Source organism: Maniola jurtina, chromosome Z, assembly GCF_905333055.1.
Source record: "Maniola jurtina chromosome Z, ilManJurt1.1, whole genome shotgun sequence".
NCBI classification, from domain to species: Eukaryota; Metazoa; Arthropoda; class Insecta; order Lepidoptera; family Nymphalidae; genus Maniola; species Maniola jurtina.
In genome coordinates this window covers 13,913,809-14,035,704 of record NC_060058.1, presented here as the reverse complement: position 1 = coordinate 14,035,704, position 121,896 = coordinate 13,913,809, and the positions used below count along the sequence as shown (strand labels likewise).

General features: G+C 36.8%; 3 protein-coding genes and 4 long non-coding RNA genes across 9 annotated transcripts; 2 read left to right on the top strand and 5 right to left on the bottom strand.

Moving 5' to 3' along the window:
* Positions 1–1,476: 1,476 nt before the first annotated feature.
* On the bottom strand, positions 1,477–2,253 carry LOC123880286. Its single transcript, XR_006799198.1, has 2 exons — positions 1,691–2,253; positions 1,477–1,548 (listed from the first exon to the last, which is right to left on the bottom strand). It is a non-coding gene; the product is annotated as an uncharacterized LOC123880286 (long non-coding RNA).
* Positions 2,254–12,367: 10,114 nt separating this feature from the next.
* On the bottom strand, positions 12,368–18,854 carry LOC123880287. The gene is made up of 3 exons (XR_006799199.1): positions 18,840–18,854; positions 18,722–18,727; positions 12,368–13,013 (listed from the first exon to the last, which is right to left on the bottom strand). It is a non-coding gene; the product is annotated as an uncharacterized LOC123880287 (long non-coding RNA).
* A 1,894-nt stretch (positions 18,855–20,748) lies between these two features.
* On the top strand, positions 20,749–24,951 carry LOC123880288. Its single transcript, XR_006799200.1, has 3 exons — positions 20,749–21,321; positions 22,892–22,895; positions 24,941–24,951. It is a non-coding gene; the product is annotated as an uncharacterized LOC123880288 (long non-coding RNA).
* LOC123880267 (secernin-3) lies at positions 21,456–63,337 on the bottom strand. Of its 2 annotated transcripts, XM_045928304.1 has the most exons (8): positions 63,219–63,337; positions 31,714–31,975; positions 30,770–30,943; positions 25,522–25,718; positions 24,478–24,784; positions 24,142–24,333; positions 23,023–23,157; positions 21,456–21,979 (listed from the first exon to the last, which is right to left on the bottom strand). In XM_045928304.1, exons 2-8 carry the CDS (start codon positions 31,867–31,869, stop codon positions 21,764–21,766), a joined length of 1,377 nt encoding a protein of 458 aa, XP_045784260.1. In that variant the 5' UTR covers positions 31,870–31,975; positions 63,219–63,337; the 3' UTR covers positions 21,456–21,763. The 2 variants fall into 2 exon arrangements, with proteins under 2 accessions (XP_045784260.1, XP_045784261.1); XM_045928305.1 differs by lacking the exon at positions 31,714–31,975 and having other exon boundaries at positions 63,219–63,333.
* Positions 63,338–80,554: 17,217 nt separating this feature from the next.
* LOC123880521 lies at positions 80,555–92,727 on the bottom strand (the record flags this gene model as incomplete). Its single annotated transcript, XM_045928669.1, has 3 exons — positions 86,963–92,727; positions 82,762–82,766; positions 80,555–80,559 (listed from the first exon to the last, which is right to left on the bottom strand). Coding segments are annotated over exons 1-3 (5,775 nt in total), but the record flags the coding sequence as incomplete, so codon positions are not given.
* An 8,482-nt stretch (positions 92,728–101,209) lies between these two features.
* LOC123880330 lies at positions 101,210–101,404 on the bottom strand. Its single transcript, XR_006799215.1, has 2 exons — positions 101,290–101,404; positions 101,210–101,248 (listed from the first exon to the last, which is right to left on the bottom strand). It is a non-coding gene; the product is annotated as an uncharacterized LOC123880330 (long non-coding RNA).
* Positions 101,405–101,415: 11 nt separating this feature from the next.
* On the top strand, positions 101,416–104,323 carry LOC123880329 (uncharacterized protein CG4449-like). 2 transcript variants are annotated; one of them, XM_045928392.1, is made up of 3 exons: positions 101,416–102,873; positions 104,027–104,107; positions 104,195–104,323. In XM_045928392.1, exons 1-2 carry the CDS (start codon positions 101,538–101,540, stop codon positions 104,092–104,094), a joined length of 1,404 nt encoding a protein of 467 aa, XP_045784348.1. In that variant the 5' UTR covers positions 101,416–101,537; the 3' UTR covers positions 104,095–104,107; positions 104,195–104,323. The 2 variants fall into 2 exon arrangements, with proteins under 2 accessions (XP_045784348.1, XP_045784347.1); XM_045928391.1 differs by lacking the exon at positions 104,195–104,323 and having other exon boundaries at positions 104,027–104,163.
* Positions 104,324–121,896: the final 17,573 nt, after the last annotated feature.

The following is a 121,896-nucleotide window of genomic DNA, read 5'->3' as shown; positions in this document are numbered from 1 at the left end:
GTTATGGGAAAACAATAGAAATCCATAATAGTAAGCCAACAACTCAAGAAGCTTAAAACTAAAGAATTAAATGAAAATATCAAACATTAAAAAGCTGAGACACTGTTTCTACAACAGTGTCTCTGCTTTTTAATGTTAAACAGAAGAAGATAATGGTTTAAAATACAGAGATGTAACTTATGTAAGATACAAGTATCTGAAATACAGATACATAATCCGTAGGTATCTTGTATGAAGAAGAAATGAGTGATAAACTGTTTGAAGAACTAGTTTTACTTAAGTTTCAATTAAAGATTTCATATTATATTGTGTCACGTTTGCGCAATCAACGCGATTTACGTGTAAAAAAATAAACTTTCATTTAAATTTTTTTTACAAAAGTATTTTATCTTTAAAAAATATTTAAAAGATAGGTACGTATTTTATATCTAGTATTTCAGATACCATTACAGACAGTTATTTAATAATAATAATAATACCTACTTAATTTTAAAGTATTTTGTATTCCAGATACATTATTATACTTATAATAATTATATATATTAATGAAAATAAATAAAAATCTGCTAAGACTTTGCTCTAATTTTATTTTTAAGATAGAATCTTTGTTTCAAACTCTATTTTTGTTACTAACTACTCTAATAACAATTAGTGAGAATAAAAACAAGTCTTTAAAAAATATATCACTGAATAGTGATAACAGCAAATAAGTGTTGGTTAGAAAATGATGGAACTCGCGCGGGCAATATTAGACAAGTATCCAATATGAGACAGAGAGAGCAAAAAAGGTGGCCTATCGAACATCCCAAAAACAAAAATCCTTACCAGCGCTGAAATGAAGGATATCAAAACCGGGTGTGAAAATATAGAATACGTAAAAATTCACGTGACCTAGGCCAATTAGTCTCTTTCGAAAACTGTACTGAGAATGAAATGAAATGTTGAAAGGAAGAGCAAGGAAATGAATGTGAAAGAAACTATACAAAATCTACATAATGCACAACGAACACGTGCTTTGGCCACTTTCAGACGATTACAAAAGAATCTTCACGGAGGACATATAATAAAGAAAAGGTGGCTTTAAGGAAACATTTCATCCTTATATTTATAATAAGTATATGTACACCAATTCCAGGCACCATCGCTGTGATATTACAGTTTATACCAACCACGGGCAGCGGGAGAAAACAAAAAAAATGAAAATAATCTTCTTAGGACTTCTACAACCGATTGAATGATTTAGAGAGGTCTTCGGAGCGACACGCGGTGGCTCCACGGCCGTCAGCGTTGCTGGAGCAATTTGTCTGGTTAATTCCGGTAACGAACAAGACTCTAGCCAGGAGAGCAACCGACGGAAATAAACAAACAAAACCAGCACTTCTTAGGACTTTTACTACCGACTGAATGATTTAGAGAGGTCTTCGGAGCGACCTACGACCGTCAGCGTTGCTGGAGCAATTTGTCTGGTTAATGCCGGTAACGAACATTACTTTTGATTTATATTATAGTTAGTAAGTTATTGAATAAGAATAAAGATCTCTTTTTTACCTCAACAAACAAGGGATAATAGGAGACGGCTGCACTTGTTGTATTATACCTAAGTAGATAATAGTAGATATAAATAATAGTAGATATAATAAGTAATATAATTATAACAGATTAGTGAAACTTAACTAATAATACAGCCAACCTCGATTTTGTACCTGAATATGTTTAAAAATCGGGTAGATATGCTAAAAATTTGGATTTTTGGTAACTAAAAGTTCATGTTTTAATTGTTTTCTATCATTATAGTTTATATATGTTTTCGAAAGGGCTTGCTTTTTTGTTTTTTATTTAAAATGATAGGCTATCGTTAATTAACTATTGGATTTTCGTTTGTTTTCAATTTTTTCAGTCAAGATCGAAGGTATTACGAATTTGTCGCGGTTTTACAAAGACTTCGGTATATCCAGTCACCCAGTGTCGTCTTGTTAAGCGTTGTTGTTGTTCGGCGGGGAGGGGCTACGCACGCACAACAGACGGAAACGTTTAAGTGCGGAAACCAGCCCAGAGAGAAGATGATGAAGAAGAAGAGCCCGGTAACGAACAAGACTCTAGCCAGGAGAGCAACCGACGGAAATAAACAAACAAAACAGATCTTCTTAGGACTTCTACTACCGACTGAATGATTTAGAGAGGTCTTCGGAGCGACACGTGGTGGCTTCACGGCCGTCAGCGTTGCTGGAGCAATTTGTCTGATTAATTCCGGTAACGAACAAGACTCTAGCCATGAGAGCAACAAAACAGATCTTCTTAGGACTTTTACTACCGACTGAATAATTTAGAGAGGCCTTCGCAGCGACCCTAGACCGTCAGCGTTGCTGGAGCAATTTGTCTAATTAATTCCGGTAACGAACAAGACTCTAGCCAGGAGAGCAACAAAACAGATCTTCTTAGGACTTTTACTACCGACTGAATAATTTAGAGAGGCCTTCGCAGCGACCCTAGACCGTCAGCGTTGCTGGAGCAATTTGTCTAATTAATTCCGGTAACGAACAAGACTCTAGCCAGGAGAGCAACAAAACAGATCTTCTTAGGACTTTTACTACCGACTGAATAATTTAGAGAGGCCTTCGCAGCGACCCTAGACCGTCAGCGTTGCTGGAGCAATTTGTCTAATTAATTCCGGTAACGAACAAGACTCTAGCCAGGAGAGCAACAAAACAGATCTTCTTAGGACTTTTACTACCGACTGAATAATTTAGAGAGGCCTTCGCAGCGACCCTGGACCGTCAGCGTTGCTGGAGCAATTTGTCTAATTAATTCCGGTAACGAACAAGACTCTAGCCAGGAGAGCAACAAAACAGATCTTCTTAGGACTTTTACTACCGACTGAATAATTTAGAGAGGCCTTCGCAGCGACCCTGGACCGTCAGCGTTGCTGGAGCAATTTGTCTAATTAATTCCGGTAACGAACAAGACTCTAGCCAGGAGAGCAACAAAACAGATCTTCTTAGGACTTTTACTACCGACTGAATAATTTAGAGAGGCCTTCGCAGCGACCCTAGACCGTCAGCGTTGCTGGAGCAATTTGTCTAATTAATTCCGGTAACGAACAAGACTCTAGCCAGGAGAGCAACAAAACAGATCTTCTTAGGACTTTTACTACCGACTGAATAATTTAGAGAGGCCTTCGCAGCGACCCTGGACCGTCAGCGTTGCTGGAGCAATTTGTCTAATTAATTCCGGTAACGAACAAGACTCTAGCCAGGAGAGCAACAAAACAGATCTTCTTAGGACTTTTACTACCGACTGAATAATTTAGAGAGGCCTTCGCAGCGACCCTGGACCGTCAGCGTTGCTGGAGCAATTTGTCTAATTAATTCCGGTAACGAACAAGACTCTAGCCAGGAGAGCAACAAAACAGATCTTCTTAGGACTTTTACTACCGACTGAATAATTTAGAGAGGCCTTCGCAGCGACCCTAGACCGTCAGCGTTGCTGGAGCAATTTGTCTAATTAATTCCGGTAACGAACAAGACTCTAGCCAGGAGAGCAACAAAACAGATCTTCTTAGGACTTTTACTACCGACTGAATAATTTAGAGAGGCCTTCGCAGCGACCCTAGACCGTCAGCGTTGCTGGAGCAATTTGTCTAATTAATTCCGGTAACGAACAAGACTCTAGCCAGGAGAGCAACAAAACAGATCTTCTTAGGACTTTTACTACCGACTGAATAATTTAGAGAGGCCTTCGCAGCGACCCTAGACCGTCAGCGTTGCTGGAGCAATTTGTCTAATTAATTCCGGTAACGAACAAGACTCTAGCCAGGAGAGCAACAAAACAGATCTTCTTAGGACTTTTACTACCGACTGAATAATTTAGAGAGGCCTTCGCAGCGACCCTGGACCGTCAGCGTTGCTGGAGCAATTTGTCTAATTAATTCCGGTAACGAACAAGACTCTAGCCAGGAGAGCAACAAAACAGATCTTCTTAGGACTTTTACTACCGACTGAATAATTTAGAGAGGCCTTCGCAGCGACCCTGGACCGTCAGCGTTGCTGGAGCAATTTGTCTAATTAATTCCGGTAACGAACAAGACTCTAGCCAGGAGAGCAACAAAACAGATCTTCTTAGGACTTTTACTACCGACTGAATAATTTAGAGAGGCCTTCGCAGCGACCCTAGACCGTCAGCGTTGCTGGAGCAATTTGTCTAATTAATTCCGGTAACGAACAAGACTCTAGCCAGGAGAGCAACAAAACAGATCTTCTTAGGACTTTTACTACCGACTGAATAATTTAGAGAGGCCTTCGCAGCGACCCTGGACCGTCAGCGTTGCTGGAGCAATTTGTCTAATTAATTCCGGTAACGAACAAGACTCTAGCCAGGAGAGCAACAAAACAGATCTTCTTAGGACTTTTACTACCGACTGAATAATTTAGAGAGGTCTTCGGAGCGACCTACGACCGTCAGCGTTGCTGGAGCAATTTGTCTGGTTAATGCCGGTAACGAACACTTCGGCAGGGAGGGGCTAAACTCTATTTTTGTTACTAACTACTCTAATAACAATTAGTGAGAATAAAAACAAGTCTTTAAAAAATATATCACTGAATAGTGATAACAGCAAATAAGTGTTGGTTAGAAAATGATGGAACTCGCGCGGGCAATGTTAGACAAGTATCCAATATGAGACAGAGAGAGCAAAAAATGTGGCCTATCGAACATCCCAAAAACAAAAATCCTTACCAGCGCTGAAATGAAGGATATCAAAACCGGGTGTGAAAATATAGAATACGTAAAAATTCACGTGACCTAGGCCAATTAGTCTCTTTCGAAAACTGTACTGAGAATGAAATGAAATGTTGAAAGGAAGAGCAAGGAAATGGATGTGAAAGAAACTATGCAAAATATACATAATGGACAACGAACACGTGCTTTGGCCACTTTCAGACGATTACAAAAGAATCTTCACGGAGGACATAGAATAAAGAAAAGGTGGCTTTAAGTAAACATTTCATCCTTATATTTATAATAAGTATATGTACACCAATTCCAGGCACCATCGCTGTGATATTACAGTTTATACCAACCACGGGCAGCGGGAGAAAACAAAAAAAATGAAAATAATCTTCTTAGGACTTCTACAACCGATTGAATGATTTAGAGAGGTCTTCGGAGCGACACGCGGTGGCTCCACGGCCGTCAGCGTTGCTGGAGCAATTTGTCTGGTTAATTCCGGTAACGAACAAGACTCTAGCCAGGAGAGCAACCGACGGAAATAAACAAACAAAACCAGCACTTCTTAGGACTTTTACTACCGACTGAATGATTTAGAGAGGTCTTCGGAGCGACCTACGACCGTCAGCGTTGCTGGAGCAATTTGTCTGGTTAATGCCGGTAACGAACATTACTTTTGATTTATATTATAGTTAGTAAGTTATTGAATAAGAATAAAGATCTCTTTTTTACCTCGATTTTGTACCTGAATATGTTTAAAAATCGGGTAGATATGCTAAAAATTTGGATTTTTGGTAACTAAAAGTTCATGTTTTAATTGTTTTCTATCATTATAGTTTATATATGTTTTCGAAAGGGCTTGCTTTTTTGTTTTTTATTTAAAATGATAGGCTATCGTTAATTAACTATTGGATTTTCGTTTGTTTTCAATTTTTTCAGTCAAGATCGAAGGTATTACGAATTTGTCGCGGTTTTACAAAGACTTCGGTATATCCAGTCACCCAGTGTCGTCTTGTTAAGCGTTGTTGTTGTTCGGCGGGGAGGGGCTACGCACGCACAACAGACGGAAACGTTTAAGTGCGGAAACCAGCCCAGAGAGAAGATGATGAAGAAGAAGAGCCCGGTAACGAACAAGACTCTAGCCAGGAGAGCAACCGACGGAAATAAACAAACAAAACAGATCTTCTTAGGACTTCTACTACCGACTGAATGATTTAGAGAGGTCTTCGGAGCGACACGTGGTGGCTTCACGGCCGTCAGCGTTGCTGGAGCAATTTGTCCGATTAATTCCGGTAACGAACAAGACTCTAGCCAGGAGAGCAACAAAACAGATCTTCTTAGGACTTTTACTACCGACTGAATAATTTAGAGAGGCCTTCGCAGCGACCCTAGACCGTCAGCGTTGCTGGAGCAATTTGTCTAATTAATTCCGGTAACGAACAAGACTCTAGCCAGGAGAGCAACAAAACAGATCTTCTTAGGACTTTTACTACCGACTGAATAATTTAGAGAGGCCTTCGCAGCGACCCTGGACCGTCAGCGTTGCTGGAGCAATTTGTCTAATTAATTCCGGTAACGAACAAGACTCTAGCCAGGAGAGCAACAAAACAGATCTTCTTAGGACTTTTACTACCGACTGAATAATTTAGAGAGGCCTTCGCAGCGACCCTGGACCGTCAGCGTTGCTGGAGCAATTTGTCTAATTAATTCCGGTAACGAACAAGACTCTAGCCAGGAGAGCAACAAAACAGATCTTCTTAGGACTTTTACTACCGACTGAATAATTTAGAGAGGCCTTCGCAGCGACCCTGGACCGTCAGCGTTGCTGGAGCAATTTGTCTAATTAATTCCGGTAACGAACAAGACTCTAGCCAGGAGAGCAACAAAACAGATCTTCTTAGGACTTTTACTACCGACTGAATAATTTAGAGAGGCCTTCGCAGCGACCCTGGACCGTCAGCGTTGCTGGAGCAATTTGTCTAATTAATTCCGGTAACGAACAAGACTCTAGCCAGGAGAGCAACAAAACAGATCTTCTTAGGACTTTTACTACCGACTGAATAATTTAGAGAGGCCTTCGCAGCGACCCTGGACCGTCAGCGTTGCTGGAGCAATTTGTCTAATTAATTCCGGTAACGAACAAGACTCTAGCCAGGAGAGCAACAAAACAGATCTTCTTAGGACTTTTACTACCGACTGAATAATTTAGAGAGGCCTTCGCAGCGACCCTGGACCGTCAGCGTTGCTGGAGCAATTTGTCTAATTAATTCCGGTAACGAACAAGACTCTAGCCAGGAGAGCAACAAAACAGATCTTCTTAGGACTTTTACTGCCGACTGAATAATTTAGAGAGGCCTTCGCAGCGACCCTAGACCGTCAGCATTGCTGGAGCAATTTGTCTAATTAATTCCGGTAACGAACAAGACTCTAGCCAGGAGAGCAACAAAACAGATCTTCTTAGGACTTTTACTACCGACTGAATAATTTAGAGAGGCCTTCGCAGCGACCCTAGACCGTCAGCGTTGCTGGAGCAATTTGTCTAATTAATTCCGGTAACGAACAAGACTCTAGCCAGGAGAGCAACAAAACAGATCTTCTTAGGACTTTTACTACCGACTGAATAATTTAGAGAGGTCTTCGGAGCGACCTACGACCGTCAGCGTTGCTGGAGCAATTTGTCTGGTTAATGCCGGTAACGAACACTTCGGCGGGGAGGGGCTAAACTCTATTTTTGTTACTAACTACTCTAATAACAATTAGTGAGAATAAAAACAAGTCTTTAAAAAATATATCACTGAATAGTGATAACAGCAAATAAGTGTTGGTTAGAAAATGATGGAACTCGCGCGGGCAATGTTAGACAAGTATCCAATATGAGACAGAGAGAGCAAAAAATGTGGCCTATCGAACATCCCAAAAACAAAAATCCTTACCAGCGCTGAAATGAAGGATATCAAAACCGGGTGTGAAAATATAGAATACGTAAAAATTCACGTGACCTAGGCCAATTAGTCTCTTTCGAAAACTGTACTGAGAATGAAATGAAATGTTGAAAGGAAGAGCAAGGAAATGGATGTGAAAGAAACTATGCAAAATATACATAATGGACAACGAACACGTGCTTTGGCCACTTTCAGACGATTACAAAAGAATCTTCACGGAGGACATAGAATAAAGAAAAGGTGGCTTTAAGTAAACATTTCATCCTTATATTTATAATAAGTATATGTACACCAATTCCAGGCACCATCGCTGTGATATTACAGTTTATACCAACCACGGGCAGCGGGAGAAAACAAAAAAAATGAAAATAATCTTCTTAGGACTTCTACAACCGATTGAATGATTTAGAGAGGTCTTCGGAGCGACACGCGGTGGCTCCACGGCCGTCAGCGTTGCTGGAGCAATTTGTCTGGTTAATTCCGGTAACGAACAAGACTCTAGCCAGGAGAGCAACCGACGGAAATAAACAAACAAAACCAGCACTTCTTAGGACTTTTACTACCGACTGAATGATTTAGAGAGGTCTTCGGAGCGACCTACGACCGTCAGCGTTGCTGGAGCAATTTGTCTGGTTAATGCCGGTAACGAACATTACTTTTGATTTATATTATAGTTAGTAAGTTATTGAATAAGAATAAAGATCTCTTTTTTACCTCGATTTTGTACCTGAATATGTTTAAAAATCGGGTAGATATGCTAAAAATTTGGATTTTTGGTAACTAAAAGTTCATGTTTTAATTGTTTTCTATCATTATAGTTTATATATGTTTTCGAAAGGGCTTGCTTTTTTGTTTTTTATTTAAAATGATAGGCTATCGTTAATTAACTATTGGATTTTCGTTTGTTTTCAATTTTTTCAGTCAAGATCGAAGGTATTACGAATTTGTCGCGGTTTTACAAAGACTTCGGTATATCCAGTCACCCAGTGTCGTCTTGTTAAGCGTTGTTGTTGTTCGGCGGGGAGGGGCTACGCACGCACAACAGACGGAAACGTTTAAGTGCGGAAACCAGCCCAGAGAGATGATGAAGAAGAAGAGCCCGGTAACGAACAAGACTCTAGCCAGGAGAGCAACCGACGGAAATAAACAAACAAAACAGATCTTCTTAGGACTTCTACTACCGACTGAATGATTTAGAGAGGTCTTCGGAGCGACACGTGGTGGCTTCACGGCCGTCAGCGTTGCTGGAGCAATTTGTCTGATTAATTCCGGTAACGAACGAGACTCTAGCCTGCTAAATAGGTGTTGTAGTAGTTGGCCACTTTCAGGTGATTACAAAAGAATCTTCCCGGAGGACATAGAATAAAGAAAAGGTGGCTTTAAGTAAACATTTCATTCTTATATTTATAATAAGTATATGTACACCAATTCCAGACACCATCGCTGTGATATTACAGTTTATACCAACCACGATATTCCGAACTATTAACATGTGAAGCGCGGCAAGTCACCAGATCATGGTGGTTTGTCCGTGTAAGTGTACCTGTATGTTGTCGGGCGAAAAGCAACGATATCAAGAGAAATTTAACGAAAAACTAATCGAACCTATGCGAGAATAATTAACTAATAAATAATTTATCAGCGAACTTAATTATTTTGATATACCTATTATTTATATATTTCTCTACTAAGTAAAGTTCGCTTTGCTTTCTACATAGATACTTGTAACAAATCAACATTTGAATTCAGTCAGCAAGGATATTGTTATATCATGATTATAATTGATTGTAATATCCTTGCCCACCAGTTTGAAATTTTTATACGATGTATTTAAGGTTTGTTTTCTTATGACTATCAGAATAATTATAGTGTATTATAGTGCTCGGATAGCGTGATCAATGTATAATTTGAAATAAATTACTGTTAACCTCAAGACCAAAGACAAAAAGACTCAATACCATTGCGAGTGACTTCGTAACACACTTTACAACACTGGGCCCAAGCTTCATATGGAGCGGAAAGTAAAATTCCAAGCATAATTTTAACATTATCACTAGGACGTTAGTATTTCAAACTATGCAGAACTTTTCACTGTTGTGACTTACATATGACCAACGACGGCCAACATACTGGCCAACCAACCAAAATAATCCAGGCCTGCTTTTTTTGTTATAAAAATAAGAAAAAAGCAGGTCTGGATTTTAGTAACAAATTACGTTTAGCATAACCTCTCCCAAGATTACGGAGCAGAATAAGATAAAGTTCAAAAATTAAACCTGATTCTAACATTTCTTAATAAACGCTGAGATAATAAAACAATTGTTTTTTTGTCACTTCGTGATTTTCTTTTGTTTTTTTTTTTTGGTATATTGTAATATGAATTGTACAGAGTTGGACATTGGAGAAAATAAAGCTGCGAAAAACTCTATATCCTTATACACGCATCAGCGCATTCGTCCACTTTGGCTTTCAAAGAAACTGCAATTAACCCTAATCAAATTAGAAAAGAACAAGACAAGACAACGACGCAAATATTAGAAAACCTTGGCACCACAGAAGATGCCCAAACAATAAAAAACCATTTAAAATTATTATTTCTTATTTTTTTAACCCCCGACCCAAAAAGAGGGGTGTTATAAGTTTGACGTGTGTATCTGTGTATCTGTCTGTGGCATCGTAGCTCCTAAACTAATGAACCGATTTTAATTTAGTTTTTTTTTGTTTGAAAGGTGTCTTGATCGAGAGTGTTCTTAGCTATAATCCAAGAAAATCGGTTCAGCCGTTTGAAAGTTATCATCGCTTTTCTAGTTACTGTAACCTTCACTTGTCGGGGGTGTTATAAATTTTTAATTTAGACTTGTTTACTAATACATTTTTCTTTAAATTTTTTAAATTACTTACCTACTTTTTTTTCATGAAATCTTTTTTATCTTTTTCAAATATTTTTGAATTATCTACAAACGAGAAACAAGGACTTTTCAAGATAACTAAAAAGAGAAAACTTTACAGCGAGAAGGAAATTCTAAATTAGTTATTGCACCCTTACCACCACCTTCTAGTCCAAACTCCTATGTGAAACTCGTTTATCTAAGATGTTTGCTTAATTGAGTGATACTTTTTTTTAGAATAAAATACACGTTCCGAGTTCCGAATTATATTATTGGTGGATTAATTACCATTCGATGTCAGTATTTAAAACTATGCAGAAGTTTTCACTATTGTGACTTACATACGACCAACGACGGCCAACATACTGGCCAACCAACCAAAATAATCCAGACCTGCTTTTTTTGTTATAAAAATAAGAAAAAAGCAGGTCTGGATTTTAGTTACAAATTATTTTTAGCATAACCTCTCCCAAGATTACGGAGCAGAATAAGATAAAGTTCAAAAATTTAACCCGATTTTTTGTCACTTGGTGTATTTTAATGATTTTAATATTGTACTAAAACCAACCAAAACAATAAGAGAACGAAACAACAAGAACAAAGACATCCAAGCGATACAAAATCACACAACGATTCCTTTGAAAATCTGATGCACCCTAAAGAAAAACATGATAAAGATTTACAAACTTATACTGATACCCACACCTACTGATAATTATTCTGATTTTTTATACACACTCCACATTCGTCTACTTTGGCTTTCAAAAAAAACTAATTAACCCTAATCAAAAGTAGTAAAGAACAAGACATGACAACGACGCAAACATCAGAAAACCTTGGCACCACAGAAGATGCCCAAATGATAAAAAAGTAAAAACCCATTTAATCAATATGAAGCTTGTGCCAGTTGTCTTGGGCTCAATGCCCATTAATGAACATTTGAAGGGTGTATATTTTCTGCAAATTTTTGTTCTTAAATGTTAATTATATTTATTATTTTTTAAAAATTGCTTTTAATTTTTTTATTTTTATTTAAACAAGACAAAGACGCAAACATAAGAAAACCTTGGCACCACAGAAGATGCCCAACTGATAAAAAAGCATTTAACCTTACAAGACAACACATTATAATTATATAGAGCCCCTACTTATTAGACGTGTTGGCGCGTGTGTGTGTGTGTATGAGCTTCTTCCTTCGTAAAGGAAGAAGTTGTGTAGTGGCACCATTCACTCTAGTTGGCATAAATTGGGTTAGAGTGAATGATGGTACGTAGCTCCTCCACGCCACGTACGGTGAGCTTCTACCTTCCTCTGGTATCCCATCGCATACTGAGACCCTCGATTAATCAAGAGATCAATACGACATGAAATACCAACGAACAGTAGCTCCCCCCCCCCCCCATCATTCAAATAAACGGCACAACGCATGCAAGCATACTTTAAGAAGTGGTGCATCCCACTTATCAGACCACGGTGCAGCCTAAGCTGAAACAGCATTTTTAAAGTGGTGCCCTCCCACTACAAACTTGTAATTAATTTTATTTTCGTAAGTGTAAGAAGACCTGATTTTGATAAAAAAGCAAAAATTTGAGTAGGTACTTCCACATAATTTTATAAAACTTTGGTATGAATCTAGGGTCGTCGTTACAACTTGCAAAACTACTTATTAGGAATGACACCTGTAGCATGTACTCATATGAGTAATAGAACACTTCATCTTTCTGGTAGCCGAATTGGTTAGTAACTATCCCGTTAGTCAGAATATTGTTAACAAGTATTTTACATGCATATATTTCTACAAATAAAACAATAATAAATCTTAAATCTTCATTTAATTACTTCTTTAATTTACCCTTTTTCAGTTTTTCTATCGCATTGCGTTTTCATTGCGCTCTTACAATGGTTAAAGGGTCAACTAGTACCTTGGCTGCCATGGCAATATACAATAATGATGAATTTGCGCCGTTTACCGAGCTTTGGCACCACGACGCGTATTTTAAGTTAGTTAGTTTTAAGTTTTCTGTAACAATAACATAGAGAGCCAATACCACTTGACTTCCAAACATACTATTACAATACTAGGCCCAACGTAAAAGAAAAAATAAGTTCTAGCCAGACATCTGATCCCCGCTTCCTGTACTAATCAATATCAGAAAATAGCGATTTCCCAGATGAGAACATAATATTGGTACTGTAACCACAAGGCACACGAACTACATTGACTAACAGTAGATAATCATTTTAACAATAATAAATAATTTGCTACATAATCCCGTAACCATAAATGATCATCATAAATAAATTCATATACTTACTTAGATAATAATAGAAATAAGTAAATAAGTATACCTCTTTATATAGTGTACAGTTACAGTGCACAAGTACCATTATTAAGTTAAATATTCATCCACAATTTAAATAATACAAACCCAATTACACTTTTAAGTAAAGTAAGATGACACTCTTAAATTTAATATATTTAATAGTTACAAAAATATGAACCTTAAAGTTATTATTGTATTACAAAATTGATTTCAGTTAAACAAATTGAAGCTTCCTATAGTATTCAATATGGGAAATATAATATGAGAAACATTTCCGAAGCAAGCTTCAAAACAATATATGTAAGTAGATGATACCCACGACTTTGTCTCTGTGGATTTAGATTTTTGAAAAATCCCATGGGAACTCTGATTTTCTGGGATAAAAAGTAGCCTCAGTTCTTCCCCATGATAAAAGTGAACTCTGTACCAACTTTCATCATAATAAATTAAGCTGTTGGACTGTGTTAAGCTAGCAGACAGACAGACAGACCCACTTTAGCATTTATAATATTAGTATGGATTGAGTTTAAACGTGTGATTAACCTCAAAGAGTACCTAATGCTATCAGCTTCTAGGCTAGCACACCAGATTCTTAAAAAAAACATTGTTTAATCTATACTAATAAATAAAATTGGAGTGTCTGTCTGTAATTTCGAAATAACTACCTCATATTAAGCTCATATGGTTATTTGAACGATACCAACACTGAATCACACGTTTTTAAAATTTTTGTCTGTCTGTCTGTCTGTCGGTCTGTCTGTCTGTCTGTCTGTCTGTCTGTTTGAAAAAGCTAATCTTTGGAACGGCTGAACCGATTTTGACGGGATTTTCACAGACAAGTAGAGGATTGACCAGGGTGTAACATAGGCTACTTTTTTAACCGACTTTCAAAAAGGGAGTTGTGTTTTTCTACCTATGTACACCGAAATCTCCGAGATTTCTGAACTGATTTGCGACATTTCTTTTTTAATCGATAGAGGAACTTTGCGACATTGTTTCATAAAAAATTTGGAGTCCAACTCCTCAATCCTGATGCTACAGGGGATCTGACCAATCCACGCGGGCGACGCTGCGGGCATCAGCTAGTTAATAATAAAAATATATAATTATTGACCTATTTTTCAAATAACTAATTAATAACATTTGCCTAGATAAGCGACTTTAAGCCTTAAGGTGCATGACACGGGTCTGCCCGCGTTTGGTTTTTCGCAATTTGTAAATTAATATGACAAAGTAGGCTTATTGCATTCTAATTCTGACAATGGCAGTATCATCTTCACAGGATTACATAAAAATCTTTACTTGAAAGTGTTCAGTTTAAGAAATATCATATTATAAACATAAAAAGAAACTAGTATAATTACTTTCTGGATATAACTAACTAATACGATTCCATTCTTTTTATGTTTCGACTGAACCAGAAATTCGACGCGACCAATGACTTAAAGTATAAAGTAAAAGAAAAATATTTTTACAAATTAATGAGTAATCGTGGCTTATAGCACGAAATATTTTAGTCCTCTAACGATATGCAACTGTTTATAAACGTATCTATGTATTTGAATTAGAAAATTAAGTTCTAAAAGCTTGTTAATCAACTTATTTCCTAATTTATGAAATATAATATATAGGTACTTACCTAACCTAGTTTTTCACGTCTCTAAGTCATGGCACTTCTATCATTCATTAAAGTCTATTGTTTTACTTTATTTACAACTGATAACACTTAAGTTAGTTTTTAATATAAGCAAAAACCGAAACACTTCGAATATTTTTATGTAAAGCATATAAAATACAAAGTAAGCAAGCAAAGTACGAAATCCCAAATTCAAAATTTCTACAAATGTTATTTGACTATTTTTCTATGGTTTCACGTCACCATAGAGTAATATTTGACATATCCTCAGAGGAGTTCCCTCGTTCTAGTTCTGGTTCACCGTTCAATCTGGCCGCCGCCGCTCTGGCCGCACTGTCCGTCACGTTTGTTTCAGCACGCCGCCGGTTGTAGGTACTCGTAGGTAGGTACTTCGCCCGCCTTTAAGTACATAGCTACGTGCGTAGCAAGCTAGTACGCACGTAAAACTGAGTGTTTCAATGACTATGTCCCGATAATCACTTCACAGTTACACTATATACGCTAATAAAGTATTTACATGGTATTTACACAGTATTTACACTTTTAATTCATCTAGTGTGCTTAATCGGGTCGGCTTACGCAAATTTCGGTTTAATTTACACGCATAGATTGTTTTTGATGTTTAGTGAACGCACTTTCAATTTTAATTTGCAAATCTGGTTCGTTATTAGGTTGGTTTTGGTGCACCGATCGTCCGTTACGCTAACTTCTCTATGGCTAGCTTCCCGGCGACTAACGAAGCGACGTAGTCTAGTGACTAGTCCTCGCGAGAGCCGAGGCGCTGAAGGCGCGCGGGGTGCGGGCGGCTACAGTCGCGGGCGGTTGCGGGGATACGAGACGGTTGAAGGAATGAAACTTGACGTTCGATCAAGACGATTATTAATATACCTACCTACTATATTACTAATTTATTTACCGCTGTTCTAAAAAGTAATATGATGTTCATCACAATAAAAATCAAATGAAAGTATACTAAAATCGCTACAAACACGCGATTTGAATTATTATGAAAGTGATTTTAATTGCTCATGTTTACCGATTTGGAATCAAATTTTAATCTGGACATAGACTTCTTTTCGATATGCCAGTGTAAAAAACAGCTCTATCCAATGCATTTATAACAATTATTTTTCCGTTCAATGTCACAATATTCTAACTAATGCTTTTCCGGCTAGTTACGTGTTTGAGAATGGATTATTATTGGTTATTATTAGACTTGCAACGAATATTCGGTTACTATTCGGTATTCGGCCTATTCGGCTGCTTTTATTATATTCGGCCGGATACCGAATATCTACATATTATTCGGCCGAATACTTAAATAATATATTTTGTCATCCATACTTAATATTATAAATGCGAAAGTGTGTCTGTCTGTCTGTCTGTCTGTCTGTCAGTCTGTCTGTCTGTCTGTCTGCTACGCTTTCACGGCTCAACCGCTGAACCGATTTTAATGAAATTTTGTATAGACTTAGGATACATTCCGGGGAAGGACATAGGCTACTTTTTATCCCGGAAAAACAAACAGTTCCCGTGGGATTCCTAAATACTCATCCGCTTGATCAATTCGTATGAAATTTGGTACCGAGGTAGCTTGCGTCCCTGTAATTGATATAGGCAACTTTTCATCCCGGAACATCAAACAGTTCCCACGGGATCTTTAAAAACCTAAATCAACGCGGACGAAGTCGCGGGCATCCTCTAGTAGAGAAATAATTGTTAAAATGAAAAATTAAAATCGATTGATTACGTATATATTCATATTTTCATTTCTGTTATAATCATTTAAGTAGTCATTGGTGCATAACACAGGTACATAATCATCTTCTGAATTGGAAAAATGGAGGATTCTATGTATTTGAATTATTGTGGTAATCAAAATTTAGAAGGGTAAGGTTCTCATTTCTTTTATAATCATTTATTAAGTAGTCATTGGTACATAAAACAGGTACATAATTTAATAAGGAGCGCTAAACAATCACGTCTGTACAAGTTTTTGGCGCTAAAATCCAGCCGAATACTTTTGCCTAATATTCGGCTATTCGGTCAGGGGCCTCGCCGAATATTCGGTATTCGGTATACTGCCGAATATACTATTCGTTGCAAGTCTAGTTATTATATTTTTGCAAGTTACGAAAAGGCAACCAAAGTCATATATTTTATCGATACAGAAAACTACAAGCAACGACGAAATCGATAAATGTGGTCGATACGAATTCGTGCAACACAGGGTGAGAATTATAAAGCGCACTTTGACTTTGCTTAGAATTAAGTTTCAGTTAAAACGAGACAGACTTATGCCAACAGTATAACGCTGTCTCGTGTTAACAGCGTCCTAAGTGTGAACAAAGTCAAAGTGCGCTCTATAGATCTCAGCCTAAGACTAGGATAGCGCGGGCGCTGTGCGGGTGTGTGGACCCTGCACGACTCACCTCATACCCCGATTGCCGTGTCGACCTGTCGCGAACAATACTTTCAGGTTTTGCTTATACTAAATCTAAAGTTGTATATTGAACTGGAACTATTTATAGCACCATGAATTTCGAGCACGATGTTTACGTTTAGTAATGAGATTCGTTGGAACATGCAAAAATGCAATGTAGTAGAGGGCATAATTTTGAAACGATAATCCATACTAATATTATAAATGCGAAAGTGAGTGTGTCTGTCTGTCTGTCTGTCTGCTACCTTTTCAGTTTAACCGATTCCGACGAAATTCGGTATAGAGTTAGCTTATATCCCGGGGATGGACATAGGCTACTTTTTATCCCGGAAAATCAAAGAGTTCCCACGGGATTCCTAAAGACCCATCCGTTTAACCGATTGTTTACCGAGGTAGCTTGCGTCCCTGTAATTGACATAGGCAACTTTTTAATAGCGGTTAATAGCGGGACAGCTGGTCGCAGACAATTATCTAAAGCAACGCAAATCAAACTCAAACATGTTGTATCAACTATGTAAATATGCTTGTTTTCACGCTGCTGATGCTTCGTTCGGACGTCCAGCAACTCGGTCGCCGTCGACCGAGTTGCCGGGCGATTGATTATTCGACCGTGCGTCTAAGGGACTTCGTTTGACTTTTGGGGAGTGTTTTTTTTTGTTAAAAGTGGCCAAGTTTTGTGTTTTACTAGTGTTTTTGGTGGTGGAACTGACTGAGAAGCGCTCTAAATGGGTGCCGCGCGTGTGTCGGCGAGGGCCGGCACAGACGAAGTCCCTACTTATATAGTTTCCCTAACTTATAAATAACTACAAACTTGAAATTGGCTAATCTTTGTAAAACCAGACGAGAGAGAAAAAAATGGGTCTAAGCTCAAATTCAAATTCAAATTCAAATTCAAATTATTTTTATTCAATTAAACTTTTACAAGTGCTTTTGAATCGTCAAAATAATCTACCACTGGTTCGGAATGCTGGTAGATTATTTTGACGATTCAAAAGCACTTGTAAAAGTGCTTTTGAATCGTCATGCTTTGCTCATGCTCCTTATCTGTAACTCTTATTCTGAACTGGATTATGCCCGCTACTTCGTCCGCGTGGATTTAGATCTTGACAAATCCCCGGGATGTAATCTATCTCTATATACCATACAAATGTTGTCAAAATAGTTTATCGGATGGGCCGTGAAAAGCTAGAGACAGACAGATACACATTGCATTTATAATATTAGTATAGATGTATAGATAGTATGGATTGTGAAAACATGAGGGATCTGCTTGAGAATAGGTACCGCACCAGATAATACTCGTAACCTAAAGTTGCCTTCAAACTACGGAAATATAATATAATATATAAATATCGCTCACCCTACTTTTAAATGTCACTGTTCACACTTAATATTACATCTAACAGTGTGAACAGTGACATTTAAAAGTAGGGTGAGCGATATTTATATACTATATTATATTCCGTAGTTTGAAGTCAACTTTAGTCTTAGTTGATATAGACAATTTTTTTCCGGCTCATGATTATTATTTGGATCATCATCGATGCATAAAACAACTTCTGGAGAGCTTTTAAATCTATTATATTACATTTAATTTATATTGCCTATTCTTATCACTAAATCACTGTTTAAAGCGCGTGAATAAGGCATAAACTTGAACTAATGTACAAATGCTGATCTTAAACTAAAAGATCTCACATTTCTGATAAAAGCAGTGTTGTTAAGAGAATCGTCTAATTGTAAATTTTCATACAAAAAGCGATAACGTTTTTCTCCCCGTAAATATAGTTCAATTTTCATAATTTTTAAAAATGCTGTAGATATAATGAAGAACTATGCTCGTGGGTATTTATTTAAAAAAATATTACTAATGTTAAAAGTTACTAGCGTCTAAATATCAATATTTTTGACCTAAAAACTTTCTTGAGTTTTTTTTAATTAACAAAACTAAAAAATAAAATAAACAAAATTGTCTTATGGGCAAATGCCTACTGGACTTGCAACTCTCTCTATCGCACGATACGGAGAAGGCAGCGAAGCGGCTTGAAACAGATAGCATTTTTGAATATACCTACTCGCGACGCGTTTTGTCTTAAGATTTCACATTAAGGCCCGCCCGCGAAATTCAAATTTAATTTGGTTTTTCACAATTTGTTAACTAATACGACAACGTAGGCTTATGGTATTTTAATTGCGACAGTGGCAGTATCATCGTCACAGGTTTTTATAAAAATCTTTACTTGAAAGGGTCCAGTTTAAGAAATTAAGTATCGACTAATTTGTGTGAATTGGCAGACCCGTCGCTTCCACCTTAATGTATGAGCAATTTTCACGAGACGTGTAAGCTAACCTTTTACAGTAAATTAAATTAAGCAGATCTATTCTTCTCATTCATATACATTATACTAAAAAAGAAATATAAATGAGTATCGTATACTTAAATTGCTTTGAGTTTAAGTTGTTTAGCAATTTTTTATGTTGTATAAGAGATTAATTCATTTGTTATAGTGAGGTATAAAACGTTAAAAAAAGATATAGCCGGATATGTAGTTTTAGTATTATTTGCTTACTAAATAAACTATAATGTCATTTTATGCTTTGTGTATAAAATTAGCTAGAATAAGGCAATTTGAATAGTGCACTTTTGACAAATGTAATTAAATAACAAATTACCTTTATTCCTATGAGCATTATTGAACACTGTTCAATCTATCAATGAAACAAAAACAATTTTTTTTAAACTGTATATTTTGAAATTCGCGACTTTGTCCGCGTGATACTAGGTTTTTAAAAAACACGTGGGTACTCTTTGATTTTTACGGGATAAAACTATTGTCTGTTTCAAGATGCAAGCTATTTTGTGCCTTGTAAAATTGTTTTACTGTTGGAGCCACGAATACTAATATACAGACAGATAGGTAGATACAAGTATGGATTTTAGACTTTTAATTCAAACTTTTAAACATAGTCAAATTATTCTTTTAAAGAACAAGTGTAAATTAAAAATTTATAACACCCCCGACACGTGAAGGTTACAGTAACTAGAAAAAAGCTGATAACTTTCAAACGGCTGAACCGATTTTCTTGGATGATAGCTAAGAACACTCTCGATCAAGCCACCTTTCAAACAAAAAAAACTAATTTAAAATCGGTTCATTCGTTTAGGCGCTATGATGCCACAGACAGATACACAGATACACAGATACACACGTCAAACTTATAACACCCCTCTTTTTGGGTCGGGGGTTAAAAACCGGTCTGCACTACCATACAACGTTATCTGTCGATATTTTTTAATTTAGTTAGTAAAAATTCTTATCAACTGTCAAAAGTGGCCTATTAAATTAGAGTGACTACAAACTTTAACTTCCAAGATCTATTATTATTTAATCTATAAAATTGATGTAATATTAATTGATGGTTTTTTGTCATTATTTATGAGGTAATTTCAGTAAGTACTGAAATAATTTATGACATTAATAGTAATATTATATAAATGTTATGCATTTAAACTTTAAACTAATACGAAAGATGGCAAGATACTTTGTGTTTTGAATGTAAAGCCGTTTCCTATGATACCATTTCATAATATAGTTATCTTACTTTGAAAGTTGAAAATACTAAATTATTTGTTCAAGAACACATTTTAATATTTTTTTCGGATACCCACATATTCACGGTTTTCGGATTTTTCCCTTAATGTGTGCTGTAAGACCTATCTACCTACCAAATTTCATGATTTAAGGTCAACGGGAAGTACCCTATAGGTATCTTGACAGACACGACAGACAGACAGACAGACAGGCAATAAAGTGATCCTATAAGGGTTCCTTTTTTCCTTTTGAGGTACGGAACCTAAAAATCAGATGCATATGCTATTGCTCAAGTGATAGTAGTCATTAGGAGCCAGATTCTAAAATTACGTAAAGTTCAACTTAAAATAATAATACAGCAAGTAACAGTGAATAGTAATCAGTAATCACGAAACCGTCCTAAGAACGTGCGACCAACTTATTTTTGCATTGTTACTAATAGAGAGTTGAAATTTTCAGTGTGTAATTTCTATTGCCTCTATAACAACAAATAATAAATAAGATGGCAAACTTCAAAATGGTCGCCCTTCAAATTAAAAAAAAAAACTTTTTACATTGTAGATAATGGGTACATACCACGATAATTTTAATATTTTAATCGCAGATTTTACGACTCAGTTGCATGAGTCCAATACCGATCTACCCGCTTTCTTGGTCTTTTCGCGGGAACTTCACGAGCTGTCTCGGCAATATAAACTCACAACGTCACTATTAACTATGGATGTCGTACGATGCTGTCCTGGTTTGCATAATTCTACCACTGGATTCCACATGTTCGCTAAAAAAACTTGTAGGATGGCACAGAACCATTTAAACATTATTTTTTGGTAACTGACTAAGCGTCTGCTGGAGATTGTCAAGTGGTTTAAGTAAGGTTACAGTTAAGGTTAAATTAAACAACGCTCAACTCAAATTAGTTAATTTTATTCGTATAAGGGTCAACCAACCCTGACTTGAGTAACTCACTTCTTTTCTATTGATGGTGAGCCTTACTGTAAACCAAGTGTTGGTGAGCTGTAACTCGTTTTGCTTACAACTCGTTGTTATTTTTGACAACTTCACAGAACACTGTTTTTGTTTAAACAGCCCTTCTATAGGTAATAATTAAGTTCAATGACTTTAACAGGCTGATGCAACAGATCCTTAATCAATGCTTAGCAAAAAATTGGTCGTACGCTCCTAATTAGAATTTAAATTAATCAAAATAAGTGAGTCTTAAGTATAAAGTGTAACCTCGGTTTCGACGCATTTTTTCATCAAGTTGTCCAATTCGTTTATCGAATTCTCCTTTTGGTCATACCTTTCGATGAAATCTTCTATCTCTGACAGGCACCCTTGCTCTATTTCTCGCAGGACATTGGATATTTTGTCATTGTTTGCCCGCACTACGTGTTCACTGTGAAGTTTGTACAGATTGTGTTCTTTTTTCGCCTGTAACAAAATAACAACTTATAGGCAAAACGAGATGATCCATAAGATAATTGAAACGAATAAACTGCCATCGTACTTCTGATGTAGGCACTTCTAATGATTATTAAGATTAAAGCATGATCTAACCACTAGTAAACCTGGATAATAACTAAGCGGATTCCTAAAGATAGCAACCTTCAGATTAACCGAGCCTTCGTGGGCGCACTAACGATATTCTTGGACTATCAAATGATATTGAACTACCCTCAACTACAACCATAATTACTCTCAAATACTGCACGTGAAAACTATCAACGTAACTAGGTAAACTTAATCTAACCTACCTAGACCGGCTCTTCCGCCCCTACACCGATCCCAAACCGACCATGTAACCTAACCACCACAATAACAACTCGTCCAACCAACAGCACCACTTTAGGTAACCACTACTCTAAAACCTTACAGTATGACACCGTATCTACTGAAAACCTCCTCGGACCGAAGCCAGAACCAGAATGAATCGCCAATCGCTACGCTAATATTCTGATAATAAAATGCGAGAGTGAATTCTGAACACAGCAACGCGTGCCGACCAAAATCCAACTCTGACATTGACAGCTAAACAAATATGGCTGAGTTCTTCACGTAACGTTACTTTTCACGGAGTCTATGACATTAAAACCTCTTTTTAATATTGACTCGACGATAAACTTTTTAGCTTGGTTAGTTGACGTTGGTAGTATAGAAACAGGCGTTACTTTCCAGAAGTCCATGATATACAAGAAACCAAAAACTTAGTTTGCTATAATGCGCGAAAACAGACAAATCTGTATGGTGCGAAACGTGTGTCCAATAGTTTTTTTTTTGGGGTCAATGTCTTACACCAAATACCGAAATTTTAGGTTTGTAACTCATTTCGTCTACGAGCTAGAGACCTGTGACATGCAGACCGGACAGACAGACGGACGGAGAGACAGACAGACTGAGAGACAGAGAGGCTCTGTTTTTACCCTTTGGGTACGGAACCCTAAAAAGGTTTTAGTAAAATTGACTATATAGGGTACCTCTTTCGGGCATTCGGTGTGCGATGAAATCTGCACGTTAGGTGTAAACACAAACGGCTTAAAGTAGGAAACGCTTGGATCCGGTGTGGCGGTGAACCAGTGTACGTTTAATGTAGTCGCTGAGAGTAAAGACACCTGCAACATTACATAAATAAAACTATATAAATTAATATCCGTTGATGGACAAGGTTTTAGTGGGTGAAAGTCCCACATAACCCCTCCGTTTCCCCTGATGGAGGAGTATGCGTTAGGCATTTCCTGTGTATAAAAAAATATATAAATTGGTAGACTAGATGATGCTTAGAGACTTCATCTTCATTTAGTTTTTTGTTTAATTCCATGGGAACTCTTTGCTTTTCCGGGATAAAAGTTGCCTATGTCCGTCTTCGTGATGTAAACTAACTCTGTACTTCGTCAGAATCGGTTAAACTGTTGGGTTGTGAAAAGGTAGCACACAGACAGATAGACACACTTTCGCATTTACAATATTAGTATGGAATGTTGGATTTGTAAGATGATATAATGGTGATAAATTAATTACGTAAACTTAAAACTAAACTTACAAGGGGTTTAAACCTGGAAGAGGTTCGAGAAGAAGAGTCACAAGACAAGAAGCACGCGCAAGAAGAGCCCACAACAAACTGCCGGGTTTATTACGGATACTTTTTATCCCGGAAAATCAAAGAGTTCCCACGGGATTCCTAAAGACCCATCCGCTCAACCGATTTGGATGAAATTTAATACGGTATGCTTGCGTCCATGTTATTGACATAGACAATTACTTTCCATCCCGGAAAACCAAATAGTTCCCACGGGATCATCAAAAACCTACATCCACGCGGACTAAGTCGCAGGCATCCTCTAGTTGACAATAAAGAGGTAAAGTTTGTAAGTTTGTTTGTAGGGAGTAATCTCTGGAAGTACTGAACTGATTTTGAAATATCTTTATTAGTAAAAAGCTACATTATTCCTGAGTAACAGACTATTTTATTTTCAATAAAATTAGACATCCCGCTATGACTACCCGTGCGAAGCCGGGCGGTAGCTAGTTTTAAAATAAAAACTTGGAATTATTTAAGACATCTCCAAAATGTCATCAATAAAGCAATATTTTGTTACCTGGCTCCCTTGAGTAGGAAAAGTGTCATCACAACTGCGGCAAATCCCGCTCTCTTTATGCCTCAATATATTGATCATATGTTGAACACTAAAAAGGCCACTCTCCGTGCCTTCTTTTAACAATCTCTCGCCTTCCTTTTGCCGTTTTTCATCACCACCGGAGGAAAATGAGTTGCTAAAGTTGAATTTGCCCTGGAAAGAGAAACACGTTTGTAAACTCAAGTTTCCAAAGGCAATATTTGTTTGTTTTTAAGAAATTGAATACTGTTATATCAACAATAGACCAGCCGTTCATAGCAATCCTGTCTATACTTAAAATTATTCTGCTTTGCTTACTTTGCCATCCCAAACTCCCAAAGACATAGCCTTTTCTAGAAGACCATCTGAATGTTTATCAATCTTTGTGCCTATTGTAAGACCATTGGAAATATTTCTATATCCGGTGGTGATCTTCTCAGCAGCCCATAGTTTACCACTAGTTTCTAGCACCCAGGCTTCCTTGCAGTCAGCTATTAGAAAGGAATTGTGGTAGAAGTGACTATCATCGTGCTCCGAACATGGCCCACCTTGCCCGTACTTTTCTAATAAAGAAGTGATAATATCCAACGCTTCCTCTGCGGTATTACCTCTTTCGAGACCTAAGCTGTTGGTATACACATTTTAATTTTAGAAAAATATCTAAGTTAAATCAAAAGGTCTAAACATTATATTTTTATAAATAGGGCTCTGCCTGAAAATCAGCGCTGCAGTAGTCAAATACTGCAGCATCTTGCTGAGGCAGAGCCCTTTTAGCTCACAGACACAACAATAGTATAATAGTATTTTCTAGTTTTAAGTTTAATTAATATTTAAGTTTAATTGTATCTTTATTTTTATTCTTGTTTTTTTTTTGTGTGATTCTGTAATTGAGCTAAATAAACCTTTATTTATTTATTTATTTATTTATTTATTTTACTATTACAAAGTTGTGCCCTGCGTTGTCATTCACTAAATAAGTGATCAACACTAAATGATAGCCATTAAACTAATTTGACATTGGTTGTTTCTACATTTGCTGCTTCACTGAGTAATATTAAAATATTTTTTCGTAGGAAACCTTCAATGGAAATAAAAATCAAAATAAATGTCATTCAGTGTTGATCACTGAGTTAGCGAATCACTTCGCTGGGATCCTTTTACAAAGAAAATAATAGCCCAGGGCATTACTTTATCAATTTAATTTAGGAGATGCAAGGGACCATATATTGTTGTCATTAAGTCATAGTAATTTCTTTTTTTCTTACAATAGGCCTGACTCATAAGAAAATCATTGGCTCACAAGAGAAAGCTTATTACTAGACTCCTAGTCTTTTAAAAATATAAATATAGACTAAGACTAACCGAACAAGATCCATTCCAAGAAGGCGCTTCTGTCTCGCATCTCCGTCTCCTTCATTGTTGTTAGTCCATACAGCTTCGTTCCCAATAACTACATTTTTGTCGTTAGCACCCATTTCAGCACCCCACATCCATGCAGGCTTACTCAATATCACTCTGTTCAATTCCTTTGTACTCTCTTCAATGGTTATGTAAGTACACTGCAACAAAAAAAACAATAATGATAAACACAAAAAGGAAAAGCTGATTGATCTATCAACGCACAGCTCAAGCTACTGGACGGATTAGGCTGTTTGGCATGAAAATGGCTAAGAAAGGATTTTTGAAAATTCAAGCCCTAAAGGGGTCCGACAGTGCGGACATTTTGTTTACTCTCCGTCACTTGCTCCATACACACGTAGTTCGTCTCTCATTGGAATACTAACCAATCATACTCAATGGAATTTTGTAGAAACGTTCCGGGAACTAATATCTATAATTGTGGTTTTCCAGATTTCCGTTAAAATATTCGGTTTCAAAGTTACGCGGTCTTAAACATTCACATACAAATCTTTGAGCCCCTGTAATTTTAAAACTGCATATTTTAATCTAAAACACCGCAGGCACAGATATTACTTTCTAGAACATGTCTGCAAAATTTCATGGGCTTTGGTTGCTTACTATTCAAATGAAATTGGGACTACGATTGTATAGAGTAAGTGAAGGAGAGAGCCCTGTTAAGCACACCGCTTTATGATAATTATTGAAAAAAATGTCGAAATATCAGCTTGAAGACTTTAAAACTATATATACTTACAACAATTATTTTTATTTTTATATTTATTTATTATAATATATTATATTTTAAAACTGTATAGACAATGTGCCTACAATTTCGATGTTAACTTCGATTATTATCGACGGTTGACTGAGTGGAACCATAGATAAGTGCTACATTTTGATGACTACTTACCTACTGCGTTTATGAAAATTAATGACTTTTTTTTCGAATTATCGCCTAAAACACCTCAAAACTATATTATAATCGGAAAATACTAGTTGTAAGGAGGCTGTAGACAGCGGTATTATCAAAGAATAATTCGTATCATGCCACAATCTCGATTTTAAATTCGATTGCTGTAGGTAGAACCCGCGCTTAGTAATACGGAAAATGGATTAAAATTAGACGTATTCTAATCAAACTAGCACAAAACAGTTATAGAACGCGTAATTTCACAAAAATGACCACATGCGGTATATCTGACCTGAACAATACAAGCTAATTAGTAATGGTGGAGTGTTTCAAAATATAGCTACTTGCCAGGATTCAGGAACGCATGTCGGTATTTAATGCTCGCTGATGCGTCGGTAAATTCCAAAGGTAAAAACACCTGGTCCAAGATGTAGAACTTCGCGTTTTTAATTTTGTAATACGAATCCATGCGCGTGTCGCGATGGGCGAATTGAAAAATTATTGTCTAGTGACTAGTGCCCGCAGTGTTACCAACTTTCAAAAATATTTATCCCTAAAGTTTGTGTCAACTAAAATCGCCTGAATTATTGAGTTGTCCCCCTAAAAAAATATATGAATATAAATTCATAATGATTTAGAAATAATATGCTGTAATGTGTTTCAAACGCTTTTTTTATTATAAGTTATTTAATACATAAAATAGTTCGTCTTCGTCTGAAGATTTAAGATTTTTTGAAATCATACATGTTGACATTGAATAAATTTAACATTTTATTGGATGGATTAAATGTTGTACAAGATCCACCATTTCGATTTAATGTAAACCGGACCATTATGATGCTTTACAACATTTTAATAGATAATCTATTCCGTAACTCACTCGCGTTTGAAATTGGAAGTGTCAAAAAATCCCTAAAAATTTCAGGCCCCTAAAAAAATCCCATCTCACTTAGTTACCCCCTAAATCTGAGGGAAAAACACCTAAGTTGGGAACACTGAGTGCCCGGCAAACAACTTGCACCTGAAGAGCGTAGAAGAAAGTTGGCGAATCCAGGAAGCGGAAGTAGACGTATCAACCAATCGCGTGCACCAGCGCCACTGAACAACCAATCGCGTGCACGAGATATTCGTCAGCCAATCGCGTCAAAGCATAGAGCTTTGACGCGATTGGCTGGTTTGCCGAGCACTGAATCCAGGGTTCTCAATCTTAGTACAGAATGTAGAGAAATGTATTCCATACTATACTGCAAAATTACAAAGTACGCAAAATTCTGCGTTGTTACTAAAAAGTATCAATATTTTTAATTTAGCAGTAGTAGGTATAGTATAGGTAGTTCAACTACCTTAGTTCTAACTTTCAACTATGGAGGCGCTAGTGATGCATTTCCAATTTTAGGGTCAAAGTTAGGTCTTTATTTCCTATATTCACAAAGTACTCTGTGACTGTATCGAATGCAAATTGCGGTAGAATGACAGCTACAAAATCACCTATGATTGGTTGAAACTCGCTCACTACCTATTGCTACAATTTTTTTAAATTAAAAATCTGAGATTGTCGCACCAAGAATACAATTAATTCAGCCAATCACAACAAATTTGATTGTAACAATGATTGATGCAGGTTTTCCTTCTTTTTTATTAACGTTCCATTTTGGAAAAAGCTTAAAAATTTGGAAAAAGCTTAAAAATTTGAAAAAAGGACTGGCATGTGCTCCAATTTAATTAAATGAAAGGAAAGTACTCGACAGCTAGTTATCAATAGAGAAATAAATTTAATACTCAAGTTACCTACTTATCAGTTACCTATTTAAATTCATGTTACGCTCGCAAGGTAGAGGTAACGTAGTTTGAAGTTTCCAATTTACCTTAAACATGAGGCAACAAAATGTCTTCAGATATTCCCATGACTAATATTAATACTAGTAGGAATGGTAAACTAGAAAACCATACTCCGTAACCATTTGATATCTTATTTATATGAACGAGACATTTTTCTCTGCTTGCGGCATTAAAAGGAAAGCACATGGGTTGAATCGTTATAGACTTTTTTAACAGATTTCCAATACATCATCATCAATCTATGGCTGGGTCACTACTGAGCCCGTCGAGTCTCTAAGAATGAAAAAGGTTTGGCCATAGTCCACCAAGCTGGCCATGTGCTGATTGGTATACTTTTGAGAACATTACAGATTACCCTCAGGCATGCAACTTACCTCGCCATGTTTTTACCATGTGTTGAGTTAGATAGGTGCGTTTTAAGGAATTATTAATTTTCACTTGCTTTAATAATGAAGGAAAGCATTATGAAGAAACCTGCGTGCCTGAGAGTTTTCCATAAGATTCTCAATTTTGTACGAAGTCTGCCAATCTGCACTAGGTCAGCATGGGGACTATTGGCTGAAACATTTTCCCTTTTAGATATATATATATATAGATGCAGTATATATGGATCTTCAAGAAGATATTCAAGAACAAGAGATATTACAGTACTAAGCCACTAGTTAATCATACTCGGAAGTACTTTTAGTCAAGGACTATTATTGGTTGTATATGTATAGTTATATTAATCTAATTGTTAAGGTACTTAGTTAATTTTAGAATAGAAACTGGTGAGACACTTTTCATGAATTTTTCATCATTTGGATATAAATGTAATTTGTTCTTACAAGATGTAAAGAAAACTAGGGATTTCAATGTTTAATAATGAGTTTCCTGGTTTCAAAACAGATTTTCAAGAAATTATGTTAAAGTGAGATTTTGACAATGATTTATAAAAAATCATTATCATCATCATCTTAATCCATTGCCAGCCCAGTACTGAGACATGTATTTTCTCAGATTGAGAACAGTTTAGGCCACAGTCCACTCCACTGGCCAAGTACAAGCAGGAAAGCATGCAAGTTACCTCAACATGTTTTCCTTTGCTGTTGAAGCAACTGATATCTAATTGCTTAAAACACACATAAGTTTACTAGAGGTGCATGAATGAAATTAAATATGCTTTAGAAAATGTACCTAGTAATAGTGTATGTATACAGGGTGTTTGGTAATTAGTATATAAAGACGACACGTACCCGTGCTACTTTGATCTGATAAATACAATGCTGAAGTATAATGACGAAATAAAATTATAAAAATTTCCATACAAAATTTTCATTTTTTTTTATGTCCAAGTTTTCATTGTTCAAACGTGTCGTAACTCACTGAGATCGTTGGCCTCGGCCTATTTAAAGATATCCAATGCTTAATTATATAAAGTGCTTTATTTTGCTCCTAAAGAAAAGTGGAAACAAACAATAAAACAAAAAAAATAGAATAAGCCACAGACCACCCAAACAAGAGGCAGAAGTCTTAACCAGTATCACCACCTATAATTTCTATGCATAAAAAAGGAATCACAAGAACAAGAACTATGGGGCTGGCGTGTCCGTGTCAGACAAAAGTCCCAAAACAAATGAAGATTAAAAAAAAAAAGAACAAGAACTGAAAATATCTCTAGTCTTGCTAGAGAATACCTAGTCACACTTGCCATGAAAATACTCAATATTTATATACATGACAAGAAAAATAAACATCCCAAATATGTTACAAACTTTAGCTTTTAAGGTTTCTGATATGAATTTAGCAGTTCTGAAACAATGGATAAAAATGTTTCGAGCAAGTAGATTAAATGTTGTAGTATACAGATACTTCTAAGACTATGAATGCAAAACCAAAATACTTCTTGAATAAATGATACTAAGGTAAGTGCTTTATCTGTTATGCATTAGAACACATTATGCAAGACAGTCATTAAATCATCAGATATATTTGTAATCAGAAATATTCATGAAATCAATTACTTAGCTGTTATTTTATAGAATCAACTAGAAATAATTTAAGTATTACTAAGAGGATATATAAGAATTGAGTAATATTCAACTATGAATATTTTACTGACACTTCAGGCTTTTTTTATCACTGATTTTTTTAGATTAGAAGACCTTTGTAAGCTTTCCATATTTGGCAAATCAATAAATTTCATTTCATTAAGTATGTAGGTACCTACTTACATTATACTTAATATACATTCATCTTGTGCAGTGTGGGTGTAAGAAGTTATTATAAAGTATTAAGTACTTATTAACAAGATGAATAAATTAATTTTCTTTCTTCTTTCTTTCTTTCTTAATTGCATTAACATCACATCAAAATTCAGATTAGTTTTGTTCAATTTTAACAGGAGACAAAATAATTACAGAAATGTGATTTTGATTAGGTACTTGATAAAGTGTTAATTAATTAACATGATGTACCTACCTTCAGTTGGGAATCCCTGACTCGTTCCATTGACAGCACCACTTCTTGGACTTCGTTCTGAGGCCGGTCGGAGTTCTTCCCGAAAATCACCACATTATTTTTTGTTAGAGGCGGCAGTACGCAGAACGTGTCGCAGGATCTTGGCGTCTGCATCGTTGTCATCCTTCGTGAGACCTAATCGAGGAAGACTGTCGAATTATCCACCGAGTCACAATTCTCGCTCCAAATATTCTAATTAACGTAGAGATAATAGTTAATTTACGTCACTATCTGACAGTTAACGTATTTGAGTTTGACCAAACCAAGGGCAAGAAACATTTTTTTTTTTTAATTTTTTTTACGGCCCTGGGTATCACTCTTTTAAGACCATGGAACAAATTATTATTATAGGTTTATTGGTTGACCACAGAAGTTGAAAGGATATGTTATATTTTACTTAATTATAGTTATAAATTATGATGTATTTTTTTAATCAAAAACCGGCCAAGTACGAGTCAGACTCGCGCACTACGGGTTCCGTACTCGGGTATTTTTTCCAACGTTTTGCACGATAAATCAAAATCTATTATACATAAAAATAAATAAAAATCTGTTTTAGAATGTACAAGTATAGCCTTCTCATATGATACCTCACTTAGTATAGTTATCTTAATGATGTAACCACAAATTCGCGGTTTTCAGATTTATTCTTGTACCTGTGCTATAAGACCTAACTACCTACCAGTCTTTCATGATTCTAGGTCAACGGGCGTGTACCCTATAGGTTTCTTGACAAACACGACGGACGGACGGACGGACGGACGGACGCACGGACGGACGGACGGACGGACAGACGGACAGACAGACAGACAGACAACAAAGTGATCCTATAACGGTTCCGTGTTTCCTTTTGAAGTACGGAACCCTAAAAATATATAAATTACATAACTAAAAGTTTTGTTTACTTGTGCTAAAAGACTATTCTTGCCGGGCGGGGGTCCGCTGCTATCTGCGACGAACATGCTTGTCGATACGATGATAGGCGCGACGATCCAGGCTTCCTTTGACTGAGGAGTCGTCCTCTTGAATACCCGGCTGGTGGTGCGCGGTGACGCGGGCATGACGTCAGTGGTGTCATGTAACCACTGATTTCACATAATCTGAACGCCCGTGCTCGTCGTATTCATCTTCGGATTCCGTGGCAAGCTGCCTTTTCTTTCTTGAAAGCTGCTTGAGACGGTAGGTACCTACTTCAAAACACTTCAATTTTTATTTATTTATATCAAAGTTTAATATATGAATGATTAGTTTAGTATATGACCATAAAGTGCCCTAACTCACAGACATCGTTGGCTCCGCCTATCGCAAGACGGCCACTTATTTAAAATCGCAGCCAACTTTCAAAACACAAAGGCCGCCGCGCTTGGCTTCGATCTGTACCGACTCGCAGGTAGTCGGTACCTAAGTACTATGCTTAGAATAAGTACTATGTATTAAGCAGACTACCTTTTTCATTGGCGCTTTGCAGATCGATTATTGCATATTTTGCGTGACATTATTGTGTAATGCATAAAGTGGTTAAGATTTTGTTAAACACGAATTTGCGATCCACTTTTATCTTAGACTAGCTGATGCCCGCAGCTTCAGACTTCGCCCGCGTGGATTTAGGTTTTTAAAATCCTGTGGGAAGTTTTGATTTCCCAGGACAAAAGTAGCTTTTACAACAAACATTTTGTAATATATTATGTAGGTTGCTTACGCGTTGAATTTGAACAAAAGGTGATACAAAATTATTTAGGTTAGATTAAGAAATATTATTTAAACAATAGCATTTAAGATTTCATTATAATTAATGTTAGTCCAATAAAGAGTCGATCATAAGCCTTCACCATTAAAGACGTCTACCACAACGCCTCCATCATTTTAATCCACCAAAAAGTTTTAATATTTCAATTTAAACGGATGATTCTTTAAAAATCCCGAGGGATCACCAGGATTTAGGAATGCAATCCCTTAGACTTAGAGAGTCAGGGTTGAGGAGTTGGGTCTTCGAGGTCAACGACAAAGTGTTTACTTGGTACAGATACCTTTCAATATCATCAATTTATAACAGACAGTTTTTAAATCTTATCAGCTTTGATGGTCAGGTCCTCTGCAGGTACAATATTATGCCAAAGTACCTACCTAATTGCAATCCCTCGCATTGCTGGAGCGAGCTGCAAGTCAAACTCTCGCTCTTTTATCATTTACTTATTCTTCGATTGTGTAATATATTTTTTCAGGATCATACTTTTAATATGCTTTTTTCAGGAGTAACTTTTTAAATATGAATATCTGGACTGTTACAAATGGTCTACTTTTCAGGAAAAGCATTTTTGGTTTTAGTAGTTACGGATGCTTGTGATAATTTTTCACGAAGTACCTACCTACTTACTTATAACTTGTTAAGATTCGAAATCGTGGCCGGACGTGGCGGAGGTTCGGAAATTACAAAGGATATTTTATACCATCGATCATCGTTACTGTCAACTGAAGTGTCTTTAACGATTTATATACGTAGGTAGGTATGTTCCGCTCATAACGCTCGCATTCAAAACTACACGTAAGTGTGTATAGGATAAACTCTGCATGGAGTTTGTCTACGTGATCAAATCAGAAACGAGGAGAATGGAGATCCGTAGGTGAACCAGAGTAACCGACATAGCTCAATGGGTTGAGAAGCTGAAGTGGCAATGGGCAGGGAACATACTTAGTTCGAAAAACTGATAGACGTTGGGGTCCCAAAGTACTAGAATGGCGACCTCGTACCGGAAAGCGCAGCGTCAGCGGACATACGACATCAAACCAATCTAAGGACTGGAGCCGCTGGATTCAGGCGGCGCAAGACCCTAGCGTCCCTACAAGAGACCTATGTCCAACGGTGGAGTCTATCCGTTGCTAATGATGATGATGTAAGTATTAGTTTAAATTATTTTGGGGTTCTTTGAACTTTGAATCACTGTCCTACTGTCATATACCTAATTAGAAATATGAAAGTAAGTATGTTTATTTGTTGGTTTATCCTTCAATCACGCCGAAATTTCATTTTTGCATTAAGTAGGTATTTTTAAAATCCGTCTTTAGGTAAGTTTCACAGGCTACTTTTTATCTCGGAGAATCAAATCACTGGATTTTCAAAAAACATAGATATTCCACGCGGACGAAGTCGTTTAATTTAATTTTACTATTATTGTTGACTAATTGGTATTATATCATTGAACTAGGATAGAATCAGCTTAGCTGATTACTAACAATATGTTCATAATATCAACGACCAACGTACCCTACGATTCAAACTGTTGGAATCTATGAATCATGTCTATATTACTCTTGCCATACTTTGTACACAAGTGTAAATTAAAAATTTTCAACACCCCCGACAAATCATTTTCAAATAAATAATTATGTATATCTAGGCAACATCCATCTTGACAGATTGACATTTGTCAATTGACACTTGAATATTATGAACCTAACGGTCATCTAACCTTCTTTTCTACAAGAAAACTAGAAAATAGCTGATAACTTTTAAACTGCTGAACCAATTTTTTTGGATTATAGCTAAGAACACTCTCGATCAAGCCACCTTTCAAACAAAAAAAAGTAAATTAAAATCGGTTCATTCGTTTAGGTGCTACGATGCCACAGACAGATACACAGATACACAGATACACAGACACACAGATACACAGACACACAGATACACAGACACACAGATACACAGATACACACGTCAAACTTATAACACCCCTCTTTTTGGGTCGGGGGTTAAAAACATAACATTTTGATGCAATCTGCAGGTGTTTTCCATGTTTATCCTAAATCATTAAAACAGCGGCAAAACTTTGGGCGGATTTATTGGAATTGCTGTTTTATTTCTGGTTCATGTGTTCTCGCATAAAAACTTTTGCTATATTACTTAGCCATTGTCTGCAACTTCGTCAACTTACGAGTATAATATCGGTTTTCCTGAGGCGCAGAATTTTTGGAAAAGTTTCTAATATCGGATTGTGTCTTCACAAGTCCACAGTATCTAAATCTAGATTAGAACGATATGTAGTAGCCGCTATGACTTTCCTAATCAATTAGCCTGTTTGTATCCAATGCTAGACATAGACCATACAATATGATCCTCCGCCTTTCTCATATCCAACCACTTCCTTCGTCACCTTCTTAAGCACGTCTGACCTCTAGCCCGCGGAACTTATGGAACCCTCAACGGTCTTCCCTTAGGGTTAGATTTTTTTAGTGATTGTTCATAGCATGCTAAGTACATGGTGATGATGGTGGTGTATATTATTCTAAATATGTAAAAGGAAAAGCTGACTGACTGACTGACTGACAGATCGTTCAACTCACAGCTCAAACTACTTGACGGATTTTCTTGAAATTCGGCATGCAAAGAGCTATGACGTCCGTTACATGTCCGTCATCTAAGGGTGTAAAATAGGGATTGGAAATTTGTGTAGTCCACGTGGACGGATAAGACGGGATAAGCTAGTTGAATATAATTATTAAGTATAGATAGAGTAGAAAGATATTCACTGTTAGTCAAGGCTAACACTGGTGTTGAAATCAGATTAGGTCATCGGTTTGTGCAGACACAATGGTTAGACAGTTTTAAATTAAAAGTTTCACGACAAAATCCTCTTTCAAGCAAATTTTTCCATTTGGTCGTTCTACTTTAAAAATGTAATAAAACCGTGTTAAATGTTGGGGTAAACCTGTTTTCAGGGTTTCGTACTTGAAAATGAAAATTGGAACCTTTGTAGGATCACTTTGTTGTCTGTATGTTTGACTGTCAAGAAACCTATAGGGTAGGTACTTCCCATTGACCTAGAATCATAAAAGACAAGTAGATAGGTCTTATAGCACAAGTAAAGGGAAAAATCCGAAAACCGTGCATTTATGATTACCTACATTACAAAAATATTGTAAATTGTTATTTTTTTACAATCGTACGGAACCTATCGTGTGTGAGTCCGACTCGCACTTGACCTGTTTTTATTTAGCTTTTCACTTTATATTCAATACCTACCTAGATTTTCCGCGCGACTCTTTGAATTTAGGTTAGGTTAGAGTTTGTCACAATCCTGTATTACCTATAACTGGACATCTATGTACCGAAAAATTCTAGGTAAGTAAGCACTTGTTAAATTCTCAAGTTTCAATTAATAGCTCCAACTAAACAAAAGTAAAGTAGGTACTTACCTACTTGAAAATATGCATCAATACATATGAGTATTGATAATATTATACTTACCTAATAATAGAGAATCGATGTGATAGTTAAATGATCACATTGTGAAATACCTACCTATTTATCAACCCAAATTCAAGAATAAATTCAAGGAATTTTCGTCGAATTTATTGCGGAGGATTGAAATAAAAATACGTTAATTTCTAGTGCGAAAATTTAAAAAACAACCAACTTTTTAAAAGTTATCGGTTTTCATTCATTGAGTTTCAGCGTTTGTTTTCAAAGTTTTAGAGAGTTTCACCAATTCATTATTTTAGATCAATTAATACGTAAAGCCTAGGTAGATGTACTGACTGCCAGTGAACTTTAACTCTTTTAATATTCCAAATTTCATTCGTAGGTAGGTACTTGGTGCATTAATACTATATAACAAGTTCATGAAAGTTCAAAAACTATAACTCCTCTTCAAAACTCCACCAAGGTTCAAGACGGACAATTAGACCTGCTTTTTTATTTTGATTAATAAAAGTACTGGATGATGCCTACGTACAGATAGCGAACGAGTTGAATGCAGTCAGGGCCTGAGGTAAAGGCACAGTAAAGGGCGGGAGCATCTCCCCCCGCCTCGTCTCATGTAGGGCAGTTGTAGTGTTGTGCTGTCGCTATCGAACGTACGCTTACCGTGTAACGCGGTTATACTTGAGGTCTAGCCCCGTGTTATTCCCCCAACCCAAAAAGAGGGGTGTTATAAGTTTGACGTGTGTATCTGTGTATCTGTCTGTGGCATCGTAGCGCCTAAACGAATGAACCGATTTTAATTTAGTTTTTTTTTGTTTGAAAGGTGGCATGATCGAGAGTGTTCTTAGCTGTAATTTAAAAAAAAATTGGTTCAGCCGTTTAAAAGTTATCAGCTCTTTTCTAGTTTTTTTGTTACTTTGTAACAGACCGTTAGGTTCATAATATTATGTCAATTGACAAATGTCAAGCTGTCAAAATGGACGTTGCCTGGATACATATAATTATTTATTTGAAAATGATGTTAGAAGAAAATTTGGTCTAATTACATATCTATGGTTTAATTGAAGATACCATAGGCCGATTCGTAATTGAGGTCAGCGATGGTGAGCATAGTGACCTCGACAACCATGTCTGTCATTTCTGAATCTGATCATTAAATTTAAACGACTTTTTTAGTTGATTTCGATGTGTAAAATACATCGATATAAAATATAATTATTAAAAATGTGTAAAATTCATAATCTTGTTGTTTTCTTTATGTTAATAGTGTAAAATGATAAACTTGAAACATTGTTCAAATTTATCGGCAATAATTATAATTAGATCACAGCACTACCGCATTCCTGAGCTCTGCACTCAACTCGTTCGCGATCTGTACATATCTATGTGCCTACGACTTCGTCCGCGTGGACTTAGGTTTATCAACATTTCGTTTGAACTCTTTTATTTTCCGAGGGAAAAGTAGCCTTTTATGTTAATCAAAAGTATAATCTATCTATGTATATATTTCAAACAGCCAAATCCATCCAGTACTTTTTCATGAAAGAGCAATACACACACATACACACACGCACGCACCTGTAGTATGCACTCACGCACACTGACACACACTCACAGCACTCTTTCGCCTTTATTATATTAGTGTGACGTGATATTTATGGAATCTATACATAGTTAATAGGATTATTATTCTAAAAACTAAATGAAGTCAAGGGCATCAGCTATTTCCTCTAAAAAGACCAAAAGATAGGATTGCTACATAAAAGAATTTACACTCAGCCAAGTAATATAAACAACAGTTTCAAGTCGTTCAAGAGAACTACAAAGTCTAGAAAGAAATTCGGAGATATTGGTTTGGATGCACTGCACCCCGGCTTCACTATTGGCTTATTCAAGACTTATTTATAGTCATGAGCTTGCTTCGGAAACTTTTCCTCTCTATGAGTACCTAAACTATGATACTTATGTAGGTAGGTACCTACGTGGTCATTTTTCAGACTAGAATGACCTATTTCCGTTATATTATTATTAGCTCTACGATTTTATAGGTGTGGAATAACATTTACGAAACTGAAACACATTTTGACAATGTTGATTTCGGAAAAGTATTTTTTTGCATAATATAATATAGTAAAATATAATATAATTATTGTTATTGATTTTGAATAACCGCTTTTACTACCAAAAGATCTAACATCACTTGATATTTAACTGCTAAATACTGAAGGAAAATATTCTGAGGAAATCTGCATGCCTGAGAGTTCTCCATAAAGTTCTCAAATTATGATGACTAGCTAATTCGATCGACTTCACTTAAGTGTTGCGTATATAACGCGTTACAACCTATACTAATAAATAAAACTGAAGTGTCTTCCGTAATTTCGAAATAACTACCTCATATTAAGCTCATGTGGTTATTTGAACGATACCATAACTGAATCACCCGGCCGGTTTCACAAAGGCCGCCGCGCTTGCCTTTGATCTGTACCGACTCGCAGGTAGTCGGTACCTACTATGCTTAGAATAAGTAGGTACTATCTATGTAATATATTAAACTTTTACTGATATTGTTTTGAAAGTGTCCAGGTTGAAATGGAGATGGGCAGGGCATGTGTGTAGGACTACAGACGAGCGATGGACCCACGGGAGCTCTTTGAGTTTCAGATAAAAATAGTCAATGTATTAAGTCAGAGTATAAGCTATCTCTACTCCAAATTTCAGCGAAATCCGTCAAGTAGATTTTGCGTGAAAGAGTCACAAACACACACACACACACGCACACAAACTTTCGCCTTTTTAATATCAATGTGATATATTATGACACTGACGCTGGACCGATGACCTGAAGAAGGTGGCGGGGAGCGGGTGGATGAGGAAGGCGGAGAACCGAGTTTGGTGGCGCGCTCTTGGAAAGACCTATGTCCAGCAGTGGACGCTTACAGTCTGATGGATGGATGGATGATATATTATAGCCTAGATGTTACTTCCATAATATTCTTAGTTACAAGAAGGTTGGCGATCTACACAACAGGCTGACTAGACACCGTAACAGGCTTGCGACTCCTACGCTCCGTCTCAGGAAGGTCCAAAAGTCATTTGTGGGAATGGGTATAATCTTCTATAACAAAATTCCTCAGTCAAATTTGGACTTGCCTTTACACAGGTTCAAAAAATCTATTAAAAATATGCTCTTGAGAAAAGCATATTATACTATCGAAGATTATGTAAATGATAAAAAAGCGTGGATTTGAACTTCGATTCGCTCCAGCAATGCGCAGGACTTCAATTGCTTTTATACATGGCATAATATTGTATATCAAATCTTTGAAAAGAGCAACCGCCGAGTTTCTTGCTGGTTCTTCTCGGTAGGAAAGGCATTCCGAACCAGTGGTAGATGCTTTTGACGATTCGAAAGAACTTGTAAAAGTCTAATTGAATAAAAACATTTTGAATTTGAATTTGAATAGATAATTGCTTTATAATGTTGAATAATTATTAAAATCGGTTCAGTAATTTCAGCGTTTATCGATTACAAACAAAACACACAATCAAGCCATAATCTTCCTCTTTATAATATTAGTATACAAGAAAACATTGTGGCTTTGAATGTTTTGAAGTAGCATGGAAAATAAAATAACTGCACAACGTTTTCTATAAGAAAATGCTTCTTTGTGTGAACGAATTCGATTGAAGTGTTTACAAAGAGTCCCTGTATAACATGAGCGTTTGTCTCACATAACTCCTAAAGCGGTTTGCGCTTTGTAAACTGCACCACAAAGGAGGCACTTGTATTTCTTTCCGCCAGGCAGAAAAACGACAAATCGTTAGAAAAACTATAACATTGAACAATTCAATTAACATTTTTTAGAGCCTCAATAGCTCAACAATTAAAGGAGCGGATTGTAATCCGAAAGGTTGGCGGTTCAAACCCCACCCGTTGCACTACTGTCGTACCTACTCCTAACACAATATTAGTCGTGATGAACGTAGCTAATATTCTTCAGAATAAAAAATGCTATATAGGTTACTAGCTTATGCCCGCTACTATGTCCGCGTGGACTGCACAACTTCTAACCCTCTATTTTACCCCCTTAGAGATTAAATTTTCAAAAATACTTTACGGATGTACGTCATAATAACTATTTGCGTGCCAAATTTCAGCCCGATCCGTCCAGTAGTTTCAGCAGTGCGTTGATAGATCGTCATTCAGCTTTTCCTCTTCTATACCAGAACGCTAGCAAAAACGAATACAGGTGATAGATTACATATACCGACACCCCAATAACAATCTCTGCCTAGCACTATTAGTTCAATGCACCCCAATCAGTTTCTACGTCTCGTGTAAAGCTGTGGTAAGTTGGCTACATGAACAGTACGTCGTACCGACTACCGAGTCTGCGATAGTAGTACGTCGTCGCATCGTAGCGATGTATCACATCACGATGTGCCAAGTTGCTAGATTGCTAACTACGAGACGGTAACTAACTCCGTCTCGTGTCCACTTTCCAGCAAATTAAACCCGAGATCTCCCTTTAAAAGTCTCAGCTCACTATGCCATTGAAGTCGTCAGAGTTGTGTTATTTAATTTCAAAAAATTCACATCTACGTTTTGAACAAAACTTTAACAAGTGTAAATTAAAAATTTATAACACCCCCGACGATCCAAAGTATTTGAGTTTTCCAAAACATCATTTTCAAATAAATAATTATGTATTTAGGCAACGTCCATCTTGACAGCTTGACATTTGTCTATTGACATAATATTATGAACCTAACGGTTAGTTAACCTTCTTTTCTACAAGAAAACTAGAAAAGAGCTGATAACTTTTAAACGGCTGAACCAATTTTTTTTGATTATAGCTAAGAACACTCTCGATCAAGCTACCTTTCAAACAAAAAAAAGTAAATTAAAATCGGTTCATTCGTTTAGGCGCTACGATGCCACAGACAGATACACAGATACACAGAAACACAGATACACACGTCAAACTCATAACACCCCTCTTTGTGGGTCGGGGGTTAAAAATGCCATATGCATGCTCGATGAAATAGTTGAATACAGTTAACGTTTTAATACGACTCCTCAAACTCACTGAATCTCGGACGGTCGCTATATGAGAAAACTTTTCGGACGAGAATTTATATTCAACTGTCTTGTCAAAATGTGCGTTTAAATGAAGCCTTTTAGGGAAAAAGTTGTAAGCTCGAGTTTTATATAAGTTGATGAGAGATATGAAAATTTACATTTCAGTAGACGGGAATGTATTTTATTTGCAGTTCAGAGATATATAAGCGTTGGGGCATTGAAGTTGTGTTTAAATCTATCATTTAGTGCGGACGACAATGCCATAATTATTGACTTAGGAAATCATACCTACTTCTTAGGGTACTAACAACTGGTGCTTAAAATTTATTTGGCCATAACCTTGACATGTTACGTCACAGATATGGACATGTAGTAGGTACGCAATAAGGTGTGCTATGCAAAATGACGCGATTTGGAGGTACTAGTTTAGCCTTTGGCCGAAGGCCGAAAGCCCAACGAATTTCCTCTATGCTTCGGACGCTAGGCTGTAGGTCCCGGTTATTATTAATAGAATAAAATAGAAATATTTTTTATCCAAATAAACTTTTACACGTACTTTTAAATCGTCAAAATATGTATTGTGCACTAATTCGTTATCAGGGATAGCCCTGATATCTCATAGTAGGTAATTATTAAACCTAAGATTCGAAACAACACTCTTTAGCCGAGTCGTACTTACACGAAAGAACTTGGAAACGGACCACTATTATCCCAAACAAATAATTATTGGAAAGAAGTCACCAACTCTCATAAATACGACGCAGAGAGATAGAGAGAGATTCTCAATATTTAAAGAATCAAGTTTCCTTTACTTGCATATCAAACTTTTCCAACCCAATTCATCAGCCTGTTAAGTTCACTGCTGTACATAAAACTTTTGGAGAGCAGACCATCACACTTGGTCCTCCGCATTCCTTACCCGCCCACTTGTGTGGAGGCATAGTTCTGTTATATTAGTGCTAGTTCCACCACTATCACTACTCACTAACCAGTAATAACGCTTTTGAAGTAGGTGGGTACTTGCTACATAATTCATATCCCACTCATATTATAAATGCCCTGGTGCGTTTGTTTGTTGGTTTGTGTTTTAATCACGTCGCAACGGAGCAATGGATCAACGTCATTTTTTAACCCCCGACCCAAAAAGAGGGGTGTTATAAGTTTGACGTGTGTATCTGTGTAACTGTTTGTGGCATCGTAGCTCCTAAACTAATGAACCGATTTCAATTTAGTTTTTTTTTGTTTGAAAAGTGGCTTGATCGAGAGTATTCTTAGCTATAATCCAAGAAAATCGGTTCAGCAGTTTGAAAGTTATCAGCTCTTTTCTAGTTACTGTAACCTTCACTTGTCGGGGGTGTTATGAATTTTTAATTTACACTTGTTGCATAGGTGTAATTAAAGACCAGGAGAGTTACATAAGCTACTTTTCATCTCAGAAAATCAAAAAGTTCCGACGAGATTTTAAAAGAACTAAATCCACGCAGATGACGTCGCGGGCATCAGCACAAGCTATTTTTTAAATTGGTAGGTATAGAACACTATTTCTATATACTTACTGTACCTATGGTATCTACCAATTCATAAAATAGCTTCTGAAATTTGATCTTTTCAAAATATTTGCAAGAAAGCCGAGCTCATTATGACGATCTCGCAACTAAAATAAATAAAAACGTTTCTACAATTCAGGGATAAGTATTACGGCAGTAATAAATTAATTCCTTCGCTGTTGTTGGAGGCGAAAATAAACAGTCTCTGCCTTTTTTGCCTTAAATTGAAGCTTATTGAAGAAGCCTTTTTCTTTTTCCACTTGTACTGCCGTCTCTTACTGGAGGTCAGCAACTGTGGCTATCTCAACCATGGACGTTACTACGCGGAATAAATGATTGATTACTCTGCCCGTCTGCCAATCCACACTTGGCCAGCCTAGTGGACTATCCTATTGCCAAACCTTTCTAATTCTGAGAGGAGACCCATGCTCAGTAGTGGGCCAGCGATGCGTTGTTCATGGATGATGATGACTATTCTCGTACCAACATCGCAAATTCATCAGCCAAGATTTTTTGTCTTAAAAATATTAATCAAGGTATTTTAATTACTTGCAACGCATATAAAAGGTATAAAATTTTGCGAAAATTAGAGGTGTGTGCTCAGTTTAAATCCTGGATCCCCCGAATAGGAATTCATAGTCATCAAGAGGCTATCGTTCCTTCCGCTTTCGTCAGTAAGGTGTTAATTACTAGTCGAGACAAAGACCTCTTAAGTCTTTTACTATATTTTTATTATATGAAGTTAAGTAAATTCATTTTTACTTCGCGAAATATAAAAAGCTTTGTCGAAAGAGTAATAAAGGAAAGGCATTATGAAAGACGAACTGCGAATAAGAAGCGCACCTTAATTTATTTTTAACGAATCCGTTTTAAAAGTTTACGGAAACTCATAAGAACGAATGTTTATTACTGTTGCTTTTCACCTTTTATACTTTGCAGCTTCAATCCAATCAATCAGTCCATCAGCCTGTATGCGTCCACCGCTGGACATAAGCCTTTTCAAGAGCGCGCCACCAGACACGGTCCTCCTCCTTTTTTTCCACCCGCTCCCCTTCCTACCTTCCTCCGATCATCGGTACAGCGGGCTGGAATTCACATATTTTGGCCAGAGTAGTGGACTATGGTCAAACCTTTTTCATACTGAGAGGAAATCCGTTCTCAGTAGTGAGCTGGCAATGGGTTAAACAGGATGATGATGACAAAAAATCCACATCGATTCAGGGACAAATAAGGTCCCTCCTCCGAACTTTATAGGTATTGCGTCTATAGGCGGGAAATAAGAGATGGCCGTTTATCATCATGGAGGACACGTCCTCTATCAATGAAATTGATTTCGTTCATTACGCTCAGCACGTCTTGTTCCCTACTTACATTTTATTATACCTACTATTCAAGAATCTTGATTATAAAGATACCGAATAATATCGCGATGTAAGTATTTCTAAAGCATCATAGTTATTGTTTGTTTTGATTTTAACTCTGAATGGAATATATATTTTACTTATACAGTACGGGACAGGTTGAAATGGGAATCGTGGAGGGAACGCCTTACACGCCCGCACAGCCCCTGTGCTAACTTGATGCGGGCGAGCGCGGGTGACATGCGGGGAGTCCCCCGCCTCTTACCCCGATTGCCATCTCAACCTGTCGCAGACTATAGGTGAAATTAATATCCTAATAACTGGAAAAGAATACCTTCAGTTATTTTCTTTCAGTTACATAATCTTTGGTAAGGGGACAGGGTGATTGCACAATGCACAGTGTAGATAGCCAAACAGTTCATATTATTATATGTATATGCGAAAGTGTGTCTGTCAGCTAGCTTTTCACAGCCCATCCGTCTAACCGATTTTGAGGTTTGGTACAGAAATACATTTCATCTCGGGGAAGGACACGACTACTTTTGTGTCCGAAAACCAAGAAGATCGCACGCGATTTTAAAAAAACCTAAATCTCATCGAAGAAATCACGGGCATTATCTTTTTGGTTCAGATTCATGATGTATAGATCATATTGTATCCCGGAGACGAATGTAAGCTGCTTTTTATCCCGGGAAATTGAAGCGTTCCCACGGAATTTCGAAAAACAGAAACTTACGTGCACGACGTCGCGAGCATCATCTAGTAGTGAATAAAGTAAAAGCATCCTTCGGATACACAACCCTAAAAAACCCGGCCAAGTGCGAGTAGAACTCGCGCAACGGTGGTTCCTTACTCGGGTATTTTTTTCGACATTTTGCACGATTTAAATTAAAAACTGTGATAGCCTAGTGGTTGGAACATCCGCCTCCAAATCGGAGGTCGGGGGTTCGATCCCGGGCACGCACCACTAACTTTTCAGTTATGTGCGTTTTAAACAATTAAATATCTCTTGCTTTAACGGTGAAGGAAAACATCGGGAGGAAACCTGCATGCCTGAGAGTTCTCCATGTTCTCAAAGGTGTGTGAAGTCTGCCAATCCGCATTGGGCCAGCGTGGCAGACTATGGCCTAAACCCTTCTCATTCTGAGAGGAGACCCGTACTCAGTAGTCGGGCGGAAATGGGTTGATCATGAAATCAAAAACTATTATGCATAAAAATAAATCCAAATCTATTTTAGAATGCCCTTTCGTATGATACCCCACTTGGTATAGTTATCTTACTTTGAAAATTTAAACACATTTTAATTTTTTTTTTTAATGATGTAACCACAAATTCACGGTTTTCAGATTTATTGCTTTACTTGTGGTATAAGACCTACCTACCTGCCAAATTTCATGATTCTAGGTCAACGGGAAGGACAGACAACAAAGTGATCCTATAAGGGTTCCGTTTTTCCTTTTGAGGTACGGAACCCTAAAAATCACATTCTAATATGATTTAACAATTAATACACATTATGTTTAAGCTAAATAGAGTTAAATTAATATAGCTTTGGCCTTCGCGTTTCTAACAAGCCAAAAACGACTAGGAAACTTCGCAGCTCTAACTAGATTAGGAAGGACGATTTAAAGGACATCTTAGGCATTATGAATTGAAATGGCCATAACGAATCTACATAGCCTAACTTAATTAATATTGTTGGTTTAGGGTGTGAGTTTTCGTACCAAACTAGTTAGGGTTGTGCAAATACCTACTTGCAAATTGCGTAATGTTTGTTGCCAACACTGAGTTCAGGCCAAATAGGTGATCAAGCTTTGTATTATTCGAACTACTCGTAGCTACTTCGTTCGTCTTCACACGAAATTCCTTAAAATACTATCTCAAAAAAACCTAGTCCCAGGATTTCAGATTTTTCCCTTTCAGTGTGCTATAAGACCTACCCACCAGCCAAATTTCATGATTCCAGAATCTAGATCAACAGGAAGTACCCATAGGTTTCTTGACAGATACTACAGACAGACAGACAACGAAGTTATCTTATAAGGGCTTCTTTTTTCTTTTTGAGGCATGGAACCCTAAAATCGTAAAATATTGTTTGCAATAATTTTCTAGAATAAATAATTGCAGTCGAAGTAGGACAAAAATATTCGTAGTAGTCATTAGGTGCTGTTTTATGTACCTAACAAAAGCAGTAAATTATTGAAGCGCAGCATAGAATTGACAATTTATTTGCATTAACAGGGCTCTCTCCGTCACTCGCTTCATACAATCGTAGTTCCAATTTCATTTGAATATTAAGCAACCAAAGTCCATGAAATTTTGCAGACATATTCTAGAAACTAATATCTATGTCTATGGTTTTCCAGATATCTGTTAAAATATTCGGTTTCAAAGTTACGCGGTCTTAAAAATTTATATACAAATCTTTGAGCCGCTGTAATTTTAAAACTACATATTTTTAGAAAAATCTAAAACACCACAGACACAGATATTAGTTTCTAAAATATGTCTGCAAAATTTCACGGACTTTGGTTGCTTAATATTCAAATGAAATTGGAACTACGATTGTATGAAGCGAGTGACGGAGAGACACCTCTTAAGGCTTTTAAATGGAACCTTTTCACAACTGCTTCCACAGTCAATCCTCCATTTAAATAAAGTGCCGTTACATAAAAAATTTAAAACGCCATTTTTACGCTTGTTAGACGTAGTAGGTATATAGGTATTACGTTATGTAGTTTAGCAAAACAATATTAAGTAAACAAAATACAATATTAAGTAAAACTTTGAAATCTAAATATCATCATCATTATCATCACAATCAACTCATCGCCGACTCACTACTAAGCATGGGTCTCTTCTCAAAATGACAGGTTTCTTAGGAATCGAGTGTTCATTTTATGGTCTTTAGAAGCTTAATCTTAATTATGAACACCAAATTTGGTTTTCATATATATAGTTACCTAGATTTTATTATGTTTATCTAATTATTACCTACCAGATAGGAACCTATTTAGTAGATATGATTGGGTTTATTAAAAATCCCGTGGCAACTGTATCATATAAATGAATTCCGCGCCTTTATTCCATGTGGATTTAGGTTTTCAAAAATCCCGCGGGAACTATTTGGCTTAGCCTATATCCGTTCCCAGGATGCAAGCTATTTCTGTACCATTTTTTTTTGTGTGAAGAGTTAGTAGGCAGACAGATATACACACTGGCATACTTTTACATTTACAGGGTGTAACTAGAACGCTAGCTAAATCAAAGACAAGTGATAGTACTGATCATTACTGATAAGATATCATAAAAAACTACGATCACTACAAATAATCCTGTATTTTTTAAATGTTCACAATATATTGCAAATAAAACATCTGACTGACGTTAGACGTCAACGAACGTTCCGTAAATAGGTCACTCGAATCAATACCACGTCGTAAGTGGAGCATTGATCCGAGTCTTACACGCTATACATTGCGGGTTTGAAAAATACTAAATTACAAACTATAGGACAAGACAAATGCTTCTATAATAATAACGCTAAGTTTTTGCTAGTGTTTTGGTTATACCCTGCATTATATCGGTCTGGGTTAGGTTAAATTCGAAGCATCTACGCCCACCTAACTTTTGCTGGCTTGGTACCACTTTCACAACTCGCACTTCTAGATAGTAGATAGGTACTTTGCGGAGTGTTGTGCTGGGTGTGATTAGATTTGGAGCAAAACTTGTCCGCGACTTGGCTCTAGTTTCCGCTCCAGAGAAAACTGTTCCAAACTCGTAATACAAGTAACATCAGTGAGAAATTCAGCCTTATTATTATGCAAAATATGGAATTCTTGCGAATTTCAGGTGATGTTTTTGAATTTAACACATTACTAGCTGATGCCCGCGACTTCGTCTGCGAGGATTTAGTTTTTTTTAATCCCGTGGGGATTTTTTCATTTTCCGAGATAAAAGTCCCTACCCACTCTTCAGGTCTATACCTTAACATAACTATAGGTACCCATGCAAAAAATTGCTCCATTGCGACGTGATTGAAGGACAAACCAACAAACCAATAAACCAACAAACAAAATCATTTTGCATATATAATATGGGTAGTTATTTAGGTAAGTATAGGTACATATTATATTATATCACAGAATTATTTTCGAAGGTATAATAATATTTTTTTCCGTTGCGGAAAAGTAGTCGGAAAAGAAGTTCTTTATTACGTCATGGCAACATAAATTAAATACAATGAAGGGCTTTGCTAGTGGTTACACTTGTTTCATTGCCAAGACGTGCAAGTTTAGCTGGCACTTTTTTCGGGTTCCGTACCTCAAAAGGAAAAATGTAACCCTTATAGGATCACTTTGTTGTCTATCTGTCTGTCTGTCCGTCCGTCCGTCCGTCCGTCGTGTCTGTCAAGAAAACCTATAGGGCACTTCCCGTTGACCTTGAATCATGACTTTGGCTGGTAGGTGGGTCTTATAGCACAAGTAAAGGAGTAAGTCTGAAAACCGTGAATTTGTGGTTACATCACGGAAAAAAAATTAAAATGTTTTTCAATTTTCAAAGTAAGATAACTATACCAAGTGGGGTATCATATAAAAAAACTTTACCTGTTTATGTATCCTAAAACAGATTTTTATATATTTACACAACGTTCGTCGACCTCTAGCGTCAGTCAGATGTTACATTTGCAATATATTGTGAACTTTTAAAAAATAAAGGATTTTTAATTTCTTTCCTTTTTTTATGGTATCTTATCAGTAATCATCAGTACTTTCACTTACACGTTTTTGCTAGTATTCTGGTTACACCCTGTATATTATGTGAATTGTGCCACATCAATGTAAAGTCAAAGTTATCTCTACGATCAGACTCCACTATCGAGGAACGGTAACTCCGAACGCTTCAGTAATTGAACTCATTTAAACTTGTCCGTCCAATATCTCACGGAGCTAGGCAATAAAATTAGCATCCACTAAAAGGAGTGAGGAAGTGTTCGCTTTTGCAACTGGCACATAATTAGTGTAAAGCTTTTCTGGGTAATTGCCAAATTAACATGGAGACGCTTGAAAATGTGTCTTCCACAGAATTCTATATAAGGTAGGTAATAGAAATGGTATCGCCGCAAAAATGATCTTCCAAGTGTGGACATTGATAGATCCAAGACATGGTCGCTAACTATGCAGATATAAGAGAGCTCAGAGCACCCAGCGGGTGATGTAGGGAGCTTCGCTTAGAGTTTCTCTTCGTGATCAAATCAGATATGAAGAGAAACGTAGGAGGAGAACCAGAGTAACCGACATAGTTCAGTGGGTTGGGAAACTGAAGTTGCAATGGACGATGTATATTGACAATACCATCCTTATTAGTATATTACAGTGTTTCAGTGTTTGTGATATTACTACGGTTGGTTACAGAAGGTAACCAATAACAAACTAGAAGTTAGTGTTGTTGAGAGAACTTTCACCATAGAATTAATTGGTGCAGCTTTTTTGTAATCGAAAATACATACTAATAATATTGAACTTCGTGTCCCAAAACTTTAATCCTGATGCTATAGGGTACTGAACTCCTAAACCGAGGTTGATTTTTTGATGGTGAATTGATAATTTGGTTTATTTTTACTACATTTTACGTTGATGCTTCACAACTCACAAGTCACCTATGCTGCGACAAACTCACGCACGTTTGTCACTTCTATTATGTAAAAATTCTGAATTCTGCGATATTTCCCCAGACTACGACGCGAGTCTCGATGAAGGAGGCTTTAGTCGAGTATCCAAGTTAGAATTTTTCTTTGGTTTGAGGACCTAGTGTACGGATTTTCCAAGTTAACTAACGTGGCATTCCGCTGACTTTATTTTTAACCGACTTCAAAAAAAAGGACGAGGTTCTTAATTCAACGTTATGTTTTTTTCTTACGCGCTTACTTCACCAATTCTTATTATGAACCATTTTCGTTACTCTGTTTTAGTTTCGTAGACCGTACTTCAGAGTTCAGAGGTAGTCTCATGTCAATTTGGTGAAGATGAACATCTTCGGAGATGGAGAACGGAACTCCTCAATGGATAGGAGTAAATTGCTCGCGATTAGTGTAATAGCATAGTGAACAGTGGGATTTTAACCAGACATAGCATATTTTAATACATGACCAGTTGACCACTGAAATTGTGAAATAAAAGATTCAAAACATAAATAACCTCACTTCATTAACCACAAACACTAAAAATTAATAAATAATTTAATTTACTACCGAACATATTATTAGGTATACTTAAATGAGTTAATGTAGATTCTATAATTACATTTTATGGAGTCGGTGCCAAGGAGGTGTCAATGTGGAGTCCCAAAGCAAAATGAAGAATAAACGGTTCGTGCGGATTTGCACTGGCTCCAAAAATATTATAATATAACGAAATTAACTCTTGTTATGTGGCAGCGTGAGCGGCAAAGTTAAGAGGTGGTAAAATAAAAAAACGGAAAGAGATCGTCGAAATCTATAAAACCAACAATTTTCAAAACTCCCAGAAAACTTTCCAGGTAATCCCCTTTTTGAGCACCAACACTACCAATAGTACCAGCAATAATAATAGTACATGGTAGTTATATAAATATTAGGCGTTTTAAAAATAAATGAAATCTATTTTAGAACATGTAGGTTGATTTAGATGTAGGTAGAGTAACTTAGTAAGTGCATTAATTTTAGATCTGTTTTGCAATTGAAATAATATTGTTATAGTATATTTCATTACAAGTGTGGAAAGGCTGTCATTGCAAAGAGTTCCGACAAATGTCTACCCTAGCCGAGGCGTAGCCGAAGGCGAGGGTTTACAGTCGGAACAAGTTGCAATGACGGTTCCGCACGTGTACTGAACGACTATTTTTAATACAGTTGCGAAAAAATGAAGCAATTTAATAAAATAATAAAAACGCAATAAACTCAACTAACTTAATTTAATTTAATTTAAAACAACTTTATTGTTAATAGATAGAAAAAAACTAGGGTCGAAATTACTCATTTTGTGCAACAAACAACTAAACTCGCAAAGAAAATTTCTGAAAAATGGCGCCAACCGTAGAATATAAGCAGAGTTTTTTCTTCTTCACCCATTCTGGTAGGCAAAGGGAACTATGCCCATACAGCCAAGTCTTCAGTAGAAGTTTTTTACTGATATGAAATGAAAATGAAATTTAATGAGATGAAATGAAATAAAACCTAACCAAACTCATTAAATCTGATATTGAAAGAAATTAGTAGCTTCTTTTTAGAAATATACGTATTTGCATGAATCATAAAAGCTTCTATGAATTTTTTTAGTAAAAACTTCATGGTTGGTTTTTCTTTTTAATAGACATTATTTTGACAGTTGGGAAAGAGAACGCACTAGTTCGGGAAAGGTAAAAAAAAAGCACGAGTATGTAATAGCCCACATCCCGAATGCTTATACGTCCCTGCAATACGCCACTTTTTGAGCAACTGTATTAAAAAAACTTTTTCACGTAGATATTAATTAGCAGCTAGGTAGTCATAGTCACCCGTTGAAATAAGCAACTGTGACGAATAGATGGACTAAGTCTCCCAAAGGGTTCCTTTTTTACTGTTTAGGTACGGAATTCTAAAAAGGCAGAGCTGTTCCAATTATGGTTGACAATTTGTACTAACTATTAATTATTCTGAAAAATAAATAAAAGAGAACTCTTTGGGAGTGAAGGGATTCAATTTGTCCAATCTGCATTAATTTTATTTAAACCTCGATTGAAACGAATTTGTATTTTAAAAATAAAAAATTGCTTTTGCATTTCTGTATAGGGAGTCGATTGTTTCGTTACTAGGTACATATCTAAAGCCGGAGTCTTCCATCAAAAACTAGACTAATTTATATATACCTAGCAGAAGGATCTATCACGTTATTATTGCAGCGAAACCCCTTACATTATGTGACTAATGGGAAAGGGTCACTACTCTCAGCAATGAGGTATACGACGCAGAGAGAGAGAGAGGCGTGTGAAGTTCAATTAATTATTTGGTGCAGGCACTTCCGGTCTAACACTTCAAAATTATACCTAAGCATCGGCCTGCCCCGGCTTTCCACGCGTAGCATTATAGACATAATCTACAGATTGGTTGTTTTCAAATTGAGTGTTTGAGCTACATAATAATATTATACGCCAGTCAATCTTGCTGCATTGACGAATATACTTTGGATAGTGTGCTCAAGAATTTCACGACCTTGATGGCAATTCGTTGGCATTCCTATGTGGTCGACATCCAATCCACTTGGTCGAAATTTTCTGCTCAACGTTTTTTGATTAAGGTGTGGAACTATGGAATGTTCTTCTGGTATCTGTGTTTCCTGTCACGTATAACGCCTTCTATTAAGCCTTCATTTTAAAAATTCTGTGTATATCTTGTGTAATGTATATTTTATTTAGGTATAGCATTGCTGTGTACACAGCATTAGGGGTTGTCACTTAGATTGATCTTTTGTTTTTTATGTTTGGACCATTTTTAGTAACAACCTCTTTTGTGTACCTTTTCAATAAATAAATAAATAACCTAAATACCTTCAACCTATGGTTCTGAAACGCCTATGGTTCAAGCACCTATGGTGCTGAAACGTGGACACTGACAAACGGCCTTGTCTACAAATTCAAAGTTGCTCAGCGAGCTATGGAGAGGGCTATGTTAGGAGTTTCCTTGAGGGATAAGATCCGAAATGAGGAGATCCGCAGGAGAACCAAGGTCACTGACATAGCCCAAACTATTAGCAAGCTGAAGTGGCAGTGGGCAGGCCATGCTTGTCGTAGAGGCGATGGCCGTTGGAGCCGGAAAGTCCTTGAGTGGAGACCGCGTTTAAGCAAACGTAGTGTGGGACGCCCTCCAGCACGATGGACCGATGATATTAAGCGGCTGGCGGGAAGTGGCTGGATGAGGAAGGCTGAGGACCGGGTGTGGTGGCGCTCTTTAGGGAAGGCCTATGTCCAGCAGTGGACGTCCACAGGCTGATGATGATGATGATGATGATGAAATACCTTCAAGGCAAGAGTAAATACGCACCATCTAAGCAAGCTCACTTTAACCCATTTACATTTGATTGTCGTCAAGCGCAAGCCTATCTTGCAATAAAAAAATAGGTAATATGTGCCTTGTTATACCTATAATATGAATGGATATAGAGAGTTCATCTTGTTTATGTTGGAAAACCAATAAAGTTGGGTAGGACCTTATTACTAACATTATTATAATACACACTTGCGGCACAGGGCAAAGCAACAAACTCCATTAAGCGAGCTTATTGCAACTTCGCTTGCCACAACACAGGCCTCTCGAAGAAAACGACGTTATTTCTAACTAGCCGATGCCCGCGACTTCGCCCGCGTGGAATTAGGTTTATTGAAATCCCGTGGGAACTCTTTGATTTTCCGGGATAAAAAGTAACCTATGTGCTAATCCAGGATATTATCTATCTCCATTCCAAATTTCAGCCAAATCCGTCCAGTAGTTTTTGCGTGAAGGAGTAACAAACATACACACACACACACACACACACACACACATACAAACTTTCGCCTTTATAATATTAGTGTGATGGAAATACTCAACTACTAGTTAATACAAGTGAGAACATGATACAGCTTCAACTGATTATTTTGTTCCATCTGTTCTACTACGGTTTACTGCAATCAATCAGCTTGTTTGCGTCCACTGCTGGGCATAGCACTTCCCGAAAGGGCGCCTCCACCGCTACCTTCTTAAGGTTCTCAGTCCAGCGGGTTTCAGGTCCACTCTACGGCGGAAAACGTTTCTGTCCCACCTTCCATCGATTCTGCGAGAGACATGGCCTGCCCATTTCCGTCATCTTTATACCATTTAGCACAGTATATTTAATATTTTCATTTAAATTGGGTTGAAGAAATTGTTACTTATTGCGGACCTGCATTTCGAGTTGACTATTGCAGTTTAATTTTTTTTTAAAGAATATTAGCCATGCTAATCATGACTAATGCTCCCCGTTCCCCTCCAATTAAGCGTAAAGCTTGTGCCAGGAGTGGGTACGACAATTATAGTGCAACGGGTGGGGCTTGAACCGCCGACTTTTCGGAATTCAGTCCACTCCTCAACCGTTGAGCTGTTGAGGCTTAATATAATTATAAAATTTATAGAGTACGTACGAAATTATGATGATGAAACTAGGAGACAGACAGATACTATACAGAGTTTCTCATATTTATAATAATTAATAGTAGATATTATGTAGCATGGATTCAGATAACTTGCATAAAATTACCACTTGATTTTTTGAAGAATATCTAAAGTTTTGTAGCCTTGGCGAGTGACATAAATTACTTTTATCACGGAAAATCTAGATTTTTGGAGCAGTTTTCAGATTTTTTATTATTGAAGTGTTTTCATTTCAAATATTTCACATATTCAAATTCGTTTTTAAATAATAAATGACCAAAAGACAATTAATAACAAACTGCCATGCTGATTTTGATTTTGTTTGATATCCTCTGCCGTTTTAACAAGATGAGAGTTCTACTTATTTCTAAGAAATGAACCTAAAATTTAATGAAGAAATGAGTCTCGAAATACAGGAATACGGACAACGATAGGCCCTCTGGCAACTTCGAAACAAGTTTAAACTGTTGTAACAAGAAAAAGTCGAGAGTTAGAGTCGTAGTTACGAACTTTATACTTGAGGCTCAGTTTCACTAGTTAAGTACGGATTGAACCTTTTGCAAAAGTATGATGTAGCAATTATTGTACTTAGGCAATGAACATTTTATTTTCACCTTTTGGCAAAGAGGTTTGCATATAAAACTATATGATCTCGTTACCTGGGCAATAAGTAATAACTATATAATAAATAACTAACAAAGGCTTAGAAGCTGTGTCTTTTGATATTTTGTGTATTTGGTATTTTTATTAATATCAAATTAGTTTTCCTGTCTCATTTATTAATTATCTCATTATTACCATATAAAAGAAAAAGGTTTACAAAAATAAATTAACAGGGCTCTCTCCGTCACTTACTCCATACAATCGTAGTTCCAATTTCATTGAATACTAGCTGATGCCCGCGACTTCGTTCGCGTGGATGTAGGTTTTATAAAATTCCCGTGGGAACTCTTTGATTTTCCGGGATAAAAAGTAGCCTATGTGCTAATCCAGGCTATAATCTATCTCCATTCTGAATTTCAGCCCAATCCGTCCAGTAGTTTTTGCGTGAAGGAGTAACAAACATACACACACACGCACACACACACACACACACACACACACACACACACACACACACACATACAAACTTTCTTCTTTATAATATTAGTGTGATTAAGCAACCAAAGTCCATGAAATTTTGCAGACATATTCTAGAAACTAATATCTGTGCCTATGATGTTTTAGATTTTTCTAAAAATGTGTTGTTTTAAAATTACAGGGGCTCAAAGATTTGTATGTGGATTTTTAAGACCGCGCAACTTTGAAACCGAATATTTTAACGGAAATCTGGAAAACCACAGGCATAGATATTAGTTTCTAGAATATACGTCTGCAAAATTTCATGGACTTTGGTTGCTTAACATTCAAATAAAATTGGAACTACGTTTGTATGGAGCGAGTGACGGAGAGACGCCTCAATGCAAAAAATATGTGATGTGTTGCTCCGTTGCGACGTTATTGAAGGACCACAAACCAAGAAACAAACACACTTTCGCATTTATTATATATAAGTATGGGTAGTGATAGGATGATATTCAGTTGCCTTAGGAATGATTGCGCCATGCATCCCCGCCATTAGAAGTTAGTTTACTCGCTATGAGCATTACCCCGTGGGCCTGCATTAGCCAAAGTGAACTTAATCTTAATATCCATAAATCTATTTGAGAGTACCTACGTCGCGTCGCACTCTCATACCGAGTTTACCGAGCTAAATGGCGACGGTCCTAAAACATCATCCTCTGTTTACACTTTACTAGCAGGGACGTGTGGACTAGTTGTACAGAGCGTACACCAGAACGCTAGCAAAAACGAAGACAGGTGATAGGATACTACTGATTACTGATTTGCCGAGTTTCTTGCTGGTTCTTCTCGGTAGGAACGGCATTCCGAACCAGTGGTAGATAATTTTGACGATTCGAAAGCACTTGAAAAAGTTTACTTGAATAAAAATAATTTGAATTTGAATTTGAATATGATACCATAAGTTTTTTTGATAGTCTGATTTGGAATTTAACCTTATTTCCTGTTCACCAGTAACTTAGTTTAAGATTATGTCTACAAGAGAAGAGATGATGAAGTCTGTCGAGTTTCCCAGATCGTAGCGCCAAGCATTGATAGATGGCTTTAAAATAATAATGCTCGCTAAATCTCCATTATCGATTCACCTACATTATATCAATCGTGAAACAGACCACTTGACATGGCGTAGGTACAAATGTTTGAATCTTCAAAATAATCTACCACTGGTTCGGAATGCTGTTCCTACCGAGAAGAACCAGCAAGAAACTCGGCGGTTGCTCTTTTCAAATGTACAATTTCAAAAGGTCCAGGTTAGGTAAGGTCTAAAATATAGCATTTTGGACTACTTACCGCCGTCAGGAATTTTATTTCATGAATTTGCATTCCGCTGAACGGGAATTTTTGTTAGACATTTAGATAAAATAATGTAATAAATTGACGTTGCTTTATTTTTGTTGTTTTGCTTGTTGTCGAAATCTGATCTAGATGCTTAATATTCGAAACCTAGTTACGGCGCTTTAAAAAATATATACAGTATACACATATTAAAAAAGGGTGACATTTCAAAAAAGGGTTTTTATTTACTTTCAACATGTGTAAATTAAAAATTTATAACACCCCCGACCAGTGAAGGTTACAGTAACTAGAAAAGAGCTGTTAACTTTCAAACGGCTGAACCGATTTTCTTGGATTATAGCTAAGAACACTTTCGATCAAGCCACCTTTCAAACAAAAAAAAAACTAAATTAAAATCGGTTCATTAGATTAGGAGCTACGATGCCACAGACAGATACACAGATACACACGTCAAACTTATAACACCCCTCTTTTTGGGTCGGGGGTTAAAAAGGACCTCAGTTCGGCACGTATGTTTTTTTTCTATTGTAAAATGACTGAGCAATATTATAGCTACAATTTAATATTACTCGGGACTCAATAAAATAACGGTTATATTACCAGTGTGTATCTCGGATAGCTTATTTATTTTCTATTTAGAACGAACTAACGTGATGGAAACCAACGATCCAGTTTAAGATGAAACTTGATTATTTCAAAGCAGGTGTAGCACTGTAGGGTTGTAAGCACAATCAAAGCATGATAATACCGCGTGAAATGGTTACTTTTCCGCATTACAACAAGAAAAAACCATCCAAGTGCAAGTCAGACTCGCGCACCGAGGGTTCCGTACTCGGGTATTTTTCCAACATTTTGCATGATAAATCAAAAAGTATTATGCATAAAAATAAATAAAAAGCTGTTTTAGAATGTACAGGTAAAATACTTTCATATGATACCCCACGTGGTACAGTAAAAGGTGCTACGACCTATCTACCTGCCAAATTTCATGATTCTAGGTCAATGGTAAATATTGGCTTCTTCACAGACACGACAGACAGACGGACGGTCAACAAAATGATCCTATAAGGGATTTTTAGGTACGGAACCATAAAAATGATTGACGAAGACTTACAATTGAAAAACAAAACTCTAAAGCGACGCCAAAATACTGCTAATGTGAATTTAAAGGCTTATTTCTTTTGTAATTTCGTATTGTTTAACTTCAGTCAAGTTGATAACAACGCCTGAACCCTAGACAATGGGAATGGGAGGTAAAAACGTCACAAACTGGCGGAAAGTTATAAGTATACATCGTGAAAGCTAAAATTGCCCCTGATATTTTCTTTGTTTGGATCAAGACCCTTCAACGCAATACGCCCAATATTTTGGAGGCTTCTATTTAAAATGTCAATATATTATATTAGCTTTTTATATTTTATTAACCCCCGACCCAAAAAGAGGGGTGTTATAAGTTTGACGTGTGTATCTGTGTATCTGTGTATCTGTGTATCTGTGTATCTGTGTATCTGTGTATCTGTGTATCTGTGTATCTGTGTATCTGTGTATCTGTGTATCTGTGTATCTGTCTGTGGCCTCGTAGCGCCTAAACGAATGAACCGATTTTAATTTAGTTTTTTTTGTTTGAAAGGTGGCTTGATCGAGAGTGTTCTTAGCTATAATCCAAAAAAATTGGTTCAGCCGTTTGGAAGTTATCAGCTCTTTTCTGGTTTTCTTATTACTTTTATCCCAGGGCCCCCAGAGGTTACGTATTTTCTGACAAAGGAAATATGTACGATTGAGTAGTGTTAGTAAGTACTAAGAAGGCATGCCTAGCCTACCTGCTAGCTTGCTTAGACGGCCAATTTTCAGGTATCTGATAATCAAGGTACATAAAAACATTACTTACCTCACGTAAATTCTCCAAGCTGATTTTTACGTATATTTTAGGCAATATCCTTAAAAATAAGTCGCCAATACTCCCAGACACTTCCCGCGTCGGCCGTATTGCTTTGCAGACGCTTTAAAGCTCCCAAAATAAGTAATTACTTAACTGCACGTAAATTCTGATGCTCCATTTTTATAAATGTCCACCAGACAACTATTTTAAAACCTTTTACATGAAGACAGACTGATCCAGAGGGCCAATCATCCCCTAAATTCAATTTTAATGCCTCTGTGAGTTTGAACGCGAGGGCATTATCTACGCGCATGAGACTGTATGAGACATGTATTAGGATATATTGACTTCTCTCTCACTCTCTTATAGTTTACTTATGTCAATTAATTATTAATATTAAAAAAATCAGCTAAAAATTAAAAAAATTGTAGAATTTACGTGAGTTGAGTAATGTTTTCATGTACTTTGATTACCTGATACATGAAAATTGGCCGTCTAAGCAAGCTAGCAGGTCTGTAGGCATGCGTTCTTAGTACATACTAACACTACTCAATCGTCCACATTTCGTTCGTCAGAAAATACGTGACGGCTGGTGGCCCTGGGATCTTTCACTATTGTAACAGAGGTTCATATTAATATTATGTCAATTGACAAATGTCAATAAGATGGACGTTGCCTAGATACATAATTATTTATTTGAAAATAATGTTTTGGAAAACTCCGATACTTTGGATCGTAGGCGCGGAGTTTCTAATTTATAAAATATTATAATCACAGTTAAACGAGGAAACATCAATTCAATTATAATATACAACAGTCAACCAAAGGCCACGAACAATCAACCCAAACCCAAACCATAGTCAAACTATTTTTAGGGTTCAGTAGGTATCTGTAGAGAAAAAAAAGATGTTATAGCCTCGACTGTTGTAGTCGCGTAGGTGTGCATGGCACACCTACGCGATGACCCTCCGCGCGGCTGAGGTTCCCGCTTTATCGCGCAGGTTTGGATGATGCATTAGGCGCACCTTCTTTTATCTGCTTGAACTCAGCTTATTTACTTTGACAAAATACGTTTAAAATTCATCATCATCAGGATCAACCCATCGCCGGCTCACTACTGAGCACAAGTCTCCTCTCAGAATGAGAAGCTACCACACTGGCCAAGCACGTATTGGCAGACCTCACGCACCTTTGAAGGAGCATTATGGCCAACTCTCAAGCATGCAGTTTTCCTGACGGTGTTTTCCTTCACCACTTCGTCGTCTGTCTGTGTGTCCGTCTGTCGCATCTTTCAAGAGAATCAAAACTTATAAATTGGATACTTCCCGTTTACCTAGAATCATGAAAGGCAGGTAGCAATATCTTATAGCCCAAGCACTCTACTCCTGTGGCCCAAGTAAAGAGAAAAATCCGACAACTGAATTGTCATTACATAAAAAAAAAAACTTGTACAAAACTCTTCATTTGTGAGGCAGACTCGCACTTGACCGGTTTTTGAAAGTTATGTCAAATAAAAATTTGACATGCAATAACAAACAAAATGACATACAAGCCACTTTATTCCTTATTTCATCGGGTGAAAGTCGATTTCAATTTAATCGTATATCTTAATTAAAAAAAGCGAACTATTATACGACTACGTAAAATGGGTACATTTTTAAAGCAACGACATGTTAGAAACAGATATTTCGTTTTGGTCGTGTTAAACTATGTTAGATATTTCTTGATTTAGTGATGTTCGGTCAAAAATATTTTTAACGTATTATAACGTATAATTAACATAACATTGATCTTACTTTTGAAGAGATATTAGCTGCGTTATTGGATTTATATTATTATAGAAATTGGGTTTTAGAATGGCACAAATAAACGGTAATTTATGCATAAAAGTTTAAAAAGCGTGAAATAAAAATTAAATTAAAAATTTAAAAAACCCCCGACACATAAACCTCTAAAAAGTAAAAAAATAATAGGTAAGTATGTATGGGCCCTTTAAGAATAGTATAAATAGTAAAGTTTTTATCCAAGCGTTCGTTGCGTCGGGGGACCGCTAAATACTATTCTTTCTACAACAGATGACTTTCATAGTTTATGATAGGTAGCGGTCCCTCGACGCAACGAACGCTTGGATAAAAACTTTACTATTTATACTATTCTTAAAGGGCCCATACATACTTACCTATTATTTTTTTACTTTTTAGAGGTTTATGTGTCGGGGGTTTTTTAAATTTTTAATTTAATTTTTATTAGCTTTTTAATGATCCGTAATCGATGGGGACTGAAGGGACCTTATTAAGATTCCCCTGTCCGTCCTTCCATCCGTCTGTCCAACCGCCCATCCGTTTGTTTATCAGCGGGCTCATATCTTGTGAACCGTAATACGTAGAGAGTTGAATTAACACAGAATGTGTATTTTCGTTGTCACACAACACAGACCATAAAGGGATCATATAAGCCTTATAGGGTCACTTTGTTGTCTTTATTGTGTTGACTCAGTAGTCATCGAGAGGCGGACCGCAGTCCAGATACGGACCACGGATGGTAGAAAATTGGACCGCAGAATATTATAGATAATATTTTGTACTTATTTAAAAAGTTTAACTTTTATACATTTTGCGTTATAAATCATGTTTGGTAAAATTATCACTTTCACATTTGCTCTTCCTCGCGTGAACCTATTCGTCAGTGTAATTTTTCACAATGTTACCTATTGTAATTTATATAATTACCTAAACGTGGCAAAATAAAAACGAATAGGCACTATAAGTTTTTTTCCTCGATAAAAATTTTCAACAGGATTCGTACCCCACTTAAAATTACTTTTCGACCCCTGCTATAAGGGTTCCTTTGTCTCTTTTGAAGTATGGAACCCTAAAAATAAAAATGTGCCTCGAGTCAACCCTGCGGGCTTGTTATCTGAACTAACAAGGCGCCAGGAATTATATTGGAACTATCAAAACGCTTGAAGCAAAGCTGCTTAGTGTCTGATATTGTCACTGTCTCAAAATATAAGAACCGGTAAAATACTACGTCAAAGATCGTCGATACAAGAATTTAGTAATGAGTTGTAAATTATGATGTTGCCTTTCATTTAATTAAAAAACAATCTCTTGACAGTGATCACTTTTGATGGCAAGTAATGATGCAGCGCAATATTTAGAACATGCATAATATATAAGGAAAGCTGGGAAAATGAAATAAAAGAAACGGGAGGCATAGACTGGAAAAAAAGGCGCTAAACAGGAAAACCTGGAAGAATCTGGAGGAGGCCTTTACTCAATGAGAGGTCCTTAAAAATAAAAATAAAAATTATTTTCTTTGTTTAGAAATTTATTAAGGACTAGCTGATGCCCGCAGCTTCGCCCGCGTGGATTGGTCAGATCCCCTGCAGCATCAGGATTGAGGAGTTGGACTCCAAATTTTTTATGAAACAATGTCGCAAAGTTCCTCTATCGATTAAAAAAGAAATGACGCAAATCGGTTCAGAAATCTCGGAGATTTCGGTGTACATAGGTAGAAAAACACAACTCCCTTTTTGAAAGTCGGTTAAAAAAGTAGCCTATTTTACGCCCTGGTCAATCCTCTACTTGCCTGTGAAAGTCCCGTCAAAATCGGTTCAGCCGTTCCAAAGATTAGCCTTTTCAAACAGACAGACAGACAGACAAAAATTTTAAAAACGTGTGATTCAGTTATGGTATCGTTCAAATAACCATATGAGCTTAATATGAGGTAGTTATTTCGAAATTACAGACAGACACTCCAATTTTATTTATTAGTATAGATAAATATAAGGCTTTTTATTATTATTATTCTATAATATATAAGTACTCTTGATGGTACTATTTATAGTATTCAAGTTATAGTTAGTTGGAAAAAAGCAAGCTGGAACGGCACTTTACATATTTATATGTATTTCGATGGAGAACGAAGAAGCAAAGCTCTGTCCCAGAGTCGTGGAACCGTGTGGTAGACGAGTAAAAAGTATTGTTTAGGAAGGAAGGGCTAACAATTAGAATAATAAAAAACCAGCCAAGTGCGAGTCGGACTCGCTCACTGAGGGTTCCGTAATTAATTCACAAATGTTCATATTCACAATCTTTATTTTGCATTTCATATGTAGACCTACACTACGCATTCGTAGGTCATCAACCGTTTCTGACTCACTCATAAACCTTTCATTTTTTTGCGTTTCAAAAGTTGTAATACTTTTAGACATTTCATACAATCTATTCATTCTTTGAAAGATGTTTTGTTTTTTGGAAGTAAGAATATTTAATTTAGACGTTAATTTCTCCATTTTAACGGCACAAAATAACAAAAATAGTTAACAATTAAACTGTTAGCGAATATCTTAAACCAAGATGGCGGCGTACAAAGAACAGAAAATAACGCGTGTCGAGTAACTTACGATGGCAATTTTACGAGTAATTTACGTAAATTAAGATATATTATCGAAATATTTATTAAATGCGTTAATTTTAAATGTATTATGAACTTGTGAATAACTTACACAACGCGTTGTCGATAATCTTACGACTACAATTTTACGAGTAAATTACGTAAAATCGCGATAAATATGCGTACTAGAACAATATCCTAGGTTCGAATGGACCATAAAATGGAAGCTCAGCGTGATGCCAAGGATCCGGGAGCGTTTGCGGTAGTGATATGTGCAACCTAAAACCTATATCCACAACAAAATATGGCCCAAAAAACAAATCCAGCAAGAAAGGTCACTAACCTTTTGTCTCTGCAACTCTTCCTGGCTCCGGAATCTGCTCCAGGGATGCTGTGGCGGTTTCGGGTTGTATGCGAGTAGGTATATGCGGCCAGAAAATTGGCGTGCGCGCGCGTATGGGAATTTACGTCCTCACAGGAGCTCGTCGCAATGACTTCTCCGATTTCAAAAATGGCGTCGCGTCGGTGGTTATGCGTGGCAGTTGCGCAGGCGCGGGTGTTCGCCTAAGCTGACCCCGGTGGCGTCATCTATGAAGCTAGGAAGGAGTTAGCTCAGACGAAAGAAAGCGACCGTTCCTGTAGAGATAATTTTTAAACCATATTTTGCGTACTAATGTACTAGGTTTCCGTTGCACAACCAACGCATGTGATCCTATAAGGATATGGCAAAAAATATCTAAGGTGCGTTAAAAAACTGTTACAAATTACTTAATTAAATTTATTTTAGTGATCCGTTTAATTTTTTTTAACTTTCAATTCAGATTTAATATTATTTTATAGAATTGTCGGTTATTATTATACCTATTTCTGTTATTTGTAGTAAGTTGCATTTACGTAAAAAAAAATCATTTATTTCAAAGAGACAGAGCGATGCATGCTCTGTGGATGCATGCTGAGTGCTCCGTGGAGCAATGCATTGCTCGTCATAGGTACTGCTCTGCACGTCCATGGAATCTCAACTACGTAGCGATATACCCTACCATATCTCCTATTTATCTTACAACCTACAAGTCTATTTAGAAAATGCTTTGAATTACTTAGCTTCTCATCTTTTTAAAATTGCTAAAATCTATTAGGAAAGGAATAAAATGACAAAAAAGAGTACCAAATGTCTGAATAGCTTTACGATTTCAATCTAGAGCTTTTTCAAGAGAAATGGTCAAATAAAACAGATATACTCGTAAATGCTAGGGAGGTGGAGCAGCATGCAAATTCCAGCGGATGATATAATTAAACGTACCTACCTGCTTTTCGCATAATATAGTTATCGACACTGATATTAAAATGAGATCATTGCGGTAGTAACGAATGCAATCACATTAACGGGACAAATTTTATACGATGATTACAATAATAAAATGTAAATTGAATATGATAACTCTACGTTAATGGTAGACCGTACCTATCTCTTCATGCTAAAACAATGAGCTTACAGCTAAGCTTTTATACGGGAGCGGTGTGCATGCTGGACCGTACAATAAGTGGGAAGTTCTTCTTTCGAGCGGTTGTTGTGCTTGGGGTCCAACTGGTTCGACTGTTGCAACCTCGAACTTGGATGTATTACAGTCTCTTGGGTTTTTTTTAAAAATTCATTATTGACAAGCGCTTGACCACAATCACACCTGATGGAAAGTGATTAAAGCTTCGTTATAGCGACATATATATAGACATAGATATAAGTTTCTAGAATATGTCTGCAAAATTTCATGGACTTTGGTTGCTTAATATTCAAATGAAATTGGAACTACGTTTGTAATGTTTGTATGAAGCGAGTGACGGAGAGACCCCTCTTAAGTTTCTGAAGAAAATTTATTCTGTACGAATGTTATTTGTTTTTAATAAAGTGTTTTCACAATACATGCGGTGCGACGTTGCAACGCCAAAACGCACCGCAATACGATGCCTTGCCGCAACGCCAAAATTTCGTCACATCCGACATCGTAGTACGAGACTCATACAGTTTCATCTGTAGTCCAAAAATAAAAATAAAACTAAAATTTGAATAAAAACTAGTTTATTATAGATATAAGAGCAGAATATAATAGCATTTACAAGATTATACCAAGTCCTTTGAGTCCGATAAATAAACTAGAAAGAGTCGACTTTTATGAAACTACAAAGGCTAGAAAGATATTCGTAGATATTTGTTCAGAGGCACTGTAGCGCAGTTTCACTATTGATTTATTCAAGACACGCTTAGTCATGACTCACGAGGCATTTTACAAAAAGTTAGCATCGGCTTACCTATTTAAAATACTTTAGAATTTTTTATTGAAGAAGACAAATTATTATTTTTGAATTAGTTAGTGTCTCTAATTTTAAGAAATGATAGAAGAGAAACATTACAAAGGAAACATTTTATTATATAAAGGAAGCATTATATTATCATCATGATCAACCTATCGCCGGCTCACTACTGAGTACAGGTCTCCCCTCTTTATAAAAAGAAGAACTATAAAGAACTAAAACTCTAAACGGTAGAATATTTTAGTTTCTGCGTCGGTGCTCAACGATCTCTATGAACTAACTATGTCAGTACTGTAGTAGGGGATATAGCATATTATTTTATAGCCCGGGGACGGGACGCAACGTGCATTGGACACATTGACCACGTGTCATATCTCAGAGACAGCATCAAGACCAGGAGCCGCAGCAGAAATGGCTGAAACTTGTAAGCGTTGCAAGGAGGTATGCCTCTCACAAAGAGTTACATTTTTGTTCCGTTTGCCGTGGAGACCATAGGACCATGGAGTCTATAAAAATTTACACCCTAAAAATAGCCTAATTTGGTGATAGAAGGTTTATTTTTTGAGCGAAGGATCAGTGGCTATTCAGCGCAGAATGCAGCCAGTATTCTTGGCAGCATTCTACGCGGGTTTGACTTTTACAGTGACGCGTATGATTTGAAAACTAATTAAAAAGCTGCAATATTTTCAAAATAAATAAATAGAGACTATAAGATGACTAGGCTCAAACTTTTCGCTTTGAGGCTTGTGTAGTTTCGTTCAATAATATTTTAAATTTACGTGTCGAGGCAAGCAAATGATATGCAAATAATGTTCATATCAGATTGGATCGGATTTCTGTACACCTGATTACGCTCTGCGATAGTACGTACTCGTAATAATACCTACCATATTATTAGAAGTTCCATAAAACAGTTTGAGAGCTCACGTAAGCGTACACTTCCGTAATATCGAGGTCATTGTAGTAGTTTAGCTTTCTTACCATAAAACAAAGGCGTGATAGCCTAGTGGTTAAGATGTTCATTTCCTATTCGGGAGATCGGGGGTTCGATCCCGGGGACCAAGTTTTGGAGCTATCATGCGTTTTAAATTAAATATCACTTACTTTAACGTTGAAGGAAAATATCGTGAGGACATCTGCATGCCTGATAGTTCTCTCTAATGTTCTCAAAGGTGTCTGAAGTCAGAAAATCCAGAATGGCCAGCTTGGTAGAATATGGCCAAAGCCCTTCTTATTCTGAGACGAGACCCGTGCCATGTATTGAACTGACGAAGGGTTTAAAGTTTAGGTACGTATTATTATTATGCAACTAGCCCGCGACTGAGTTGATGTGAGAATGCAATTATATTAATTAAACTTTAGAAAGGTAAAAATTAAATAAAAAATAAAAATCCATGTATTGCTTGACAGTCTGAAATTAAATGAATTGTTGTTGTCGAACATCGATTATCAGACATTGAATACGATACAGTTTTGGCAGATTTTTTTATATATAACTAAGTTATATGCTTTAGGAGGGGTCTCTCCGTCACTCGCTCCATACAAACGTAGTTCGTCTCTCATTTGAATACCAACCAATCATACTCAATGGAATTTTGTAGAAACGTTCTGGGAACTAATATCTATGCCTGTGGTTTTCCAGATTTCTGTTAAAATATTCGGTTTCAAAGTTAAGCTGTCTTAAAAATTCACATACAAATCTTTGAGCCCCTGTTATTTTTATGGACTTTGGTTGCTTAATATTCAAATGAAATTGGGACTACGATTGTATAGAGTAAGTGACGGAGAGAGCCCTCTTAAAGGTTCAGACATAATAATGTTTTGTGCTGCTATATGACACGAAGAATGTTAAATATGCATATGGAAGGAAAAAAGAGAAGAGGATGGCCAAAGAAAAGGTGGATGAATTGCGTAATAGAGGATATGCGTATTGAAGGGATGGAAGACACGCTGGCAGATGACAGAAGGAAGCGGAAGAAGAAGACATGTTGTGCCGACCCCAGGCAGCGTGAGATAAGGTCAGGAATTAGAAGAAAAGGTGTAATATGACTCGAGAATAGGTGATGTGAGTCATACATTTTTTAACCCCTGACCCAAAAAGAGCGGTGTTATAAGTTTGACGTATGTATGTGTGTATCTTTCTGTGGCATCGTAGCTCCTATACTAATTAACCGATTTTAATTTAGTTTTTTTTGTTTGAAAGGTGGCTTGATCGAGAGTGTTCTTAGCAAATCTGAACCGTTTGATAACTATCAGGTTACAACCTTCACTTGTCGGGGGTGTTATAAATTTTTAATTTACACTTGTTTAAACGGTTTGTCTGTTGACGGGACACTGACGCTAGTTGTGTCGACTAGTTAATTCACGAGTCAGATTGAGTTACAATCCACCACATTATAACAATTATTCTAATGTTGTACCTTCATCGCCTTCAGCATGCCCATCAAAGTGAGATGAGTATTGACGTAACCAAAAAAAGTATTATGTAGCTCAAAACTTTACCAATAAACTCAGCTGCAAGGCAGATTGCCTGTCATATTATTCAGATAAATGCACATTTTAAATTATGAGAACCACACCGCAAAAGTTCTATATTAAATTATGATTTGAATTTCAGTTATACGAAAACTGAAATGGGTTCCATCCAACTTCCTAATTCAAGATATTGTGATTAAAAGTTCAAAAGCTATGCACCTTGCGCTAAGTATTAAATTAATATTCTTTGTACTTTAAAGGAAGCTAATGATTTTAAGAAGACCTAAACATATAATTGTCCGTTCATTCACAATTCATTTACACTGGAATCTTACAATACAATCTACAATGTATTAAACTGGAATGCCTTGCCTCTTGTAGGTAATCAGGTAAGCCCGGTCCATTAATATCTTTCAGAGACTGGTTAAAGATCACTTTTTGTCACAATCAATCTAACGAAATAGTCTATTGAGTTTTACTTGATTGTCTGAGTATGTTACTTACAGTGATATTATGGATTTAAGTATATTTAAGTATAGTTCTATTTATAACTTATAAATACTTGATAATATTTTACATGTATTTGATTATTCATAGTATTTCCATTCGTAATAAATAGGTATTTGTATTAATTATGTATATATTTATGTTAATATTTTTTCAATTTACTAGCACCATCTTAGCTTTTATTTCTTAAGCGGCTATGTTGTATATATTTATTTCATTTCTTTTTACACCACTGATATCCTGGAAGACAGTGATAAGTTGCCAAATTGTACCTACAGAACACCTATTATGTCTTGCCTATTATTTGTTTTGCTTTTTGTTTTCTCTATGTGGTATAACAATAAAAATGTACTCATTTATTCAATGTTCGATATGCCTACTACCATTTCATACGCATAGTACCTTAAGGAAATGTAAAAATATAGTTACAAGTTTAATTTAGTATAAACATAACCTTATATCTAATCGTATAAATATTAAATCAAAAGCTAACCAAGTTCGCAAGTTTCACTAAAGATGTATCACTCAAACAAAACTTTTTGAGAGCCGTGAATAAATCCCGACCAAGTTTCCTTTTTAAGTTTGTAATTATTTTCCAAGTTTCCGCTTAAAAGTTTCTGTAAAACTGAGTTATGTTTTGTGTAAATCACAAGTTCTGCTCAAGAACATATTAAATCAGTGTTAAAGATATCTTCTTAGAGCGCGCGCACATTTTGCTAAACTTGTCAACTTTCATGACGATAACAGTAAAATGCAGAGCGAACTAGAGTGAGGGACCTCTCGGGTTGATACTGAGTCGGCGACATATGCCAAATATTAGGCTATGGTGACGGAAAGTCAAAGAACAAGTGTAAATTAAAAATTTATAACACCCCCGACGATCCAAAGTATTTGAGTTTTCCAAAACATCATTTTCAAATAAATAATTATGTATCTAGGCAACGTCCATCTTGACAGCTTGACATTTGTCAATTGACATAATATTAAGAACCTAACGATTATCTAACCTTCTTTTCAACAAGAAAACTAGAAAAGAGCTGATAACTCTTAAACGGCTGAACCAATTTTTTTGGATTATAGCTAAGAACACTCTCGATTTCAAACAAAAAAAACTAAATTAAAATCGGTTCATTCGTTTAGGCGCTACGATGCCACAGACAGATACACAGATACACAGATACACAGATACACAGACACACAGATACACAGATACACACGTCAAACTTATAACACCCCTCTTTTTGGGTCGGGGGTTAAAAATAGGACTACTTTAGGACTACCTGCGTCAATTGTACTAACATTTGACGCCTGCCAGTGACGTCGAAGCCTCGACGTTTTGTTAGAAATTCCCTAACAGTCATGAACTGCGGCAGAGTGAACTAGAGTGAATGAGCTCACTGTCTGATTCTTAATCGACATCTGTTAAATATTAGGTAGGTACTAGAGGATGCCCGCGACTTCGTCCGCGTGGATTTAGATTTTTATAGATCCCGTGGGAACTGTTTGATTTTCCGGGATAAAAAGTTGCCTATTTCGATTACAGGGACGCAAGATACTTCGGTACCTTTCATACAAATCGGTTAAGTGGATAAGTCTTTAGGAATCCCGTGGGAACTCTTTTATTTTCCGGCATAAAAAGTAGCCTATGTCCGGGATATAAGCTAACCTTGTACCAAATTTCGTCGAGATCGGTTACACTGTTGGGCCGTGACAGACAGACACACTTTCGCATTTACAATATTAGTATGGATTTGAGCACTAGGGGTAACATGAAATCATTCATTATTTAAATGTTTAACAGGGCTCTCTCCGTCACTCGTTTCATACAATCGTAGTTCCAATTTCATTTGAATATTAAGCAACCAAAGTCCATGAAATTTTGCAGACATATTCTAGAAACTAATATCTGTGTCTGTGGTGTTTTAGATTTTTCTAAAAATATGTAGTTTTAAAATTAGAGGGGCTCAAAGATTTGTATGAAAATATTTAAGGTCGCGTAACTTTGAAACCGAATATATTAACAGAAATCTGGAAACCACGGACATAGATATTAGTTTCTAGAATATGTCTGCAAAATTTCATGGACTTTGGTTGCTTAATATTCAAATGAAATTGGAACTACGATTGTATGAAACGAGTGACGGAGAGAGCCCTCTTAAGTATGTTATTATAATATGTTTTTAATTAGATATTACAACATAATGACAACGGCGGCAATACAAAAACTTCGTTGCGCCCATTCCCAAGTGTCATGACATGATCCTCTGAAATTAGTTAGGTATGATCCCAATAGATTCCAAGTGTCATAATTTAGATAATGCTCTCATATTTTACAGTCCTGAGATAAGACAAGATTAAAAGTGCTGCTCATCACAACAGGGCAATTTCAAGTCAACGACGCGAGACGATGACAGGGCATGACCCGATGTGACATGACGGGACTTGGTTGATGTGTATTTATGACATCACACAACATGTCATCCGTTATTGGTTATCGAGAAGCCCTATTGTGTACTTAACAGGGCTCTCTCCGTCACTCGCTTCATACAATCGTAGTTCCAATTTCATTTGAATATTAAGCAACTAAAGTCCATGAAATTTTGCACACATATTCTAGAAACTAATATCTGTGTCTGTGGTGTTTTAGATTTTTCTAAAAATATATAGTTTTAAAATAACAGGGGCTCAAAGATTTGTATGAAAATTTTGAAGACCGCGTAACTTAGAAACCGAATATTTTAACAGAAATCTGAAAAACCACAGACATAGATATTAGTTTCTAGAATATGTCTGCAAAATTTCATGGACTTTGGTTGCTTAATGTTCAAATGAAATTGGAACTACGTTTGTATGAAGCGAGTGACGGAGAGACCCCTCTTAATGTCTTCGCTATTATTATGGAAAACAGATTCTTAACAAGGATTCAGGCCGTCAGGCTTTGTACTCGTTCAAAAGCTTTAGCTTTTCCCGACAACCTCAGGACCACGGGGAACAAATCTTTATTTGAAAAAATTAAGGAAGTAGGTATAAGTATGGATAATATATGTTTCATAACAGTGAAAACTGAAATCTCATGTCCTACCTCGAAAAAATTCTAACAGTCAGGTTCCACTATTATTTTATTTATAATTATTAATTTCTTTAATATTTTATTTCAATTATTTATTTGCTCTATGAGCGAAAACGGATTTAATGTGTCCCTTGATAGTGGGAGAGGTTTAAAAGGAAGTAGAATAGTGGAAGAAGATTGTTAAACTATAATGAATATAACATGTCATAACAATATCTAATTATATTACAATATTACTAAGCTGTAGAGCCTAATAGACATCGATGCTAATAGCCAAATCAAATTCCTTCTATAACCATCTATTGTCGTCAAACAAAAGTTAGTCTAAAGTCAAGTTCATTACTACTTATTAATGCAACGTCAGCATGAGCAAAGACTCTTCGATATGCAGTAGACGTGTAAGTAAATATGCCGAATATACAAAAGCATACTGCTATTGAAATGAGCTGACGTTGCGTTGCTCTAATGTTGACGTGCTCACATATGCAGATTTGCATGAATCGACACCACAGATTCCTCCGACATCAATGATTGACATAGGGCTGTTTGAAAATTTTATTATGTATGTATGTATGTAAGTATGTATGTATATACTTTATTACAAATTTTACACAGGTTACAAAAAAAAACTTACAATGTAAAATGTACTTAAATTGTGTAAGTATATTAATAATTACATTGTGTAAGTGATAAGAATTTAGGTCGACCCGCCGAATACTGCCCCAACCTGATTGTGTTACTATACACAATAGCACTTAGCACTGCTAGCTCATTATCAGGATCAGGCTTTGCAATCGTATATTCCACAAAACTAAGTAAGTAGGTGCCACAGTAAAAAGCTGAGTCTCAAAGGTGTGTGAAGGGTGCCAATCCGCATTGGGCCAGCGTGGCAGACTATGGCCTAAACCCTTCTCACTTTGAGAGGAGATCCGTACTCAGTAGTGGGGCGGCAATGGGTTGATCATGAAGTAAGTAGGTAAGTCTTTTTGTCCATTATAATATGTATGGAAATATATGCACTCGCCAAGCAAATTACAGCAATCAAAACAATTCTATTGAAATAAGTAGATAGAGTCAAACTTGTAAGAACAAAATTGCCCACTTTGTGGGATCCAATTATGCGTATTGATTAGGTAAATACATTACGAGCAATTTCCTAGAGATGTTCCTACCTCTTGATGTACCTATTAGTATAGAATATAGATACGTTTGATTCCAGTGTACCTATCACTCAGAGTGGTATATACCTATATATGTTTCTGGTCTAGTTGATTAATGTATTCGCCTCTATCTTTCATCTAATATTATTCATATTTATAAATTAGATAAGTTTTCGAAAGGGCGATTTGTTACAACCGATAAGTTACGAGTTTCTGTTATTTTATTCTTTTATTTGTGACGGAGTTTTATAATGAAATAACGATTAATTATATTTCTGCAACCGATCAAAACTGACCGCTTGTAAATTGTGGACAATTGATAATGGGCTAAGCGCCCGGGAGGGTCAGACCTGCGTTATTTTATTAAAGCGGAAAGTTTCTCGGCGTTTTGTACACAGGGAGCATTATTTACCAATTGACTTCCCTGTATTGAAATATGTTGCACCTACGGTTATATTTATGAGGCAATAAAAGCATCGTGTGGTAAACTGACTTTAAAAATTTTCAATGAACTGCAGAACATTAGCAGGTAGGAACTAGGTGACAAAAATTTACTACCTCGCTTCTTCCGATCCGAAGAGTCCTATCTATTACTAAGCCTTCGCTCTTGCGTTTCACGAGATATATAGCCCGCTGACAGATAGACGGACGTATGGACTGACGGACGGACGAACGGATGGACAGTGGAAGCTTAGTAATAGGGTCCTTTCGAGTACGGAACCCTAAAACCGGACCCACCGTTACCCCAATCTAAATATTTTCTGTGAGTTTCAACATGTTTTAATTAACGAAAATTCAATTTTAGTATACACAAAAGGCCTATTTTCACGTTCAAACGTGTAATTATTTTACAATATTATAATGTTTATAACTTGCATGATAGGTAGTATGCTTTTGACAGTTACATTTACTAACCGCAGTAGATAATTTGGTTTGGTTAGCGATCTAGTTACTTAGATTGAGTTTATACTGTATCTTCGGAAAGAAGTTCGTATAGCATATAGTTTTCTCTCTTTGTTACGTAATCCCATACAAATGACAGAGACAAAAATCGCAGTGGGCGTTAACCATTTTGAGTCATCAACAACCCATCGCCGGCTAACTACTGAGCACGGGTCTCCTCTCAGAGTGAGAAAGTCTCAGGCCATAGTCTGCAATGGTATGTGAATTGGCAGACTTCACACATCTTTAAAAACATTATGAAGAACTCTCAAGCATGCAGGTTAAACTCATGATATTTTCCGTCACCGTTAAAGCAAGACATGATAATAATTAATGGCTTTAAACACACATAGCTTTAAAACAAGATCTAGGCAAGCGCGCTCCAAGCTAGATCTCATTATTACATCTTTAAGCACGATAAATCAAAAACTATTATGCATAAAAATAAATGAAAATCTGTTTAAATAAATAAACAGGTAAAGCTCTTTCATATGATACCCCACTTGGTATAGTTATCTTAATTGAAAATTTAAACACATTTTAATTTTTTTTTCTGGGATGTAACCACAAATACACTGTTTTCGGATTTATTCCTTTACTTGTGCTATAATCTCTACCTACCTGCCAAATGTCATGATTCTAAGTCAACGGGAAGTACCCTATAGGTTTTCTTGACAGACACGACAGACGGACAGACGGACAGACGGACAGACAGACAGACAGACAACAAAGTGATCCTATAAGGGTTCCGTTTTTCCTTTTGAGGTACGGAACCCTAAAAACACTGAAAAGATATAGGTGCGTGCCCGGGATCGAACCCCCGACCTGCCGAATAGAATAACCACTAGGCTATCACCCCTGTTAACCATTTAAAATTAACTCTTCATAACTTTCAACAGAACGAGGGGGAGAAAGTTAAAAGATGTTCGCGAAACTTGAGACTTTTAAAATTTATCGTTTCCAAGTTTGGAGATGCCAAAGAAGTAAAGTAATTTTTACGCCTTTTATTTCATATCTTGAACTGTTACTACTCAATGTTACTTGCCCGTAAATGGAGTTACATGAGAAGCCTATGGTATAATAGTTAAGTTTATTAAGTTATTAAGTTACATAGGTTTATATAAGTTTCTTAAGTTATATAGGTTATTCCTTAAGTTATTAAGGAATAACCTATATAACTTAAGAAATAATAATTAATCGACGCTGCGCATGAAAATTCCGCTATTGGAAAATCACGTTTTACGTAGACTCTTTAAAACTTACATTTCTTTTCGATCAAAATCACAAAGCTAAAAAGATTATCTCTTGAACTAGCACACAGACAGACAACGAAGTTCCTTTTTTCCTTTTGAGGTACGGATCACACTAATATTATAAAGGCGAAAGTTTGTATGTATGTGTGTGTGTGTGTGTGTGTGTGTATGTTTGTTACTCCTTCACGCAAAAACTACTGGACGGATTTGGCTGAAATTTAGAATGGAGATAGATAATATCCTGGATTAGCACATAGGCTACTTTTTATCCCGGAAAATCAAAGAGTTCTCACGGGATTTTGAAACCTAAATCTACGCGGGCGAAGTCGCGGGCATCGGCTAGTCCCTAATAAAATTCAGCTAAGTTCCTGATTCATCATATTACAGTGCGTTCCGTTAAAAAAGCGTTTCAAATAGAACAAATGCATTCCCAAGTACCTATTTGTTTACACGTCAACGCTTTTTTAACGCGCACTTTGTATGTTCAGCGCAACGCCGGGTTTTATAACGCAACGCTTTTTTAACGCTCGTACGATTTAGGGCTTAAATTCACTCTGTCCCAGCTTCGTAAGGATAAATTTGAAATTAGATGTGAGATAAAAATAAATCTTTCTCGTAAAAAGTTCTAAATGATAGTAAAAATCACATTAAAATTCACTTAGAATTTCATTTGAAAAATATGGATTGAGCTTTGAGACTTGTTTTACTACAAATGAGTAAAAACATGAAAATTAAATTCTATTTATACTTTTACTATATTATACTTATTTAGATTAGCGCTTGCAAATGGTTAAATATTATGCTATTTTTTAAACTATGTGGACTATATTCTTGCTAGTTTCATAGACAAATTAGGTTTAAGCTATGCTCATCCAAGTGGCTAAAATAATATCATTTTGTACATGTTGATGCTAAATAGCAATTTAAATGTTAATTATACATAATCTACTTTATCTTTACTAATATTATAAAGAGGAAATAATTTTTTGTTTGTTTGTAGTTGATAAAATCTGAAAGGACTAAAACGATTTTCATAATTATTTCACCTTTAGAAAGCTACTTTGCCCAGAAGTATTTAACATATAGGCTTATAATATATTATGTTATCAAATTTCACCTAAGCAAAGTCGGGTGGATCAGCTAGTTATAATAAAATATTTTTTATCTTTTTCGTTTATTCCAAATTAATAGACATTTTGTTGAAAGCATCAAAAGCTTTTCAAAGATCTAAGTAGTGATTTGCCACAGTTATCCGTTGATGAAATCCTAACTATATTTTTTCCTTTTCTCATGATGGCCTCTCTCAGATAAATGATAACATTAATGATGTTAGAGTTCATAGTCTTTTGCCTCCTCTTATCTTTTCCGACAGACGAGACTTTAATTTAAAATTCTGCTATTACGCTTTGGGTGTTGAAAGTTTGATATAATTTGGCTATCTCCATCTTTGCAGCTCAAGAGAACATGAAAATGAAATCCGCGAAAATTGCTTGTTTAAGGAATGAAAGACAAGACTGTAAAGAAAAGCCTTACCTTAATTACTATTTCCATAAGCGTTTATACTTACTTTTACACTATCATACTTAAGGCTATCCTTGCCAACGATCCCCCGTCGATTTCCTACGTATGATATTATTGTTCTCATCTCTATCTGCCCTGGTTCGTGCATTCTCGGTTCCTAGATCGGTACATTTGTGATAACCAAATTTCAAATTGCTGTGATTGGCTGAATTTACCATGTTTTTGCTGCGACAGTGAGTTTGAGCCACTAGCGGAACAATGTTAGCCGGTCAGAAATGATTGCAATTAGTCAACCTGTTTGACGTCCGTGTTCTGTTTTCGATTACAAAAAAGAAAAAATTGTTGTTGCAATCATCAATTTTAGCAAATAGTGAAAGAGAGTCGGCCAATCAGAGGTCACAACTACCGTCACACTTTCTGTCACACTATGGCAGTAGGCATACCGAGTAATGAAAACAATTTTTCATTCTGTCTAGGTCGAAGTAGGGTTGCCACCTGGCTCTTTTTGATTTACAGGCTACCACCATCAAAAATACGGGGTTTAGATTTGAAGAAATTTGAAATTTTGAAGTATTTGAAGAATATATATATAGGCGGTGGTTCTCTCTGAAATGCATGGAAAGCCTATTTAGATATTTCAGTTTATTTATAAGTTTTGTATTTTTTCTCTGTATGTTGCCGTATCTTGATTGGTGAACTGTGTTTGCAATGTGGTTTTAAATAAAAGATTTATTTATTTAAATAGCTTTTAAAAACTCTTAGTGTTGTAAAGCAAAATGTTATACATTTCATGCATACAATCTTCTCATTTCAACTTAAAATTACATTTAATTTGTAATTCCACCTTCACAGTATCAATACTATGGCCGTAGCCAGGAATCGATTGCGGGAGAGGTTTTATTAGGGCCGGAACTGAATCCTGTCATGAGGAAAAAAACATTCGCTCAACTTTATGGGCTAATTACCTGGTTAGTGGAATTTCGCCTTTCAATTTGACAGTGAGATAAAATACAACAATAAAAAAGCGCGAGCGCAGTGAGCGTAAGTGTTTTTGGTTCAATACAGAAAAAATTAAAGTGAAAGGGAAACGAGTGTAGCCATAGCAAGATTTTATTTTTAAAGCTTCCTATCCATACTAATATTACGAATACGACAGTATATCTATTTACCTATCTATTTGTTACCCTTTCACGGCCCATCTTCTTTACCAAAATTTTGGTACTTACTATTCAGAGGTAACTTGCATCCCAGACATTTTTTTAGGCGGCTTTTTAGCCCGGAAAATCCCCCACGGAATTTTTAAAAATCTAAATTCATGCAAACGAAATTGCGGGGTTTACACCAAGTAATAGAAATTCAAAGCGCGAGTGAAGTGAGCGCGAAATGTTTGATATATTTCCAAAAAAAAAATTGGCAAGCAAATGCAAGAAATAGTGTAAGTATTATTTTAGGCTTAGGTTTTTGACGGCTTCCCAGGCGCAGTCGCCATTTCGAAATTTCTGGTCTGGTGGGAGGCTTCGGTCATGGCTAGTTATATGGTTAGTATGGCCCTAACGGCCAAGAAATTAGACTGCATCATCACTTACCACTAGAAAAGATTAAAGTCACGGGCTAACTTGTATAAAAAAAAAGGCTTACATCCTTAAACCAAGCCCCGCCGCCTTGGCTACGACCATGATCAATATCGAGTGGGTTTCGGCTACGCATTGCCGCAAAAGGAAAATATTCTTTCTACTGGACATAACGTCAGTGTTGGATTTCGCCAGCCAGCTCCTGCTGAATTTGTAAAAAACCGGCCAAGTGCGAGTCAGACCCACGCACCGAGGGTTCCGTATTCGGGTATTTTTTCCGACATTTTACTCGAGAAATCAAAAACTGTTATGCATTAAAAAAATATGCATAAAAATAAATAAAAATCTGTCTTAGAATGAACAGGTAAAGCCCTTTCATATGATAACCCACTTGATATATGTAGTTATCTTACTTTGAAAATTGAAAATACTAATATTTGTTCATGAACACATGACAGACGGATAGAAGGACAAATGGACAGACGGACAGACGGAAAGACTGACAGACTGACAGACAACGAAGTGATCCTATAAGAGTTCTTTTTTGCTTTTGAGTTACGGAACCCTAAAAATATTTAGTTTTATTTGCCCCGTATTTTATATTCATAATTACAGGTTTCTGTATCCTGAAATACGGGGTAACCAGTAAAATACGGGGCCTCTGGCAACCCTATTCGGAAAACACTGTCACATTCAAGTTAATGTCAAATATTTTGTTTTCAATTACAGAAAGCTGCATCAATCATTATTACAATATTTTCTTTGTTGTGATTGGCTAAATTTTAGAGTTTCAGCCAATAAAGAGACTATTTGCCAACTAAACGTCATAACAATATAAATGCCAGAAAGTTTAACCAAATAAAACAAACTTAATGAGAACCTAGTGAGAATGCAAACGGCACACAATTTATAATACATATTATGTTAGTCGTATATAATAGATATTATAGTAGTCGTTCACTTTGGTAATAGTCAGATTGTCATCAGTTAAATTGATATTGGTTGATGTATCGTAAATTATTGTTTCGGTGACAAATATTTTTATTATCTATTTATCTTTGAACAGAATGGAATAGAATGAAATGGAATGGAATACAATGATAAATTTTTATTCCTGTAAACTTTTAGGTAAACTTCAAAGTGTTTTTGGATGGTCAGAAAAATTTACCACTGGTTCGGAATGCCGATCCTACGTTTTCTAGGGTTTCGTACCTCAAAATGAAAAACGGAACTCTTATAGGATCACTTTGTTGTCTATCTCTCTGTCTGTCGTGTGTGTCAAGAAAACCTCTAGGGTACTTCCCGTTGACTCAAAACCATGAAATTTGGCAGGTAACCTAACTGCGTAATTTTGGGTAGTTTTTTTAATCGATAAAGAAAGTTTGCGACATTGTTCAATAAAAAATTTGGATTCCAACTCCTCAACCCTGATGTTGCAGGGGACCTGACTACTAAAGCTAATGGGATTTAAAAAGTGTCGATTATTAATTGATATTGAAGGTATCTATACCAAGTAAACACTTTGTCGTTGACCTCAACCCTGATGCTGTAAGCAATTGCATTCCTAAATCCTGGTGATCCCTCGGGATTTGAAAAGGATCATCCGTTTAAATATTCTTACGTGATACAGAAACAAGTTGCATCCCGGGGACGGGCTATTACGGAGAGGCAACTTTTGTTCTGGGAAATGAAAGGATCGGGATTTTTAAAAACCTAAATCCACGCGAGCGAAGCTGCGGGCATTAGCTAGTTGTAAATATATTTAGAAGCTACTATAAGATAATAGATAAGGTACTTATTTCCTTATATTTTTATTGTATGGCAGCGCGCGGTTTTAAATTATAAATTGCACGTCCTGTCCTTTTCTGTAATACATTTTTTTCTCAATATCTACCGCTTTATCTCATAGCAAGAGTCCGTAAGACATAATACAGTGAAAATAAGCAAAATATACAATTTTTGCAGTTTCCACGTCAGTACCTGTCGAATTTTTCTAACAGTGTAAGCAGCAGAGCTGAGTTTACCATCAAGTGTTGATATGTGGGTGTTCCATAGAAGCTTTGCATCTAACATTATACCGAGAAACACGGGGTTCTCCTTTATTTTCAACATATGATTATTTATCAATGAATTTATGTCATTTAAGGTCCTGGTATTGGGCAGTGTGAATTCAACACACTTAGATTTCTTTGCGTTTGGAAGTAAATTGTTAGCAATAAATCAGAGAGTGACCTGTGATATGGCATTACATATAGTATACATTGTCAAAAATTATAATGTTAAAGCTGTGCGTATTGCGTGAGGAATAGGTTGCAAGAGAGTTGCAACTTGCAGGGTTTGATGCATGCGCTATTGCCAGCAAACATGAGACATATTTTTATCTACAGGCAACGTCTACGCATAACGGTAGGTAACGCATACGTCTAACGCAAGTTGAAATGTACCAGTGTATTTAGTTAGACCTATCGACAAGTTTGGAGTTGGGTGCAGTCTAAATGTGGCCCGTGTGTTTAGACTGTCAGTTTCTGTCAGTTTCACGTGTCGTCCCCCGCACTTCACCACCCCGCTTGCACAAATCGAGACAGCACGAAATTTTCAAGATTTCTGGGTGTAATTTCTGGTTTTCGTAGTTCCCACATAATTATAACAATATAAAATATATAACGATAATTTTTTTACTACATAATATTCATTAAATTTTCTAGGTCTGTGGTTTTTCCAAATTTCATTAAATTGCTTCGTTGTCTAGAAAAACGAGCACAAAGTTGGGCCTTTTTTTAAAGAAAAATACAAATCTTTGAGCCCCTGTAATTTTAAAACTACATATTTTTAGAAAAATCTAAAACACCACAGACACAGATATTAGTTTCTAGACTATGTCTGCAAAATTTCATGGACTTTGGTTGCTTAATATTCAAATGAAATGGGAACTACGATTGTATGGAGTAAGTGACGGAGAGAGCTCTGTTAAGTATTACTTATAAAAATAATATTATGTCATTATTATTAAATCACTGTTATTAAGTTTTAAGTTTTCATTCGACAGATAAAATATAAGGTGATGCCCACGACTTCATTCGTGTAGATGTATATTCATATGAATTACACAATATTTTTAAATCTATATTAAGTCCATCCTAGAACTTACCTACTATGTCCCTAGACCGCTAGTCTGGCGATACTGTGACCGATAATTATTTGAAACAACACCCTTGATTAGTAGATCTATATTTTTAATTTAAAAAAAACCGGCCAAGTGCCAGTCAGACTCGCGCACTGAGGTTTCCGTACTCGGGGTTTTTTTTTTCCAACATTTTGCACGATAAATCAAAGACTAACATACATAAAAATAAATAAAAATCTGTTTTAGAATGTATACTTAAAGTCCTTTCATATGATACCCCACTTGGTATAGTTATCTTATTTTGAAAATTGAAACACATTTTAATATGTAACCACAAATTAGTGGTTTTCAGATTTATTCCTGTACTTGTGCTATAAGACTTACCTACCTACCAAATTTCATGATTCTAGGTCAACGGGAAGTACCCTATAGGTTTCTTGACAGACACGACAGATAGACAGACAGACAGACAACAAAGTGATCCTATAAGGGTTCCGTTTTTCCTTTTGAGATACGGAAACATTTATTTGTGCGCTGGAAGCAGTAAAATATGTTGGGCTCAATATTTATACTATCTATGTAAATAATATTTTCACGAATTTTATCTTTGTAAGTCTCTAATTATAGGTACACCCTAATTATATTCCGAGCTGTACTAGATCTGAGACCTCTTGAAGCTATTCTGCAACAGACATTAGAGGTACTTTGTAGAACGTCTTAGAGGAGCATGATTAGACGCCACGGTAAATTAGTTGGGAATTTGGCTCCGAGATATATTGTGATAATGATATCACAGAAAAATATTTTAAAGTACTAAAATTTTAAGTGACGCTGCATGAAAAGAGAAGTATGGCAAAGTAAAGCTACAAGTAATTATACCTACGTGCGTTAACAGGGCTCTCTCCGTCACTCGTTTCATACAATCGTAGTTCCAATTTCATTTGAGTATTAAGCAACCAAAGTCCATGAAATTTTGCAGACATATTCTAGAAACTAATATCTGTGTCTGTGGTGTTTTAGATTTTTCTAAAAATATGTGGTTTTAAAATTACAGGGGCTCAAAGATTTGTATGAAAATTTTTAAGACCGCGTAACTTTGAAACCGAATATTTTAACAAAAATCTGGAAAACCACGGACATGGATATTAGTTTCTAAAATATGTCTGCAAAATTTCATGCACTTTGGTTGCTTAATATTCAAATGAAATTGGAACTACGATTGTATGAAACGAGTGACGGAGAGAGCCCTCTTAACCGGTGTCAACATGGGAGTGTTTTCCACTTATGTAGGTACATTGCAAAGGAGTAAGAATTCGCTGACTTCACTTTAGTAGACGACGTGTCGCTGTATTTCGATAGCACCAATAAGCATTGAGCTTTACAATTCATCAGGTTCCGTACCTGTAAAGATAAAAAATACCCTTATAGGATCGTGTCTGTCATGTATGTCGTTGTCTGTCGGTATGTTGTGTCTACCAAGAAACCTTTATGGTACTTCCCGTTGACCTAAAATCATGAAGTTTAATAGGTAATTAGGTCCTTAGCATAAGTAAAGGGGAAAAATCGAAAGTTGTGAATTTGTGGTTTCATCAAAAAAAAAAAATGCGTTTATGAACAAATAATTAATTAGTATTTTCAATTTTTAGAGTAAGATAACTGTACCAAGTTCTAAAACAGATTTTTATTTATTTTTTAGTATAAGATTTTAAGTTTACCATTAAAGTACCAAAAGTTCCTGTATATTTTACAGAAAAAATAAAATTTACGCTGGATCATAGTTTTTTATATTAACCCTCTTTATAAACCTCTAAAACGTTAGTTTTGCAGTTCGTCAACAAAAGTACCGTTTTACTTCTCTGCCGTCCTAACAAAGAGTGCAATAAGTCGAGTTTTTGGGCAAATTGACTTAAGACCATATCCGTAATCAGGAAAATGAGCTCTATATTTTCGCCTTAGACGTCTTTTTTGTATCTTCGGTAGTTTCGGTTCTGTTGGTGATCAAAACTGCAATATGTAATATTACGATTTGTAAGTAGCTAATCATAACCGCGAATATCTCGAAAGTAGTCGAAACCTAGTTATTGTTCTCTTCGTTAGGGTAATCAGGAAAATGAGCTCTATATTTTCGCCTTAGACGTCTTTTTTGTATCTTCAGTAGTTTCGGTTCTGTTGGTTATCAAAACTGCAATATGTAATATTACGATTTGTAAGTAGCTAATCATAACCGCGAATATCTCGAAAGTAGTCGAAACCTAGTTATTGCTCTCTTCGTTAGGACGGCAGTTCTGTAGTACGGAACTCCCGATGCGCGAGTCTGACTCGCACTTGGCCGGTTTTTATAGTCATTGCTTGGACTCACTAATTGGCGTTATTTTAATTTCTGCTTCCAAGATTTTACGAGGAAAGGAGATATATTATTTGGCACTAAAATAATATGTATTAGCAAGGCAACGCGCAGTTATCTGCAACTGGTATGTAATTAGTGTAAAACCTTTTTGGATAGGTAATGGCCAAATAATTATGGGGTGGAATGCCCGTATCACTAATGAAATCCATGCTAATATTATTGATATAATATGCGTTGTATGTTAATTTCTTACTTTTCTATACCTCAATGAACTACACAACAAGTTTTAATTAAAGCTAGGTACAAAAGAGAAATATATCAGAGAGAAAAAAACTATTTTCTATCTCGTGACAATTCTCATACAGCAAAAAGAAAATTCCTGATTCACCGACACTTATCAACACCTAGTCCAAACGCTTGGGCCTAGAAAGCTGAAATTTTACCCAAAGGTTCCCCTACAAAGAATAAGGCCGGAATTTTTGAATCCTCCACGGAAGCAAGGCTACGAGTGGTCACTATGCGAGATCAATAAAAACTTAAAACTGAAGTCGTATGTAAAAGATAGTAATCAAAAACTAATTTAACACAATCCGCATACGATTCTACAGGTAAAATTTCAAATATCTTCAAAAGATGAAGATGTTAGTTTAATAAGTGAAACCGAGCGCTGGCTTATCATGCTCTCCGAGGCACAGTTTTTTCAAAATTATAAACCAGCACTTGGTTTGAATCGGACCTGTTGGCAACTCAGGCAGTCTAAGACGGAGTGCCCTTACCTAGAAGATGCCTATTCACTCTTAAATGGAAGGTACATTGTTTAAAAGTGGAGGAGAAAACTGAAGCTAGAAGGCATTCCTTATCCTATTTTTCGAATTATAAACGAGGAAGCAAATAGTTTCATAAGTGTCCATGGAGTTTCACCTACGTACGGGTGCTAATTTTGACGATGCCTTGCAGTACGATAACAGAAAGGTAAAAGAGGAATGGTCAAAAAGTTCTTGGGGACTTACTCCAAAATATATAGTAGAATATTAATATACAGGCAACGAAGCCTCAATAGCTTTTCGTGTAATGCAACGTAAAGTCGGCGGTTCAAACCCTATTCGCTGCACTGTTGTCGTACCTTCTCCCAAGCTTTACGCTTAGTTGGAGAGAAAAAGGGAATATTAGTCATGAATATGATGCTTTTATGCGTATTTATTTATACACGGGCATGAGAGCAAAAAGAAGTACTTATAACACAAAATAAAAATGAAACATTGCGCCGGCGATGTTCCAAAATTTGAAGCTGAACAGCGCTTCGTCACTATTATTATTTTCTCTACAAGAGTAAATTGTTTTGTAGGTTCTATCTATTTTTGATTAAAATTTGAAGGGGCTATGGTACATTTTGTAGTCATTGAAGCCATTCCTATAGAGTAACAAATATTTTTGCCAGCCGGTGTAAATAAAATATTTGACTGCAAAAGTATTTTTCTTTTTATTTGTTTCGCGGCCCAATTCCAGTAGCGGCCCGGCGCGCGGCGCGGTAGTGTGCATTGAAAACTTTCCAATGGCCGATACTGTGACCGAGTAGATATTGCGAAAAATCCCAGATTTACTTTCTAGAAATAAAATCTCGACTTGTTTATTTGAACATCTTTATTAAAAATCCATAAATAGATAAATAAATAACCTTTATTGAGCCAAAACTAGAAATGAAAAAAAAAAATACAATCAGATAGAGCACCCTAGTCTCTGGGAAACCTAGGAGCCATCCAGAGTGTATGCTCCTTTGTTCCCCGACACCCAAAACAGTTTTAGCTTGGTACCTATACATATAATTTGGCTGAATGGGGCACAGCCTCAGCTTCATGCAACAGTCATTCGATTGCAGCGCTGGTTTTCAGGTATTGATATCATCACAGGCTGATCGGGAGCTCACTTTCTACAGTATAACGATAATACAATTTGATAAATTTACTATCCACCAATGTCATATTTAAGTACATGACGTCCGCGTTTTCGTCCGCGTAATTTAGGTTTATAAAATTCCATCGGAGCTTTTATTTTCCGGGATAAAATGCCTGTCTGTGGGATGCAAGTAGACGATGCCCGGAACTTTACCCATGTCGGTAGGTTTTTAGGGATTCCGTGATGCAAGCTATCTCTGTACTAAATATCATCAAAATAGGTTAAACGGATGGTCCGTAAAAAGCTAGCAAACATACAGACAGGCAAACATACTTTCGCATTTATACTATCAAGAAGATATTCAGTAGGTACTACTACTAAATACTACTTACTCAATTTTTAAGTGCTTTGCTTATTATTTTATCCTCCACAATTAGCGACAAAGCTAACATAATGATTTTACACTTCTCACAATTTTTTTTAGCTACCATTTTATACTTACATAACTTACCTACTAGGTATTCTCGTATTTTGTGTCGAATTACGGGTACGTGATAAAAAAACATGAAACATGGCAACCAAAATTGTGTACGATACAAATACCCTACGCAAATTATAGTAGTGTGAAATAATAAGTCATAGGAATATGGGCCATAGCTTAAACACTAGGAGATCAAAGTCGCTTGAAAATTTTCGAACTTTATCTGTTATTGACCTGTATGCCATGTTCATCCAGTAGTCGTAGAAATAGGAAGATTATTGTGACTAGCGCTATAAGCAGTGTTTGTGCTTTCTCTACTTCCTTTGTAGATTTTAATTTCGCAAACAACCAATGTTGTGAATTTTTGTCATTTTGTAGTTATGGCAGAGTGAGGTACTAGAGTGAGGGAACTTTCGGTTTAATTCTGAATCGACAATATTATGTCAAATATTATGCAATGGTGACGTAAAAATATAGAAAAATAGGGCTGCATTAGCTACCTGCGTCAAAATGTACTTGACATTTGACGCCTGCCAGTGACGTGGTGGCCTCGGCGATTTATTAGAAGTTCGAAAAGTTAGGGATGCATGACCGAGATTGAACCCCCGACACGCCAAATAGAAGGCTGACGTCCTAACCGCTAGGCTATCACCACACTGACAGTACTTCACAATTAATCTTGATGAAGTTGCCTTCAAACTACGGAAATATAATATAATATAATATAATATATAAATATCGCTCACTGTACGCTTGTGTACATTTGCTATCACTGGATTGGTTGGAAGGCGAAATGAAATTCAACTATTTTCTGCCAGTTACTAAATTTATTTACAGTGTTAATTTTAAGCCTTTACTTACAGTAATAAACCTTGTGAGACTGTACTTCACTAATAACACTTCAAGGTTCACTGTTCACTGTAAGGTTCACTGTTCACTGTAAGGTTCACTGTTCACTGTACTATACTGTTCACTGTACTACACTGTTCACTGTACTATACTGATCACTGTTTCACTGTTAACTGTTAGACAAGACTGTTGAACAAGACAAGACTAAGACTAGACTAAGACGTAAAACAAGACAAGACTAGACTAGACTAAGACGTAAAACAAGACAAGACTAGACTGTCGCGGCGTCGAAATCGTCCGCTTATATACTGTTTTGGGCTATGTCTGTCCCTTACTTTTCTATGCGCCCATCTCTTTTTTCGTTCATTCTGGAAAAGTCGCGCTTTGTGACAGCATCATAAAAAAGGGTCGGAGACAAAAAAAGGGTCGAAGACAATAGGTGTTTACGCTTTCTCGATCCTTGACCTATTGTTTCGTTCCCGGTAAGACAATAATCTATTATTTTTAAATTGGGGTTTACGCAGTTCTGTTCCCCAAGTTTCTCGAACTGTCCGGCACCTTATTATGCACTATTATTGTTCCGGGCTGTCCCGCACATTCTCCCGCCGTGCGACTGCGTCGCATCATCTGTCGGTGCGGGCACGTCGTCGTTTGTTGACAGGGGCAGTAATACCAGCTTCCTGACTGGCCTCCGTAGTACGCCACCTTTGGTCAGAATATCCACTGTACGCACGACGTTGTCTGGTCCCGGGTATGTAGCTGTAACTCTGCCTCGTATCCATACATTGCGTGGCAGGTTTGGGTCAACTATTTGTACGAGGTCGTTGACTTGTATCGCAGGTCCTCGTCCGTTTGGCTCCCACCGGTGTTGAAGTTCAGGAAGGTACTCCTTCACCCAGCGTGCCCAGAATATGTCAGCCAACCTTTGCGCAGCTCGCCAAGTGGACCTAGAGACAGCGTCTCGTTCGTCAAAGGTCCCTGGCTGAGGTACACGTCCTGAACCACCCAAAAGAAAATGATTGGGTGTCAGTGCTTCTGGATCCTCTGCGCTGACTGAAACATGTGTCAGCGGACGACTGTTAACTGTATATTCCACCTCGGCCAGTAGAGTGGAAAGCACTTCTTCGGTGGGATGGCGTTCGTGTAGCGTAGCTGCAAGCGCTGTCTTTACAGAGCGGACCATTCGTTCCCAGGCCCCGCCCATGAAAGGCGCTCCGGGTGGAATATAGCGCCAGGTGATAGATTTCCTTGCTGCTGCCTCTGCTGTTGCCTCATTGATGGCCTTTCGCAGCTCCTTGTCCGCTGCTTTCAGGTTGGTGCCATTATCTGACCAAATTTCAGTAGGGCAACCCCTTCGCGCGATCATTCTCCTCAATGCCATCACTGCTGAGTCAGCGCTTAGTGAGCCTGCAATCTCTAAATGTATGGCTCTCGTGGTGAGACATGTGAAAATTACCACATATCTCTTCTGTCTCGCTCGACCAATGGTCACTGAGAGAGGCCCAAAATAGTCGACCCCGGTAAATGTAAAAGGTCGTTTATGGTGAGCTAAGCGGCACGCTGGTAAGTCTCCGGTTCTCGGGTACGCTGGTTTTTGTGTTTTCATCCTGCAAAATAAGCAACTTCGTACTATCATCCTTGTGGCAGGTCGCAAGCGTAACACCCAATACTGTTGTCTGCATTCATTGACTGTCGCTTCGACACCGGCGTGATGGTGCTGCTGATGTATGGCCTTCACCCAGAGCTTAACTATCGGATGATAGCCGTCGAGTACCATGGGACTCTTAAAGTGTTCTGCTACGTCTGCTGCCGCTCGAATACGGCTTCTTAATCTGATTGCGTTGTTCACGTATTCGACGCTAAGCTGATATAGACGGCTCTCTTTGTTGATTGGCTTGTTGTTTTTTAGATCTTCTAACTCATCTGTAAAGGAGTCTTCTTGTGAGGAACGCATCAATAACTCCTCTGCTCTTTTGAGGTTTTCGGCGGAAACTGGGAAAAACTCTTTTCTCTTAGGTGTCACTATTTTCTTTACTGTTGGTTGCTGTTTAGTCACTGGCTTATTTGTTTTTCTCCAGCTTGGGTCAGCTTCTGTATTTTTCTGTGTCCTTCTGTAGTGGACACTCTGTTTAGTAGCTCTACAGAGTTGAGTGAACTGTAGAACTCTTGCTGTTGCGTATCGAAGTCTGTCCCAGTTCGAAAAGCGAGAGACATCGGTTAGTGCTTCTGCAAGTTTCGTTTTCCTTTTATCGGTCACATAATTTATCTTCTCTTCACCAGAAGATTCTTCTTGTTCTGTGGTGGACACTTCGGTTGGCCAGTGAGCTTCTGTTTCGTAGAGAAAGTCGGGTCCCTTGTACCAGCGGTGGTTCCTATTGAATGATGTAGGAACGTCTCGCGTAGCATCATCTGCCACATTCAATTTTGTTGGAACCCAGCGCCACTCGGTAACTTTAGAAGACTCTTCAATAGCTGCAAGGCGATGCGCCACGTAAGGTTTGTATGAGCGCGACCCAGTCCGTATCCAAGTGAGTACTGTTTTGCTGTCAGTCCAGAATACCCTGCAGTCTGGTTTTCTTTCATGTTCTGCGATCACTGCTTCAGCGAGTCTGGTTCCCATGACGGCAGCCTGGAGCTCCAATCTCGGAATGGATGTCAACTTCAACGGCGCTACCTTCGCTTTGGCCACAATGAGAGATAGACCAATTTCACCATTCGGTGCCACTGTTCTCCAGAATAGAATCGCTGAATAAGCTGCTTCGCTGGCGTCGGTAAAGACATGTAGTTGTATTGAAGTGGCGTCGCTATAGTGGAGATATCGTCTCGGGATCGTTATGTTGCTGAGATTCTTTAGATGACTCATCCAGTCTTGCCACTGTGCGGCCAGGTCTTCATCGAGCTCGTCATCCCATGCCGTACCTCTTCGCCATACTTCCTGCAACAGCTGTTTTGCCCTTATGGTGACAGGCGATGCGAAGCCGAGTGGATCGAATAGCGACATAACAATTCTCAGCGCCTCTCTCTTCGTAGGTGTCTTCCCGTTAATGAGCGTTGGTGCGATACGAGCTAAGTTGAGGTTGAAGGTGAGTTCGTCTGTGTTGAGCTTCCAGATGACGCCCAGTACTCGTTCTGTTTTCTCTTCAGATTTGTAGAGTTCCTTGTCTTCTGTTTGTTCCTTTTCACCGAGTGCTTCTAGTAGGTATGAAGAGTTCGACTTCCACTGCTTCAATTCGAAACTGGCCTTAGAGTGCACTTCACGCACGCTCTTCGCGATGCGCACTGCGTCTTCAAGAGTTCTAAAACTGTCCAAGTAATCATCAACGTAGTGCTTCTGTATAATGGCAGTTGTGGCTTCGGGGTGAGTTTCTTCATACTGTTTGGCGTTCAAGTTCTTTACATAAATCGCTGTAGACGGAGAACTTGACGCACCAAAGATTAATGACGTCATCCTATATTCTTCAGGAGGTTGGTCATCTCGTCGATTCCCGCGCCACAGGTAGCGAAGTGCATCTCTGTCCTCAGTTCGTAATTTCACTTGCATGAACATTTCCTTAATATCTGCTGTAACTGCAATCATGTGCTGTCGGAACCGCATAACGACGCCTGGTAGAGACTGTAGAAGATCAGGTCCTTTAAGTAGCATATCGTTGAGAGCTACTCCCTTCGTCTTCGCTGCCGCGTCGTGTACAACTCTTAGCTTCTCAGGCTTCATTGGGTTGATCACTGCGAAATGTGGCAAGTACCAAGTCTTGCCTGCTGTCTTCTGTTTTGGAGCCGGTTCAGCATATCCTTTCGAGATAAGAGCTTCCATCTGATCTGTATATTTCTGTTTCAGCTTGGGGTCTCGGTCGATCTTCTTTTCGATGTTAAAGAGCCGCTTCAATGAGTTTTCATAATTCTCGGGAAGCGTAACGTCTTCTGTGCGCCAGAGAAGACCAGTTTCGTATCTTCCTTCTGCTGTCCTTTTGGTTGTCTTCTCCAGGATCTGTAGCGCGCGTTCTTCGGGGTCCGTTTTTGGTTTCTTTGGCTGTATGCAGAGTACGTCCATCTCAAAGTATTGCTTGACGAGGCTATCCAGGTCATCTTCTATTTCTTCTGCGACGTGTGACACGAAGTCAATACGGCGTCCTAAGGTGCGAGTCTGACTGCCATGTAGTACCCACCCTAGGGGCGTGAGAGAGGCCACCAGTTGGTTCTTGTCTCCTCTTCTCACTTCTGTTGTCAGCAGAAGATGCCAATTGTCTTGACCAATTAGCAATCTTGGCTTCACATCTGCATATATGAGATAATCGCGGATATCTGCTAGGTGTTTGCATTTATCCACCATTTCTCTTGAAACCTGCTGTGACGAGACTTGTAGGTTCTTTACTGTGCGCGCTTGTATTTGCTCTTCACAATCGTTGAGACCTCTCAATTTAATGGTTACCCTTCTCGAAGCTGACTCTGATGTCTTCATATCATTTAGGGTTTCTATCTTCAGTGGATCGACGGGTCCTGGCGCTCCGATGCATTCGGCCACGCTGTTGTCGATTAAGGTCACTGTTGACCCGTCGTCCAACAAGGCGAAGGTGTTGATGGTACCCTTGGGTCCTTCAACTTGCACTGGGATAATTTTCAAAAATGATTGCTTCTTTTTAATCGTCCACGCCGAATTGATTACTTCTGTAGCTTCCTTGTCTTCTTTCTTTTCTGTTTTGTTGTAGTGCAGCATCTTGTGGTGGTAATTCCTGCAGCTGTTGATGCCGCACACTTTAGCTCGACATCTGTGCATTTTATTTCTGTATCGAAGACATCGAAAGCATAGGCGTTTGGACTTGGCTGTATCCCATCTTCCATTTTCATCCAAATTCTTGAACTGTTTACATTCTGTTGAATTGTGTCCCTCTTTTCCGCATACGGGACACTTGGCTGTGTACATCCTCTCTGCGACGTTGTGTACCTTCTGTGGTTTCTTCTGTTGAGTGGCTGATGTCTGTGAGGCCACCTGTTCAGGTAGCGCATATGGTCCGCACAGCTCCGCTTCTCTCTTGAGGAATTTTTCCAGCTTCATCAAATCTGGGTCTTCCTTGGGTTGTGTTGCTGCGAAGTCATAGAATCTGTAGCGCAGCGTAGGTGTCAGTTTGTCCACGAGTGTTTTCGAAACTTCAGGGTTGTACATATAGTTCACGCAGCTTAGTGTCTTCAATGTTGCCACTACGTTAGAGACCTTCGTCGCGAATATGCAAATGTCCCGTGGTGACTCTGTGAGACGCGGCAGTCCACGAAGCGTCTCCATCTCTGTCATAGCAATTGACTCCGGTCTTCCGAATCTTGACTCGAGGGTCTTCATAATTTCCGTAGGGTGCGCGCTGGTGATAAGAAGCCCTTCCACTGCTTCTTTAGCCTTTCCCTTTAAGTTTCGTCGCAGACGATTTATGTTCTCCACTGTACTGAACATGTTTTCAGTTTCATAGTAAGCGGCGCGGAACGGTAGCCACTCTTGATGTGATCCACCAAAGAAAGGCAGTTCGATGTACTTGGGGCGCTGCGCTGCTTTCACGGCGTTTGTGATAGCTTCAGCTAGCTCTGCTATACCGGATTGCACTCCCGCCGGTGATTGATGTGCAGACTTTTGGTGTTCCTCTGGAAGCTTCTGTTGTTCTGCGTCTTTGACCACTGATTCTTCTGTATGGTACTGAGGTGCATCAGTGATCGCTAAAACGGGATGTGCTGGTTGACTGTCTAGCCAGTAATCCACTCGTTTGTTGACTTCTGTATTGGAGTGGACGGAGACACCATCGTCTTCTAAATCCTCTATTTCTGTATCTGTTTCTTCTGTCTCCAAGGCGGCGAGGCGCGCAGCAGCTAGTTCCACCTGAAGGCGCAGCAGTTCTTCCTTTGCTTTTGCTATTTTGTGAGCCTTCGTCTTGCTGTAGTTCGATCGTCCCTCTCCCCCCTTCTTACTGGGGGCCCGAGGTACCTGTGGTTTGTCAACTGTTCCCTTCTTTACCGAAGAGGTCTCTGTGTCTCGAGTACGCTGGACTGTATGAATCCTCCCTGTAGTCGGAGGGTTCATTTGTTTCGCGTCGACGGGCAGAGTCGGTGCGAAGGAGGGCGTAATCGAGTGAGTGGCGGCCGAAATCTTCGATTTGACTGTCGCGGAGGGTGACACAGCAAAGGGTGCTGACGTCGCGGAAGTACTGTAAATCGCTGTCTGTTCTGTTGCTTCCGTTGTGACAGTTCCCGTGGCTGTATAGGCCGTGTCGGTTTCCGTCCTAGTTTCGGTAGCCAAAGCGGCGGTTACCTCTGACGTCGAAGGAATTTGTTCTGTAGGGGCCTTGTGGCTATTAGCTTGTTGACGCATAACTGGCATTTTTGCTGTCTTCAAATATCACGATGAATTTCAGAATTTTAATTCTTCCAACAATATCCGGCTCGAAGGACCATTAAATGTACGCTTGTGTACATTTGCTATCACTGGATTGGTTGGAAGGCGAAATGAAATTCAACTATTTTCTGCCAGTTACTAAATTTATTTACAGTGTTAATTTTAAGCCTTTACTTACAGTAATAAACCTTGTGAGACTGTACTTCACTAATAACACTTCAAGGTTCACTGTTCACTGTAAGGTTCACTGTTCACTGTAAGGTTCACTGTTCACTGTAAGGTTCACTGTTCACTGTACTATACTGTTCACTGTACTACACTGTTCACTGTACTATACTGATCACTGTTTCACTGTTAACTGTTAGACAAGACTGTTGAACAAGACAAGACTAAGACTAGACTAAGACGTAAAACAAGACAAGACTAGACTAGACTAAGACGTAAAACAAGACAAGACTAGACTGTCGCGGCGTCGAAATCGTCCGCTTATATACTGTTTTGGGCTATGTCTGTCCCTTACTTTTCTATGCGCCCATCTCTTTTTTCGTTCATTCTGGAAAAGTCGCGCTTTGTGACAGCATCATAAAAAAGGGTCGGAGACAAAAAAAGGGTCGAAGACAATAGGTGTTTACGCTTTCTCGATCCTTGACCTATTGTTTCGTTCCCGGTAAGACAATAATCTATTATTTTTAAATTGGGGTTTACGCAGTTCTGTTCCCCAAGTTTCTCGAACTGTCCGGCACCTTATTATGCACTATTATTGTTCCGGGCTGTCCCGCACACTCACCCTACTTTGAAATGTCTCTGTTCACACTGTATTACACGGCCTACATACTACAAGCAATATCCATAGAGCTAAGTCAATATTCGTCTGAGCAAAGCCTGTGTATTGGTTCTGGGCTGAAGCAATTGAACATAGGCAAACTATATTGCTAATATTAACTTAGAATAATAATCTGCTTGATTGACTGATTCTACTTTAAATAAAAAAAATATACCTACAGAAGCAATACCTATAAACTTTACTAAACATTTGATATTTCAATTTTTTTTGGAGGACTAGTTGCCCCTTGACTGCAATTTCATTTGATGGTAATAATAATGATGCAGTGTAAGATGGAAACAATATGTTAAAAGTCTGGAAAGAGTTTGGTAGTTTTATTGAAACCATAATTCAAATTTCTACGGAAGAAGCGGGTAAATTAGAGTACTGCCCATGACAGTTCGAACTTTAATCTCTTGCAGCACTGCAGTCCAGTCGTGAACACGACTCAGGCTGGTTTTACAGTGACGCTTACCGTCGGCGCGGGTGGTAAGCGCGGTGGCCGAATTGCCGTCAGCGCGGGCCATCCGCGCGACTATGAAAGGATCCAAGAGACGCAAAGCCAGCGACGCTTACCAACCGCGCTGGCGAAAGCGTCACTGAACCACACTCATGCTACTGAATCGAAATATCAGCACGTAAAAAACACCAGATAATCGTGGTATATAGGTATGCATTAGCTACGATAATATAGTCGTAAAACCACGAAATAAGCTTAAAATCATTAACTTACTCCTAAATTGGTCTTTCTCACAGAGTTATAAAATATGTAAATTTCTGATACATAAATAGTCTTGCCCATTTCCACTTAGTTATAAATTTACAGGAGGTCGATTTGGCTTAAAAGAAGCAATTCTTGAAGTCCTGAAGTCGGTTGGGGAGAGTGTAGTAGCATTAGTACCCGGTGCACGTGCGCTAAATCCATATTCTTTGCGGCTTGAATGTGAGCAACTTTGCGAACATGTGCTGCTCTACTTCTCATGAAAAAATTACTGATACGCGGTTTGACCTTCAAAAAACTTTCAAAGAATATCAAGTATATGAAAAAACTTTTTATATTTATATAATACTGAATAACGCCCGATTCAATCCGCGTGGAATCGAGGTTTTTAAAATCCCTTGAGAACTCTTTGATTTTCCGAGATAAAAAGTACCCCCTATATCCATCCATTTCAACAAGGAGGCTGGCAGAAGAATTCAGCTGGGCTGAGCAGCATTTTCGAAGACTTTTAGAAGAGCAAAATTTCATATTCCTAACTAGTTCAAGACAATGATATCCCACGTGCTAGGGTAAAAAAGGCTACTTTCTAACAGACTTCGAAAAAAGAAGTAAGTTCTCAATTCATAAGTAGTATCGTATCACCTACCAAACAAAAAAAATGTTTTATTTTTATTTTGTTAGGTGATACTTTCGAAGTGGTCTTGTTTTAGTTTGCTATAGATCTGATGACTATCTTCGGAGATAGAGAACAGAACTCCTCAACGGATAAGCGTAGATTCTTCGCGATCGGTGTAATGACTTAGTAGGATACAGTAGGTTTCAGGTATAGCATATTTTAATACAGAGGGGTCACTAAAATTGTGAAAAAAAAACAAAAACAAAAAACCGATTTCAATAACCACAAACACTAAAAAGTAAAAAATTATGTTATTTATTACCGAATAAATTATGTGTACAAGAGTTAATGTAGTTCTATAATAATATTTTTGGAGTCGGTGCCAATGAGGTGCGCAAATGTGGAGTCACAAAGAAAAGTAGATACTAATAAATAGCTGCTATAAAAACAAATAATAAAAAAAGGCCGCCGTAAAAATGAAAAAATAATAATGTGCTATTTATTGTTCGATGGTATGGACTACGGAACCTTGGATTCGTGTGCGCGTACGACTTGCACTTGACCGGATAAATATACAGAGATTATCATGCATTTTACGACGTACTAAATGTACACTTATAAAATAAACAATAAGTTTTCGTAATTTGCAATAACCTCAAACTAGAAATTTACACTTCAGCGAAAATGGGAATATTGAAGCCAAATAGCTATTTGCTTTCATAAATCTCGATATATTTCACATTAGCATAATTTTATGTGACTTAACTGCTAGAGACGTCTACAGCTTGGCAAGAAAATTCAGTAGCAAAACGTTTATATACGTATTAATTTTGCAGAAACATTAATTTCTATTCGACCAAGACAGGGGTAAAATACCTATACTTAGGATGAATTAATGTCAGGCTTCGTGACACTTTATGCAGTATGATAGCTAATACACTGTCAAAGTGAACCTGTAAGCTGTAGATCATCAAACTAATATTATAAAAGTGAAAGTTTTTGTGTATGTGTGTATGTTTGTTACTCTTTCACACAAGAACTACCGTACGGATTTGGCTGGAATTTACAATGGAGATAGATTATACCCTGGATTAACACAGACTACTTTTATCCTGGAAAATTAAATAACTTGTACGAGATTTTCAATAACCTATATCCACGTGAACCAAGTCGCGGGCATCGGCTAGGTAACTAATAAAAGATTAATTTGTTAAAGGAGTTAATAAATAAAATTGAAATGCCTGACTGTGTGCCATTACACCACTTTATATTATGTAAACTGCATGTCTCCTTTGATATTTAAAATTAATGAATCTCAAATACTATTTTTTCTTTATCTCAAAATTTTTTTTGGAAAATATAAATACATATAGTCTAGCCTATGTTACTGAGGAATAATATACCTAATTTTCTACTGGTGAAATAATTTTCAAAATCAGTTCAGTAATTCCAGAGATTACACCTACAAACAAACTTACAAACTTTACCTCTTTATATTCCAGACAAGCTGATCCGCCTAAATTACAATTTCTTATTTCGGTTGCTTTCTTCAAACTTTCAAAGTATGAAGAGCCCTTCTGGCGTCAGTGTTTGTGTGAGTAACACTGACGAGAAGATTTTAGGTAAGAGATATCAAAGATGATATAGACGATATAAGGGGTTGAGCTCCCCAAAATTAAAAGAATGGTTCAAAAAAGCTTTTCTCATAATGACTGCCAAACTTCACTTTCAGGGTAGACGACGGTAGCTATAGCTCACACGTGTGTTTTCATATCTTGGAAAAACGGGAAGCCAAAAACGTGAAAATAAAGTAAAACGGAGGAAAGTTACATACTTGATCTTAATGACGCCACGACGTGAAGGTAGGTACTGCTCGTGTTTTCAAATAGGTAGGTACTCTTTTGTATGCTGAAGGGGGCTTGCTATTTTGTTATTGTGAGCAGCGGAACGGTTTCTGGCTAACAAGAAACTAGAACTTATACTTGAAACTAAATTAAACAAATTCCTCTTGGAATCTTTTTTCAATATACCTACAGACTAGCGCTTGGCTGCTTAAACCTCGTAGCAAGTGATAATGCAGCCTAAGATGGAGCGCGCTTGCCTAGAAGATGCCTAATCACTCTTGACTTGAAGGTGCAATATGCCATTACGAAGAAAAATAAAAACTCACTCTTGTTATTATAATTTTTTGAAATGTACTTATGAAAACAAAGCAAATGAATCCAAATTCTACTGTCCTGCTATATGCCATCAGACATTCAATGATGCCATAATCATCTATTGTCATTCAAATCACACGTGTCTGCTAAACCAAGTGCTAATCAACTTAATAGAACAATTTGTAAAGGGAATTGTCCAAAAATCTGGTACTTACCAATTCTGACAGTAAGTTACGACAAGGCAAACTAATAAAAATATTTAGAAAAGTAACTTGTTCAAATTATTTATTATAGGAGTAAATATATCTGTGATTTTACAATTTTCTCTTTAGCTTATTAAAAGTATAAATCAATTATCTAAATGGGAAATCTGGAATGGATGGGAAAATACTTTACCTGCGATATGATCGAGTTAATGCCTGTGACCTAGTTGGCTGGGCTCGAAAATGTCAATAGCGATATGAAGAAGTGCCTCTCGAATTATGGAATACAACTATCTTTGCAGTCTGTGTACATCGAGACTTTATTCTGACTACTAGCTGATGCCGCGACGTTGTTCGCGTCGAATTTATATTCAAAGTTTCTTATTGTCCTTGGGAGTTGGGACTAGGATATTTTTCGTGTAGGGAACGCAAAACTGATTTTGTATAATACTTAGTAGTAAGTAGAAAGAATAGAGCTGATTTAGGCGCTACACATAAACAAACAGATGAACAAAGAAATATTGACATACGAGATTTCTACTACAAATCTGAAACTAGAACAGGGCTCTCTCCGTCACTTACTCCATACAATCGTAGTTCCAATTTCATTTGAATATTAAGCGACCAAAGTCCATGAAATTTTGCAGACATAGGTATTCTAGAAACTAATATCTGTGCCTGTGATGTTTTAGATTTTTCTAAGAATATGTAGTTTTAGTTAAATAGATTTGTAGGTATGTGAATTTTTAAGACCGCATTATTTTGAAACCGAATATTTTAACAGAAATATGGAAAATCACAGGCATAGATATTAGCTTCTAGAATATGTCTGCAAAATTTCATGGACTTTGGTTGCTTAATAGGTATTCAAATGAAATTGGAACTACGTTTCTATGAAGCGAGTGACGGAAGAGACCCCTCTTAAAAGTTAATTAATATTGTTTGGCGATTGAACAAGTAATTTAAAAATCTTGCAAAATACCCTGACTGCGGTTTGAAATGCATCTTTTTCAGCCATACCACGCTCATGACGCGCAGGTATGACCGTAGCTTAATACCTGATTAATTTGTTTCATCACTGTGGGCATTACCACATTACGCTGGTTACCAAAAACTGACTGTCATCTATTTACTTTTGACACGTTTTTTTCATTCTTCTTCATCCGATGCTCTGATTTACTAGCTGGAATCCCACAAAAGGTTACAACCTATGCACCCATATAAAGCATGATCAAAATTGCACAATATACAACGCATCCGAACTCAACGGACGATAGACCTCAGCAAGCTTCAGATTTAAAACTGCGAGTGAGCAAGGTCGTAAAATGCATCCGTTTTCAGGTCAATTCAACAGTATGCAAGCTCCAAAAATCGTTCGTTTCTCCTTGCAATAAATTTGTTGTAATCATAGGAGAACCAGCAGTGGGTTGCAAAGATGAAGTGCAATGGGCAGGGAACATAGAAAAACCCATAGACGTTGGGGCGCCAAAGTGGTAGAATGGCACCGAAAAGCACAAAGTCGGAAGACGCTCCACTAAGTAGACAGACAACATTAAACCGGTAGCAGGAAGCCGCTGGATTCAGGAGGCGCAAGGACATATTCTATCGGTTAATAATGATAATGACGACGGCGAATCATAAAATCTCATGTACACATTTAATGCAATAAATGCCTCAATAATGCCTCTTTAGGTAGAATTTCCAATTAAAGACAGATTTACGCTTCACCACAATCCCACCTAGATATTAGTAGGTAAGTGCAAATTACGATAGATTGCGTGAATCTCGATACGATTTAGTTGCATTCATACCGCCGGAAATTTCATTTCTACCGAATATGTCTGTGGTTACAAAAACAGCTACCAAATACTAGAGCCTACTAATCTAGACCACCAGAACGCAGCTCGCACTTAATCCATACTAATGTTAAAGCTTGTCTGTCTGTTTCCTCTTCACAGCCTATCCACTTTACTGGCTTTAACATACAGAATTAGCTGTATCATAAATAAATAGAAATGTGAGTTCAATAGTAGTTAAATCTACAATAACAAGCGCACACCATCTTAGGCTGCATCATCACATGCCAGAATTCATCTTTTGAAATTGTTTGAATTTTTAAGAACTTCCAAATCTATTTTGAAACGGTTTTTTTTGGTCGATTTCGGTTCTAGATTCAAAATTCTAAATGTATTTTCCATATTTAATAATAACATTTATAATACAAGTGTAAATTAAAAATTTATAACACCCCCGACAAGTGAAGGTTACAGTAACTAGAAAAGAGCTGATAACTATCAAACGGCTGAACCGATTTTCTTGGATTATAGCTAAGAACACTCTCGATCAAGCCACCTTTCAAACAAAAACAAACAAAATTAAAATCGATTCATTAGTTTAGGAGCTACGATGCCACAGACAGATACACACGTCAAACTTATAACACCCCTCTTTTTGGGTCGGGGGTTAAAACCCTCTTCAAAATTTGTTCTCAAAATGTATGCACTATAATAATATAGTTCGGTACGAATTACGATATCATAATATTGAGACTTCGTCCGTGAGGATTTAGTTTTTAATCCCGTGGTCATTGACGTTCGAAATTCAATTAAAATAGATAGCTTTGTTTGCTTCGTTTGTAACTCAAAATCGTTAGCGTCCACTGAATTTTCTGTCTCTATTATTTGTATGGGATTAGGAGAGAGAGAGGGAGCTATTAACTAACTACTTTCCCCGGATAGAATATAGCAAGACGTGATGATACAGCCTAACTAGAATCTAGATGGAGTGCGCTTGCTTGATGCCTATTCACTCTTGACTTGAAAGTAACTACCTGTAATAAAAGTAGAGGGGAAAATACCACCACCAAACCGCAAGACGTCTGGCGAGTTTCCATCCTTATGTCGTCGACATTCCATCTACACGCACGAAACGTTTTGCGTCTTCATTCCTCATACGCATGGCTAAGGTTTGAAATACTCTTCCGCGATCTGTGTTTCCCACCAATTACAATCCGGTTATCTTTAAAACAAGAGTGAATAGGCATCTTCTAGGTAGACGCGTCCCATCTTAGACCACATCATCACTTTCCATCAGGTGTGATTGTGGTCAAGCGCTTGCCTCTAATGAATAAAAAAAAGCCAGAAACGTTGTAAAATTTCACGGTTTTCCAGTCAAGTCCAAGATTTTAACATTTATGATAAAATTTGCATTATAATTTCATATCGCATTATCAATCGATGAAAACATAAAAATCAACTCCGAATTCACTTGTTTGATTACAGTTTTAGATTCGTATCAATACTTTATCAATTATTTTGTGGAAATTAACAGCAATGATTTGAATCATTGCTGTTAATTTTAATCATTTACATTTAAATATTTTTTCGACATTATATACGCACACGATTCATCATTAATTAGCGATTATACAATTATGGCAATAAGCAATACTTGATTATTAGAATATCTACGACTGTGTGAAAATTGAATACGGAACCCTAAAAATCACAACTGTGTTGTCTATGGTATGGCTCAAAAAGGCTAGAACTCAGAGCAGTAACGCCTGAAGAAAAAAGAAATTGTCTATGGCCAAATGACATTCTTTTTTTGTCAGTGCGACAAGGGACAAGGATCTTTTGGCGCGTATAATAGTCAAAATCGGAACTTTTATCGGAACTTCGGATCGGATGCCATAATGCCATCTTGTGAATTGTCACGCTGTCCCTTTATATGTGGTGTTGCTAAGTAAAAAATCTGAAATTCACTGTTTTGTTTTTTAATATTAAATCCATTCCATAAACATTAATATCACGATATATGTACTGTTAATAGATACAGTAGGTATAAATGTGTCTGCGTCTTAGTTATATTTCGTACTACGTAAATATAATATTTGAGCAGATAAACATGATAGATTGCAAAGCCTTATAATGGTTTTTATCATTCTTTCTCGCTGTGGAAACAGGGATGGCTTTCCCATTTTTTCTATCAGTTGAAATTAGATAAAACCTTAGAATAAACAAGACAAAACTTACTCAGTTTTCAACATTGACAATTTCAATATATTCTCTAAAATTGAGGAGATATTTTTATTTGCTGGCAATCTTTGTTTTAAAACTACGCCCCCCTGTCAATGTCATTCAAGAAACATTTTCATAAAGTTAAGTTTTTGAAGTTACAAGTTACAAGTCTAATTGTGAGCTGTGATCGATTTCAAATCAATAATAAACAAATATTATTTGTTCCTTTGCCATTCTTATCTGTGATTTAAACAATGTCTTCGTCGGACTCTGACGACGGGTTTTATAGCAATGTAAATGTATTTAAAAAGATAAGGCTCGCTCGAGAGCAACTTCGAAAAAATCTGGAATGCCAAGAGGGTTCAACAGAAAATACCGGGAAAAGTCATGAAGGCAGCAGTACTGTGAATGACGTAAATGTGGCCAAAATTACGGAAAATTTACCGAATACCACCACTAATGATTCGTTTATTGATTCAGTTGAGGATGATTTGATTTTGGACGAAATAATTGCGAAAAACTCCAAGCCGGCCCGCGGAAGAGGCCGAGGGCGAGGCAGGAAAAAGAAAGAATCCATTGTAGAACCTCCAAAACCCCCTGAAGTTAGTAACACAAGAGGCAGAGGCCGAGGTAGAGGTGGAAAAAGAGGTAGGGCATCTAAAACCAATGTCACAGACACTGAACTAAGATTAGACACATCTGAATTATTAAATGGCGCAAGTAATAAAAGAAAACGGAATGGAACTAGCAGTTCAATATCAGAAGCAGATGATTCAATACTTGCAGATATGCTAAGTGCATTATTAACAAGTAGAGGTAGGGGCAGAAAAAGGAGAGCAGCCTATTCACCAAACAGTTCCGTAGAAGAGGTATTAGAACGTTTACTAACTGGTAATGTTACTAGAAGAGGTAGCCCATGGGGCAGAGGTAGGGGAAGGGTGGGGGGAAGGGGAGGCATGAGGCAACCAATCATGGATAGACCCCTGGTTTTACCAAACATTAATATGATTCCTAGTTATCCAACATATAGTTTTGGTAACACTGATGGATATTATGATAAATCAAATGATGTACCCTTATTCAGTAAGCCTACCAGTACTCCAACCAATGTAACGGATGATGTTGTCATGTTAGATAGTGAAGAAACAGATGCAGAGGACAACGAACCGTTATCCGTGAAAGTCATATGGAGAAGTTGGGAAATCTCAAAATTCATGATACGCAAATACCAGAAGTTAACACAAATATTTGATCATTTCGCGCAGAAGGAAAACGTCGGTAAAGACAAGTTACTGTTCACGTATAACAATAAAATCTTAACTTGTGATGATACACCAGCATCCATAGTCTATAATATCGCCAAGTTCATAGATGGAGGTATCGTTAGTCAAAGTTTAAGAAACATAGTGCATGAAAAGACTAAAGTTAACGGAATCCAGATTAAATTTCAGTGCCAGAATAGTAAGAAGCCCATAGAAATAACGATTGGGAAAGATGATAAAGTATCGTTAGCAATGACACAATGCGCTGAGCGCTTGGAGGTTCCGTTGAATAAGCTAAAGTTTGAATTTGATGGTGACATTGTTGTAGGTGAGACTATTTTACGTTGTTACAATTTTTTAGCAAACAATAATTGTTGGCTACGTCTCACAGAGTGCCAATTTTCGCACTTATAATGAAACTTCTGGATGCCCGTTACTTTGTCTGCATGTATTTAGGTTTTTAAAGATCCCGTGAGAACTGTTTGATTTTTTGGGATTAAAAGTTATCTATGTCAATAACATGGACGCAAGCTACCTCAGTAACAAATTTCATACAAATCGGTTAAAACGGATGGATCTCTCCGATGGATGGATGGATGGATGGAACAGATGGATGGATTGGATGGTGGTTCGATGGGATGGAATCCCATGGAACTCTTTGATTTTCTGGGTTAAAAAGTAGCCTATATCAGTTCCTAGGATATAAGCTAACTCTGTACCAAATTTTGTCAGAATCAGTTAAACTGTTGGGCTGTGAAAAGGTAGCAGACAGACAGACACACTTTCGCATTTATAATATTAGTATGGATATGAGAAAATTCACTTTCTGTGAAAAATCATCTGCAAAGTATCAGAACTATTAATGTTGATCATAAATGACTAATTAAATTAATGTAATAAATGACTGTAAGAGCAAAAAAAAGGGTTCTGCAGTTTTGTACCATCATACAAGAAATAACTTTTTTTTTGTGATGTAACCACAAAGGCAAAGTCAAAATCATTTATTCAGACAGACACAACAGACAGACAGACAACTAAGTGATCCTATAAGGGTTCCATTTTTACTTTTAGGGTACAGAACTCAAAAAATGTACATAATTATAATAATAATAATTTATTATTTGTATGTAAGTATGTTTCCTTTGGCTTCTATATTAGAGCCTCAATAGCTCAACCGGTAAAGGAGTGGACTGAAAACCGAAAGGTCGACGGTTCAAACCCCGCCCGTTGCACTATTGTCGTACCTACTCCTAGTACAAGCCTGACGCTTAGTTGGAGAGAAAAGGGGAATATTAGTCATTTAACATGGCTAATTTTCTTTAAAGAAATATTTTCTATTTTGTACCCCGGTGTGAAAGTAATATAGGAAATAAAAATAATGATCTTTCTTTGCAAATAACTTATGTTGACATAGGTACTGTATACTTATTATGTCAACTGACTAACAGAAAATTAAACATGATATTTTAATTTTTTTTCAGGTACCAACACTCCGCAACAGATGGGCTTAGAAAATGGAGACTGCATTGACGTTATCATACTTAGCTGAATTTATTTACTACCTTAATTAATATTAAATAATAATAATAATATTAAATGCCTTTAATTAAATTAAAAATTTTTTTTATTAATTTTAAAAAGGCCTTAATATTAAAGGCCTTTTTAAACACTTCTGGATAAACTTTATCTAACGGATAAATTTGACACTATAACTTTTTCGTCGGTTGAATCACGAATGGGTGTATCCAACAAATATTCAATTTTTGGTTAACTCCGAAAAAAAACCGAAAACCATGAATAAAATTTATGGTTATATCACAAAAAAATCAAAATGTGTTTCATCAACAGATAAATACAAATATCTTATATATATCAGATCTACCTAAACAATATTATTTATTATTTAGGTTCTACCAAATTCTACCTTACGGCATGCAATCCTTATCCTAATATCCTCATCCTAATAATATTATAATACAATCACACTATCACACTAATATTATAAAGGAGAAAGTTTGTATGTGTGTGTGTGTGTATGTTTGTTACTCCTTCACGCAAAAACTACTGGACGGATTTGGCTGAAATTCGGAATGGAGATAGATAATATCCTGGATTAGCACATAGGCTACTTTTATCCCGGAAAACCAAAGAGTTCCCACGGGATTTCGAAAAACCTAAATCCACGCGGACGAAGTCGCGGGCGTCAGCTAGTAAAACTATGTACTAGTCTAGTAATTACATTTTCTATTAATGAAAATGTCATATAGAATTTTCAATTTTCAGAGTAAGATAACTATACCAAGGGGGGCATATGAAAGGGCTTTACCTGTACATTCTAAAACAGATTTTTATTTATTTTTATGCATAATAGTTTTTGATTCTTCGGGGAAAATACCGGAGTACGGAACCCTCGGTGCGTGAGTCTGACTCGCACTTGGCTGGTTTTTTATTTAGATGCACGAAGGCGCCCTAAGGCTTGTCTGGCGGTTGTGAAACAGACCCTTAGATTTTTAAAAATCCCGTGTAAATTATTTGATTTTCCAGGATAAAGCCTTATAGCCTCGATAGCTCAACGGTTGAGGAGCGGATTGAAAAACGAAAGGTCGGCGGTTCAAACCCCACCCGTTGCACTATTGTCGTACCCACTCTTGACAAAAGCTTTACGCTTAATTGGAGGGGAAAGGGGAATATTAGTCAGCATAAAAAACTTGGCTAATATCCTTTTTTTTATTAAATAAGGTAGCCCATGTCCATCCCCGGGATGCAAGGCTATCTCAGTCTGTACTCTGAACCAAATCTCGTAAAAATCAGTTAATCGAACAGACAGACACACACTTTCGCATTTATTTGCATTTGAATTTAACGTTTTAGTAGTGAACTATATGTTTTAATTCAGTTATGTATATAATTGATTGATTATAATATTATTTTTATATAAATTCTATATTTATTTTTATTTCAAGACCCTACCTGATCTAATTTAGAAATCTATAGGTAATGTTATATAAAAGGAAAAGATAACTGACTGATCTATCAGCGCACAGCGCAAATTACTGGATGGATCAGGCTGAAATTCAGCATACAGATAGCTATTATGACGTAGACATCCGCTAAGAAAGGATTTCACATTTCACCTCGTTAAATAGCCTCATCGGGTGACAGGAGGGCTAACCTCCGACCCAAAAAAAGGGGTTTGACATGTGTATTTGTCTGTGGCATCGTAGCTCCTAAACTAATAAACCAATTTTAATTTAGTTTTTTTGTTTCAAAGTTGGCTTGATCGAGAGTGTTGTGTGAAATCGTTTCAGCCGTTTGAAAGTTATCAGCTCTTTTCTAGTTACTGTAACCCTCCCTTGTCGGGGGTGTTATAAATTTTTAATTTACACTTGTAGTAAAATAGTATTTATTTTGAAAGCTCTTGAAAAGTCACTGTTTTAAGGCAAATTCTAGAAAATTAAAAAATTAACAACTGCGTGTCACGCTTTACTTCATAGCAATTTCAAATGTCTTTAGTTTGGGTAAAAAAATGTTTTCTTTTGCCAAAAAAAAAAGCATAATCCAAACGTCGATTAGCAATTATCACTTTACCGTTTTTGACTAAAAAATCTTGAATCTCAAGCAACAAATTGATTAGAGCAATCTCTGACTGGCAGAGATTGCTATAAGCAATAAGGCAGCCTTTGCACACAATTGTTTTTTTCTGTTTTCTTCCTTCTGTGTTGTTCCTTTGCATGCTTTGTGTGCAATAAAGACTATCTATTATCTATGTATCAAAATTCATTCACCCGGCCTCTCTCCAGCCCGGCTAGCATGGGCAGTAGATAAAAATTATATCCCCGATTATATCCACTGATTTGTATGACATCAGTGGATATAATCGGGGGATATAATTTTTATATCCACTGATGCCATAGAAATCAGTGGATTATAATCGGGGATATAATTTTTATCTACTGCCCATGCTAGCCGGGCTGGTGAGGTGCAGTTAGAGGAAAAGGGTGACACGCACAGATAACGTTGTTTCCGTCATGTGTGGAAACAGCATTATTTAAGGTTCCACCCGCCAACGAGTTATCGCTTCGATGAAGCGGGCTCTTAAGGCCTCATTCGCACGAGAGCTTTTTAACGTCCGTTAAAAAGCGTTCAAATAGAACAAATGCATTCCCAAGTATCTGTTCACACGTCAACGCTTTTTTAACGCGCACTTCGTATTGTCAGCGCAACGCCGGGTTTTAAGAGGGGTCTCTCCGTCACTTGCTTCATACAAACGTAGTTCCAATTTCATTTGAATATTAAGCAACCAAACTCCATGACATTTTGCAGACATATTCTAGAAACTAATATCTATGTCTGTGGTTTTCAAGATTTCTGTTAAAATATTTACATACAAATCTTTGAGCCCTTGTAATTTTAAAACTACATATTTTTAGAAAAATCTAAAACACCACAGAGACAGATATTAGTTTCTAGAATATGTCTGCAAAATTTCATGGACTTTGGTTGCTTAATATTCAAATAAAATTGGAACTACGTTTGTATGGAGCGAGTGACGGAGAGAGCCCTGTTAACGCTTTTTTAACGCTCGTGCGACGAATTAGGGCTAATGGCTCCTTGTAGCTTGAACGTATAAAACACTATCTACGTATTTACGTACCAATCATTTTTTTTTTTTGCGGTTTTTTTTAATCACTGCACTTCCTTGAATAGCACTTTAATTAGGACTATTGGATTTATTTGTTTCCCTAATCTTATATAGATTTTGTTTATACTAGCGTTTTCGAGCGACTTCGCTTGTAAATTAAAATGTATTTTTAACCCCCGACCCAAAAAGAGGGGTGTTATAAGTTTGACGTGTGTATCTGTGTATCTGTGTGTCTGTGTATCTGTGTATCTGTGTATCTGTCTGTGGCATCGTAGCGCCTAAACGAATGAACCGATTTTAATTTAGTTTTTTTTGTTTGAAAGGTGGCTTGATCGAGAGTGTTCTTAGCTATAATCTAAAAAAATTGGTTCAGCCGTTTAAGAGTTATCAGCTCTTTTCTAGTTTTTTTGTATAAAAGAAGGTTAGATAACCGTTAGGTTCATAATATTATGTCAATAGACAAATGTCAAGCTGTCAAGATGGACGTTGCCTAAATACATAATTATTTATTTGAAAATGATGTTTTGGAAAACTCAAATACTTTGGATCGTCGGGGGTGTTATAAATTTTTAATTTACACTTGTTAAATTCAGATACACGTTAACCCTGGAATAAAATCTCACCTGGTGGTAAGTGATGATGCAGTCTGGGATGGAAGCGGGCTAACTTGGAAGGGGTATGGCAGTATGGGGTACCTATATTAAACGGAAACCCCTTGTTGGATCGTACTGGAACACTAAATCGCTTGGTGGCATGGCTTTCCCGGTGGGTAGGTAACCCGTGGGTAGGTAAGCCATGACCGAAGCCTCCCACCAGGCTTGCTATATTAAACTATGCTTCTTTTATCATTGGAAAACAAAGAGATTTAATCGATCATTATAGTTTCAAAAGCTAGTCCAATAATACAAGTTAGGCTCTATAATTGTGGACTTATATGAATTTTAAGAGGATTTGTAAATTTTTATACAAGAAGCAATAGCGTTTTTTAACCCCCGACCCAAAAAGAGGGCTGTTATAAGTTTGAGGTGTGTATCTGTGTATCTGTCTGTGGCATCGTAGCTCCTAAACTAATGAACCGATTTTAATTTAGTTTTTTTTTTGTTTGAAAGGTGGCTTGATCGAGAGTGTTCTTAGACATCCGCTAAGAAAGGATTTCACATTTCACCTCGATTAATAGCCTCATCGCCCAAGTAGCACATTAGCGATGAATTACGTTATTAGCAAGCTACATTTCAGGCTATTGCTTCTATGCAGATGTACTAAAGGATAGAATGAGTCTTTAGGCTGTACTAAGGAAAGATTATACACTATTCAACAGCATAGCTGACTAATGACTTTATAATGGCGAAAAATTATACTAAAGTCATTCAAGTAGAATTTTAAAAAGATCTTGTCCAGCTATTGGCTGCATATGATACTACTAGCTGATCTAGAAGTCCAAAGCTTGTTAACGACTGGTTAGTACGACAAATTCACCACTCTTGTAATGCGGCGGGCTGCATTGAAGCATCCACTGGTTTTAAATTGGTGTACACTAATTCAATTATAATTCTACTTCAACGAGCTTGTTAATGGCTGATTAAAAGTGCATATGTAATCTCTAAAAATGCCGTGAGTTGTGAATTGGAGTAGCTGTACTCCTTTCTAATTACAATGCATAAAGTATAGCTGGCAGCCAACATAATGCTATAAGCTAGTAAATAGACTTTGGTAACACCACTGCACATTAAAAAACTTTTTAAAAGCATTTATGGAGAATTTGTGCTGGTTAACAAATGGACACCATTTTAGCAGTGCAAAAACGATTTGTTAATAAAAAATATCCAAACACATAGATATATCAAAATGATTTATCTTATAGATTTCGGGGTTCTTGATAGCTTTTAATTCAAACTATATATTTTCCACTTATTTCCTAATAGAATACAATAAGTTAGAAAGCTAATCGTTTGAGTGATAAATTTATTTAGTATTTGTATACAATTTATCTTGAGAAATATTTTATTTATTTATTATTATTATTTAGATGGCGCATGAAATATTTGATGTAATTATCTATACACATTTACAGTAAAATGGTACTCGCAACTCAATTTACTTACAATGACACTCAAAACCTATCTGTGAAAAAATATTATGATCTTATAAATAAGTAATGTCCGCCATGCATACTCTAAACAAATAAAAATTAAATTAAAAATTTAAAAAACCCCCGACACATAAACCTCTAAAAAGTAAAAAATAATAGGTAAGTATGTATGGGCCCTTTAAGAATAGTATAAATAGTAAAGTTTTTATCCAAGCGCTCGTTGCGCCAGGGGACCGCTACCTATCATAAACTATGAAAGTCATCTGTTGTAGAAAGAATAGTCTTTAGCGGTCCCCCGACGCAACGAACGCTTGGATAAAAACTTTACTATTTATACTATTCTTAAAGGGCCCATACATACTTACCTATTATTTTTTACTTTTTAGAGGTTTATGTGTCGGGGGTTTTTTAAATTTTTAATTTAATTTTTATTTCACGCTTTTTAAACTTTTATTCATAAATTACCGTTTATTTGTGCCATTCTAAAACCCAATTTCTATAATAATATAAATCCAATAAGGCAGCTAATATCTCTTCAAAAGTAACATCAATGTTATGTTAATTATACGTTCCATGAAATATTTTTGACCGAACATCACTAAATCAAGAATTATTTGAATGACTCACATAGTTTAACATGACCAAAACGAAATATCTGTTTCTAACATGTCGTTGCTTTAAAAATGTACGCATTTTACGTAGTCGTATAATAGTTCGCTTTTCAAGATACCTACGATTAAATTGAAATCGACTTTCACCCGATGAAATAAGGAATAAAGTGGCTTGTATTTCATTTTGTTTGTTATTGCATGTCAAATTTTTATTTGACATAACTTTCAAATACCGGTCAAGTGCGAGTCTGCCTCACACAGGAAGAGTTCCGTACAAGTTTTTTTTTATGTAATGACAATTCAGTTGTCGGATTTTTCTGTTTACTTGGGCCACAGGAGTAGAGTGCTTGGGCTATAAGATATTGCTACCTGCCTTTCATGATTCTACGTAAACGGGAAGTACCCAATTTATAAGTTTTGATTCTCTTGAAAGATGACACACAGACAGACAACGAAGTGGTGAAGGAAAACATCGTCAGGAAACCTGCATGCTTAAGAGTTGGCCATAATGCTCCCTCAAAGGTGCGTGAGGTGTGCCAATACGTGCTTGGCCAGTGTGGTAGCTTCTCATTCTGAGAGGAGACTTGTGCTCAGTAGTGAGCCGGCGATGGGTTGATCCTGATGATGATGAATTTTAAACGTATTTTGTCAAAGTAAATAAGCTGAGTTCAAGCAGATAAAATATAAAGAAGGTGCGCCTAATGCATCATCCAAACCTGCGCGACAAAGCGACTACGATGCGGGAACCTCAGCCGCGCGGAGGGTCATCGCCTCCTACGATATTTAATGGTGACATGCACACCTACGCGACTACAACAGTCGAGGCTACAACATTTTTTTTTCTACAGATACCTACTGAACCCTAAAAATAGTTTGACTATGGTTTGGGTTTGGGTTGATTATTCGTGGCCTTTGGTTGACTGTTGGATATTATAATTGAATTGATGTTTTCTCGTTTAACTGTGATTATAATATTTTATAAATTAGAAACTCCGCGCCTACGATCCAAAGTATCGGAGTTTTCCAAAACATTATTTTCAAATAAATAATTATGTATCTAAGCAACGTCCATCTTGACAGCTTGACATTTGCCAATTGACATAATATTATGAACCTCTGTTACAATAGTGAAAGATCCCAGGGCCACCAGCCGTCACGTATTTTCTGACGAACGAAATGTGGACGATTGAGTAGTGTTACTATGTACTAAGAACGCATGCCTACAGACCTGCTAGCTTGCTTAGACGGCCAATTTTCAGGTATCAGGTAATCGAGGTACATAAAAACATTACTTACCTCACGTAAATTCTCCAATTTTTTTAATTTTTAGCAGATTTTTTTTTAATATTAATAATTAATTGACATAAGTAAACTATAAGAGAGTGAGAGAGAAGTCAATATATCCTAATACATGTCTTACTCAGTCTCATGCGCGTAGATAATGATGCCCTCGCGCTCAAACCCACAGAGGCATTAAAATTGAATTTAAGGGATGATTGGCCCTCTGGATGGGTCTGTCTTCTTGTAAAAGGTTTTAAAATAGTTGTCTGGTGGACATATATAAAAATGGAGCATCAGAATTTACGTGCAGTTAAGTAATTACTTATTTTGGGAGCTTTAAAGCATCTGCAAAGCAATACGGCCGACGCGGGAAGTGTCTGGGAGTATTGGCGACATATTTTTAAGGATATTGCCTAAAATATACGTAAAAATCAGTTTGGAGAATTTACGTGAGGTAAGTAATGGTTTTATGTACCTTGATTATCAGATACCTGAAAATTGGCCGTCTAAGCAAGCTAGCACGTAGGCTAGGCATGCTTTCTTAATACTTACTAACACTACTCAATCGTACATATTTCCTGTGTCAGAAAATACGTAACCTCTGGTGGTCCTGGGATAAAAGTAATAAGAAAACCAGAAAAGAGCTGATAACTTCCAAACGGCTGAACCAATTTTTTTGGATTATAGCTAAGAACACTCTCGATCAAGCCACCTTTCAAACAAAAAAAACTAAATTAAAATCGGTTCATTCGTTTAGGCGCTACGAGGCCACAGACAGATACACAGATACACAGATACACAGATACACAGATACACAGATACACAGATACACAGATACACAGATACACAGATACACAGATACACACGTCAAACTTATAACACCCCTCTTTTTGGGTCGGGGGTTAAAAAGAAATGTAGCTGTCACATATTACCATAGACGTACAATTTTCGCTTATATTACACAATTTATAAATAAAAAACTATTTTTTTTGGTTATTTACATCTTAATAAAAGCTATTACGAAGCGTCAAAACATCTAAAAGCTGTTGAAGAGAATTAAAGTAGCTGAATCTTATGCTGCAATCTGTTGTATACCTGTATAAGCTATTGTACAGGCCCTGTTCAGCTGTTTCAATGATTATGCTGCCGTTAACCAGCCACTGTAATGCTCGGAGCTGGTTAATTTGGGGCCCAAATTAGCATTATAAGGTCTGGGTAGCTAGCTACACAGGCCTTATGCAGGAAACTAAAACAGCCTTAAGTAGTCACAAATTCTATAATCAAGTCACTGTGCGGCTGTCATGTGCTACTTGGGCGGGTGACAGAAGGGCTAACCTCCGACCCAAAAAGAGGGGTTTGACATGTGTATCTGTCTGTGGCATCGTAGCTCCTAAACTAATGAACTGATTTTAATTTAGTTTTTTTTTGTTTGAAAGGTGGCTCGATCGAGAGTGTTCTTAGCTATAATCCAAGAAAATCTGTTCAGCCGTTTGAAAGTTATCAGCTCTTTTCTAGTTACTGTAACCTTCACTTGTCGGGGGTGTTATGATTTTTTAATTTACACTTGTTATAAATGTAGCTATAGTGAAGAACTATGCTCGTACGTTTTAATTATTGACTAAAAAACTTTTTGGAGTTTTTTTTTTTAAATTTAGCTAAACTAAAATACTAAAAAGTGTAAATTAAAAATTTTCAACACCCCCGACAAATCATTTTCAAATAAATAATTATGTATATCTAGGCAACGTCCATCTTGACAGCTTGACATTTGTCAATTGACACTTGAATATTATGAACCTAAGGGTTATCTAACATTCTTTTCTACAAGAAAACTAGAAAATAGCTGATAAATTTAAACGGCTGAACCAATTTTTTGGATTATAGCTAAGAACACAGATACACAGATACACAGACACACAGATACACAGATACACACGTCAAACTTATAACACCCCTCTTTTTGGGTCGGGGGTTAAAATACATCGATGTTAAAAACATATTTTGACTGACTGATTTATCAACGCATAGTCACTTGGTACGTTTCATTTACGACGTAGGTGCTCAATAATAAGAGGTTTTGAAAATTTCATCCCTAAGGGGGTTAAATTGGAAATGAAAATGCGTCATTTTCATGTTACATCTATAAAAATTGGTATTTGGGCTTTTCATTAAAAATTAAGAAATAGATGTTTCAGGATTTTCAGCCGTCCTATAAAAGATGAAAGTTTGTATGAACGTTTGTCATTTCAAGTTATATCTATGAAAATTGGTATTTGGTTTTCGGGCAAATAAAAGGTGATTTTGGAAATAAGCCCGCTCACGATTTTCAAAAATTCAGCCGCTCAATTCAAGTTACAAATTCAATCAGCTAGTTTTCGATGAATTAATAGTTTTAGTTTAAAACTACTAATTTTCTCATATCATTCGCGAAATTTGAAACTAATATTTAATTCTGCTCGAGTTTTAACATATTTTGGCTGGTATCCCTATGCACCAAAGTAAGTTTTGTTTGTGGCAGATTTACTGAATTGTTCGAACAATTTTACTCACAGTTCCAGTCTGTTAAATACTTATGCTTCATGACTTAGGTTGCGCAAATTGCGATTAATATTATCTACTACAAACTCGTATTTCAAAAACAGAGCCGAATTGAGAACCTCCTTCTTTTTGAAAGTTGGTTAATAAATAGTAATAACTTACAAGGACTCTCTGAAGTGTTTCAACTTAGTATTCATGGCACACCACATATAAAATTATACACACTATGATATAGTGTTTGGTATCAGTTGTAGTTTGATAACGAAACTTCCGAAAAAAAAACTTTTAGGGGGTCTGGCAGGGGCTTGCCGCAACATCAAGAGGAATCTCTCCGTCACTCGCTTATACAAACGTAGTTCCAATTTCATTTGAATATTAAGCAACCAAAGTCCATGTTTTGCAGACATATTCTAGAAACTAATATCTATGTCTGTGGTTTTTCAGATTTCTGATAAAATATTCGGTTTCAAAGTTACGCTTTTTTAAAAATTTACATACAAATCTTTGAGCCACTGTAATTTTAAAACTACATATTTTTAGAAAAATCTAAATCACCACAGACACAGATATTAGTTTCTAGAATATGTCTGCAAAATTTCATGGACTTTGGTTGCTTAATATTCAAATGAAATTGGAACTACGATTGTATGAAGCGAGTGACGGAGAGAGCCCCGTTAAGTGTCTGGCAATGCATGACGTAATTTTTATACTATTCCGAAGAAAATATAAAAAAAATTGACTTTATACTTTGACATAATTAGGGTTCCGTACCTCAAAAGGAAAAACGGAACCCTTATAGGATCACTTTGCTGTCTATCTGTCTGTCTGTCTGTCTGTCTGTCCGTCCGTCGTGTCTGTTAAGAAACCTATAGAATACTTCCTGTTGACCTAGAATTATGGGCAGGTAGGTAGGTCTTATAGCACCAGTAAAGTAATAAATCTGAAAAACGTGAATTTGTAGTTACGTCACAGAAAAAAAAATGTGTTTAAATTTTCAAAGTAAGATAACTATACCAAGTGGGGTATCATTGTATGAAAGGGCTTTATTTGTACATCCTAAAACAGATTTTTATTTATTTTTATACATGATAGTTTTTGATTTATCGAGCTAAATGTCGGAAAAAATAACCTCGCTGCGCGAGTCTGACTCGCACTTGGCCGGTTTTTTGTAAAATAACGAAGGTCTGGCACGCGTTGGCTCTAGGATGAGTTAGCTAAATAAATTAATATATCAATCTCACTTGCTGCTTACAAGAATGTATATACTTTTCCCTCACTAACCCATATCAAATGTGTCATTATCGACATTTGGTACTTATCATGCTCCACTTTCACGATATTTCGGGTGATATCTTCGTGACCTTAATGCAACTAAATTCGAGCAATTTGATATTACTTCGTAAAGTTCGTAAACTAGTCTGCTTATAGTTTTATTTAGTTAAAACTTTTGCGATTGGTATCTCGCATTGGGTATTATTTGCCAATCCGCACTTTGGCTAAGCCCTTCCCTTTTTTAGGGTTATCAAACCTGCGACTTTGGCCAAAAATTTGTTAGGTCGAACATTAGTAACTATTATTTACCTAATATATACTAAGGCCAAATCATCATCAACTCATCACCGCTTTACTACTGAGATCGGGTCTCCTCTCGAATGAAAAGGGACTCTCAGGATTGCAGGTTTCCTCATGATGTTTTCCTTTTCCGTTACAGCAAGTGATGTCCGATTGCTTAAAATACTCCACCGCAAAGGCGGCTGACATCTACTGAACATTCTAGATCAAAATGGTTACACCACATTTTATTAGAAGCCATTAAAGCAGTAATTAGAAATGTACTATTATTGCACAATAAAAACTTGTATTACCATCAATGTGCTTTTAATTTTTTAGTAGGCAACAGGGCTATAATTCTTTCTTATATTTATGATGCATTTTTATAATGCATTTCAAGTCTGTTTTAATTATATTTTCTGTGCACCAATACGGGATGCCAGTTTTTAGGGTTCCGTACCTCAAAAGGAAAAATGGAACCCTTACAGGATCACTTTGTTGTCTGTCTGTCTACTGTCTGTCTGTCAAGAAACCTATAGGGTACTTCCCATTGTCCTAAAATCATGAAATTTGGCAGGTAGGTAGGTCTTATACCACATATACAGGAATAAATCTGAAAACCGTGAATTTATGGTTACATCATTTAAGAAAAATTAAAATGTGTTTCAATTTTCAAAGTAAGATAACTATACCAAGTGGAGTAGGTATCATATGAAAGGGCTTTCCCCGTACATTCTAAAACAGATTTTTATTTGTTTTTATCACACTAATATTATAAAGCCGAATTGTATGTGTGTATGTGTGTGTGTGTGTATGTTTGTTACTACTTCACGCAAAAACTACCAGACGGATTTGGCTGAAATTTGGAATGGAGATAGATAATATCCTGGATTAGCACATAGGCTACTTTTTATCCCGGAAAATCAAAGAGTTTCCCCGGGATTTCGAAAAACCTAAATCCACGCGGGCGAAGCCGCAGACATCGGCTAGTGAATAATAGTTTTTGATTTATCGTGCAAAATGTTGGAAAATACCCAAGAACGGAACCCTCAATGCGCGAGTCTGACCCGCACTTGGCCGGTTTATTGTTTAGTTTTTGTCTGTTATATCACGCCTGAAACTCATTGTATACAGGTCCAGAGTAGCGTGGACTATCTGTATATTATACTAGCTGATATAGGTTTTTGAAAATCCCTCTTAACTTTCCGGGATAAAAAGTAGCTTATGTGTTCATCCAGGGTATAATCTATCTTCATTCTAAATTTCAGCAAAATCCGTCCCGTAGTTTTTGCGTGAAAGAGTAACAAACATACACACACACACATAAACTTTCACCTTTATAATATTAGTTGTGATACAAAGACTTGTTTTGACTGACAGACTGATCAATTAACGCTCAGCCAATGTGGTTAGAAAAATGAAATTTTGACAATAGGTTCATTTTAAAAGGCAGGGACTTACTCATAATATTTTTTGGAAATTCAATCAAGTTCATCATTTATGAAACTATATCGAGAAAAATTGGTCAAAATTAAAAAAAGAACATGTACTTATTTCTATTTTCGAAAATTCTAGCCCTAAAAGGGTGTGAAAATATGTAAGGTACGAACGTTCTTTATTTTTAACCCCCGACCCAATAAGAGGGGTGTTATAAGTTTGACGTGTGTATCTGTGTATCTGTCTGTGGCATCGTAGCTCCTAAACTAATGAACCGATTTTAATTTAGTTTTTTTTGTTTGAACGGTGGCGTGATCGTGAGTGTTCTTAGCTATAATCCAAGAAAATCGGTTCAGTCGTTTGAAAGTTATCAGCTCTTTTCTAGTTACTGTAACCTTCACTTGTCGGGGGTGTTAAAATTTTTTAATTTACACTTGTTAAGATAATTTTCAAGTTATATCTACATCGTTTTGTTTTTGAAATTGCACATAAAAATTAGAACGTTCAAAAATAGAATGGACATAAAATACCTAGAAATATTAAGTTCGTCTAACATTGTTGCTGTAGCAATCATAGGTCAACAAGTATTTTATTATTTTCTTAACAGGGCTCTCTCCGTCACTCGTTTCCACTCGTTTCATACAATCGTAGTTCCAATTTCATTTGAATATTAAGCAACCAAAGTCCATGAAATTTTGCAGACATATTCTAGAATCTAATATCTGTGTCTGTGGTGTTTTAGATTTTTCTAAAAATATGTAGTTTTAAAATTACAGGGGCTCAAAGATTTGTATGAAAATTTTTAAGACCGCGTAACTTTGAAACCGAATATTTTAACAGAAATCTGGAAAACCACAGACATAGATATTAGTTTCTAGAATATATGTCTGCAAAATTTCATGGACTTTGGTTGCTTAATATTCAAATGAAATTGGAACTACGATTGTATGAAACGAGTGGAAACGAGTGACGGAGAGAGCCCTGTTAAGAAAATAATAAAATACTTGTTGACCTATGATTGCTACAGCAACAATGTTAGACGAACTTAATATTTCTAGGTATTTTATGTCCATTCTATTTTTGAACGTTCTAATTTTTATGTGCAATTTCAAAAACAAAACGATGTAGATATAACTTGAAAATTATCTTAACAAGTGTAAATTAAAAAATTTTAACACCCCCGACAAGTGAAGGTTACAGTAACTAGAAAAGAGCTGATAACTTTCAAACGACTGAACCGATTTTCTTGGATTATAGCTAAGAACACTCTCGATCACGCCACCGTTCAAACAAAAAAAACTAAATTAAAATCGGTTCATTAGTTTAGGAGCTACGATGCCACAGACAGATACACAGATACACACGTCAAACTTATAACACCCCTCTTATTGGGTCGGGGGTTAAAAATAAAGAACGTTCGTACCTTACATATTTTCACACCCTTTTAGGGCTAGAATTTTCGAAAATAGAAATAAGTACATGTTCTTTTTTTAATTTTGACCAATTTTTCTCGATATAGTTTCATAAATGATGAACTTGATTGAATTTCCAAAAAATATTATGAGTAAGTCCCTGCCTTTTAAAATGAACCTATTGTCAAAATTTCATTTTTCTAACCACATTGGCTGAGCGTTAATTGATCAGTCTGTCAGTCAAAACAAGTCTTTGTATCACAACTAATATTATAAAGGTGAAAGTTTATGTGTGTGTGTGTATGTTTGTTACTCTTTCACGCAAAAACTACGGGACGGATTTTGCTGAAATTTAGAATGAAGATAGATTATACCCTGGATGAACACATAAGCTACTTTTTATCCCGGAAAGTTAAGAGGGATTTTCAAAAACCTATATCAGCTAGTATAATATACAGATGGTCCACGCTACTCTGGACCTGTATACAATGAGTTTCAGGCGTGATATAACAGACAAAAACTAAACAATAAACCGGCCAAGTTGCTTAATATTCAAATGAAATTGGAACTACGATTGTATGAAACGAGTGACGGAGAGAGCCCTCTTAAGAAATAGTACAACCCATTTTGTTTTTATTGACGGTCAAAGCTTAGCCGTAATCTCAACATACTCTTAACTTTAACCAGCCATACCTGTAGAGTATATTATTAATATTTGCATACTGAAGTTTCAGTAAATATGCAAGAACTATTTTAGATTATGAGACCTTTGTTAACCACCCATATTTAGCAAATAAATAAATTTCAATTTTCAATTTCAATTTCAGCTTTCAAGCAATCGGAACCAAGTGACATTGTAGCATTCAAACAAGTGTAAATTAAAAATTTATAACACCCCCGACGATCCAAAGTATTTCAGTTTTCCAAAACATCATTTTCAAATAAATAATTATGTATTTAGGCAACGTCCATCTTGACAGCTTGACATTTGTCAATTGACATAATATTATGAACCTAACGGTTATCTAACCTTCTTTTCTACAAGAAAACTAGAAAAGAGCTGATAACTCTTAAACGGCACAACCAATTTTTTTAGATTATAGCTAAGAACACTCTCGATCAAGCCACCTTTCAAACAAAAAAAACTAAATTAAAATCGGTTCATTCGTTTAGGCGCTACGATGCCACAGACAGATACACAGATACACAGATACACAGATACACAGATACACAGACACACAGATACACACGTCAAACTTATAACACCCCTCTTTTTGGGTCGGGGGTTAAAAAAGGAACATAAAAGGTCATGTTGACTTTACAAAAGGCGCTTCCTATCGCATGAAATGAAACGCTAACACAGCTCCATTTCCGTGACAGACACGGCAGCATGCTTTGTGTGCTTGCTTTGATACAAGCAACCCTATATTAAGATTACTTTGATGTCCTGTGTATCTTCCATGAGTCTTAGTAACTGCCTACATTTCTTTACAACAAAGTTGGATGCATTATCACCATCATGATCAACCCATCGCCGGCTCACTATAAGAACACGAGTCTCCTCACAAAGAGAAGGGTTCTGACCATAGTCTAACCACGCCACGTAGGGATTAGCAGACTTTACACATCTTTGAGAACATTATGGTGAACTCCCAGGCAGTGGCGTGCCGAGAGGCACAAAAGCGCTGCTTACCCTGATTCAAATACTTCAATGCTCATTTTTAATCATGACCGCCATTAAAGAGAGGACTAGTTTATTTGTGCTTACACGGGCTATAAACCCTGTACACGCCACTGCTCCCAGGTATGCAGGTTTCTTCACGATTTTTTCCTTCACCGCTAAAGCAAGTGATATATTTAATTGCTTAAACGCACATAACTCCGAAAAGTTAGAAGTGCCTGGAATCGAACCCCCGATCTCCGATTAGGAGGCGGACGTTCTAACTACCAGGTTTTCACAACAGCAGGAAGCAACTGGCTTTGCGTTATGCAGCCCACAAAAAACATCACACTAATATTATAAAGGAGAAAGTTTGTATGTGTGTGTGTGTGTATGTTTGTTACTCCTTCACGCAAAAACTATTGGACGGATTGGGCTGAAATTTAGAATGGAGATAGATTATACCCTGGATTAGCACATAGGCTACTTTTTATCCCGGAAAATCAAAGAGTTTCCACGGGAATTTAAAAAACCTACATCCACGTGAACGAAGTCGCGGGCATCAGCTAGTTATAGATATAAAAAGATTTTGTATTCAAATATACTTTAACAAGTGCTTCTGAATCGTCAAAAGAATCCACCACTGGTATGTTATAATGATGTTGTACAATACTGTCTTTTTAAAAAGTAGGTAACTCTTGTTATATTTTATTCTGATAGAAGCTTGCGAATGCAATTTCACCTGATGATAAGTGTTGATGCAGTCAAAGAAGATGAAAGCGGGCTAACTTGGAAGGGGTAAGTTTCATTTGCCGCTGGTCTCGTTTAGCTAGAATTTTTCCAAACCAATTCTTGGTCGGACCAATAACCAATATCGTTTTCTATATAAAACATTGTCGAGCAACACCTAGGCATCCCAAAATTATTGTTTTGGCCCAGTGGCTCAAGCTGTAATACGTTGATACCACTCAGTCAGTTTATTTTGTTATGTGTTTTAACAAGTAAGTATGATTAATAATAAGGTGTGAATACCGCAAAAGCACTTTAAATTAATTCACGTATATTATGGTAGGCCTTCCCAATATCGGCTTGTACTCACATGGATAAATTATGGACGCTCATCGTTATCAAGCGAAAACATTGCTTAATTACCGACCCTTGAATTCACGTACATTTTTAATCTCTTAAGCGAAAAGTTCCCAATGCTGAGTAAGGTTAAAAAAATATTCTCAATTATTACTATCTAGATGTGGTGATGTACCATAAAAAGCAATATAGGTAAAAATAATTCAGTGATACCAAAATAAGATATCTCAGTACTCAAGGGTATCAGCAATGCACTCTGGTACGTCAGAAACAAAGATACTCATCGCAATCGACAAATGGATTTCGTAGACACAGTCAAGTATGTATTGTGTCCCACGAATACTCAATAGCTCAACAGTTAAAGGAGCGGACTGAAATCAGAAAGGTCGCCTATTCGAACCCCATCCGTTGCATTTTTGTCGTAGGTACCTACTACTAGAAAAAAGTTTTACGTTTAGTTGGAGGGGAAAGCGGAATACTAGTCATGATAAACATGGCTAATATTCTTTAAAAGAACTCCTACGGCATGTAAACATTGAGGCAATCCAGTTTCTCAAAACATCTAGTGCGAAGACTTAAGCCTTTTGAGCTAGTGTGCATAGAGAGAGTGATTAATTACTGTCAATACGTAAAATTGGTTTATTTTAAACATGTATTCAATTATGTGAAAGTGTTTCCTATTGTGGTAAATTGAGCGCTTGAAATCTTAAATTTTTTGATTTTTGTGTAAGCGCGGCCTTAACTAGAACTGCTCTGGTACTGTTGTCACTTGTCAGTAGGTACTTTATGATAAACAAAATAAAACATTATTTCGGTGAACAAAGGAACTGTTGCTTTATGTTTAATTACGTGGTACCTGATATATATTCTGTGGCTTAATTAATTGGTGTTCTTATTGAACAATTAAGCGTTAAATGGTTAAACCATACAAAACGGAGGCGGGAACGGTCATTTGCGAATGCGGACCGGCATTTTCGAATATTTTTTTAAACGAAAAATGAGCATGATAAACATAATGTATTATTCCCATTTCTCCTCCAAGTA

Coding starts and splice junctions, on each gene's coding strand:
- LOC123880329 (XM_045928392.1), top strand. CDS start 101,538: ATGTCTTCGTCGGACTCTGACGACGGGTTTTATAGCAATGTAAATGTA. Junction 102,874..104,026: donor TGATGGTGACATTGTTGTAG/GTGAGACTATTT, acceptor ATTTTTTTTCAG/GTACCAACACTCCGCAACAG.
- LOC123880267 (XM_045928304.1), bottom strand. CDS start 31,869: ATGCCCGCGTCACCGCGCACCACCAGCCGGGTATTCAAGAGGACGACT. Junction 25,719..30,769: donor TCAGGGATTCCCAACTGAAG/GTAGGTACATCA, acceptor TTTTTGTTGCAG/TGTACTTACATAACCATTGA. Junction 24,334..24,477: donor TGGGAGTTTGGGATGGCAAA/GTAAGCAAAGCA, acceptor TTCTCTTTCCAG/GGCAAATTCAACTTTAGCAA.